Raw genomic sequence first — 124,552 nt, 5'->3', positions numbered from 1 at the left:
GTTGTGAATGAATACATGTGTGAACTTTTATATCATTAAGAAATTTTGTTAAAATTTTATGATTTTATCTTAAAATCAGTAGTTAAGGTTTGTGTGTATTTTAATTTTAATAAAAAAGCTTTATATTGAGAATTAAGCTGGTCTATATATATATATTATGACATGAATTATAAGTTAAAATCCGCCTGGAGATTTTACATTGATTATGGATAAATGCATGTATAGACTTATGTATTATGAAATACTCTTGTTAAAATTATCATGATTTTAATTTAAATTCAGTAATTGCAATCAATATATATCTTTAACTCTGATTCTTGAGAATAAAAAATGATGAAATAACTATTTTCTTATCTTATTTAAATCGAGTCAAGTATGTTTAATATTGAAATTCAAAGTAAAATTATTTTTTAAAAAATATCATTTTAAATACCTATTTAGTATTTTTGTGGAGTTATTTTGAGAAAATTACTTTTTTTAAAAATAGTAATTATAAAAATATCAAGATAATAGAACTGTGTTATTCTCATTAGAATTTAAAATAATTGTTTTTTTGAAAAATGTTTTTTTACCCTTCCCAACTTCAATGTCAAAGGGGCTCTAAGCAATGTCAAAGCAAAAATAGTTTTTGAAAATTTTATTTAATTATTTTAGTATTATTTTGACTAAAATACATCAAATTTGTTTTTAAAAGAGATGATCACTTAATTTTTAATCTAATAAATTAAAATACTCTCATATTTTGTTAGTTACATTAAAAATTTTTTACTATTAACTTAGTTTATTTGTGATTGCTAGTGTTAGGACTTGTTACATATTTTTCATTTTGGTGGTTTTTCAATTACCGGTTGCATTCGATGTTTCTATACTTTTTCTGATCAATTGTCGTTTCGGATGGTAAACTCAGTGAATTACTCCGCTCTAGAGTGTGAATGCCTTTTTAGAATGCTCCATAATCGTTTTTTTTGTCCTTGATACCTTTTGGTCAAGCTAACTTTATTGAGTTTGGTATAGGTGGGATATTTTTTTTTTTTTTTTCCTTATGTTTGTCTTCTTAGTCTTTCAGGAGTGTAATTCTTTTGTTTACGATAATTGTTGTACCTCTTGCATCCGAGCTAAGGTCGAGTTTTGGAAAAAAAGACAGATCCATAGTCCATTAGAACTCATTAAGCAGGCCGATCCATCAACATCCCGTCTAATCAGCGTCTAAAACAGGTTGGGCTGTCTGAGAGCCCAGACCTACCAAAAGGGAGCTTAACTCGTCTAATGTGATGGGAAATAGGAAAGCAAGCCCAACTATACTGCGGCCCTATCATCATGCGCGTTGGAAGGAATTAAATAGTCGCCTAAACATACAAATATGCCTGTACGTATAGCTCTACGTGATAGAAACATGTGGCATTATAATAAGATGGTGAATATGCGTCACGGGAGAATAAGAGAAAAAAAATAAAATAAAGAAATACGACATTCCAAACTAAATTTATACACATACCCAAAAACTCTATTTCTCTTAATTTAAGAATATCAGTTTGGCTTCTAGCTGAAGGAGTATTGCATGTGTTCTAAAAGTCTCTTTGGACTGGATTCTGTCTTTTCAAGCTCTTGAGCTGGGTTTTTTGGACTTTATATTTATGGACCAAATTGGGCTTATATCCAGGTGTCCTGTTGAGCTTTTAATGCAAATATACTTGCATGATAAAAAAAGCAAAGGTTAAATTACCTTTCACAGGTCAAAAAATCCCAAATCAGAATAAATCATCAAATCCGTTAACCCTAATTAATATCATCCTCTTCCCTTTCTATGTTTAAGACTATTATTGTTTTGCTAATACCAACTGCCCATTCAGATTTTAACTCGTAATTTCAAAATATTAATTTCTTATTTATTTTTTTAATTTTGCAGTATAAAAAATTGGGTCAATAGTTCTCCGAATACTAATAATTTATTTAATAATAATTTTAAAAATAATTTTTAATTAAAATACTAATTACATTATAGATTATAATAATTAAATGAGTGAATTATGAAAAAATACGTTTAATCTGAATAATTATCCACCGTTAAATATAATTAAAAGTTACTGCAATAATTAATATTGTAGATCAAGGTTTATGAATATTCTTCTGTTTATAAGAATATTCTTTTATTTATTATTTTTTTTCATCAACTTTACTGTTCTAAGATCTCAAGTTTGGACTGGATGCTTCCTTTGCCGACATTTCATGTTGAAATTACACTTTTTTCACTTGCATGTTTCTTTTCTTCTCCCTTTTGTTTTTAGTCGCCCAATGTACACATAAAGGACAAATTTCAATAATGCCAAAATTAGCTCTCGCTCATTTCTTCACATGGAAAAGGAAACCCAATTCATCTACGAATAAGTAAACTTTGACCAAAAAAAAAAAACTATTTGTGTTTCAAAATTATCTACCCTACTTATACGTTAGCGCATTTTGGAGAAATACGACCATCAATAAGTAATATTAAATATTCAAATTGTATTGTGTGAAACCTCAGTGAAATCAATCATAAAACCTAAGACATACTGTCAGTTTTCGAGCAAAAAAAAGGATTGATATGGACTGCAATAGCACAAAGGCAAAGGCTAAAGCAACTGAACATATCTCGCTTGAAGCCCAGTACCTAACGTTGGGCCTGAAGTAGGAGTACTTTTGAGTTTGGTTGTCAACAAAAACAAACGGGTTTCTTGTGCTCGACTTCAGAGTCCATAAACATCTACTGCCAAGCCTGAAAAGTGAAAACCTCCACCAATAAGCACTGACCTTCTCCTAAGGATTCCCTGTAGATGCCAGTATGATCAACTGAGCTTCTCCCAGATAACACTGGTAGAATTTTCAGGCCAAGTGAGTTGAAGCACAGCACTCGGCACTTAAACTTGGATTTGGACTCACAGACCCATTAAGCCGTTTTGGTTCACACTTATAAGGCTCCACATTCCAACACTCACATTCAAGTGCAAGGATCACCATTAACTCGGCAGCTCAGGATGGTTCGTCTGCTTGGATACTGCATCTTCAGACTCTCAGAAGTCTGGTTCCAAATTTTCGGCTATAAAAAAAGGAACGTCTCAAGCTCACAGTCAGTGAGCATAGCAACTATAATAGCAGCAAGGCTTCCATTTTTTTTTTTTTGAGACATTAATTCAATGATTGAAGCTTTCGGTTTCAAGGCTCCAGACTTTATCTTGCCTGTTCTCTTCAACTTGACATTTAAGCCATCAAACAGGAGCTATCTTTTCTGGTTGAACACAAGTATTGCAGCAGTTTTCTCAGCTTTGGGATTATTGCAGCAATTTCAGCAGACAGACAGAGAAGTCTTGATGCCAAAACTTATCAGCTATTTGCTAATGTTTGATCAAGCCAGGGATTATTCATTGCAACTGAATATAATACTATGCTCTTATTCTGAGCTCACCATATGTTGTGTTAATAAGATTTACATTTTTTCAAAAACTTTTGGATCTATTTTATACTCGATTTTCATGATAAAAGGTTTTCACTGATATCATATTTTAGGCGTTGTGATAAGAGGTTGACACGAAAAAAAAAAGGAAAAAGAGAGTTGAATTTCAATTTTTAACAACTATACTAAGAGTCGCAGGCAAGCATCTAGAGATCTTCATTTCTTGAGTCTAAAGGGGGCTCCACTTGCGCGAAGATGTTTTGAGGATCAGCTGTAAATGCTTCAGTACCATTTGTTTGTTCTGAATGTGGAGATGTTGGCGACGTGCAATGCCCTTCACCTTCTATGGTTCCTGCAATTTCAAATGAAGATCTTACCTTTTCTGAATTGCCAAGCACACATCCAGCAGCTGCTGCAGATTCTGCCAATTGCCTCAGTTTTAGTTCTTTGCAGATATTCTGCTTGAAGCTGGCAACTATAAGCTGAAAAATTGAAACGAACCTAATATAAGCATCACCAAGAAAAAGATGCAGACAAGATCATTTCTTTCTCCGAAAATAGATGTAGGAAAGCTAGAACCTACTTGAATCGGACCGGATGCTATCAGAGACCCAACAATACCGCCACCGAAAACTCGACCATCAGGTTTAGCCAGGGAAACACTTAACATTCCAGTTTTGCCATTTGCACCACTTGTTTCATCAAATGTGAATGATCCACACAGGGAGAGAATCTCAAAGCGGCCCTGCAGTATATTGTATCAATGGCTAGGTGATCAGGATCTGCCTTCAGAGCAGCAAAATATACACAAAAAACAAAGAAGTGTTCATTTGAGGCTTCTGAAATTGAGGCCAAACCTCATATCTCAAAATTCCACCAGAAAGACCAGGCTGACGAATAACGACACTTGAGACAACACCAGTAGCAGAAAGAATGCAAATTGCTCGAGAACCCCTTTCAGCAAATGAAGAAATCTTACTTACAATATCCTGATTATAGTGAAGATAAGGGATCAGCTTAACGAAAGCCGAGTAATGACAGGAAAAATTAAGCATATTTAGGTTCCACATTTTTCGACTTTTGGGAAATATTATTCAATGAAAAATATTTTCCTGGTGAAATCGAGCCCTGAATATCAAGAAAACAATATCTTCGAGTACCTCTCCAGTGTTCACAGGAACTACATGAGGAATGAAGCTTCCACCTGCTGTTTCTGCAGCAAAACTTCCTAAACAAACAGAATATTGCTGCATGAATTAGACGCATTAACCCCAGGAATAATTAATCTTCATAAATTGGAAGAAAAATTCATCTGATAGAGGAGACGAATAAAAAAAAAAAATTCCTGTGCACAATTCATCAAGGAAGCAAAAGGGTATGGCATTTGCTTGAGCCTTTTCATTTCTGCACTTTTTTATTCACTTATTTTGCCTTACATTAACCGTAAACAAATCTCTTTCTTCCTTCTTTTCTTATGAAAGCTAATAAGATCAATTTTTTCACTAACAATATTATCAAACAACAAAAAACATATCTTACCAAGGGAAGCCAAGAGTTGCAGTCTACCGGAACCACGGGGACGCCCTCTGCCCCGCTTCTCAAAAGTCCTTGAAAGGGAAGAAGGAAAGCCAGGAGGTGGCGACGGCAACGGCGATATTATTTCTGAATCCATATCAAACTTCTTAGGCCTTCCTCTCTTCCTCTTCCCTGTCATTTCAACAATAACCGAGCCTCCTCCAGAGCCTGCTACTATTGCACCACCGCCACCGCTATCACCACTACCACCACCAAAGTTTGGCTCTTTTTCTTCGTCGTCCACCACCCCTGTCACCTGAGGATCATGCTTAATGGTAACCGGAGACTGCTGTGAGGTTGTGGAGATCATATCTTTATCTTCCATGCATGCATCAGCAGCTTCCCTCGCCATTTTTATGTCTAAAAACACAAACATAAAACTCAAATACACACACATATACAGTGAGAGATATAAAATAAAAAATATATATATATAAATCTTTACTCCTCTCTGTAATCCATGTCTATACATAGAGGTGAAGAGAGGAAGACAGAGTTTTAAACTGACAGTTGGGAATGGAAAAGGCGCCACTAAGGAAACTTTTTGACTGGTTTTTTTCCATATCCTCTGATTGCCCTGAAAGCTTTCCATATTGACTAGGTGACTACGTTGGTTTTAAAGGAATTATCAAAATTGTATGATTTTGTTTTGTATATGACACAAAAAATTTTTTCAGTTACAATATTTACTTGTTTTTACTAATTATAAAGGATATGATCTAAAATAAATCAAATATATCTTTGAGCAATTTAGGAATCAGTAATTATTATTTGTTACAAATGAATCTGACGTTTTTTTTTTTCTAATAATTTTTAAGGAATTTAGTTTCCAAATATGAATAATGCATCTCTTAAAATATCTTGAATATTAATTAGTGCCCTTTTTTTAAAAACAAAAACAGTTTTGAATTTAAAGCAATATTAATTATGGTCATTTAGTCAAATAGACAGAGCACTGTTGTTTTTTCGGAATTTCTATGATTTGAGCTTTTTCATAACATTGCCCACTCACATTGATAAACAAATGACTTCTAATTTTATTAAATGGGCATTCGCTAAAAAAATTTCAACTTTACGTTTTTAAATTTTTAATTTTAGATAAAAGTTTTTTCATATTTATAATTAAAATTTTTAATTTTAAATAAAAAATCTCAATTTTTAAATTTATTATAATTACAATAAATTTTCAATTTAATTTTGACTAAAAATAAAATTTGACTCATGAAAGTCACAAAAAATTATTTTATTTTATTTTTACATAAAATTTATATGATCAGCTACTTAGCTCTAGCCTAACTCATGTTTAACTACAATCAAATCCCTAATTATCTAAAACTCTCTATAGTCCCGACGTTGGGCTGCTGGAAGACGCCCGTCTACTTGCATGTGGACCATCGCAATATTTGTAGGGTTTCCAATGGTTGCATCGATGCCGCCGGCTATAAGTCCAGCACCAATCTTGCTTGTTAAAGGAATGATTTTGGTGTAGGGACTTATCCATTTTATTTCAAGGTGTCGTAGAGTCCTATCCAGGTGGTGGAGTAGAGTGTCTAACAGAGCATGGTGGCAGAAACATCCAAGAAAAGAGTTGTCACACCTTGATGACAATATGTGGATTTGGTTGTAGTTAAACATGGGTTTAGACTAGAGTTAAAAGTTGATTACCTAGATTTTAGGTAAAAATAAAATAAAATAATACCATGTATCAAATTTTATTTATGGTCAAAATTAATGGAGATTTACTATAATTAGAATAAATTTGAAAATTGAAACTTTTTAATTCAAAATTAAAAATTTAAGCTATAAACGTGAAAAAAAATGTAAAATTTGAATTTTTTAAAGCCAAGAGGCCTTATTGAATACGAGAATAAAATAAAATTTAAAACAAAAAAAAAAAAAAATCTCTTTCCTCCGTCTATGCATCAATCCATTGGATTAACCCGCAAATTTCTTCTATACTCTCTTATTGCGGTAAAGTAAAAAACAAACAAAACGGAGTCATCAACACCTAAGAAGAATCTGTAAATTGGTATCGGATCCTCATTCCATTTCATCTAAATGCCCAAACAGCTCTTTCCAATGAGATGATGCTTCTTCTGGCGTCCGGAAAGTCCAAATGTGGGCCTTGTCTTTCTCACGAGTTTCTAAAATTTCCTGCATTCACAACCATGCAAACACTTTCACAGGCAGAGCACAAACAAAATCCCAAGTAAACTGTGTACTTGAAGAGTGAAAAAAATAAAGGAAAAGGATCTCTGCAAGCATTGAGGTTGAAAATCCATGTCATTGAACAAAAATGTTTTATAAGGTCATGAATCTTTACCAAGAACTAATTTAGAAAACAGTGAGCCATCCATTAGACCAATTCAAAGATGATAACTTAAAATTCTATCTGAAAGCAAGAGATTGAAGATGCAAAAGGAAAGCAATTATTCTCTCTCCTTGCATCTACTATAAATTCATATGAATCTGAGCAATGGTCCTCATTTGCTAGAATTAAAAAAATCCACCATCCATTGGTGACCAGAGAAACCACACAACCAATTGTTTTAGGCATACTGACAACAGATAAAACTTCAGCATGAATGTAAAGGATCATAGTAGAAGAAAATAATAATAATAATACTAGAAGATGCACGACAATAATAAATTAAGTTCATAGTTTAAGGAGCACCAAATGGAAAGGAAAAAAGGAGGAAAAAAAAAACAATTGAGGCAAATAATGGAACATATTATGGACAAACAAATAAATTCATTGACCCATAGTCCAATAAGTTGCCTTATCATGGTATAAGGTAAGGTCATAATTTTAAGTAAACCATCATGCCATACAGAAAATGATCATTAAGGTCCAAGATAATATTTCAGCAAGGGAACTCTAGACTTAAGAGTGACTTCGGTTGTTCCAACCGGAACACCATGACTAAGTGGTGAAAGATACTATCTCCACGTAAAAGTGCATTTAACTATGGTATTGGCATACGACTTTCACATTGAGGCATCTGCATTTATAAGCATTATTTGAGCATATGCTAAAGATGCAGCACATACCATTCCCCTAACTCATGCTATATATGCTGGCACTTCTACACTTCTTTATCCCACCTAAAATGGCTAAATACTATTGATGCAGACAAAAAAATTTAAAGGCGGCAGATTACTGGGAGACAATAACAGGTGGTGCAAATAGCATTTTCATTGTTAACCTCCCATATGTATGTGAGGATTTATAAGTTTTAATAGGTAAGCCTTCTCTAATCCCAAAAAAGAAAAGGTAAGCTACAAGTACAAGCATACGGATAGAATAGAAATACTACACAAATTCATGCAGTTTACCTATCTTCCTTATTCACTAAAATGCACTATTAGTTCCCTTCTATTCCAGAATCTAATGCTAAGTCATCCGACACATGAATCTCTGTTTGGCATAATTCATTTAGCAAGAAATGAACTCAAATAAATTTTTGCAAAATCATATATAATTTTATTTTCTTTAAAAATGAAAATATTGTAAGTTAAAAAAGAATTGAATTCTTCCATTTCAAACAAGAAAATTGATAGAAAATAATTGATTTGAATTTAATTCTTGTGAAATTTTTAATTCCAAACAAGAGGAAAAGAAAAAGCTTGCAGTGACTGGAAGATAGTAAAAAAATTTAAATTAGACAAACAAGTTATTAAGAGGTACCTGCATCTCAGAAGACTTCTTGGTCTTGAGGATTAAACAATCTACCAGAGCACTCCATTTCGCAGAACAATTATCAAGAACTCCCAGCCTGTAATACTGCTGCATCTGATGTACTGGAGCTGCCCACCATAACAACACCCGTACAATTAATTCAAAAGTGGGCTTAGAAGAAGAAAACAAATACAAATCAACAAAAAAGGATAACAAACTGAGATTTGAAGATAAAAAATGAAACTATCTAATTTTCAAGTTGGTGCATTGGGGGTGTGTGTGGAATTTATTATAATACACAAAAATATTCTGAAGGATATTAAAAGAGAAAGGAAGAAGCTGAGTACAATAGCAGAACCAGAGAGCATCGAAGCAGGTAGTGCAGGATAATCGCTTCTGGGAAGATAATGGTTCATTCTCCGAGCCCATAGTGTTATGTTTGAGTCCTTGATCTACCCACTTCACTGTATTCTCCCACTTGCAGCGTAGGGTCCGTAAACTTTCAGGTCAGATTTTTATAGATGACGAATTCTTTTCAGTCGGATTAGGTTTTATTTTCCCAGTTGAATTCGTGGGAATAGAGAGGAGGTAGGAGAAAACGGAGAGAGTGTTTTGGGGAAGAAAATTAGGGATTTGGGATCTGCCAAAGGCTAAGGGGCTGTACGATGTCGTTTACTGGTGAATAAAAAAATAGGAATTTAGGTGTAGCATTTAACAAACTCCGCACCTTAATTTATATTTCTCTAATAATAAATAATTTAGTTTTGAGTTTTTATTTTATTAATAATATAACTCTTTTATTATATTTATTATTAATTAAGTGTTAATTAAAAAGATAATTTAAATTAAAGATATTAAATTATTATAAATATTAAAATTATAAAAACTAAAATGTTATAAAAGTGAAATTTCAATATTCCATCAAGTTTAAGATAAAATTAAAATAAAAACTTCAATATTAATATGGATAATTTTATAAGTAATTATTTAACAATTTAAACTGTTATATCTTTAATTAGGTTAAATTTTTTAAAATTTACATTTTATAACTAATTTAAATACAATAAAATATAAAATGCTATAATAACAAGCTTCTAAAAAATACGAATATGGAAAATAATCTAAAAGTTAAAAAAAATAAATTAATTAATTTTAGATATAAATATTTTTTTAATAGTTTTTATTTTTAAAAAAATTTAAAATTATCTATTTTTATAAGTTAAAATTAATATTAATTATAAATATATAAAATACATCAAATTGAAATTAAATATATATTTATGAGTATTTAATTATTTTTAAAATACACTTCAATCGTTTATATTACGTATGAAGTTAGGATAGGATTGTACTGCGTTTTAGGGATTTTTAACTTATTTTTGAAAAAGTATGAAGTTAAAATAAATTTGAAAAATATAAGATTCAATCTCCATTCTTATTTTTTTTATAAAAAAAATATAATACATATTAATTTCAGTAAAAATATTTAATACAAAAATTATTAAACTCGTGAAATTGAAGAAACTTTTAATTATGAAATGGCTTCTAAATACACATTCACCGATTATAATTATTATTATTTTAATTATTTTTCAGGAAATAAATTTGAGAATAACTTTTAAATTCTTGGCGGGCGATGGCATTTAGTGGAAGAGTTCCCGCCATTTGCCAATTTATTATCCCAATTTCACTTTTTTGTTTTTTGGCCGCCGAGTAATGACAAAGCTCGCTTTGAGTCGACTCTCTCTGAGTCAACTCGCTCCCATTCCTGGGTACACTTTATTTTTCCCTCTCCCTTCCGCAGTTTCTCATTTTACATGGAAATGTTTCCAGGGAGGAAGAGGAAGTAGTTATGGTGTGTATGTATCATTTTTGCCACTAATTTGATTTCCTTGATTATCTTCGACAATTTTTTTTTTTTTTGAACTGGTCTTCGAAAATAATTTTAGTATTTTAATTTAATTAAAATATTATAATTTAGAAATTGAGGTTTATATATTTATTTATAAAAAAATATTTATTTTAACTTTTGACTAATAATTATCAAAATAAGTAACCGTTAGTAAATGGGCTATTTGCTAGAAAATACAATAATTTTTATATTTAATTAAGATTATAGTTAAAAACATGTTACCATTATAACCAATCTCGAATATAATTCATTAAATTACATTATAAATTAAAAATTTTACGTTTAATTATAATTATAGTCACAATTTTTAATATTATATCTAAAATTTTTAATATTTTTTATAATTATAAACAATTCTTAAAATAATTTTAATCAATTTAAAATTAATGTAAATGTCACGTTATATGTTATTTATTTTTTTTAAATATATAATTAAATAATTTTAATCAATTTAAAATTAATATAAATGTCATGTTATATATTATTTATTTTTATAAATATATAATTAAATATATAATTAATTATTTAAATCTAATTTACCACGTATTTAAATTATTAATATAACAAATTATCTAATTCAATTAAATCTTAATCGGATAAATTTAAATAATTATGATTAGATTTGAAAACGAATTCGAATTTGAAATATAGTATTTATAGTCAACTAAATTTTAATCGGATAGATTTAAATAATTATGATTAGATTTGAAACGAATTCGAATTTAAAAAATAATATTTATAGTAAATTTAAATTGAGTTGAAATGTTATACATATATTATTTATTATTTAAATTCGTTTATATAAATAATTAATTTAATATAAAATATTTATATATTTTATTATATATTTTATTTAAAAATAATATTTAAATATTTATTTAGAAATATTAATTTTTAAAATAAAAATTATTAACAAATATATTTTTTATATAAATTATTAATTAAAATATAAAAAATTAAACAAGTTAGTTGGAATATTTCTGATATAAATAATAGTTTGAGTTCATCTAAACTAATTTCACGGTATCTTAAATGTTTATGGATCTATAAATACCTAAAAAATACTTTAACTCTTATTATCTTAGGAAATTTAAAGTTTAAATTAGAGATTAGGTTAATAAAAGTTAAATATTTTTAAAATATATGATTAATTATATGATAATAATTATGAATTGAAATGATAAAGATTAAGTAGTTTTAGATTATATAGTTAATTAAAATTGAATAATTGATTATATATATATATAAAATTAAATATTTAAAAAAATACACTAATTTAAAATTAATTAAAATTATTTTAAAGCTAATTACAATAAAAAAGTTAAAAAGTTTGGATATAATATTGAGAATAGCGTAATAATTGTGATTACATATAAAATTTTAAATTTTTTTATTAAATTTAATAAATTATTTTAGATATTGATTATAATTATAATAAATTTAAAATTTATTCTGTATTATTTAAAATTGATGCAAAATTATAGTATTTTTTTTTGTCCACCAAGCTTTAATAAAACAGCTAGTGCTCCTGAATATATGACTGTATATATAATTTTTGTTTTAGATTCCGGCAATAACGTTTAAGGTAGTATTTAATGTTTTAATATAGTTAAAATATTAATATTTAGAAATTAAATATTAATTTAATGATAAAATTTATCTGAATAAATTTAAAAAATCTCAGTTTTTATTCTTTCAATGAGTAATTTTTATTTAAAAAAAATTATTATTTTTTTTATATTTTTAGTTAGTTACTAGCCTAGTGAATAATAATTACTCAATAATAATTATTTTTTTTTCATTTTATTTTAACAGACATCTATAATCAATTGTACTTTATATAAACATAGCAATATAATATTTCAGTTAGATATTAAAATTTTAATTTTTTATTTGTATATATTATATTAATGAGGACTTATTTGCTCCATTAAAATTTTAATTTTTAAATGTGAATAAATTGAGTATGAATTTATTTTTAACATATTTCTTTATTTTAATTCTCTCATTAAGAAAAAAAATATGAAAAATTAATATTTTTTATTGGTATAAATAGTTAAATAAAAACTTAACGAGTTTAAATTTAATAAATTATAATTTTATTTTATTAAATTTAAATTTAATTAAATTATAATTAATATAATATAATTATAATAAATTTAAATTTATTAAACATATGTTTTATTTCCATCAAGTGTACAATACAGTGTTTGTAAATATTTTAATCATTTAAATATAAATACTGTATCACTCACTGATCAAAATATTATTACTTAAAAGTTTAGATTTTAAATTATAAAAAATTATTTTTAAAAAATTAATAAATTATTATTAAAATAATTATTAACTACTAAAATATGTAATAATTATTAAAAAAAACTAGTTTTGATTAACATGCTCTAAAGTTTATATAAAACAAAAATATTGAAATAAACAATATAAAATAATATATATTAGTATGCAAGCTTCACCTAAAATTAATTAGAAAAATTTTAATACATTTATGAAATTTATTTTAATATGATTATTACTTCTTTTAGCCATTATACATTTAATTTTATTTAATTGAATAAACATAATTTAGTAATTGTATTTATATAAGTAAATCATTAACATTTAAATATATAAAATTATTTGTTTGTTTGAACAAATCGTGCTTAGATATTAATTTGATTTTAAAGAATTAACTTATAAAAATATATCAATGATAAAAAATCTTTTTTTTTTTTTTTTGTGAAATTATTAACTCAGAATCTCAATTAAAGATATAAGAATTCAAGCTAGCCGTTGGAAAAGAAAATTCATAAAAACTCGGACGATCCGGAATCGCCGACTCGTAGGAAAAAGGTCCGCGTCAAAATCCAACTGGCAACGGTTTTTTCAGTCGGTAAGTACAGAGAGAGGCCGTAGTTCACTTGAACTTGTTCTTCCTTATTAGGGCACATCTCTCTCTCTCTCTCTCTCTCTCTAGTTTTCACACGCTTAAAATAAGCAAAATCCTAAATCTGCTCTTCAATGGCGGCCTTTAAACACTAACCAGGTATTTTCGCTTTCTGCGCAGACGTTCATATATTGCATGTATCTAATACAAATAACCAATTTTTTTTTTTTTTTTTTAGTAAAATTTGTAAAAAGCAAAAGGTTTCAATATTGCGATTTATGATGGGAAACGTCTTTTAGTTGTTTAGGATCTACAAAGAATCATAATTTATTATGTATGACATTCTTTCGATCCTTATTTTTTGTTTTATAGATAATCAATTGCAGCCTTGAACGTTTTTTTTTTTTTTTTTTTTTTTTTGCGTGTTTATTATGTTTCACAGGGATTTGAACAAGCACTAGATCTGTCATGGGTCGAAATTAAGCGTAGACACTTAGGGGTGAGTTGGAATTAAAACGTTTGCACGCCTGGAACTCCAGGGATTGCTCTCGATTGAGTTTTGAATTCTGGGTTCTATCAGGTTTACTTCTGGATCACAAAATGGAGACTGCGGAGGTTAAAAAGAGGGGCCGAGGTCGACCAAGGAAGCGGAGGCGAGACGGGGATGAATTTGATAAAAGAGCGGGACTCGCTATTAAGAAGCAGGCTTTGGAAATGAGATGGAAACCACTTGTGGGTCGATATGTATTGAAAGAATTTGATGGTAATGGAATTTTTCTGGGGAAAATAGTGTACTACGACAGTGGGTTATACAGAGTGGATTATGAGGATGGGGATTGTGAGGATTTGGAGAGTGGTGAGCTACGTCAGTTAATCTTAGATGACAATGATTTTGACCATGATTTGAGTAAAAGGAGGCAAAAATTAGATGAATTAGTGTTCAAGAAGAGTTTAAAGAATAAGAAGAATTTGGAGAAGGAGGTAGCTGGTTTGAAAAATGAGATGGGTAGAGTTGAAACATCTGTGTTGACTGATTTAAGTGGTGAAACAGAAGTTGACAATACTGGGACACAAGGTGAGGGTGATGCAGATTCCTCAAGTGACTCATGTGAGTATGCACCGTGTGGAGATTCGGAACCAAATGGGGAGTTCCCGACTGTACCACCCCCACAATTGCCTCCATCATCAGGGAGCATAGGTGTGCCAGAGGAATGTGTTCCACATATTTTCTCAGTGTATGGATTCTTGAGGTCATTTAATGTCCGCCTCTTCTTGAGCCCATTTACATTGGATGATTTTGTTGGGGCAGTTAACTGTAAAGTTCAGAACACATTGCTGGATGCCATTCATGTGGCTTTGATGCGTGCATTGAGACGCCATCTCGAGACACTCTCTTTAGATGGTTCAGCTGTTGCATCAAAATGCTTAAGGTAATCACTATGCTTTTTTGCATGTTAAAATTTAAATGAGTATTTTATGTTGGTAGGGCACATGGATGCATGTACATATGTCTATTTTTTTTATGTTATTCTTTTTAGAAAACAATTTTTCCAGTAATTATTGTGGATTGTGCCCTATTTTGTGGATGCAGGTGTATTGATTGGAGCTTGCTGGATTCACTCACCTGGCCTGTTTATTTGGTCCATTATTTTACAGTAATGGGGCATGCGAAGGGAGTAGATTGGAATGGAGTTTATGATGAGCTTTTGAAGAGGGAGTATTACTCATTGCCAGTGAATAGGAAGCTGATGATTCTGCAAATTCTGTGTGACGATGTCTTGGATTGTGCAGAGCTAAGAACGGAAAGTGATATGCGGGAAGAATCAGAAGTTGGAGTAGATCCTGATACGGTGGCAATTAATCTCCCTGAAAATGGACCAAGAAGGGTCCATCCCAGATATTCCAAGACTTCTGCATGCAAGGACAGTGAGGCTATGGAGATTGTTGCTGAAAGCCATGGAACTAAGTCTTCTTGTAGTTCAATGTACTTTCCTTCCAGAGGTCCTGAAGGGGAGGAAGATACTCCTGGTGTTGGTTTAGATGGCAATAGTGATGAATGCCGTCTCTGTGGCATGGATGGGACCTTGCTTTGTTGTGATGGTTGCCCTTCAGCTTATCACTCCAGATGTATAGGCATTGTCAAAATGTATATACCAGAAGGGCCATGGTATTGTCCAGAGTGCACAATTAACAAGCTAGGACCTACTGTTGTCGTGGGAACCTTGCTTAGAGGAGCAGAAATATTTGGTGTTGATTTATATGAGCAAGTCTTCTTGGGTACTTGCAATCACTTACTGGTGTATGTTTTAGCCTCTTTTGGTCTCTCTCTCTCTCTCTTTCTCTCTCCAAATTCATTGATTATATCCTGAATTATAAAATTTGTACAATATGCATTGTGGCTGGTGTTATTCTTCAGTTTTATTGTTATTGCCTCCTCTTTTAAAATGCTTAAAATTTTCTGGATGGCCATTCAATTTTCCTTTTTCTCCTTTTCAGGCTTCGAGCTTCTATTGGCACTCAACCATGCCAGAGATACTACAATCACAATGATATAGCAAATGTGTTGCAAGTTCTTTCATCTGTGCAGCATAGATCCATATACTTGGGGATATCTAAGGCAATTGCAGAGTATTGGAAAATTCCAGAGAGTGCCTTTTTCCCTTTTGAGACAATGGAAAGAAGTTTAATTATGTCATCTATGAGTGAAGATGAAAAGTCTTCTACTTTATCCTTTCCATTTGCTTTCAAGGAAAGCCATAAAGTTGCAGATGCTGGTGAGGCTGAGAATGTAATTAATTTAAATATAAGTAATGTAGATAGTGTGGTAGCCTCATGTCTTGATGGAGGCATCAATACAACAACACATGCTCATCCTCATTGTATCATAAGCAATAGTGATGCAAAAGATTGCTATCTCATGAATAAAAGGTTACCTGAGCATATTAAAGTGGACTCTACTAGTTCAGTTAACCAGCAGCAGATTGATCAATCAGATGTTGCTCACTACAGTTTTGTTGACAGATCTAGTGTGATAGCTACTTGCACCTCTGCATACAGTGATGGAAGTCATATTGGGCATGAGAATGCTTCTTCTTTATCAGCAGTTGCATCATCCCAAAGTAAGGAAAGCATTCATGCGGGCTTTGGAAGGGTTGAGAAGAATTTGATGGATAATGCTTTGTATGTGGGCACCTTCTTTAAGCCATACTCTTATATAAATCACTACGTGCATGGGGATTTTGCAGCCTCAGCTGCTGCTAATCTAGCTGTTCTTTCACCTGATGAAAGTCGTATTTCAGAGATTCATAAATCAGGTAATGGTAAGAAGGTCTTCTCTGACATTTCTTTGCAAATAAAAGCATTCTCAACAGCAGCTTCCCGTTTTTTCTGGCCAAGTTCTGAAAAGAAGCTTATGGAGGTGCCAAGGGAGAGATGTGGCTGGTGTCATTCTTGCAAGCTCCCTTCTAACAATAAAAGAAAATGTTTGTTAAACTCAGCTGCCTTGGCTGCCACTAAAGGTACCATGAAGATCCTCAGTGGCCTTCGTTCTGTAATGAGTGGAGAAGGCAGTCTTCATAGCATTTCAACCTACATTTTGTACATGGAGGAGGTTTTGTGTGGGCTTACAGTAGGCCCTTTTGTGAGCACAAGTTACAGAAAACAGTGGCGTAAACGAATTGAAGATGCTTCAACTTGCAGTGCAATAAAATGTCCCTTGCTTGAAGTAAGCCCATTTATTTTCATGATTGCTTATTTTGTTTGAGCATGTAGCAATGTTATTCATCTACTGTATTATAGATGTCTTGTGATTAACAACCTGCATTTCCACATACTTTTTTACATACTCATACTTATGGAAACTCTAGGTTAAAGATCTTAAGGTGGAACTACTAGTTTTACATCTAAACTAGGAAGCAGGGAGCATGATAATCTTTCACTGGCTGATCCATTGCTGCCTGGTGTTGTAGATGAATACGTGTCTGATTGGTATTTTTAACTTGTAACTGTGAGATTAATTGCAAAGACAGCTTGCACTCACATATTGTCTCTTTATTCCCCCAAATAAATGCATCAGATTTGCAAAACTTATGCTATGCATTTGTTCCTTCTCTCTTTTATATAAAACATCTTTATCATTCTGTAGACTGTTGCAAGCGCCTACTCATTTCCTTCCTTTAAGAAGTGCTAGACATCTGCATTCTCTCACTCTAGTTATTGAGTTAGAATCAGCTTTTGGGAAAACACTTGTTCACTTTTTAAGTGGCAAACAAATTTACAGTTATTCTTCAATCTTGTTTTTCTGAAACAAATCTTTCAAATTTAAGCATATTTTTAAGGCACATATTCTACTACTGAATTTCATTCTTAGAGGTACTGACTTTCACTAACAAAAACCAACACATAAAGTCTTTGAGTAAATTTCCATTTTTTACTATTGGTGTACCTGAAGAAGCCCTTCAAACTAAATTTTGATAAACCTGAAACAGTTTTCTTCCTCTACATTCTATTGGGAAGTTATAGTGGAGTTTTACTCAACTTTGCTTACTGTTTGAGCTTAATTAAGCTAGTTTTGTCTAGTCCTGACTTTTGCCTAAGGATGATATATTATCAAAGCCCAAGACTGTTCTATTATTACTTGTTATCTAATTCTTTACCAAGCTTTTGCTTTTATGCATGTTCCCTCTACATTTGTTGATGTGATCATGGTATTCATTTGCAGCTTGAAGAAAACATCCACACTATTGCTTTTTCTGGGGACTGGTCTAAGGCAATGGATGATTGGTTGGTTGATTCTCCTGTAATTCAATGTTCTACAAGCACCACTGCAACCACACAAAAACGCGGGCCAGGTGGGAAGCGACATAAGAAACAATCTGGTGTGTTTGACACTAGAGCTGATGGTTGTGATAAAAGTTTTGTCTGGTGGCGAGGAGGGAAGTTACTGAAGCATGCATTCCATAAAGCAAGTTTGCCTCAGTCAGATGTTAGAAGGGCAGCTCGGCAAGGTAATGTTACATCTTAGCAGGGCTTTTTTTTTTTCAAAGCGTATAAACATTACCTTTCCCCTTCGTAAGCATCTTTGGTTTATCTAAATCCTCATTTGGCTGCTATTAGATTCTTCCATAGTTGTTAAATCAAGATCCGAATCAAGAATCATAAGATTGGATAAAAATTCTAAAAATTAATTGGAAATAATGTGTTCTAAAAATAAGTAAAAAAATCTTCTAGTGACATGTTTTGATAAATATATAATTATCATTTATATAATTAGAAATATTCTTTATGATAAAATATTATGTCTTTTTATGTTGTATAGTTTTATGCTATAAATTATGAAGTCTGAAATTGTAGAGAATAGTTACATTATAAACATGCTGAAAATTCTCATTTAAATTTGGTCAAATAATTAAATAGTAAAAAAAAAAAGATAGCAGGCTTTAATATTATTAATATAAATTATTATAATTTGGCAACTATAATTAGTTAAGTAAATTAATTAAAAGGAAAAAAGAAAAAGAAAGAAGTGGGAGAAGGAAAAGAATGGGTGGTGGAAGAAAAATAGTTAAGAAAAGATTTTATGTATATCTTTCATGGCAAAAATAAATGAGACCTTAAAAAAATATAAAATATGATAAATCCTTTATAAATAATTGATTGAATCGGCTTAAAACTCTGTCGATTCATATTGATTCACTATTGATTCTTTCAATTTAACCACAATTTAGTATATTTGTAATTTACCCTGTATATTTGAATCGCTAGGATGTAGTTGGAAAATTGATTTGAATCATAAGATTCTGATAACAGTGAATTCTTCCATTTATTAATTATTAGTTTTTTTTTTTTCAACATGTGTTGTACATTATCTAAACTCATTATATACGTTCATAATTTTATGCAATATGGGCTTATAATTTAATTAAAAAATAATTAGCTCATTAAATCGGAAACCTTTTGAAATTGGGATCTTTAAAAATATTAATTTTATAAAATTTAAAAAATAAAATTAATTTAACTAATATTAATATAATAATAATTATAGATCATCATCATCCATGCATAAATTTAAAGAAATATACTCCCTCCGTCTTATAATTTTTGTCCATCTTTGATTTTTTTTCATTTTTTAGTTGTTCCGAAATTATTATCCACTTTATTTTTTTTACACTATAATAACATATAAATTGACTATTATAATTCTATTTAATATTATCTTATTTTCAAGAAACCTCCCAAAACATAATTTAGTATTTAATTTAATGTCTTTAAGATAGGTATAATTGTAAAGTCAATAAAAAAATGATCTTTTTTAATATGTGTGAAAAAGTAAAATGGACAAAAGTTATGGGACGAAGCGAGTATATTAAATTAGGTAATGTTCACAATATCATCTAATTCTGTTGAATATAAAAAAATAAAATTAAAATTAGAATCTAAATGAATTAAAAGTATAAATAATTGTTTGAGTACAACATTGAAAATAATTTACACAATAATTGAATTTAAATCAAAATAATATTACAATTCATAACAAAATTTAAAGCGGCATAATATTTGTTTAATTGAATTTAAAATGAATAAAATAAAATATTCTAGATTCTGCCATTCTGGATAAGTTAGATTCTTATTCAATACAATTACTATTTTTTACAGGAATTATTTTTAACCTTAATAAATACGTTAGTATTAGTTACATATATAATTTTGAAACTAATAAATTTTTATTATAATATATTAACTTTAATAATTAACTGAATTTAAAATATAAAATAGATCAACTTTCTTTTTTTTTTTTTAAATTTATTTTTTAAATATGCAAATGTTATATTTTTAGTCAACTTGGGAGTTTTCTTTAAAAATATTAACATTTTATTTTAGTTTTTTCTATTAAATTTTATTTTTAAATTATAAGAAAAAGAAACTTAATTAAGTAGAAGATAAACGCAAGTTGAATTAAGACTTTAAATTTATCTAAACTCTATACTAATTTAAATAATAAATGAATAACATAATTGTAAATAATATGAGTAGTGAAAAGTGTTTTTGCCAAACCTATTATTCCTTCTTCCCACTTTTTTATATAGTATAACTTACAAATTTAGAGAAATGAAAATATTATTTTTTTTGGGTCTAACTCGCAGGTGGTTCAAGAAAGATTTCTGGTGTGTACTATGCTGATGATCCTCAGCTTCCTAAAAGAAGCAGACAGTTGGTTTGGAGGGCTGCTGTTGAGAAGAGTAAGAATGCATCATGGCTAGCACTTCAGGTTTGTTATAACATTCATTTTTTAAAACAATAATTATCTATTGCTTGCTTCATATATTACAACAGTGAGAGCCCCCTGGCCCCACCACTCTCTTAGTATATCAGGTTAGATTGAAGTTTTTACTCATACAAGCCTTGAAAATATTGTTGGAATTTGCATCAGGTTAGATACCTAGACCTTCATGTGAGATGGAGTGATCTTGTTCGTCCTGAGCAGAATCTTCAAGATGGAAAAGGTCCAGAGACAGAAGCCTTCTTTTTTAGAAATGCAGTCATTTGTGATAAGAAAACTGAGGAAAACAAGATTAGGTATGGAGTAGCTTTTCAGAATCAAAAACATCTCCCTTCCCGCATCATGAAGAGTACAATTGAAATAGAACAAAGTGCAGATGGAAAGGATAAATACTGGTTCTTTGAGACACATGTTCCCTTATATTTGATCAAAGAGTATGAAGAGAAGGTTGATAAGGTGCTTTTGCCGTCAGCTAAGAAATCTTTGAATGAATTATCCGAGTTACAGAGAAGACAACTGAAAGCTTCCCGCAGGGATATATTTCTATATCTTGCTTACAAGAGAGATAAATTGGAGAGATGCTCTTGTGCATCATGCCAACGTTTTGTTTTACTTAGGTAATTAACGGGTATTGCTGTGCTCTATTTCCTTTATTTGCTGCCTCAATTTGCTGTCAGCTTAATCATCTTTTCTGTGGCGATCTTCAGGAATGCAGTCAAGTGCAGTGGTTGCCAAGGTATGGTGGTCAAGAAGCTCCCATTTTTAACTACCTTTCCTTCAATTCCTTAATGTTTTATTTTAAATCAAGTTCTATTGGAACGTCAGATAAATTTTTGCTAATCTATTTTGGTAGTTATAAATGAAGCACATCTTTATTACGGTATAGGATTAATGATCTGTGATTTTGTTTCTCCAATCCTTCTAACATTATATATTTCTTTTCTTTGTGAAATTTACAATTAAATGTAACTGCTTAAATTGATTCTTGGAAATTCACCATTGCATGTCCCCCTTTTCATTTGAGAAAAAAGTTTTTGATTCCTAAGACAAGCTGTGGTTTTAAGAACAGAATTTCTTGTATTGCCTAAGATAATTTACAAACTGACAAATAGGTGATTGTGTTCACAGAACTTATGGGTACGTTTCACAAATGCACCTTTTCTGTATCTTGGCTAGTTAAGCTGTTGACAATTTGAATTCCTTGAATGGTTCTGCTAATTTTATTTTGTGCAATTGTGCTATGATATGGTTGCACTAATGGGTTTCTTTCATGCCATTCTCTGCCAGGTTATTGTCATAAAGACTGTACTGTAAGTTCAACAAGTTTTATGAATGAGGAAGTTGAATTCTTGATCAACTGCAAGCAATGCTACAATGCCAAAGCTGTTGCTCATGGAACCAGTAACGAGTCTCCAGCTACTCCTTTGCCTTGCCAAGGGAAAGAATCTCACAATGTAACGACAGCCACCAAAGGCACAAGGATTAACCATCATAATCAACCATTAACATCTATCAGAACCCAGGAGAGTAGCTCTGACATGAAACAAACTACTGTTTCTATTCTGGGGACAAAAAGCCGAAATAGATTATGTAGTTGGGGTGTCAGATGGAAGAAAAAGAACATCGACACAGGAATTGATTTTAGGCGTGAGAATATTCTTTTAAGGGGCGGTTCAGAGAGGTTGAATCCTGTTTGTAACCTTTGCAAAAAGCCATATAATTGTGATCTGATATATATCCACTGTGAAACTTGCAACAGTAAGCATTCTCCACATGTTAGGTGCTATTTCTCTTTTAAAAGAAATGTGTACTTCAATTTTTGTTTTACGGACCATTTGTATTCGGCTTCATGCAGATTGGTTTCATGCTGAAGCTATAGAACTTGATGAGTCAAAACTTCCAGATGTGGTGGGCTTCAAATGCTGCAGGTGTCGTAGAATAAAATCACCCAAGTGTCCTTACGATGATAATCTTGAAAGTGAGAAGCTGGCAAGCCAGAAGTCATGTGAGAGGGTGTTGAAGAAAGGATATATAGGAGTTGGTTATGATTCTGAAACTGTTGCTGAAACTAAAGAGTGTGAGCCCACTACTCCTATTTTCCCTATGGAGGAATTATTGGTACAAGATGATGATCCTCTGCTTTTCTCTCTTTCAAAAATTGAGCAAATTACTGAGGATGATTCTAGGGCAAAGCTTGAAAGGAATGCTGGTGGACTGGGGCCACAGAAACTACCAGTCAGAAGGCATACAAAGCCTCAAGTAAATGCTGAAGGTATGTTTGAGAACAATCATTTCACTGAACCGTCTGTGCTTGTTGGTAGGAGCAACCTCATGAACCCTAAAGATGACTTGCCTTCTTGTGCGGAGTGGGATGTTTCCACTAATGGCCTTGAAAGTGAGGTGGTGTTTGACCGAGAAGGTCTGAACTATGATACGGAGTTTGAACTGCAGACATACTCTTTGACAGAGCAGTTGGCATCTGATGACGGTGCCCAGTTGAATGGATTTAATTCTTCAGGGAATGATTCGGGGAACTCTGAAGGTCAGGTTTATACAGTTTCACTGGACGGATTGCATGAACAGCGTGCAATGGATATATCTAGTGATCAGCAGGAACCAATGATGGCTCCCAAATTAACCATTAATACTAAGCAGTGTAAGATGTGTTCACACTCTGAACCAGTCCCTGACCTTTCATGTGAGATTTGCAACTTGGTGATACACAGTCATTGTTCTCCTTGGGTCGAGGACTCAACTCCAGAAGTTACCTGGAGTTGTGGTAATTGCAGAGAATGGCGGTAGCCAATTTTGTTATCTTGTGGGGTTTCGAATTTTTTGGTTGGATGCAATGATGCAACCTTAGTTTGACTCTTCATTATTAACAGCAAGAATATATGGAACCATTTTGATTCTTCATTACTGAGGCTGCTGGGGATGCTTTCGTAAAATGCACATTGGAGTTGATGGGTCCCTCTATTCCTGCTTTTAGAATCAGTACTCGCGCAAGTCCCGGCCATTTTTCACTCGGGTTTATTCAGGTACCAGCTCAAATTGGTTCACCTCACAAATTCACGGATTGTTCCTTAATGGAAGATAAGCAGGTTTTTTTAAGTTGTGCTTATCTGAGTTCCTCGCTTGTATAGATCATATTGCAGCCCAATTCTTTTATAAGGTTAAAAGCATTCTTTTTACCATTATTTTAGTGGACCATTTTCTCTTGCAAATGAGTCTAAAATGTTGCTTCACAGAGCCTATGTGAGAATCAAGTTTAGACAAGATTCACATTTTTATTTTGTTGGACCCGGACTTGGCATTTTCTGTTTTGGTCAAAGATATGAAAACATTCCATGACCACTTTAACGTGATAAAGAGTACAAAACAAAGTTCATTTGTTCATAGAGATTACATTGAAAAGATATATTAGAGATAAACTTTCTGCCTAGAAAATGTGCTGTCTAGTTCCCAGGCCTTCTAATGAAGGAGAGGGTAACCTGCAGAAACAGATCCGTCAAATGTAAGGATTGTCTCTTGAATACTTGAGGGATCCCGGTGACCTTTGCAAGTAAGGATTGCTATAGAAGAATCTCTTTCAATAACCACTCTAGAAAACCTTCATTGTTGTGCCATAAGGAGACCATCTCGACGTGCCAAGCTTTCAAGGAGCAAGGAGTCCGATATGGAATCCTAAAAATGCAGCTCCAGTAAAAAATAATCTCATTGGAGTGTCTAACCACCACAGACGTTGCTTCTCTATTATTTACTTAATCTACCGAAGCATCAAAATTGAGTTTTATAACCCCTGGAGAAGGGGTTGACCAACCTGGATAGTGTCTTGGCGATTTACCAGATTCTGACCCACAAATAATTAACCAATTTAATATTCACACTGTTCATTCGACGGCATGGCAACTTATTCCTTATTGAATTTTGTTTTAGACCAGTAGATGCAATCCCTGAACAAGTGAAAATAGCAGGCTGTATTTTGTTCTAACAGGTCTTGGTTTGCAAACCAGCAATGAGAATGTGAATCTAACATAATTTTCTCATTAAAATCCAAGAATTTCCTGTGCTGTGATTTCCAAACGCACAATCCATTTGATTTAAATGGTTAATCACTCCAGGCAAGATGGATTAGGAAAAGAATCAAGTGAATTTTTTCAAAAAAAAAAAAAAACCATGAATAGATTACATCCTCTTGAATTCCCCTATTTCTCTTTATTGAAAATATAATTATGCATCGACAATCAAATACAAACTATTACAACTCATTCTACTTCATGTAAATATTACAATGCGGTCAAATATCGTGGTACAGAAGCCAATCCAGTAAAACTGGTAAAAGGAAGAGGCAAAAATGGAGAGACAGACAGAGAGAGAGAGAGAGAGAGAGAGAGAAAGAGGAAAAAAAAACCTCACCCCCAAAGTGATTAAAGAAAAGAAAAGGAACCTCACTAAGCACATTGTGCAAAAGAATCTCAAAATCCTGACCAAACCCATCGAAATTCCACAAATTTTGCTGACCAAAATTTTAGCTCACCCTTAATTCCGCCAGCCCTTGCATCATGAATTTCCTGATCCACCTCTTGACTCAGAGGGACAGATGGGTGGGCCAGCTGTATAAATCACGTTTACAAGTGTACAATGAACAAATCTTCACACATCAAAAGCCTCAATATTCTTACAGCAGACCAGCCAACATGGCTCCTGGATCTGCCAAAGCCGACACTGGACTAGTTGGTTGTGCTACTGGAGGTGCTGCTGGTGGTGCTTGTGGTGCTGTAGGAATGCTAACCAATTGTTCCTTGATGAACTCCTTCAGCCTGTAAGTTAACAGGTCAGAAACATATGGCAGGTTCTCAATTATGGGGTCAAAAGGACAGCCAGAAATATCATAAATACATACTCAAATGTCAGTATAGGGTCTCCTGAGGCAACTGTCATTCGCAATTGTGTTCTATCTGCTGGATCAGTTTCTATTCGTATCTGAAATATTATATCGAAAAAAGATGTCAAGCAGAAATCCGAAAATTCAATTGCATCACAATCACAAGAACAATGCATTAGCCTAATGGTAGGTGCACCACCGAACAAAAGGTGAAAAGCCAAGTTCAAGTCCCCCATTATTATTAAACTGAAAACAGAAGGCTGCAACATTACAATGACGTAGAAATAGGATATAAAACAGCATGCTTCCCCCAGAGAATTGGTACTATGCAGAGATACAATGCATTGACTTTAAATAAACTGAAAAAAGAAAGTTCATTGCAACCTAGAGAGAAGGAACAAGTGTCCAATTCCAAGCATTATAGTATATAATGCTCAATGAAAAATCCACCACAAATAATACATCTATGAAATAATAATAGTACAGAACCAAATAATAAAAAGAACAACTCCATTACCAAGCAAAGCATTGCCCTTGTGCTCTCTGAGTAGAAAGTCGTACTTGCAACCAGGTTATTAGGATTTGGATCCTACAACAAAACATGGGACAGTGAACAAACAGGGAGCAACTCTGATAGGGTAGAAGCACAAAAAAAAAGGGAATATCTTACAAGCCCTGGAGATATCATCAACCGGAAACTGTTAAGTAGGTCTGCCATTTCCACCAAAGGCAATGGTTTTACACCTCTAACCTGCATACATATAGAAAAATATGAGCACATGCACACGAGTAGAAACAGAGAATGACACGAGAAACTCAGAATATCATATAAGTTGACAATGCCGAAGATAGTTTAAATATCCTTTCCTACAATAAATGAGATGGAAAGGCAATACTATACTACTCTAAAGGCAGGCATGCTCAGTTAGCATCTTATTGTCTACAAATCAGACTTCAATTGACTATAAATAAAGAAATCAGTTGTAAGAACTTCAATGCATGTTTCTACCTACAAACCTGGCTCAAATGTAGGAAGCTAGTTATACACATTGTCAATTGAAATCTAGAACTAGGCCTGAACAGAATGCAGATCAAACTGAAAAAACAGACAAGCTGATTTAATTTGGAAATTCAATTCTTTTTTTTTTTTTGGAAAATTGGTTCGTTTTTCTTTTGGTCTCTAATTTGGGTTACTAATTAAATTAGATTTAAAACCTGCAGGTTAGCTTGATTCTTTGTCTCTTCCCATTTTTGGTTTTTGCTATTCAGATTTATAATGTGTTGATGTTGAAAACTATAATTGTCATTATCTTGTTGCCTTTGTTTCCAAAGGAAACTGGAAACTGAAATTGGTGTTCCGTATTTCATATGGGTTTATGTTTTCCTGATCTTGTATTTCATCTGAATATGGGTTTCTATATGGCTGTGGAGTTTTCAGTTTAAACAAAAAAACCAAACAGCAATAGTTCGGTTCAATCAGTTCGGTTTTTTGTCTAATCGATGCAATTTAGTTTAGAATTTCAGAAGTTTTTGGTTTTCAGTTTGGTTTGATCATTTTCATCACTGAAGAAAAACTGAACCAAATCGAAAATCATGAATCTCCTATATATATATAGCTACTCTAGGTGCTCCTCACCTCCCCAACAGACCGATACCCATACCCAGTCATCCCATCTCACTCAAAGATTGCTGCTGAAACCATCATCAATTCTGAACCAGTGAACAATCCTTTTGAAACCATTAAACCATTGATTCTTTTTTTCCTTGCCATATCGGATTTGCTGGTCTACGGTCGCCAATCCCTCCCTGCCGTTTCAGATTGGCTGGTTGATCATCTCCTTGACATTGTCATTCTGGGGTTTTCAGGGATTTATGGATTTGAGGTTTCTTGGTCTCTGGTCTATGGTTTTGTTATTTGTAGAGGGTTTTTGTGTTTCTGGGTTATCATTTGGTATTGTGATTCTAGGGAAGGCAGGAACTAATCTAACAGCATCATTCTGTGCAAAACAATATCGTTCATTGGCAGATGCAGAGTTTTGGGCATAGATAAAAACCGAAGTTGTGAAATGATTTGGTTCGGTTAGATTCTGTTCATCTCTCATATCAGTTCATTTTCAGTTAGAGTTTTAGATCAATTTGGTTTGTCAATTTCACTTCAGTTTGGAACTAAACCGAGCAAATGTTCTCCCTCAGGTTTCTCTCCATTGGATTTAATCTGGGTTGAGAAGAAAAGGTTAACTGATGAACCAAACAGATTCGTCACGGTTCAATTCATTTTGGTTTTTTCTCTTTATTCAGTTTGGTTTGGTTTCAAAATATTATGCAATCAAACTAAACCGATTAATGCTCACCCCTAACTAGAATGAGTTTGAACAATAAAATAAGGTGAACATGGAGATGACAAGGTTTTTCCATTCAACGAAAAAATTCATATTCCCAAATGCTAAGCATAATGTACATACTACTTCTTGAAGCTTCAATGGTGGCCCTGAAAGTGACCTCCACTGAGGAAAAAACTCTTCTGCTGACACTGATATAGGCTGAAGAAATTTGTTCAGAACTGCTGGAAGACGAAGCTTCACATTGACCTAAAAAAAGGCCAACAAATGTAAGATATACAAATTTAACACCTGAATTTGTGAAAGTACCAGTAAAGAACAGAAGATAATAATCCAATAACTACCATGTTGGTCCCAAACTTGTAGGAAAAATCAAGAACAGCAACATCTCTACTTGGACGAAGATTCAAGACTTCAAGCGGACATTGTACCTAAACAGACAGAGAAAATCATGAAAAGAACAAATCGATGAAAGAAAACCCATGCCAACAACCAATAATAAAAGGGCAAGCCATTTCACCTGTGCCCGTGGAGGAATAGTTTCAGGTACTAATGAAAGCTCCATTTTTAAATGGGCGGGAGGCAATATTAGAGCTTGAACAAAATCAAGTGGAGAAGTATTTTTGTTTCCCAAGAAAAGAACAAGACGGCCATGTTGTGCCCGCCACTCTGCTTTTATACCAATCTGCAAACCATAAGCAAAAAACTCAGAAAAGATTGCAAAGCCAATAACGTATAGCAAAAGGATGTGGCTTAAACAAAAAGAGAAGATTATTAATCACAAAGGAACTGCAATAACCCATGACAGAACATACGTGGAATAACGTTGAAGTTCATACCTGAATGTATGGATCCTCATATAAGACACCGCTATCTTTCAAGCATAAAGCATAAAATCTTTCATTTATGTTTCCTATAGGCTGCAACCAAGTCAAACATTAGCAGTTATTAGAAGCAAGAATTTATTATATCGCATGAAAATAAGTCTTAAAAGCATAACAGATGAGTTATGCTAGCATGGTGCTTATCTGAGGAGGATTGGAAAAGCATGATATGCCCTTCTCCAGTTTAAAATATAACAATAACTAATTCTTAATTCCAAACTAGTTAAGGTAAGCTAATAAATGTAGGGGAAACTAAGTAGAAATACATCATGTATCGGAAGAATTACCCCAGTGTTTCTATGATTTGCTTTAACTAATTAAACTATCCTTACTTCTATAATTACATTAAAAAATCCCCACTTTATTCCCGTCTATAAATAAGGATTACTAACCATTCTTCTGTTAATCAAGATGTAAAAGATTCATTTACCCATAAAGTAACCAATTCAAGAAAGTATTGTCGTTCAGTGTAGATAAAGAAAAATCTTCTATTTCCACCACCATCTTAAAACCTTCCTCCTCACAATTCCCCCTACTAACAGCACATATTTGTTAACATGTGGATGAAGACCTCTTTCGTACTGCATGTGCCGAAAAATACCTGAACAGAATTTGTCTGTTCCACAACAGGTACAATAGCTGCACGATCCATTGTATTTACCACACCTTCCGCTTCAGAAGCTGCATTGCGCTCAGATGGAACAGCAGTTCCAGGAGGACCTTCAATTGCCAGCGGTCCCAAAAGATCACCGAGAAGATCTGCCGAGGGAGTTTGAGGATCTACCTTAGACAAAGTCCCGTTTGGCTGGGTCAGTGTTTGGTCTACTGAAGTATGGTCCTGTCAAGAGAAAAACAAATACAAAAATTACCAAATATGTCAAAAGTTTATTTAAAAAACTGAAGGACAAACGTATAAGGCAAAACTCGAGCATCCTCATAAGAGATAAGAACTAACTGCATTGTCACTCATGTTGGGGACTTTGACAAGAGCAAGTGGGCCAACTGGAACAGTAGGTGGTGGCCCATTAGCAGAGCGTTGGTCAGTCACAACCAAAGCGTTTGAAGTTTGTTGCTGGGCCCGCAACTTAATAGCACTTTGCTCTGCAGTATCAACTTCAGCATCTTCTGCTTTTTTAATTAATGCAGACTGAATTCAAAAAGAAAAGTCATGTTAGTGCAATGCTGAGCAACTGAATTCTTTAATCAAAACTATTGAAATTTTACAGATTTATAACTGCAGAGAAACATCTTGAGAACTTGTATATTGAGAAGTCACCAAGGATACCTGACGCTCAGGGAACTTGGGCATTTCAGCCAATATGTCCATTAGAGCTGCACCTTTCCTACTTAATGCAAAATACTCCACTGCTCTTTGTTGTATTTCGGCATCAATGCAACTTTCATATCTATAAGAATACACAGTATGTTAAGTTCACAAATCAACCAAGAGGACCAACCTGAAAATAGAAAACAAAAGCAAAGTTTCCTTACTTGTTAAATATTGCCCAGATTTGGTTTTGAAGTTCTGGATCAGGAGGTTGAGTGTGCATCAAGATCTTAGCATAAGTTGAAAGAAGAATCGGAATGGTAGGTGTTCTGCAGACACATTCACTCTCTAAGATACAGCAGCAGAATGAAGCAAAATATTGACTGAAAAAGATCAGGAGCAATCATTAGGTGTCTTACGATACAGTAGGAAGCTTCTCATGTATTATGTTAAAAATTTCCTTTGGACTACATCCAGGCCGCCTGGCCAAAAGGTGGCTGAACTCTCCAAGGATATAAGCGCTGACCTGTTGCATGCATGTATTAAAACAAGCTATACATCTCTATTCATAGCCCTCTCCTTGCGCACTGCCTCCTTCCTTCCTCAACACCTATATATAATTACATACAAGTACTAGCATCAAAGGTAAGCACACTCAAATACACACCTTGACCATTGTCTCATGTATAGCAGGCTTGTCAAGATACTCTCTGGCTTTTGCTGCTGCATAAGGCTGAAAGAAGTTCTTAAGTCTCAGTTGAAAATACTCTAGATAAAGATATGCTCACGATAAAAAGATTTTGATTACCTGTAGGTCTTCATTGTTTGTAACAAACTGCACAACACGAAACCATATGTCATCACTTACAAAATCTCCTGCCTTGTCAATCAACTGTAGGATCACATCCACGTACCTGTGTTTAAGATATATGACATCATATGGACATGATTAATATTGTGCAAGCAGTCATTTCAACAGAACACAGTTGATCGTGTAAATTTTCGAAAGCATCCATATGTAATTCAAGGTAATGCCAGAAACATCAAGGAGAATATGACTTAGTGGCGAAAAAAACCTTTTGAAATCTTCTTGTTTCTGATAATTTATTACATACAATAATTTTGCTTTCATAAATTTGTGGATACCTTATTCTCTTTGAGACCCATATAGAACAGTCTTGGTCTACAATGGTAACACCCCTTTTGGTGTTTTTATTAATATAGGTATCTATTTATTAATTACAAAAAAAGGAAACTGATCATGTTAAATTGGCAGTCTCAAATCTCAACCAGTTAGAAAACTCATAATTTTCATTAACAAACTTACTATTGCTATTTACAACATTTTCTAGTATCTATCACCAGGAAAATGTCCTTACCAAGACAAATCAGGGGCGAACTTCTCTGCAAGAATAGCAGCTTTAAGAGACAATTCTTCTCGCATTGCAAAATCTGCAGTACTTAGATACTGAGGACAAGATGAAATCAGTGACATGCTCATTTTATTCTTTAGAAAGAAAATTTCTCTTCGGGTTGTGAATTTGTGATAAAATTCAAACACATCAAATCAAAATGTCAACTAAATTCATGCAGAACTAATACACAAATTTATTTGTACCTGCAACAGTTCTTCCACTATGTCCTTTGCATTTGAAACATCGCACATGCCATAAAGTAAATCAAGAGCACGCCGACGAATGCTGCAACAAAAATTTCAAGTCAACATACTTAAATTCTGAGAAAATACGTGACATGAACGTCAAAATATAGTAGTTGCCATGCCATTTAAGCCCCTACTCAGTAGTTTTTTTATCATTGAAACAGTGTTGCACAAATGTCAATATGTCTGATACACATTTAGTTTAAGTTGTCTTATAAGACCTATGGAGCTTTAAAAGATGATATGCTTATGATTTATTAGTTAACAGAATCACATAAATATAGAACTAGTGACCCAACAATTACAATGAATATGCATCAGAACAATGTCAAAAAAAGATGGTACTTCCAAATTCAAGAATGAAAAACACTCAAACTCAACCTGATGTCAGGGTCTTTCAGTGAGGTGATGATCTGAGCCTGGTGTCTTTTGATAATTTCTTGCACATCTGTAACCATCAACATCCGAGTCATATTCTCCTGCAGCAAAGCAACAAAGCAATGTAATGCCCAATCACAGCTAAAACAGAAAGTAGATCAACAAATTGAGTTTAGATGTGAGCTTCAATTCAACAAGCTTGTTAATTTGTTTATGCAAGACTCAGAATAAACAGAAATAGGTATAATGCTTCCACATCTTACCAATCCAAGATATCGGATATTTGGTTCACGCACAGCAATAAATTTTCCAAGAAGTGCAACACATTGAGACATCATCTCCTTTTCAGCATCAAGATGCATGACCTGCATAGGAAAATTAAACACCAATCCCAGAGAAAAAGATTAACAAAAGAGGACCTTATTTTCAATGGATTAAGCTTCAGGAATGAAGCAAACGCTTTTGCTATCCATGGTATAGCACAGAAAAGAAGTTTCTGAATTCTGACAGGCAGAAGATATCACTAAAATAGATGCAACAATTATTTAAAGAAGACTACCATTAACAGGAGGTGAAGGTAATGCTCCTCAAACAAACCTTTTCTTTCCGTAAAAATGTGTGAGACAGCGAGAAAGAGGCAATAACACTCAAATATACATTAGAATGTCCATATATGGAACGTACAAGGAGTAACAATTACATTTGTATGTAGACATTTGCATCAAGAACCAATCATGTTTCATTATGCTATTGAAGAAATTTTACATTCATAACAAAGGGGAGAAAACCTATCAAGAAACCAAATTATAAATTTAAAAATGCTTAAAAGACTTGTCGTTAGTTTCAGCAAGTTCCAATATAATGCTCTTTTTATCTGAATATATTCAAAACTTGTCTCAATCAAAATAACATACTATAATTGAATTATGCTTGTTCCATGAAACAGTTTACATGTTATGCTCATTAAGAAATATACTTACAAGAGCAAGGGCTTCAAAGAGAACAGCATGTGCAGCATTGTTCTTATTTACATTTTTTACAACATCAGTTCCCATCAATATCCTCTGCAACACCTGAAGTCATGAACATATGTTTCATAAGAATCAGACATCCTAGGGAAATATCAAAACAAATTCATTCAGAAAAGTTGAACCTCGAACAACGATCTTCTAGTATTAGGATCTTCAATAGTTGGAAAATACTGAAGAGCCCTCATTGTCTTAACCTGTGCGTCCAAAGAACAGAGTTAAAATAATCTTCTGCAGCATAAAGTATGCGACAATGCATTGCTATTGAAAAGAGATGTAAAGATAAGTTGTTTTCCTACCCAAAATAAAAAGGAACAGAACTCGATGATATTAATTAGATTAATTATATTTTATCAACAACAAACAAGAATTGCAAATTATTTTACCAAAAATTATTAAAAAGGGGGGAAAATAAATACCTGAAGCCAAGGAGATGGGATTCCATAATAAGTATATTCTTGTGGAATGTCTTGGTTCCTAGCAAGTCGCTCCAATGCCTTGACACACTTTGGGAGACAGCTCCAATATGCTTCATGGTTATTTGATACTAAAGCAACAAGAAGGCTCATAGAAGATGTTAAAACACCAAGATCACGTTCATCTAACAGTTGAGCCATCCGGTCCGCCCTAAAATATTTGGCATACGAGCTTATTCAAAATAGCTCAGGAAGAAAGGTAAATTTGCAAAGCCACCACACACAGTTCAAACATACCAGCCCTCTATATTGACAACATCAGGGTTTTTTCTATACAAGCGCAGCAGACATAATGCAGCTTTTTTCCTCACAAGCGGTCTGCAGCTACTAGAAATCTGAAACCAAAACAGGAAAAAGGAGGGAAGGGCATTTGAATCAATGATTTGTAACGTAATGTAGGCCAGTTAGGCTCAGAAATTTTTATTCTCTTACAAGCAACTTTTGAACATCTGCTGCTAAAGATTCAGCAAATTCTCTCCCACCAATATTCCCAACCTACAAAGATGAAATCAAAATCTTAGCATGTAAGATAGGAACCCAAATTAACATATCAAAGAAATAATAGGCAAAACAAAAACAAGAAGAAAGTCCAACAGTAATTTTTGAAACATTTATCATGCCCCAGAGCAAAAAGAATATGAAACATTATATACACATCTGATTAAACAATCATACAAATTTGCCACAAAATTTCCAAATAAGAGAAAAAAAATGAAATGGTAACATTTCAGGAATTAAAATAAAACCAAGAGTGCACATAACAATGCTTCTATTTTAAGAATTAATAGCATTTTAATTAGCAACAATACAAAGATAGTGTAGTCAAAATACAACACTAATATCAAAATTCTTTCCTAATCTGCAAGGCATTTGAAGTTTTGAACCCATTTCAGTTGTTGAGTTTAAAAGTTCCCTAACCCTTTACTGGTGAATTTCATTCAAAATAAAAATTCTGAAAGCAATCAAGAATCAGATGAGAAGATTAGACACATTAAACATTTTTAATTATTGAAGAGAAACAATAGAATATGCACATGCCCATGCAAGGAATAGGACAGTGCTCTCCTATTTTAAGTGTGAAATTTTTGAACTGTGATCCCTTACAACACACAAAATGTTAAGCCAGTGGATGCTTCCATCTCCTATGGCCCTTGAATTCACTCTTATCAAACTATTCAAAGAATACTAAAAGGACCCACATGATAATTTCTTTGTACTAAAAGTGTAACACTTCAAGCACAGAATCCATACCAAAAGAACCTGTTAACATCCAGCAATTCCATAATGCAAGTCCCCACAACTTCCTAGTCCAGTTTCAGATGGATCAATTTTGCAGCAGTTCAGAATAAAAGAAAATCTCAACAAACCCCATCCTGCTCCGCCACACCCAGAAAAGAAAAGAAAAGAAAAACAATCTTCATGGATATTGTTTATAATCAAGATTCACTCACAAGTCACCCCAGCAAAAAGAAAATTGAAAAAAAAGCTATCCTAGAATATTCAGCTATCCCATTGGCCTTCGGAGCAGAATGAGTTCCTATAATGCTTGAGCTTACATCAGATGAAACCTACTTAATCCTCTCCACCTAGCCTAATTCTTCCTTCAAATATTCACCAATATGTTATATGACAGACCAAAAGATTTGGGAAGCAAAATCTGAGTTACAAAAGGATAGTAGCTTATCTTCTATAAGAGGGGGACCATATCACAGTGAAAATCAGAACTATTCTCCAGCAAGATTCAAAGTCTTTTGAAAACTATAAATTGAATATACATGAAGGCTAAAATTACATTTCCTGTTGCATACCAAAGTCAAAGCCAGGCACTGAAAAGTTTCATTTCGACCAATAATGTCATTGCGCACAGTATTTATTGCTAATCTGAGGAAATCATGGTTCTCGTTGAGCAAACATGATGTCACTATGTAGCCAACCTGTAGCCACATAAAGATAAAAGCAAATTATGTAGCAGAGTCAATTTAATTTGCAATGCATTATTTAACTATTGACAATCACTTAATATTTATTACTAATAGTTTAATACACCACACCATAAAATAAATATTAGTTGGAATTAAAGCCGGCCAAGGGCAGGTTCGTAAATGAAACCAGTGCAATTCAAACTTGAACTAAAACCAGATTGACAAAATCCAGATTCAAACTTGACTGGAACGTCCTGAATCAGTTCTGGGTCAAAAGCAATACTTTTTGTTAAAAAAAAATAAAAAACAAATTCAATGTTGAATTTGATCAAACCGGAACTGGAATGGGAAGTCTCTTACAGTTCCAGTTCCCTTGAACCACAACCACAAGTCCGGTCCCCTTCAGCCCATACAATTGGCCAGGCTTGGTTGGCATCAGATATTCCATTTCTTAACATCTGCTATAGCATTTCCCTATGACTTAATACAAGCAGAAATAATTTTGGGGATTTTTTGCACATCAAATGGATTATAGCAAAACAAGGTCATAACAATTGTTTGCAGTTGCAACTGTGCAACAATCCAAACTCAATGTATGCAATTGTCGGCCAGCTGAATGAGTACGAATCATTATGGAGCATCATATGCAAAAAGGAGCTTACCTGCTTTTCTGGGTATTTTGGAGCAGATATTAAGGACACAGCTTCCATATGACCAAAATCCACATCATAACCAAGCATATAAATATAAAGCATTTTCCAAACATATTTCTTCTTCTCATAAGGAGACAAACCCTGTTTAAGAAAACAAAACACCTCCATAAATAACTGCTCTAGGAAGTTGCAGTTTAATGAAATTTGCAGATATTTACATAGGGATCCAGAGAAGGGAGAGAGAGAGATTAATGAACAATGTCTAAAATATAATTTGTAACTTATTAGGGGGCTTTAATAGCAAAAATACAAACTAAAGATAATAAACACTAGGGTGCATCTAACATATATCTCCACCTCATACAAGGTTAAGCTTAATAACCATTAAGTTAAACATTTGTATCGAGATGTGTGCTGAATCAATTAAAGTGTGCATAATGTGCGCATGAATCTATATGTGAATATTTAGTCCAAAGGTTGTTAAGCTCATTCTCATATAAATTCGAGCTTATACGCTTATACTTACACAAATAAATCTACATTCCTAGTTATAGAGACAATTAAGGCAAAATTGAGAATTGAGTGCTGATGTAGTGAATCAGCCTATACAGTTTAACAGATGCAAGGAGAACATGGGGAAATTTAAATTAAAAAAATAAATAAATAAAACTAAAAACCAGAAGTACAAAAATATTCAGCAGAAACCCCAAAAAAGAAGGAGAAGAGAATAATTGATTCATGATCATTTGGTTGCAAATACAAAAACATATGGCATTCACTTAGAAAAAAGGGAGAAAAAAACATTATTTGTATTGTGTACATATTATATGCTAAGCCCTTTAAACCTTATGCTAGCCTTTTGAAACTAACATTTTACCAATCTAAATCAGTAATCAAGAGAAAGTACACTAATGGGGTCACCAATAATTGCATTTTGGAACCCAATTCAGAATAGAATTTAATTTCACTTATTCATGTTAAGAAAGATTTCAGTTATATATGTACATAAAGGGTCCATCCTCTATGTAGGATTTGGGAGAATGCGGTAGGTAAGTAACAAGTTAATGTTCACCCCAAAATTTAAATCAATGGTATTTGGTGCTGCCTTATAGTCAAAGTAGGGAATGTGTTAAGGCCTTAAGGCACATCTTTTCACCCATCTTAAGTCTGATAAAAATTCAACCAGTAACCTGCAAGGATGTTTTCAGTGCAAAACTGCCATAGATTATCTATTTATACATATGACATCCTTTTTACATGATACCTTTTTATGAATAATAGATCCATTAAGAAAATAAAGCCCAAAGCCAAGGGCATCAAAGAGGCCAAAAGGGATGGAAATAATTTGCTAAACCTCAAATTCCATAAAGTTCAGAACAAATATGGAAAAACTAAGTTCCATGTGGGATTAATATCACAAGAAGAAACTTCTCAAAGACGAAAGTTCTACAAAAACTTTCCCTCCTTAACCACTAAACTTGCATCCAATGTCATTAAACCGAGGTTCAGCTCATAAAAACTGTACTAGTTTATGATCCCAAGAATGAAATGAACTCCAAATCATGACTAAATCAAAACTTTAAAATTGTTGTGTACTTTCTTGTTAAAATGGTAGAATTGTTAAAATTGGTAAATCAATTGAAGTGGTAAAGGTAGGCAAGGAAGGACTAGAACTGCTTGATGGCATATTGCTGCTAAGAGCGGGGAACTACTTGTTTCCAGCAATTGGTTCAAACTAACTAAAAATGCCTGGTTTCAACATAATATAAATGAATTTATCACATAAACATGATCAGAGATACAGAAGAGCCAGTGTAGAAAGCCCATAAGGCGGCCACTATATGAACTGAAAATGGTGATTTAATTGAAACAAGAGATTCAAATTGAAGAAATTTAAGGCACACATATGCACCTCCCCCTCCCCCCCTCTTTCTCTCTATTCAACTCTCTTCTGTCTCCTCTTTGCAACTCAAGCTATGGCAATGCTTGTGTTTCAAAAATAAAGACTTCCTTTTTTTCCCTCACTTAGAATTGAAGGTATACAGTCAAAAAAATATGCATAGAGTTAAGTTATTGATGAGCACACATGAATGCACAGTTATATTTCAGCATGAACAAGACCAAAATCCTAAAAAACAATCTTCACAGTATGGAAACCATGTCAATCTCATTGTATTTACTGCATGATATCCAATATCTTAGCCCATCAAATTCTGAGTTCCTTAGTTTTCTAAATCTTTTTTCTCTATATTGAAAAATGAATGAAACATTTTAGTCCACCCATTAAATACTGTAGTTCCTTACAATTGTTTCAAAATTTATGAAAGGAATTCCAAAAGCATACAAGAATAACAAGAGTTAAGTGGAGAGAATAAATCTAATAATATCATCACCGTAGCCCAGTACAAAAAAAATAAAGAAGAGCAAGGAGCACTTCCACATCTTCAGCTCCTCCATCTTATTTTCATGTAGTTTGCCAATTTATTTTAATAGAGGTGCCTTTCACAGAGACCCTATCAAACTTTATTATGAAATCACATAAAAATGGCCAGGCAAATACTAAGAATAAACATCAGGATGGGATTGACTAAGGGCTAAGGCACAAGATGTCTTAGACTGGAAAGGAAAAGAAAAACTTCAATTCAAGTGCAGTAGCCACACCAATTTCTTGACAAATCTGAACTCCTAAACCAGGTCTTAAGTTTCCAGATAAAATATCATGATTCAAGACTCACCAGGGCACCATAACATAAAAGAACCTCATAGGTCCATAGCTATTAAAGGTTGTGCCTCAGGCTCAAGGCTCACTAGGCTCCAAACCTAGTACCTTAAGTGTCTAGGTGTGCACCTTATTCCTAGTACAAGGCTCTAGGATGGCGGACCTTTATTTCCACTATCAGGCCATCAGCAAGTACTTCAATTACAAAAAGATACTCCTTGACTTTAAATTTGCCTATCCACTAGAATCTAATATTGATGACTAAAAAGTTTCCGGACTTAGTATCACTAATGAGCAGGGATAACTAGTTGCTGTTAATCTCTCTTTCTCACACATTATTGTCAATATTATGTATCTTTCTTGTCTTTACTGCTTTTACACCCCTTTTATTTTTAATTTATTTTAAATTATCCCTTTTAACACCATGGACAATGCTAACTGAGTAATTTATTATAGTATTATTGCAATATTACTTCTTTATTTTTTTTCAAAAAAGACATTAACACGCTATTTATGTAATATATTTATTGATTATATACCATATATAATTAAAGAAAAGAAAAATTAAAATGTTATTTAGGTCCTTTATTCAGGTTCTATATTTCTTAGTTATCTAAAATTGTTTTTTACTAAAATTTATTCTTTGAATCTCACTTCATACACGCACACGCTTGCACCTAAGCGCCAGGACTCCTTTGTGTCTTAGTGTGGCTTGAGCCTTTAATAACTATACAATGTAAGCAGGGTTATCACACAACCAATGTTTGCGATTTTAATAAGACACAAGCTCAAGGGCTATAGGTGTTGTTCTAATAATAACCCAAATCCATTCCAAAATTCCTTCTGGCCTGGCGAGAAAACTAAGGCCCTTGTAAACCTTCCAAGTTATACAAGACCTACAAATAAAAATCTAGTCGCTTGAATGGACTAATGTGTCCCAATAATGAATCCATTTCAAACTTACAAGAAACTGATACTGAACTGAAACACACTGAATAGTCATGCCTAGTAATCAAGGCTGAGGAAAACTTATATAAAAGATAATAATAAATAAACAGAGAAAGCCAATCTTTTCACCAAGAAAAGAATTGAAATACTTCAGGTTCCAAGGTTAATTTATATGACATTCAGTTGAACAAGCTTAGCTAATGTAAACTGTTTTCATTTACAGGACCCTCAGCTGACTGCATTAAAAGGCAACAATTGTACCCCACCCCACCCACCCCCCACCCCCCCCCCAAAAACAAAAAGACCTCAAGTTTCTTATTTGCATGAGCTTACTTGAGTGAGAAAAACTCCGTTTCACTGACCATGAATTCGAAATTAAAATACATATCCTCAATGATCCAAAACCAAATACGGAGCAATAAAGCCACTTTCATAGTGCTTGAGATCAAAATCACAAGAAAAGATAAGCACATTTGTGAACACCTAATTGACAGGAAAAGGGGGGAAAAAACCCAAACCTTTTCATTTTTGAAGCGAGTACGAACGTTGCCGAGCTCTTTATCCACGCGAAGCCTCTCCTGCTCTTTGTTTGGGCAATTACGAATGTCACTAATAAACACAGAGAGACCTCTCATGCCGGAAAGCGCCATTTTCTCTTAGATCCAGCAAGAGAGCCACGCGTACCTCCACTTCCAGCTCCGAATTCCCAAATCCTCTCAGTTTCGGAAACCAGAACGCAAAGATGATGAGATCTAAGAAGACGATACAGAGAGATCTTCGAGGGAGATCTGAGTATGAGTTGAAGCAGAATCGATAGAAGGAGAAAGAGAGTGCTGTGATCTAGAGAGAGAGATAAATGTGTATGAAATTTTAAGAGAGAGAAAGAGGTGGACTGGGAAGAAATTTGGAAAAGCCGTCGGGCCAGTGCAGGAGACGACTTTTATTTTACTATTTGCCCCTCCATTTTTATTCATTTTTCGCTTTCGTTCGTTTTCTTTTTTTTCTGTAATATTTTCTAGTCCTATAGATAGGGCCGGCCCAGGTCCGTTACGGTTGTCCCACTTTTGGGTTTTTGAAATTGGAATGAAGGAACTGTAACAGAGTTGACCAAAGAAAATTTTAAAAAAAAGGTGTTATTTTAAATTTTTTTAAAAAATTATTTAGCTTACTCAAAAAAATTAATTGAGTTTTAAAGCTCTGTTTTTTCATAAAAATATTTTTTTAATATATTCAGAAAAAAAATTGTTAATAAAAATAATATTTTTTTATTAATACAGAAAATTAAAACGTTTTTAATGAAAATGATTTTTTATTCTTTAAAAATAATATTTTATATATTTTGTAAAAATTGAAAAAAAAAGAGAATAAACTATATAATTCTTTTGGGTGATTAAAATAACTTTTTTCTTAATAATTTTTGAAATAACAAATAAAAAAAAAAACTTTAAACAACATAAACTTTTGATAGAAAAAATACGTAAAATCAATAATTAAAAGATTATATATTCTTACCAAGTATAGCTTACAAATCTTATTGCAAATGGTTAGAGCTCTTCAATATAGATTTGCTGGTCAGCCAAAAAATATATAATATATATAAAATAATTTTTTATATAAATAATAATATGATTTTTTAGTAAAAAAAGAATAATTACAAACGAATATTATTAATACATTAATTACAAAATTTGGAATTATTTAATTTGAAATATAAACATAATGGAAAAAATATATATATTATTAATAAAAAAAAAAATCAAGCTGACGTAGTCTAGTTAGTTTTCCATCGGTTAATTCCAAAGAGGTTTATGAGATTGAGGAATTGAGCTACGTGAAAAGAGAAGGGGAAGCACCAAAGCAAATAGAATAGGCCATAGGATAGAAGTTTTAAGTCTATCTTAACCCTTTGTTTTGGATGAGATAGAATGAAGTAAAGTTTGTAAAATTCGGTGTTTTAGGAGAGAATACAGTAAAATAAAATTTTATAAGATATAATTTTTCATAGTTTTTAAAATTTACTAATTTTCTATTGTTTGAAAAGAAGAGTAAAGTAAGATTTAAAGAGAAAACCTTCAAACTAGTGGGTTGAAATTAAATATTTTTAAAATTTTCTAAAAACCTTATCTTATTTCCCAAACATAATTTTAAGGTTTTTAAATTTTGAAATACTTTCTATTACCTTACAAAATTTCGCTTCTCAAACAAAGGATTAAGATTTTTAAAAATTATTTAAAACCTCTAAAAATTTTATCTTAAAAACCTTTCATCCTCCCAAAACACATTCTGATAATTTTTAAGTCTTTACAAAACCTAAGTGGAATTGGACATTGAATCATTTAAAGCCCATTAAGGGATGAACGTCTACAGTGGCAGACATTGCGGTTGCACAATTGGTGCTTCAATGGTGGGGGGCAATGTGGAATTGTCAGTCGTCCAGCCTCCACTCATAACGAAGGTAAAGCTGACATCTCTACCGGCGGCCACCGCCCGTCTAGGCTAATTCCAGTTTAATTGACAATTTTATCAAACACCTTAATTATCCTCAACTTGGTTCAACTGCTTCAGTAAAAAGTAAAAATAAAAATAAAAAACCCACTTGCCAAACACAAAATGTTCCTCCACTCCATTTCCCAATCCTTTTTTCTCCCAATCCAACCTCGCATGTCAACGAACAAAACACGTATTTGGAGTTTCGGAGATTTTACAAGCAGTTTTAGAGATTTCATACGAGCTGAAAATTTGGTAACAGTAACCTATCACACTGTTCTGACGTGGTTTACCAGAATGTCTAATCAGCCAACAATATGAATAAGCTGAAAAGATTATGCCACCCAATGAAAGAAACTATCTTCAGTACTACAGCACAAGCCTGCAATAGCACAATAATATAACCTGCTTAAAATTGTTACGTTGAATACAAGTTCCCATCCAAACAATTGAATGGAAATGGGTAAATGATCGAAGCCAGATAAAAACACAAAGCTTCTTCTCGACAGAAACCTGATGCTAAATTTAACTAACATGTATAAATATCTCCCTCTCTGTCTCTCAAACATATGCATTGGTGTCCTTTTCATAGTGCGGAGAAAAGTGCATTCGATGATACAAAAAGAGGCATGTCGTATACAAATTACTTGCTGCTATTATTGCACGCCACTCCATTTTGCCCAATCAACGAACTGCATCCCACCATAAATGTTGTTGGCGAATCTTACACCAACAGTGAAAGCCATCGCAACAGGAGGGACTTTCTTTGCCAAAGGTGACGATTCAACCAGGCGTTCCAGTCCATTAATGATTTGGTACCGAGTATTGGACGACACAGCAAGAAAAACACCTGATCAACAAATGCAAAACATCAGGAAGAACGGGACTGAAAGATTAAAAACTCATCATATGAACATGCTGATGGAAGGCCACAACTATCATGTTTCACCTGACTAAACATTTAAAGAAAATTTCCAATTAAAATATACTGCATTGACCATTGCATACTGCTGTTTCAAAGAGCAGTTTTTTTGGACAGAAAAAAAATAGTCTTAATATCTCCGAATACCAATTAAATAAATGCTCAGATAAATAGGAAAAAAAATTCTGAAAAACTGTACACATAACTGAAACAGAATTAGCAACCAAAAGTTGGAACAGTAATTTTGAATAAAGGCATACCCCAAAGAACAGCACTTTGCACAAGTGGGGGTACCGGAATATCCTCTTCTGATTTCTTTATGCTCCTGAATATAAGGAGGAAATGTGATTATCGGCCTTCACCAAAATAGAATAAAACAAGCAGCCTACGCTAAAAACTATATAATTGAAGAAGTAGAAATCCTTGTTGGATAAGAAAAGACAGAAAATAACACTCTTAATCACATTTGGCAAATAATGGGAGTTAGAAGGAGGATAAATATAACATGAGAAAAAGGAGGGAAAAAAAGGTAAACATGAAAAATGCAGAAGATATATCTATAGATATTAATTTCCTCTTGCACATGCTTAGCCAGCTGGAAGGACAAATGTTAATCAGTAACTTTCCTACTGTCTATGACAGGAAAGGAAGTGCATTATTAATCTTGTTGAGAACTGGCACATTCATTATGACAAAAACTAGACAACTTACAATCTAACTTTATTGAATGTGAATGAAGCTGTCAAATAATGATGTTCAAGCTTCTGGCCCATATGCCAGACAAACGTGATCAGTTAAACAGAACAAAAGAAAGAACCAATAAAATGCATATACTGCAAACATACAGATTTGATTTGAAGTTGGAACACAATATCATGTGAATCACATTTTAAAATCACAATCAAGTATGCCAATAAAAACAGAAACCAAATAGCAATCATCTAGATAGAAGTGTACCGCTTGGCAGTCATTATCAGATTAGCAATGCCTTGGCCAATGAGTCCGCACCCAAACCCAACTGAACCATATAATACACCCTGAATCCAGATTTCACAATACATTAGAATGACAAGTGAAATAACAAAAACCTACCATCCTAATCCCTTGTGCACAAAAGGTCAAAGGATTAAGCATGAAACTTCTGCTCAAATCTAGTTTCAAGAAGGAGGGAGGGAACACTACTGATTGAAATAGTGAAGTAATACCTTATAGAAATACAATAACTGGAATTCTGGGCAAAAGACAACTCTATGATTATTAATAAACAAGCAATACCTTATAGAAGTATGTTGCAAGGCGCTGGTTCACAGAGAATTTACATCCTGGCCTTTCAGCTTCAAATACACTGCATTGAAATCTCATATTGTCAATGAAGCAAGAAATGAAAGGTTAAATTCTCAAAAAGTGTGCAGGAGGGGACAACAAATAGAAAAAACTAATGATGAACATTCCACATGCACCCTTGGGTTCTTTACAATAAGGTGTTTCAGTGTCAACAACTCAACATTCAAGGGTTTGCACATGACCCGTATTATCAATAGGCACCTAACTAGAGGAGGAACTCAACACCAACACTCAAGTCAAAAAGAAAAAAAAAGTGAACCTGTGAGTGCTTAATAAAATGCTCTACATCCATGGATTCTACTAGAAGAGAACCTCACCTAACTATGCTACAAATTGATGAACACCAATTGCAAACAGTTTTATTTGAATTATATAGAGAGAAGTTTACATTTAATTAATTGAGAAGCAAGAAAAAATTCTTTGTTAGTAGAAGTAAATTGCAAACTCTATGGGAAAGACCCGATATCAAAATCCATTGAACAATGTTGTTATGTCATTCATGGATAAGTTTTAACAGATGAGGAGCCAGTCTCATTTCAATATAATATTTTTAGAAAAGATTTTGTTATTATTCATGCCTAGAAACTGAACATAGCTGTCTGCCTGTTTCCAATCATTCCATTTCCATATGAGTATGCCCTATAACTTGCTAGCAAAATCTGTTTGGGGCAAGCATGCACATTAAATATTATTATCTGCATATATATCCTGTTTGTTCCACAGAATCCTAACCACTAGCTATGGGACTGAATCACGTAAGATAAATTAACTAGAATAAAAATTGCTGCATCCCACAAAAAAAACAATAATAATAATAACAATAAGAATAATTGGACTTGGAAAGAATCTACCATCAGGCATCAGTAGCATAACCTCAATAACGTAAGTGTGATAAATCCCAGAACTTAAAATTTCTGGCACAAGATGATAACCTGCTGGGAAGAGCCGCACAAGCCTGTTGTAGTTTTCCAAATACACCGCTTGAAACAGATGGCTTTCCAATTCGCGCATAAGGTGCTAACATACCAACCAAAGCAATGTCAACCACAATACCAACCAGAAGGTCAGCAGCATACAACTCAAACTCAGACCAGAAATTCTTTCCCCTTTTTTGAACTTCCGCAAATGTCGCACAGCAAGAATCTATGACAATCTGCACCATGCAATAACAAGAAGAGTTTCAAAAAAAAAAAAAAAAAAAAAGGAAACAATGATTTGCATATTTCTAACTTGGTATTCTTCATACCATCAAAACTTGTTATGAACAAGAATATGACAACGTTCAGTTAAAGTTCAAAAGCACTGATACACATAAAAAAGGAAGTAATGGCACAACAATTCAAATAGATTATGGGAAGTAATGAATATCGGATGAGAAAGCAACCAAATTCTCGTCCAAAAATGTACAATAAACATGAAAAATTACCCTCAACAAACCTCTGTTCCAACTTTGAAAAGAAAGGAAGGATCAGCCAGCATTCGGTTGCGCAACATGGTACAGTACTTCATCAAAAAGCTGAGCGGCCAAACCGACCCCTACAATTCCGAATGCAGTGAAAAAACAAACAGGGAATGAACAATAAGAAAAAAATCTCAAAATCTATTGTTTAGATATTAAAATATAAATCCAATCAAAAGGATTTCACATATATAAACCTGCAACTCCAGGTAGCGAAGGACAAACATTTCACGTATTCCCGTAGTTTTGGCAGCCTCTAGCATATCCGACGGAAGTTTAACTCCACGCGATTCTGCTTCCTTCATCACTTCCTCGAATCTCATTATCCGTCCAAACTCCTCTTCTTCGCTATCACCCTCATCTCCCCCACCACCACCACCACCTCCACTACCTCCAGAATAACCATTACTACCACCACCTCCATCGATCCCCGAGTCCAAAACTTGTTCATCCTGAACGAAATTGCAATCCTCTACCCGTCCCGATGAATTGGTAATAGGACTGGCAGCGGACTGGGAGTTAACGCACTGAAGAAGTGAAACGGAGTGAGTGCGGACGTTGATTGGCGGAGGAAGACGAGAAGATGAGAATAATGAGTTGATTGGAATCGGAGATTTAACGGCGAGAGTAGTTTGCTTGACTGGTGCGTGGGCATCGTTAGAGAAGTTGAAAGGAGGCGAGACGTTGAAGCTTGGTGAAGAAGCTGACATTCTTATTGATGGTTTCTTTTCTAGAGAGAAAGGAAGATTCAAAAAAAGGAAAAGCTTTTCGATAATGGCGGAGGCTAGGTTTAGAATCTGGAGCCAAATGAAACGCAGAGACTAGTGAGCTGCTGATCCCTGAGATTCGGGCCGGCCACGGTCCACTCTTGCTTCCAGAACCGGCAGTTTCAATTCTGGGAGTGGTGACTCAAATCAGACCGAATATTTAATTTTAGTTTTGTTTCTAATTATAATTTTATTGTCGATTTAATTTAATTTCACTTAAATTTAATAGTTACAACTTAATGTTTTCCTTCTTAAGGAAAGATTTGGTTTTGGGATTTTGTTCAATGTTTAATGAAATCATCACTACCTTCAGATAAAAAAAATAATAAATAGAATCTAAAAATGAAACTCAAGTCTGATAAATTATTTTAATTTTTCAATTAATTTCTTTTTTATTTTTATTTAAATGATAGTATAGACTAAGTAATCAAACCAAATAAAAGAAAAATGTAGGTTTAATGCAATCATCACAATTCAGAGGCATAGGGAATATTAAGCTGATCACCATTTGTAATTTGTGTACTTCCAGGCTATTTTGTGTGGTAGTTTCTGGGCCGAACTCGAATACATAATAGCCCAAACTGCTGTTGGTAGTACTAGAACTAAAACACATAAACAGAAAACCAAAGCCATGAATATTGGCCCAACAGAAGTTTTCACAACTCACGCATCTCATTGCAATTTCAATTCAAATTGTTCTGAAAATATATTAAAAATAAAATGCCAATCTTTTTCCCTCCAATACATGTGGGTAAATATTCATCGACTTTAATTACGATAAATTATATTTTAATTTATAAATTTTTATATAATTAATAGATTTATCTTATATTTTTTAAATCCAACATTTAAATCTCTTCATAATCCGTCTATTCAAATTAGATATTTTTTCATTTATTTTTTCTATTAAAAGAGTAAAAATATTTTTAATACTCTTTTTAAATGAATAAATTATATTTAAGTCATTAAATTTTAATATAATTATAAATCGATTCTTATATTTTTAAAATCGTACACCTAAATCCCTCTATAATTAATCTGTTTTCATCTATTATAATTTAAATATTTTGATTCTTTATTTTTTATTTGAAATAACAATTAATCTTCTATTAATTTTTATCTATAATATCTTATTTAACTAATTTTTAATACTACATGTTGTTCAATTTTCATTTATTAAAATATTTCAATACTTATAATTTTAAAATTTTAAAAAAATATTTATAATTTTAGTTAGTTTTAAGTGGTACTAAATAACCTTTATAAATTTTATAAAAAGTATTTTAGAAAGAAATTATACCATCAGAATAAATTTAATCATCCACTGACTTTGAACTACTATTTATAATAGATAGAGTAATCGTAATTTTAGATGGATTAAATATATAGAGATTTAAAGATTTAGTTTTAAAAATATAAATACTGATCTGTCAATTATACTAAAATTTAAGGATCAAAGTGTAGTTTATATAATATAAAATTTTGTTCACATGTATTAGAGGGGATTTAAGTGTTTATGGGGTATTTTAAGTATTTGAAATATTTATTATATTTTTTAGCAGTTGACTAACGAAATTATAAATGAAAATACCTCCAATTTGAACGAATGAATTATATAGGGATTTAAATGTTCGATTTTAAAAATACAGAAATTAATCCGTTAATTATACTAAAATTTAAAAATTAAAATATAATTTATTCTTTTAATTAAAAATCGGATTAAATTAAATTATTTTATTTTATTTTTATAATTGATTGTTCATCAATTATTGATTAAAAAATTACGATCATCTCGTTTAGTTTGGTTTTTCATAAGCTCATTCATACTATTGCATTCTAGACTTCTTTTTTTTTTCCTCTTGAATCTACCTAATTGATTTTGTTTGAAGCTATAATTTTTTATGGTTTATTTTGTTAATTGTTGGTTTGATATTTTGATTTTTTGATGGAATGAGTGACCTAATCTCGACTCTGCCTTTTTTATTGTTATTGTTGAATGTTGATCTGCAAATACAGGAAACTATAAAGTGCACAAAGCTCGAAATCAAACTAAATTAAATAAAACATTTCAACTTTATTCAATTTTTCTTGTTTTTAGATTCGGTTGGATTCTCATAATCGTAAAATTTGATTCCCACAAACTGATTGCCACCTAACATATGGTGTATTTACAAGTATACCTCCTCTTTCACATAAATTTAGGCCTTAGTTCAAAAAGATCTATTTTCTGAGTAATTCATTTTCTAAGAGTATGTTTACTAAGAAGCTATTTTCTAGGAGGTATATTTTTATTTGTGTAGTTGGTATTTAAAATTTCTGTAGAGTAAAACTGTTTTAATGGATTTAATAATATAAATGGCGGAAATATATTCCTATTCTAATACAATATTAATCATTAATTTAATACAACACATTTTATAATGTCCAGCACTCAAATTACATAATAATTGACATATATTTTTTTATGATATAATAATTAATAATTATATTTATAAATTAAGAAAAGGTAAAATAATTAAAAAGAGAACAAAATGGAATAGCATCTTGTTTGAAAAGAGCACAATAGTTGCAATTTGATGACATATTGTTACTTGCAGTGTACAAATAGAAAAACAAATTCTGTATTTAATAGCAATTTCAAATTGATTAAAAGGTTTAATGATAAAATAATGAATTTTTTATTTTTTATTTTTTATTTACTTTTTAATTTTTTTTTCATAAATATTTAAAATAAAAAAATCAAGTCTAAATTTCATAATTTTAAATAATAAAAAAAAACACTAATAAAATTGATGAGGATAAAAACAAAATAAATTATGGAAACTACAATGAAAATAGAGAGGAAAAAAAAAGCAAAGAGTTAAGAGTAAAGTGAAAAAAGGAATAAATTTATACTGGAGATAGAAAAAAGAAATAAATTTGTACTCGAGATGAGTAATTCATCTATTGTGCGAGAGAATAAGTGAATCTATTGTGTGAGAGAATAAGTGAAGCTAAATGACTTCTTAGACATTTGGTAAATATGCCAACAAATAAGAATTTACACTTTCATAGATCTCTATTTCCTTAGCTAACTTTTAACTTTTAATTCCTCAGCTGAGTTCTACAAAAACAAAGACTTAAATTATTTAAAAATGAAAATATTAAAATTTTTTAATATCCAAAAACATGGTTTTTACAAATTTTCAGGTGGGTGGTGGCGCGTACACTTTTTTTTTTGTCAGAGCGGAGCGTACACATTATTCAACAACTATCATCAACTCACCGGTGCATCCGTTCTTGCAATTAGAAAAAAGGAAATAATAATTTAATAAGGGCATCCCAGGGTCAACAAATTAATACAACACATCCCCGGAGAAACAAAACAGAGGAATGCCAATCACACCTCTGAAGAAACAGAATGAACTTTGTATAATGCTCCCATTATGTTGTAGCCCAAGCTCACAATAAGACTTACAGCAACAAAATACACTTTTAAGATACTATTAATCCTTCCAAAGAGTAATATTTAAAATGCAGGATACCTAAGCAACTGCGAGCCACTCACTATTGACACTGGAAAGACCAAAAAAAAGGGGGAAAAAATGTAGCTCATATGAAACAAACCACTAACAGATATTTAAAATTCCCTTAAAAGAATTGGAACTCGTGCTAACAAACAGCCTAACCAAGAAGTTCCATTCTCAAGTGTTTCCTCAGCTGGATGTAGGTTTTGCAATGGTCTTCTTAACTGCCTCGGCATATGTCTTGTGTTGATAAGTGAGGGTTGATTCAAGCAAGTCCCACAGTGATGTCTTGGGGTTCCATCCTGTTACACATGCAACCAGCAAGTGTTCAAACAATAGTGATCATTTGAAATAAGAGTGAAAAAAGAATAACAATTAATGCAGCTCCGAAAATATCCCATACCAAGCTGTCTATTGATTATGGTCATGTCTGGAACTCTCTTGTCACTATCGTCATATCCCTCACCATAAAATTCCTTGGAGGAGACATCAACTGTTGGCGCCTCCAGAGCAGGTTCTCCACTTACCTCTGAATAAACCTGTTCATAGGCATCACATCAATTCCAAGTCTAAGAACACCCTTGAATCCACCAGTTAATAAGAGAGAAGAAATATTTTGTTCTCAAATAATCCCTCACTTTTGTCATCATTTCAGCAAGCTGCTTAACAGTAACTTCATTGTATGGATTTCCCACGTTAAAAATGTGACCATTAGCCCTGTGAGGATTTTCCTGCATATAAAAATAGAGGCATTTAACTACTGTAATGAGAATTGCATGGAAAATGGACACAGAAAGAGGAGACAAATAACACATACAATCATCAACAGAACAGCTTCAATTGCATCCTTGATATAAACGAAAGATCTCTGAGACTGACCACCATCAACAAGCTTGAGCGGCTCACTGCGTAAAAGAGCCTGGCAGACAAAATGAAAATCAGAAAAAAGCATCCAAAGAAACAGATAACAAAGATTAATGATAAATGCTTAAATTCAAACAGCAAAAATTAGACTAACATTGCTAAAGCATGCCAGAACTCTTGGAACACCCTCACTTGGGCCATCAATGCCAGGAATGAAGTCCATTCTAGGACCAATCCAGTTGAAAGGTCTCACAATGGTGAACTCAAGGCCATTTTCGGCACCCTCAGCTGTAATCATTAATAAGTTACCAAAAGATGTAGCAAATATCCTAAAAGAAAGCTACATCAAAGGACAAGAATTACCATATATCAGCCTCTCAATCAATTGCTTTGCACATGCATAGGACCATCTCTGCTTCTCAATGGGTCCGAAAATGCAAGGGGACGTATCTTCTTTAAGAATGTAGTAGGCAGGATCCTACCATGACATAGCACATTCAAACCAATCAAGCTCAGCCAATGACAAGTCAAAAATTTTGAGGGGAAAAGAAAAGAAAAGTAAAAAATGATAACACACACAAGCATGCAAGCCCTTAATAAGTTTTTCATTTGGAACTGTTGCAATAACAAGGAAACCTATGATACCATCATTCATGAACACGTTCAAAGTAGTTAATTTGTCATTTTGAATTGCCTATATACAATATTTATTGATTTCCAGACTACTTGCTGAGAAAATATAAGCAAAATCTGACAGGCATTATTGGACAAGTATGCTTCATAGCATCAAAAAAATTCTACATGAAACTATGAGTAGGATATTACTTCCTACTCCAACGAGGATCCCAAATACCCAAATTATGATAAATTAGTTAAAGCATATATCAACCTCCAAATCAAAGCAGAAGTCCTCCAAGAATTGCAGTTTTTGCACTAGAAATAGCCCTCTAAGCAGGGAGGACAACACAACCTATTACAAATACTACAGCATATCATTTGACATTCTCATGCATACTCTCTCTCTCTCCCCCCACAGATTTCTAGCCACGGCATCAGAGAGAAACTCCCAGCTCTAAGCCAGGAGCCGCGTCTAAGCTCTTCTACAGTTAACAGACACCCACTGGCTCAATTCCACTCAACAAAGAGAAACGTTTGTGATCAGTTATTAACTGGATTTATTATTCTTTGCTGCAAATACTCAACATAATTTTCAGCATTGCAAAACTGCATAATCATTAGAAAACACAAAATTTGTCAGGCAAGTGGTCATAGATTGTCACCATCAAAGTAAATATGCATTTTACTCGAGGCTTTGAGACATGCAAAGTTGGCATCATTTGACTGTACTTTATTTTATTTGTAAGACTGAATGTACAATGGCAGCAAATGCACAATGTTAAAAGATTGGGAGTTCTTATCCAGAATTATCCACAACTTTTTTTTTTGCCAAAGAATTATCCACAACTTTAATAGCTTTCAATTGACAGAATTTTGGATAAAAAAAAAATCAACCAAACACAACCCTTGAATTATATACACATGAAGACATTCTACAATGACGCCACAGGAACAGCAAACTGACTAAAAGAGAGAAGGTAAAGCGAAAGCTCACCTGACGAAGAGGGCTATCTTTAGGAAGAAAGCTCCCAATCGTTTTACCATACACCTCGCATGTCGAGAAGTGAATTAAACGCTTGTTATTCTCCGAACAGTACTTCACCTAAATGTACATACACATCAACTTCAATAAAATTCCCAACCACCAAATATTGTCGATTTCTACTTGATCTAGAAAACTACAATAACAAAATGACCGAAAATGACAAAACAGAACCGAGTAAAGAAAAACGCATGCATTAAATCGAAAAGAGAATTGCAGAGATAAGTACCACTGGGAGAGCATCAATAAAATTGCTGTAAATCGTGTCCAACGGACGCGTATTATAATCGGCCGGAGTACAAATAGCCGCCAGATTTATCGTCTACACCGCACAAATCCACTGCATAAGCACCAAAACAAGCAAAAACGAGAAACAACAAACAAAATACATAAACGCAACAGTTAACTAAAAGCTCCAAAGTGAAACTACCAGATCCGCCATCTTGATGAGGCCTTCAAGGCGCGAATCATGCTTGATATTGAGGCGATGGAACTGGATCCGGTCAGCCCAGGGAAGTGAGGCCGGCTCGAGGAGGTGCTTAATCTTGTCATTGTAGACATCAAGAGCGAGGATCTTGTGTGGCGTCTCTAACAACAACTTCTCGCATAGGTGAGAGCCTATGAAACCTCCGGCCCCGATCATGCATATTGTGATCGGCTTTATCGGCCTCCCATCCAGATCCACCCTATTACCTGTGGCCATCGTCTCAAACAATCACCAAGTAGCGCCAAACAAAAACGGAAATGTTTGTACGCGCCTGTCTATTTAATAGCAGTAGCGGTTGTGCAAGCTGACGTGCGCCGAGGATGCCGAAACAAGGGTAACTGAAGAAAGATTATATGATTGGGAAAAGAGGAGGGAGGAGGACTATGTATAGAAACAGAGAGCTTGAGATATATGAGTGACTCGAGAGGCCTACATTCACTTGGGAAGCGGGATGACACAAATGGTACTTCGCTGTGTAGTAGTGAAATGGGTACTCGCTCTGATAGAGTGACGCGTGTGAGTGACTATGTAGTAAAGCATGGTATGTGCAGTAGTGGATCTCTTCTGTCTGTACAGGGATTCGAGATTGGATCGGTGGGATGGTCGTGCGTGGCTGATCGAAAATTCTATCCGTGTCTCCTGCGCTGTTCCCAGCTATAAAATTGTAATTAATGGATCTAATAGGGATTTGTCCTCTGAGACGGCTTATTAAGGAAGTGTTAGATTTTAAGAGCCCAAAAGTTCAGCTTCATAATTTGTTATGGCAGCTGGGGTGACTTTTTGGATTTTTGCGGATGATACCTCAAATTCAAGTTTTATTATGAAATATTCATATTTACATAGAATTTTTAATAAAATAATTAAATAATATTATATATTTAATGATATTTTGATAATTTTAAAAATAATTAATAAAAATAGGTAAACAATTTTTTATAATCAAAATGATATATTGTATTAATTTAATATATTTCAATGACGATGAATAATTTAATATTATTATTATAATTAAATAGTAATTTTATCATTTTAGTGAAATTATTATGTCAATAAAAAGTGTTATTTTTATTCTATAATTGTTTTAGATACATAATTTTGTATTTAATAAAAAGTGAGAAACTTCAAACAATTATTGTTTATTTTAAAATTGAAATTTAATTAACTCAATTTGAAATTAAAATAAATTTGACTGTTATTAGTTAAAATCACTTTATCTCGATTAAAATTATATGTTTTTTCTATTTTATAATTTTTTTTTATTTTATTTTTTTTATGCTTGTTAAAAAATATAATTTTTTTATTAATTTTTTAATTATATTCATATTAATTATATTAAATTTTATTAAATATTAAAAAATATAATAATAATTAATAAAAAATTCTTTAAAAATAAGATAAAATTAAATATAAGTTACTATAATATAAAAAATAAATAATAATTTTAATATAAATTATATATTATTATAAATCCTATTTAATTTTATCTTATTTACAATAAATTTTTCAAAATATTTTTTAATATTTTTAAAATGAATATTATTAAAAAATATTTTTTAATATGTGTGAAAAAAATAAAATTATAATTATAAAATAAAAAGAATAATTTTATTTCTCTAATCGTGATTATAGTCAAAGACTTCCAATTTTGAATAACAACATTTCAAATTCTAAATTCATTATCGTTTTAATTAATTTTTAAAATTACTTATTTAATTAAATATAAAAATCTAAAACCTCACATTTAATCACCAATTATAGTTAAATGATACCACATATTAATTATAATCAAATATTAAAATATTTTTTATCAATATTAACTGTTAATATTGCACATGTCATGTAAATGATTTTTTTTATATATATTTTTTAAATATTAATAATATTTACATATGCAATTCTTTAGCTTTAATTTTATATATAGCTTCTATTATTCTAAACTTTGATTTAAATTGTAAAACCTTAATTTAAAACTTATATTCATTCAAAATGAGAATTTTAGAGTATGAATTAGGGATTATGACTATGAATTAGGGATTATGACAATAAGAATTATATTTTTTATTATATATGAATTTTTATAATTAAAAATTGTATATAAAAATTTAACTAATATTTAAAAAGAGTAAATAAAAAATATATGATATAGTATATATACTAATTTAAAATTAATTAAAATTATTTTAAGAATTATAATTGTAATAAATTTAAGAAGTTAAATATAAAATTGAAAATATTGACTGTAGCCATAATTAAATACAAAATTTTAGATTTTTATATTCAATTAAATGAATAATAGTTATTGAAAGTTTGGATTTTCTGATCTAAAATTTAAAATTTTAAATATAATAACTCTTAAATGTAAAGTTTGTACTTTATATATATATATATATATAATAATGGAATTTTAAAGTTTTAAATATTACAATACCTTTCTGATAAAATTTATTGATGTAGATATATATTAAAAGTTAAAAGAAAAGGGAGATGAAAAAATAATATTTTATTTATTTTATAATTTTTATTATTTTTATATATATTAAAAAATATAATTTTTTTACTTTTTAATTATATTAATTTTAAAAATATTAAATTTTATTAAATATAAAGAGATATTAAAAAATAAAATTAAGTAGTTATAATAATAAATTTATATATTAATTATAAAAATATATAATAATTTTACAATAATCACAGAAATAAAAATAAAAATTATACGGAATAGAATGTAGAAAAGTAGAGAAAACAGTATCAAGACTGTGAGTACGCGACTTTGCAACGACTTGCGTGAAAATGTTTCCGCGGGGTGGAGTGTGATGGAGGAAAGCGAGGTAATGGTAGCTTTCACACAGCGGAGAGTATGGGGGAACGAAAGCTCTGACGTGTCATGTGAAATGACAAGCGTGTCATGTGAGTGGCTTGCTTCCAATTTTCTAATGAGCTGTCTCTCTTCTATACTCACGTGGCTCACATTTTATTTTCAGACATGCAATATTTATTCATTCCCCACGCTCACTTTTATGTGCGTTTCCTGTACGCCCCAATCCCCAAAGGAACCTTGTATTCTTTTATTCCGCTTGTCAGCGTTCAGGATTCCAGTCAATTTACATCTATAAACTGTAAAAACATAATTAATATAGTTAAAGAAAATAAATTTTAATATAATTTATAATATACTAGGTTAAAATTGTTAAATATATGATTTACTTTTTATTTTTAATAAAATAATGTAATTTTTAAAACTTTATTTATTAATAAAATAACTATTATATCAAAATCTATTATTCAAATCCATTTAAATTAAATTTTTATTTTTTTAAAATAAAAATAAAAAATTAGAAGAATAAAATATGAGATTTTTTAGATTTACTTAAATGCATTTATCACTAAATTAAGTCTATAAATATAAATTAAATTTAAAATTATAATTTAATAATTCTTTAAAAAATAATTTATAAGATAATTAACAAATATAGTTAAAAAAAATTCTAATATGCATACTAATAATTAATTTACATAAAATGTTAAAGTTTTTGTTTATTTATTTATAATTAGTTTTTATTTCAAAAAAATCCTTAATTTATCTAATTATATGCATTTTATTTCATAGTGAAGGGAATTGATTCATAAAATCTAAATTACTCAAGCTAATTAAATTTGTAATAAATATATTATACAACTTAATTGAAATTGTAATGAATAAAAAAATTAAGATAAAATAATTTTATTAAGAATAATCACCTATTATTTCCACAGTATTAAATATGTAAAGGAGAAAAATAGAGAGTGGAGAAAGCCAGAAAGGGTTAATTATGGAAAAAAAAAATCAGTTGTTAAGTGAGTATAAGTAAAAATTACTTCAATTTTTATTTATCTCATGAAAAAAAATATTTTTCAATTTTTTTACTTAAAAATATTAATTAATAGAAAATCGTTCATGTATTAATAAAATAAGTTATTTTTAAAGAAAATTGACTTTATCATTTTTAAATAAAGTTATTTTATGAGTTTTGGGATCTCATTAATAATAGTATATAGTCTATATATAAATTATTAATATCTTTTATTTATTAAATTACAATAAATTAATAAAAAATAAGTCCTTTAAAATACTTTTTTATAAAAATTTATTTTTATAAAAATTATTTTCAGTAAATAAATAGACCCTTACCATATAATTATTTAAATAAATTAAATAGACCCTTGCTTAATTGAATTTATTTTTAAAATTTTTTTACTCTAATTACTCAATTCATCAAATAAAATTTATCATTTATCTCTTTTATTTGTTTCTATATTTTTTCATATTTCTTTTTATATTTTTAAAAAGACTAAAAATTTATAATTAATAATAGAATATTAATAATGTGGATAATCACAGTAAAACTGGTGATCAGTGAATGAGTTATTTAATAAAAGGTCAATTTAGAAATATAATTTTTAGCTTATAAATTAATAATAAAAATGAATAAAAAGTAATAAAATATATATTTTTAATTAATAAATTAAAAATATATTTTATTATAATTCTAAAATTAAAAATTATTTTAATGAATTAAGACAAAATATAAAATACAGTATTAAAATTATTTTTAATTTTAATTAATAAATTAATAGAAAAAATAATAAATATTTTTTAATTAATAAATATTCTTTAATTAATAAAATAAAAATAAAAATATTTTAATATGATTCTAAATTATAAAAATATTTTAAATTATTAAAATATATTACAGGGACACTACAATAATTATTCGTACATAAAATGTAGTCCCATCACCGACAGGACAGCAAATACCAAAAGAAACAAAAACAGGTTAGTCACGCAGTCACGCTCCTTGGAAGCGCGTGCCTAGAATAGTCGCCGTCGATCTGAGGTCAATATCTTAATATGGTGAAGTGATATTAACGGTGCCGACAAATGCCAGCCCTGTATCATGATTCGAACGGAATAAATTAATTTTGGACAGATGGTTGAATTTAATTTAATTTAATATTTTAAAGTTTAATTAACATATTTTAATTTTAATTATAATTTAATTTTTATAGTATTAAAAATAATATATTATTATGACTAATCAATTTAATTTTTATTTTAATTATAATTTAATTTTAAAATAATTAAAATTTTCAAAATTAAAAATCAAATTAAATAAAAATAAATAAAAAATCAAAATTTTTTTTATTTAAACGGACACGCCCTGCCTGTATTTACTTACGATAAATAAGAAGCTGAACTCTCGCATTTCTGTATACTTGCGCCTTTTAGGGTGACACTGAACTGGGCCTAGTTGGGCTTCCTGAATATTTCCACTCCATTCGCCATCCCTAATTGCTAGCAGACAGAATAGAATCATAACAAAATAAATATATGGTTAATTAAAGACATGATGGGCTTCAAAATTTGTCCATAAATGATGACGAATAAGTATGTGAAAGGGGTAAAAATATTTTAGAGAAGATTATGGCCAGCACATGTGATAGAGACAAAATGATTTATTGCCCGACCATGGTGTCTGATCAGTGAACACGATGTGGCCGTGGTCTGGGGATTACAAGCTAGTATGGCCGTTATCCGTTAACTGAAGAGTGTTCTTTAATAAATGAAGAACGTGGCCACACTATGGAGAAGCGCTGCCTAGCCGTTTTTACTATCAAACATAAAAACTCATGAATATTGATTTCATGCAACAGTTATTTTATTGAAAATATTAATAATCAAATAAATAAAATTTTGATATTTATTGAAAACTTTTAACTTTTTTCAATTACCTCCATCAAACAAGGCTCGAATAGAAGGTGAAGAAAGGGAAGGACGACGGCCAGAAAGTGAAACCTTCACTAGAAATTAAGCACTCTTCATACTGTGGTTCCACTACTTGGGTGCTAATGTTATCCTGTTACTGGGGTTTCAAACATTAATGCAAGTTCCACAATGTTTTAATAGTGTAATTGAAGGCACAAAAATGAGAAAAATCAATGTCTTCAACGTTTAAAATGTGCTTCATTTACCCATCTTGATCAATGGATTTGAACTTAGATTGAAGAAAATAAAATAAAACAATAAAAAAAAAATTTCTGCAAGAGACTGCAAATAAGGCAGAGAAGAGAGGAGAATATTATCAAATTCACACATAACATATCACCATCATCATCTTCTTAAATAATGTGCCTGTAATCTATACAAACACATCTCTGCATAGCTTATTAGTACATGTATTTGTCTGTTCTTGCCAAGTTTCGCCTCTCGCTATCAGGTCCACCAGCACCACCATCCCACCACCATCACCACCACCACCACCTTCTCCCTCCTCCCTCTTCTCGTTCACTATGGATTCATCATGTAGCTAGACAATTTGGGTTTCTGTGTTTTTCGTAATGCGTGCTCTGCTCTTCCCATGATTGAGGCACCAACATATCTCTGCTTTATCTTTCCTCTCTTTCTATCGCAATTTCAACAAAACCCCAGAAAAAGTTTTTGCCTTTTTCTACCCCATCACCACATTTCAGTGCCTGGTTTCACTAGCCCCACAGAGAGAGAGAGAGAAAGAGAAGGAGAAGTGTGTAAATGAGTAGAAAGTGGAGGGACAAGCACGTGAAATACAGAGAATATAACCCAATAAAGCATGTATAAGAGAAGCCTTGACTGCATGCACAGAAGGCAAAGACATGTGTCATGGAAAATGACTAAATATTGTTAGGTGTTTACACACACTAATTCTCTTTTCATTTCGTCTCTCAAACAGATTGTAAGTTCCAAAAGCTCCCTTCACTTTCATCACCATCCTTACTGAAGAATATTGACAGAAAAAAAGCTAAATTAATAAATACAAATAAAAATAAAATTTCCTTTCAGCTTCTTTCTCCCTGTTTTACCACCATTCTTTATCCTTCTCTTGTTTTTGTTATCAAGTGTTGGTTGCTGATGCCTCCACAGACACCCCATATCTTCCATCTTCTTCTCCACGTGGTTTTGTAATTTTTTTTTTCTCTAACGGCTATTTAAAGCCCACAACCATCTTTGCATTATAATTCACCGTTGTTGCTCAGCAATCTCAAATTTTCCCTTGCTGGGTTCTTCTTGTTTCGGTTCTTTAAACTGAATCCCAATTTACAAAATTTTCTTGTACTTCACAACCAATACGCTCTCTATCTATTTGTAGCTCGTTTCCTGAACTGGGTTTTTAAAATTTTCATCAATCATGGCTTTAATTCTTCGGTTTCGAAAGCTATGCTTTGTGGAGCCAGTGAGGTTCCAGTCGTTTGAATCACAACAATGCGAGAAGAAAGAAAAAATTGTGGCCTCTGCTATAAAAAATAGCTCAGAAATCAACAAGAAAAGGACTAAAACAAAGCCCAGAGAATTGAGTTGCATAGATTACTGTTGTTGGACGATTGGGTATATGTGCACTATTTGGTGGTTTCTGTTTTTCTTGTATCACTGTTTGTCAGCCACATTGCCTCGGTTTCAGGTTCCTGAATCACCTGGGACAAGACTTAAACGTGAAGGCTTGATTGCTCAGCATCCAGTGGTTTTGGTTCCTGGCTTTATCACTGGAGGCCTGGAGCTCTGGGAGGGCAAGCCTTGTGCAGAAGGTCTTTTTCGAAAGCGACTTTGGGGTGGTACCTTCTCCGAGATGTTCAAAAGGTTTGCTTCAGAATTAAATCCCTCTTTCTTTAATCAATTTCAGAATTATAGATATGATATATTACTGTAGAATTGTCCTGGAATTTAGCTCAATTCTGCCTCAGCAGATTGGGACCATTACATTTTCTTTTAATTTTCAGTAAATTTGTGTTCCATGTTGGATTGAGTGTCAATGTTGAAAGGAATTCCATTTTGTACAATTTCAAATGTTAGAATTTGTGTACTGATGAACTTGAAGGGAGATTTTTTAGATCATCTGTCTTCACTTTATGATACTTTAATTAGATTAAACGAGCTCATATACAAGTTGCATTGGAATGTCCAGGCCACTTTGTTGGTTGGACCATTTGATTTTGCACAATGAGACTGGTCTTGACCCACCTGGTGTTAGAGTCCGTGCGGTCCCAGGACTGGCTGCAGCTGACTATTTTGCTTCAGGATACTTCGTTTGGGCTGTTCTTATTGAGAATTTGGCAAAAATTGGTTATGAAGGGAAGAACCTTTTCATGGCTGCCTATGATTGGAGGCTCTCTTTTCAGAATACAGAGGTATGTAGCTCTTATTCTCTTTTCAGAATAACGTATGATTTCATTTTCTTTAAAAATGAAAATTTTGTAAGTTAAAATAAGAAATGAATTCTTCATTCCAAACGAGAAATTTGATAGAAAAGAAAAGAATTGAATTGAATTACTGCGAAATCTTTTATTCCAAACAAGGGGTTAATGTGTCCATCTGCTGGGAAGTTCACTCTGTTATAGATCTCTGCATCTTAGTTGTTGCAGCAGTGTTGATTATGAGTAACAGATTAAATATGAATTGTAGCTTTCATGCTAGAAAAATTAATTTTAAAGCGAAATCATCTATAAAGCATTTTGATTTTTGTATAATTATGATGAAATTGAATAGTTTTCGCTAATGTATTCTTTATTCAATACAAGCAGATTCGGGACCAGGCTCTTAGTAGATTGAAGAGTAAAATAGAACTTATGTATGTAACAAATGGTTATAAGAAAGTAGTAGTGGTTCCCCATTCCATGGGGGCTATCTATTTCCTACACTTCCTTAAATGGGTTGAACTACCTCCTCTGTTGGGAGGCGGTGGTGGTCCAGGTTGGTGCAACAAGCACATAAAAGCAATCATGAACACTGGTCCAACATTTCTCGGTTCTCCAAAGATGGTTACTAGCATACTCACTACCGAGGGGAAAGATGTTGCGAGCTTCAGGTTGGTGTTTACAATCTTTCTTTTATATTAGTTTGCTTTTAGCTTGTGACGCTGAATCTTGATTTCATAGGTTTTTCAACGTTGATTAAATGAGAAAACTGATTCTTTTGAAATGTTTTTTCATGGACATGACAGAGCTATGCTTGCTGGTATTTTGGATTCTGAGATTCTCGGGATTCAGACTTTAGAGCATGTTCTGAGGGTGAGTCGAACATGGGATTCAACTGTGTCATTGCTGCCTAAAGGAGGAGAAACTATCTGGGGTAACCTGGATTGGTTTCCCGAAGAAGAGCAGGCTTGTGTTTTGTCAAAGAGATCCTCGCAAACCTTGGTAAATGACAGCAGTACTGATGTCAAAGGAGGTTTACAATTGAAAGAGTCCATCAAGGGTGGAAGGATAGTTTCTTTTAGCAAGTCAGCTTCGCAATTACCATCCTCGGAGCTTCCCCCTTTTGACGCGAAGGTACCATTCTATTATATTTCTGCCTCAAACCTTTGAAGGTTGACGAAAATGTAAACCTAGTAATGTAGAATTTAGGGAAAAAAAAACTCAACATAATGATCCTATATATGGACAAGGGAATAAAAATGATTCCTATTTTGGTTCATGGGTTGGAGAATTTGAGTCCATACGTTGCCAACTATGCTAAATTTGAATAAGCCATGCTTAATGCCATTGTAATACTTTATTTTGTTTATATTTTTGATGTCATCTGATTTTGATTTAAATAACATGGATAATGAGAAGAAGCTGTCAACAGGAATTTTTTGGTGCGCATACCGGCAAGAATTCAGGGTCCTCATGTGAAGAGGTTTGGACCGAATACGATTTAATAAACAGGGAAAGTATACGGAAATTTGTAGAAAACAAAGCTTTTACAGCTGCAACTGTTTTTGATTTACTTCGTTTCGTAGCTCCAAAAATGATGCAACGTGCTGAGTCTCAATTCTCTCATGGGATTGCTGACAACCTTGATGATCCTAAGTATGAACATTACAGATACTGGTCTAACCCACTAGAGAGCAGGTGAATATCCTTTGTTATATTTGTAAATAGTACTAAACTTAAATTATTTAGTCACGTGTCTTTCTTTCATTTGGCATATTTTTCTTAGATATATTACATGAAAATTGTAGTAATGTGCACAAGATATTTGCTTATTTGCAGCATCCATGTACACCTGAAACTTACCTTAGAAAAAGTTCAGAAGATTGAAATTACTTAAATTTAAAAAATCAATGGTTTTAGAATTGGATTTCTGTTTCAGGTTACCTGATGCACCAGATATGGAGATATACTGCTTATATGGTGTTGGAGCTCCTACTGAAAGGTCATATGTTTTGAAGGTATCCCCATCTGATAGGTGCAAGAGTATTCCGTTCCGGATCGACACCTCAGTCGACGGTGAAGAGGGTAGTTGCTTGAAAAGTGGAGTGTATTCAGTTGATGGGGATGAAAGTGTTCCTACACTGAGTGCTGGCTTCATGTGTGCCAAAGGTTGGAAAGGAAGCACACGGTTCAACCCATATGACATTCGAACATATGTAAGGGAGTATCAACACAAACCATCAACAAGCCTTCTTGAGGGACGAAGCATAGAAAGTGGATCACATGTTGACATCTTGGGAAATTATGCTTATGTTGAAGATATACTAAGAGTTGCTGCTGGAGCCACTGGTGCAGATATCGGAGGCGATAGGATTCATTCTGACATCTTGAAAATGTCTGAGAAAATAAAGCTTCAGCTGTGATTATATTACAAGGTAAAGATACACTAACCACGATGACCGGAGTTGATCAGCTTCACGGCACAACAAGAGTACTATGTAGAGTTGCCGATTGAGGTTCGTCGATAACTTATTACGATTAAACTACAATGGAAGAGTTGCATGAGTTTATGGGGGTTCCTAGCTTGATAAAAAGAACTAATTTTCATGTGAAGATGTGAGAGTTCATAGTCAAGTTTTAAGTATATAAACTCTAGCTATATTCATGAAGCGTCCTACAGGAGACCATGCTCTAGTAGACTGGTAATGTTGTGAGTGAGATTTGACAAGCTGGGGTGCCAATTTTATCTGAGTTTCTATCATCAAATAAAGGATAATCTTGTTTTACTTGCTAATAATCAAGCGACCAAAGTTTGTAATTTTCTTTTTGGAAAATAAACAACTCAAGAAAAATTATAAAACTCAATGTATGGTTTTTATGTAATAAAGATTTTGGTTTCCATGTAGTTTGTTATCTTAATCACTACCATCTCCATATCTCATCGTTATAGTGTAATGGCAGAGAGCAAACTCACCAGGATAAAAGTTCACATAAAAAGGAAATTGGAAAAAATAATTAAAAAAAAATTCAATTAGGTTGATGAGCTATTAAGCATTTTAATATTTTAAACTTATGGAAAAATTTTTTTCGAGTCAATCAAAATTTCACATGCCGCAATTAACCTTAAATTTTACGTCAGATTTGAACCAGACTTAATTTTTATGATTGATGTCTCAGATTTAAATCAGACTTAATTTTTACTGGGACATCCGATAAAAACTCACGATAATTTTTCGAAAAAGAAATTTGAAGAAGTACAACTTTCAAAAGTATGACGAGAATTGCGGATATTACAAAGTTCAAGATAAAACTTTTATCGTCGATATCCGATTGAAACCTACAATAATTTTTCGGATAGAAACCCACTATAATGTTTTGAAAAGAGAAATTTAAAATGCACAATTTTAAAAAATGTAACGAGGCCCTAGGTGTGATCACAAAATTCAAAATAAAAATTTTAAAGACTTAATTTTACATTTTATTATTTTTTAAATATATTTATAATTTAACCTATTAGAATCTTTTTCCATTATAAATACCATTTTCTTAATTATTTGAACCTCACCTTTTGATTTTTGAAAATTTTCAACAGGATTTTTCTATCCTATGATTTCTCTTATATCATTTTAACTAAATGATATTGATTAAAACTCCTGATAAAATCTAATTAGTTCTTTTATCATCCGGTTCTACTCAACACAAATAGATTAAAAAAAATTATTATTAGTTATAGTGAAAAAATTTATTAATTGGTTTTTTAAATTAAAAAAATACATTAAAACATCTTAACAATTATTTGTTAATTCTAATTATTTAATCGCTATGGTTTAGAAAAATTTATTAATTAGTTCTTCAATTTTGTAAAAATATTTTGAGGATATCGTAAAATTTTGCACAATATTTAATAGTTAAAATTAATAAGAAGACTAATTATTAAATTTTTTAAAATTTTAGATACGATTTAATGTATTGTTCAAAAATTAAAAAACTTACTAATGAGTTTTTTTATATTATAAAAACGAAACAATAATTTTTTTCACAAAAAATTACAAAGTTAATTAGGTTGAGGATTGTTTGGGATTAGACTGATGTTTGAACAAATTGTGCAGATCTTGATCATCCACCAAACATGCTAAAACAAATGCCAATTTAACTCAATACCACTGTTTTTATTAAGCATGGTAATGTACATTTGCACAAGTAAATTAGGAGGAAGGGAACATCAATTAGCTAGTTATTCATTGAGTTGGCACAATAAATATGTTTGAATAATTTTTCTGAACGAGTACAACTTGGTCTTGCATTGGCCCTCTCATTGGTAAAGAAACATATCCTTTGAACAACATAATAAAGGGTGACCCTTATCCAAGTGAGTAAGCAATATGTTGCAGCACAAGATCCTGAAAGTGATTGAAGAGCTGCAATAGAAGTAAATAAGGGCACACAATACAAAGGTTGGCAAGGACTTGAAGCTGTCTCAGCTATAAATCTTTGTCTAAATACATGTGCCCATCTTTTTAAAAAGCCTTTAGGTGTCCTGGAAGCTGTAACAGCTAATACCATATTTCACTAAGACAAGTTACTTGATTTTGGTTGGAACCACTGCCAATTCTTTTTGTGGACTAACATAGGAGTCCAGCTTTTGTTTGATAATTTTCTTCATGAAATGACACTTTTACCCATGTTGTAAGAGATTTGGCCTCACAAATTAGTGGGCAAGTTTGGCCATTCATGGCCATAAATATTGACAATTTTGTACTCAGACAGGTTAACTAAAGACAGCCACATTAACGTAACATAGTTGAGAACTTGAATGAGAAGGCAAAGGTGGTGAAAATTGACCAACATTACAATTAACAGAAGTGTAAACAAAAAATTCTGTATCTCCATGTGGGGTGATGCTAGCCAATTCTGGGACTTATGTGAGGTTTCATATTTGATATATTTTATACCAATTAATAACTTTGGGTAAATAAAGCCAATAAAATATATCCGTTAGCTAAACTTCCACTTGAAACGGTTAACTTTCACTATAAATTCCACCTCCAAGCTCTGCTTAAATCAGTTCGCCGCATACCCACTTGCATACACACCTCCCTCTCTTACAAACTCTACTGCACAAATCAAGCAAAAAAACAAGTTGAAACTATGAAGCTGTCAAATTCTTTGTCTTTTACCTTTCTTCTTACAGCACTGATTTTCTCTGTGGCCAATGCTCAACCTCTGGCTCCTGCAATGTTCATATTTGGAGATTCTGTTGTTGATGCAGGCAACAACAACCACCTCTACACTATTGTAAAGGCAAACTTCCCTCCTTATGGTAGAGATTTTATCAATCATCAACCAACTGGCAGATTCTGCAATGGAAAACTTGCCTCTGATTTCACTGGTACTTAATGGCTTACCCTTTGATCACAAATGTTGTATGATGTGCATAATGGATCTGTATCACTTTCCTATACTGTTTTGTTAATTATGTCGCTTGAATTTTGGTATGTTTTGAGAGATCTAAGAGATTGTATCAATCTTTTTCTCATCATTACGGTGAAACGACGCTAAATTTCTTGTATCTCCTTTTCTATTATTGCGATAGTTTCAACATTTTTACTGATTGGTTTTGTGTGGGTGAGCACAAATAAACAGCTGAGAACATAGGCTTCACTTCATACCCACCAGCTTACCTTAGCAAAGAAGCTCAAGGCACAAACCTCCTGATTGGTGCAAATTTTGCATCTGGTGCTTCTGGTTTCTATGATCCAACAGCTAAGTTATATGTACTTTCACTTACACTCAAATAACACATACCCTCTCTTTGTTTCTTTCTTTTTAAACTGTTTATATGAGTTATTTGAGTTTTGGTGGTGTAGCATGCAATTCCTTTGACTCAGCAACTGCAATACTACAAGGAATACCAGAACAAGATAGTGGGAATTGCTGGAAAAACCAATGCTTCATCAATAATATCTGGTGCAATTTACCTTGTCAGTGCTGGAGCTAGTGACTTTGTTCAGAACTATTACATTAATCCTCTTCTTTACAAGAAATACACACCTGATCAGTTCTCTGACATTCTCATGCAATCCTATGCAAATTTCATTCAGGTTTGTCTCAACATACATTGCTGTGGCTTGAATTTGGGTATATTTTCTTATAGCTGAATCGTGACCCAATACGAAAAATTTCACATTGTTGACCCGAATTGAATAAAAAATGGAAATCTGTATTGGTAACACACGGAGATTTCGGAAAAATGTATGGATATAGACCTTACAGTCGAACATTTTTCTAATATTGCGTTTGTTTCAACACCATTTTTGTAAAATATAGTTTTATCTCCAAGTATTATTTACTGAAGTCACATTGTATACAGGATTTATATAAGTTAGGAGCAAGAAAGATTGGAGTAACATCATTGCCACCCCTTGGATGCTTACCAGCAGCTATCACAATATTTGGCTCTGATAGTAATGAATGTGTAGCCAAGTTAAACAAGGATGCAATTTCCTTTAATAACAAGCTCAATGCCACATCTCAGCGCCTGATAAACAAGCTTTCAGGCCTCAATTTACTCGTTTTCGACATCTATCAACCTCTCTATGATCTTGTTACAAAACCTTCTGATAACGGTAAACAAGTCCTTTGACATCCAAAAACAACTGCAGTTGCTCTTTGTTTGGCATGTTTTATTTATGAATTCAAAAGAATTTTTATAAAATCGTAGAAGATTTTTACTTCTTTTAAAGTAAAAGAATTAAATTTCTCATTCCAAATAAAAGAATTGTTAGAAAGAAATCAATTACAAAATTTTTAATTCCAAACGGAATGTTAATATTCATCTGATTTGATACTTTGTGGCTTGCAGGATTTGTAGAGGCAAGAAAGGCTTGCTGTGGAACAGGGTTGCTAGAAACATCAATATTATGCAATTCAAAGTCTGTGGGAACTTGTGCAAATGCTTCTGAGTATGTGTTCTGGGATGGATTTCATCCTTCAGAAGCAGCAAACAAAATCTTAGCTGATGATTTGCTTACTAGTGGCATCTCTCTCATCTTTTAACAATAATCATTCTGGGAGTTTCTATCTTATATTATATATATGCTCAAAATCCTTCCCCTGGATTGGGATTATTACTGTTGTTTGAGAATCTGGAAATTTCAAATTTTTTTCTTTCAGTTCCACCATGTAATTTTAATTTGTGCATTACCCTATGTAAAACTGAATATTGAATAAAATAACGCATACTTGCACACCTGCTCAAAGTTCATGCCTAGTAGAAGGCTCCATGTCCACTTGAGTGAATTTGCATCAGTCCTGTGCAACTCAAGCATAGTATCTCCCACCATCTGAATTTCCACTTAAATTATATGGAGGGCTTTAAAATTTTTACAAATTAATAAAATTAGACGAGTATAATTTTATTATTTTATGAAAATTTAAAATTTAATCAATAAAATTTTAAATACAGTTGATAATAAATTAAATTATATTTGATTTTTTTATAAATTATTAATAATATAATTATTTTATATTAAATTATTATAAATTTTATAAATTTAGATATTCAAGATATTACCACTTTAATTTAAGTATAATTTTTTATATTAAAGACATTTGATGGATTAATATGAAATAATAGAGGCATATATTTCAACAAGATAAAATTTTAACTTAGGTTTGGACGATTCGGATGATTAGAGCTGAAAAAGGGAGCGAAACTATCAAGGAATAGCAGCCACCAGCCACAAAATTTAAGCCAGGTGTCAACATTTGAGCGGTGAATCCATCTTAAGAATAAAAATATTTGTGAAAATTTTCAAATTTTAATTATATTAAAATATTTTAACAATAAAAATTATTTTTTTAATTATCAATTTTTTCTTAAATTTTTAACCATATATTTTTTGTTGCATTTAAAATTTTAAAATATCAAAATCACATGTTTAGCATGTGGATTAAATATATAATAAATACATTAAACATGTGGTAAATACATCTAAATAAATATTAGAGATTTTAATTTTAATTTTTATAATTTATAATTTTTATTTAAAAAAATAAAAATATCATATTATTATTATTATCATATTCTTGTATTTCTTTCTTTTAAAAATCCCATTCATACATTGTTATATTTTCTAAAGTTGAACTTTACTTAGAATAATTAATATTCTTTCAGAACCAAAGAAAATTACGTGAGGAAACGAATAACGAAACCAAATCCAAGCCACAAATAACTGTCACCTTTTTCTTTTTTAAAAAAAATTATTTTAACAACTTCCATTTCAAAAAGCGCCTATCTTCTCTAAAAGTGCAGACGCATCTCTCTCTCATCCACCTTCCATGACCGGAACTGTTCGTCCTCAGAAATGGCGCTGTCTTCTCATCTTCTCCAATTTCCAATCCACACTTCATCTCCAGGACCTGATTATGTCCTCTTCTATCCCTCTCCATTGCAATCGTCTTCTCCAATTTTCATCCAGAAGACTAAGATTCCGCTAATTCCAATCGCGCTCAAGGTTTCTGCGAGAGTTAGGTGCTTGACGAAGTCCTCTACCGAAGAGGATCGGTGGAGTGAATCCGAGAGTTTTGTATCTGATGGAGGTGACGGTGGAGAAGCAGCCAGAGATGACACCAAAGGCCAACATCACCAGCAGAGAATTGCCACTTCGTATGGTGATTCTCTTTCGCTTGGGATTCGCGAGCCGGTTTATGAGGTTTGTTTCTTTTGTGTTCTTTTTATCTGGTTGCTTTCAGGCACATTTCACTTTTTGGCGTGGTTTTCTTTTTTCTTTTTTTTCTCTGTCTAATTATTTCTAACGGGTGCGAGTTTTGATGCTTACAAATTCGCTTGACATGGTAGTAGCATAAGTTCTAATCAACCGAGGAACAAATTATTGTTTCAAATATATGGATTCTGATCTTTGATTCTGTTGTAGAAATTCTTCTACCTATTAGAACTGCATGATTGGGATGGAAAATGTGACGATAGAAAGCTGTAGGAAAACATAACAGAGTTATCTTTGTATGCATTAGTGAAGAGTCTAGTGAAATGGGTTTGTTATTTGGTTCTAGATATGTAAGATTAATGCTGAGAAATAACATCAAGGGCAGTCTAGAAGGTTTGAATACATTTGCAGACATCTTTAGAATAAAATTACGAGGACAGTTTGGTCGAACTTGTCATTGTTTATCTATTATTCTTAAAATTTTGCAGCTGCATGTTGAAAGTCTTGTGCTTTTCTGCTGTAATTGCTCAACAATGCTTTTCTCCCGTCGACAGGTTGTAGAAGTGAAGTCAAATGGGATAGTATCTACTAGGAAAATAAACAGACGCCAATTATTGAAGTCAAGTGGTGGGTAAACCATTCCAGGAAATTCAGATTTTCTTCTGTCTTAGTACTATTAATATGTTTGTATGATTTCTAGGGTACTTTAATATTTGCTTTGGGACATTAATCACATGCTGTCAATATGTAATGACTTTGTTGGCAACTTTTGATGGATCAGCAGAATTTTTAATTGATTTCTCTTACAATGATGTGTGCTCTTTCCTCTTATGAGTTTTTTGATCACCACAGGTCTTCGCCCAAGAGATATCCGGAGCGTTGATCCATCACTGTTCTTGACAAATTCAATGCCTTCTTTACTGGTACTTAGTATTTACTAAGTTTCTCCGCTGCTCTGGTGGTTTCTTTGTTTTTTTTTTTTTTTTTTTTTAAATGTTTTACCTTCCTTCCTTTTACATATGATTGAGGAAACAAAAAAATACAAGAGGAATGCATCCTAAATTGTTAGAAGGAAAAATGCAAATAATGATCTTCAAACTTACCAAAGGATGACACATGTGCCTTTCTCCTTGAATATTTTAGATTTTCTTTCTGAATATTCTGGGAGGATTTGATATTGATTATCTTCTATTTGTCATGATTAACTGATTGGGATATCCTTCTAGGTTCGTGAGCATGCTATATTGCTAAATCTGGGCACATTACGAGCAATAGCAATGCAAGAGCGCGTCCTTATCTTTGACTATAACTGGTAACCTTTCTCTTCTGGAGTAGGGGAAGTTATCTTCTTCACCTTCTTCTTATATAAATCTGTTATTTGTTTACCTTTTTCCAAATTGAACTGACAATGGAAGTTTATTTTGTGGACTAATTTTTCAGTGAAGGAGGGAAAGCTTTCTTAGATACGTTGTTACTTCGATTGAATCCCAGAAATAACAATGGAGGGCCTTGCATGCCATTTGAGCTTGAGGTCGGTGGGGTATTCTGCCATTTTCTTTTTCTGAACATGAAAATGACTATAAATGCATTTTGTGTTTGGACGTTATAATATGTGAAAAAGCTAACTTTTTTATTTATCATTAGCCAGTTGTTATACATATCTGCTAATAAGCTTGCAAAGAACTTGCACTGTCTACTAATAAGCTTGCAAAGAACTTGCACCGAGTAAGGTTGAATGTGCCATTTTTTAATGGACGAAAATGCTCCTGTATCTGTCTTGAGTATTTCCATTATGTATAGAAGAGAAAAAAAGAATGTGTGACTTGTTTGCCAGGATATCAACTGAAAAAAGTAGGTCAGAGAAGATGTTGCAATCATGTTACGGAACATACATTCAGGGTGTATTGAACAGTTTCTAGAATATAATTTTTTCAGTCGCTAGATTGAGTAACTATAAATTGGCCCTCTCTCCTGTATGAAAAAAATGGCTTGAATGTAAAACAAATATAGGTGGTCAGAGCTGAGAACTTTGTGAAGTATAATGCTGTAAAAATCCCTCTTTGAAATTTATAGTAATTTCTTGGGTAAAATAACTCCAGTTAAATATGTTTTTGGAAAATTGGTAAACAGAAAAGTATTTCATGGTCAATGGGAAAATTATGCTAGTTTCAAGAAAGAAGTGACTTCCTATTTTCAAAATGGGAAGTCATGAACTTGTATAAACTTATAAAAAGGAAATCAGTACCAGCAGAGGCAGAGTCAGAAAATTATTCTTGAGGGAGCCAACACTAATAAAATTGCATATTATTGATTGCTTTGAATTGATTTACTCAGCTTTATAAAAATACTCTTTAAGAATGTATATAATATAATATATTTTTAATAAAATTTCATAAAGGGGGTCAATTTTATTTTTTCAAGTATTACATACATGCGTGTATGTATATATACATATATATATGTTTAAATTCTTTTTATTATTTTTTTGAAATTAATTTCTTATTTATAAGTATTTCAAATTGTAATTGTGATTAAAATATAATATTTATGCATATTTTTTTAAGATTAATGTTATATACAAAATTAAATTTAAAAAAAATTAATATACTCATTGCTTATAAATTTTGAAGGAATCAATCTTTTATATTTTAAAAATACCATTGTAAATTAAGTATAATTAAACATAAAAAATGCCAATGTTATAAAAACTCATTAAATATATAATGGCAAATAAAAAAAATTCAAATATTTCACATTATCTATATTATTAATAACGTAAAGTAATGAAATAAATACATTATATATATATAATATGAAATTTTAGGAGGGCTGAGAGGGCCATGGCCCCCCTTCCCTTCCCCACTGAAAACCAAGCACATACATACTACTCTATTTGACATGCTGGCTGATCCATCACTAGCTGTCATTAATCACTGTAGTCACTTCCATGTGAACCAATTATCATTAGTGACATTGGAGCACTAATTCATTATGGGAACTAATACTCATGTATACTTTAGAATGGGTGAAAGCTTCATTTTATGTTTTACGACCAAGTCATGCAACACTTGGCTTACCCTATCTTCTTTAACATTTGTGGTTTTGAAGTGGGCATTTGTTGTTAAATTTTCAGGTTGTTGAAGCAGCATTGCTTTCAAGAGTACAGCGATTGGAGCAGAGACTTATGAATGTTGAACCTCGTGTGAGTAGGGGGAACATACTCTGTTTTTTTTTTTTTTTTTCCTTTTGTTTCTCTATTTGATATTTGATTATAGAACAATTGTTCATTAACTAGTAGTACTTGTGAAAATGTGCCTATGGTGTAGTGTTTATGTAATATTTTAAAGTAAGCCTCCAGGTGCTAGCTAAGATGAAAAAGGAAGGATTGGGCTAGCCCTAATCTTCATATTTTACCGGACCAAATAGAGAATACTGTAAGAACCTTGATGGTATCAAAAACATACTTCAATAAGTAGTAATTTATGTTTCTAAAGATACAAATGCCTCAGAATTTGAAAAGAAATTTTTTGGATACAAAAAAAAAAAATATTATATTTGACTTTAAGTTATTACACGCTAATAGTCTTGCTTAATTGACTAGGATGATAACTAGAAAATGGGGATAAATTAAAGTCCATCAAGATGCTTGTTTGCCTTGCTGCCTTATTCATAGGCCAAAAGGAAAACAGAAGCTTTCTCCTCTTCTTAAAATTTGATGAACCATATTCTAGATTGATGTTTTTATGCAACTTCATGTTACATGTTCCTGGATGCTAGTTCTACCATTATGATTAGTACTTTGTTGTTTGTTTCAGGTTCAAGCTCTTCTTGAAGTTTTACCCAACAGGTTAACTGCTGAAGTATTAGAGGAACTCCGCATTAGCAAGCAAACATTGGTATAGCTTGCTTGACTTGGAATGGCATAACTGTCGAGAGTAGAATGGTCTTTGATTTTTACATTTCACTTGCATGTGGAAGGTTGAATTAGGTTCAAGGGCAGGAGCTCTTAGACAAATGCTGCTTGATCTTTTGGAGGACACCCAGGAAATACGTCGTATATGTATAATGGGAAGAAACTGCACTCTTGTAAAGGGAAATGATAATGTGGAATGCTCTGTCCCCTTAGAAAAGCAGATCGCTGAGGGTAAGCTATAAAAAGGAGCTGGTGTATTTTAAATTTGCATGGGCAATGTTACAGGTAAGCACAGTTTTATCATGGGCTCTAACTTTTTTTTTCCATCTGCAGAGGAAGAGGAAGAAATTGAGATGCTTTTGGAAAATTATCTTCAAAGGTTATTCCTGCTTCTATTTCTAGTGCTTTTCAAGAACACATAGGCAGTCTGTTTTTATTATGATTTTGCAGAAAATATGATGTAGGTGGTCTATAATCTCTCTGAAATTTTTTTTTGGTAAGAATTTTAAGCTATTAAGATTTGTTGGGATTTTAGCTCTAGATAATGCTGAACGTGAAAGATGAAAAGAAATAACAAAGATTTTGATTAACCAATTAACCGATAGTAATTTTTGTTAACATGATCTTATATTTTAATTGTGAATCAATGTTGTTGTCTCATGTACTACATTTTGATATTTCCATAGTTATGCTGTAAATTTTTTCCCGCATAAAAATTTCGTTGGTGATGACTTGATAATTGCATGTAAGATGCAGCTGGATTACTGTAAGCCTCCGAAAATTTGTTGATTGGAATAGAATTTTTGTGTTGATGCATTAATTTTGTATTAGTGCTTCAGCTAAGTATTGGATTTATGTTTTGGTTGTTTAGGGGGTTGGAGGAAAGGATGTATATAATCTACTCTATGGACAACTCTCTGAAATTTCATCGATGATACTAGCCATATTTTAAAATATTTTCCATTATAAGCAAACCCCTCATTGATTGGGAAAATACTTGGTCATGGTTTTAACAGTAGCCAGAAATTTTATATTTTGTTCAGGGAAGTGTTTTTTATTTTCATTATAGTTCATTAGGAAACAAAAAATAAAAAAGATTCAATCAATGCGACCAATGCCCCACCAGGAAAAAAATGAATGAATAGATGAAAGTGCTATGATAACCTGGTTTCTATTATAATTAACCTTTTTCCTGATCATGTTACATATTCTTCAAATTGACAGCGTCTTACTGTTTTGGCAGATGTGAATCTTGTCATGGTCAGGCTGAACGACTTCTTGATTCTGCAAAAGAAATGGAAGATTCTATTGCTGTTAATTTAAGGTTTGGGCTGAGGATGCTATTATAATTTTCTTCTTTCTTAGTATTAGAAAGAACTTCAGATAAACATGCTAGCTTTCCATGCTCAGTACACCACCGATTTTGTCATAAGCTATCTTGAATCATGCTGATGTGGATTGAACTGCCTTTAGTTATTTTTTATTATTTGTATGCCTTCAGACAGAAAAGTAATTCCTTCAGCAGAACCTAGAGAATTAAGGCACGTGACTTGTTAAGGTCAGAAACCATGATTTTCGGGGCATTAAAAGCATCTCTGTTTTCATATGTGCCCGCATTAGTTAAAATTAGTCAGATCAGACAATTTGTTTATATCAAACCCGGCTTTGAATCATTTTCCAATTTTTTTCACACTTTCCATGAAGTAAAAGTAATTTTAAACTAGCTAACCACATTCCTGACTCTTAATTAGTAAACGTAAATTCAATGGTGTGGTAACTCATATTATTATTTCTAGATGCTGTTGGTGAGAACTGGAATTTGGGGAAACTAGGCTCATTCCTATCATTCAGGTATATGGGGGTAGGGGGAGACAACAACATTGCCTAGATACCCTGGAAATGGTAGTGATGGTTTTCCGTAGCGCACGATGATTTGGAGTTTATTGTCCCTCACGCTTCTGTTCTGTTTTGATTTGACCCTTTTCTTTGTCAGCTCTCGGAGGCTTGAAGTAAGCAGAGTGGAATTGCTTCTCCAAGTTGGGACATTTTGTGTGGGAGTTGGTGCTCTAGTTGCAGGTGTGTTCTTTGCCAGATGTGGATGTGGAGTTAGTATCTTTATTATTACAATCAGTGGCTTTCTTGTTTAGGAAATGAGTATGTTGGTAACTTAGACAGCAGAGTGAACTCATTGGTCACGAAATGCATTCACCAAATTCCTGGCCAGCATCATTATTTAGTTCTAGCAGCCAATGAATTCTGAATGATCACACTATTGTTGAAAATTGCAAACAGCTATAGTCCGAGTTGCTCGGGTTGGCCGTATGGATCTATCTTAGTGCTCCCTCCTATATTCTGAACAAATATTGCTACCTGTTGCGTGCTCCAACCAAATTGTGGCATACAGCTACAAAGAAGTATTGATATCTTCTAATTAAGTGGATCAGAGAAGAAATAAAGCTTCAATTAAGTAGCTTACATATCAGTTTGTTTCCTGGTTGCAGGTATATTTGGCATGAACTTGAGGTCTTATCTTGAACAGCACGTGGTATGCTAATCCAAGTGTCATAATCATGCTCAAGTTTTTTCTTCTCTCTTTATACTGAAAATAATTCTTGGTCCCATAACCTTTTCTGTTGCAGTTTGCCTTCTGGCTGACAACAGCCGGGATAATTGTCGGTGGCGTTGTGGCATTTTTTATGATGTATTCGTATCTCAGGATTAGGAAAATACTATAACTTAGATATACCTCCATGGTAAAGTGTGAAATCCTACCTCCATGGTAAAGTGTGAAATCCTTGAGAATATTCTTTCTAACTCTTTATCAATCTTTATTACAAAGTTTGGTCCACACTCAGAACCTAATGCTCTATTTATTTACAGGTGATATCAAAGGATAAGCATACTTGGCCAATTGCTTTTGATTGATCACTGTACAATACAGCATTTGATGAAACAGTTCTATTCTTGTTGGTAGTTATGTAAACAGTAGTGTCCCCATCTGCAATAGTGGAGCTTCAATTCTTCCCTATGTGCTCGGAAAAAGGGTCGAGGTTCCACGTATTCTTGTAGCATATGGCCGTTGAGGCAGTAGGACAAAAACTTGCCCTTTGTATTAGCAATTGAATGGGCATTAAGAAACTTTTGTTATTGGCTGCAATTTCTCAGCTCAATTCATTTTCTTTCAAATGATCAATGAAACCAAAAGGCAACGACTGGTTGCGAGCTCAGTGCCAATTTTGGGCTGCAGCTATTGAATGTCCATTTTTTCCTTTTACGTCTCAGATGGGTTTTAAATGCAGGACACTGGCCATGGTGGGCCTTACTTGGCAATTATGTCACAGTGGCTATACACTGCCATTGCCATCAGGATATATCAGCTGCAGCCAGTAACTCCTCATTGCCAAGGGAACATTATAATGGACATGATGAAACTGAAGAAGCGCAGGAAACTATGATGCCCTCCAAGGATCACTAGGTAAGAGCCTCGAAAGGAAACATTTTGCTATAAATATTTTGTCACCAGCACCGGTTTCTGAATCAATCACAATGAAGAATACGCACATATATATATATATATATATATATATATATATATATATATATATATATATATATTGTAGCCGACTAGCCATGCATGCCAACCATAAAGAGTTCAGCAATGTTCACAACTCACCAAACAATAAGCACAAATGCAATGAAAATATACAAAATGATAGCAAAACCTAGAAGCTCGATCCAAAATCTGTTCCAAGGACACTGAAGTATGCAATAAAAGTAAAAAGTGGAAATTTTGTGGAGGACTCACAATTCCCCATAGTCCACACCACGATTGATAGGCTTTCACATGATTTCACCTATTTGCAGCAAAAATCTCTAATATTTGTGAGAAGCCAGCCAATATCCCTCTGCAAAGAATGCAAGTCCACTTGTGGCAAATTCAAGTCGAGGAAAAGGGAGGCGTGGAAAATTAAGGATTTAAAACACTAATACCAATTTCGTCATGCCTATTACAAAGCGTCATGTGGCTTGGTGGCTCCATCTATAGCTATATTCCCCACTCCAGCTTCCACAGCTTCCCTCTCATCCCTTTCCCTCTCGTTTTCAGACATTTTCCCATCACTTGCATGCGGTTGAACAGGAGGCATGGCAGGTTCAAGCAGACGAGGGCCTGCAGTAAACCATGGGTGACTGAGGCATTGAGCCGCTGTTGGCCTCTTTTCAGGCACAAAATCAAGTAGGGGAATAAGGAAGTCGGCCATGTCATTTGCATCATGTTCACTGAAATCATACTTCTCACCAAGCACCTTATGCAGAGGCCAAAAACGCAACCGATTGATGTGCTTTAGATCTCCATGTCTATTGAAGAAATCCCGGGAATAACGACCGCCTAATGCAATCTGAGAAATAATTCGCAGAGTCAATGGTTTGAGCAACCTTTAAAACCCAAGTGCTGCATATAAGCAGTTCAAGTTTTCAAACTCTCTTTTTGAAATGGAGGTCTTAAGCATAACAAATTATATCCTTCTTTTTTTTTTTCTTTTATATTCTGTTATTCCACTAAATCAGCAAAACACATTACGAGATCTGACCTTATGCGGCATCATGCCAAGAAGCTCTATCATCAATGCCAAGTGATCCTGTAAGCATTAAATAATCAATTAGTAAGTTAAGCAACAGAGAGGAGACAGGTGTTTGAACGACAACATAGAACATTTAGGGGTGAATTGGGAGCAACCATTATGCTCATTTAGTAAAACCATATCTTAATGTTAATTTGTAAACTTTGGTGTTTAAATGGGAGTGAAGCAACGAAGGGGCAAGAAAGGAAAGGTGGGGTAGCATGATCTGCACATTACCTCATCCCTATCATAATTCTCATCACTGTGAGGATCAAAAAGGACATCACCAGTGGCCAGCTCAAAGCAAATACAAGCAAAGGACCAAAGATCCACTGGAGTCGAGTATTTAGATCCAAGAATAACCTCAGGACACCTATATTGCCTAGTCTGGATATCGCTCGTAAATTGTTTGTATGTCCAACAAGCATTTCCAAAGTCAACCAATTTGCACTTCATATCAACTGCAGCCAATAGCTTTTGCCTTGTGGTAGGACTGCCTCTTCTATGCCCACGTTTTTCTTGACAAGCATCCTTGCTTTCTTCAAGCTTCATTGATTTATCTTTAATCACCAAAGTATTTGAATCATCAAGGGAGTCTTCATTAGAATTTTTACCAGCATTAGAATCTTCAGGGCCAAGTATTTCAGGGTCAACCTTGTTTTCCTCATAAGCTTCTTTCCCTGCAGAAATTTGAGCTGCCTTCTTAGCTTTCTTTCTTATTTTCTTTTTTTGATTCTTTGTAAGGTCCCCATTTAAACTCTGACTAGATTTTGAAGCAGGAGACTCAGAAACAATTTTATTCTTGCTGGTTGGGAGGATGAGAGGAGTGCCTGATTTACAGGGATCTTTAGATGGATCAATCATTGACAAAAGCAAGATATTCTCAGGCTTCAAATCAGTGTGAATAATTGAAAGCTTGCGATGCAAGTAATCCAGGCCCACTAGAATATGAAAACATATTTCTTTGACCATGGGTAAAGGAACCCCTCGATAACCACTATATTTAATAAGGGTCAACAGATTATCTCCCAAGAACTCAAAAACCATGCATACGTGGTGTCCATTAGGCCCTGAATGTTTAAAATAATCCAACAGCTTCACAACACATTTTTCATCATCTGGGTCTCCTGCAGCAATCTGTTTGAGGATCTTTATTTCATCCATTGCTGCTTCAGTGTAGTGTTGAGCACTCTTTTGAACTTTCAAAGCTACATAACGCTACAAACAATGAATTTCTTATGTTGTTAAAGTGATAAACGGTTAAAACTAATGGGAAGTGCCGGAATCCATCAGACAAAAAAAATAAAAGAAATAAAGCACCTTAATGGAGTACAAAATGTAGAAGGACTACATCTAGGAACTTCAATGAACCTTGAAACATTCATCACTTAAAAACTAAAACATCGACTTAAGTTTGATCCAAAACAGCAATGGTATATGATGATCCTTTAATTGTTTAACAAACCATCTCATACATTAACAAACGAGTGTGTATTTCTTCTTTTTCTTACTGACATGTGAACGCCATAAATACAATTTACCATTTATATTTCATTAAACCCTTTCCCCCACACCCTACAAACTAAACAAGAAGTGTCATTTTCACTCCATTATTCATTTCCCAATCTCTGTCACCAACCAACCAGATTGATAATCCAAAAGTATCAAAATAACTTTTAAAAAAGATCACTGATTTCTTTCCACCAAATTCTCGTCCACTAAATACATCTTTCGCCATCATTTGACCATAAAAAAGGGGGGAAAAGACCTAAACATACCGATCCCTGCGTATCCCATGCGAGCCAAACAGTAGAGAAATGACCCCAACCAAGCTTTCTCTGCACCATATAGCGTCCATTCTTGAACTTATCCCCAATTTGCACCGCATGGTAACCTCCTCTCCTGTAATCCTCCGTTCCCTCGTCCTCGGACGAGTAATCGCTCGCCTCACTGCGGGCTCCATTCCTATCCTCTGCCATCGAAGCACCAAAATGATAAAAAGAAAAAATTCACCAAACTAGGTAATCAAACTGTATACGCGTTTCTTGACTAAGAATGAGAAACCCAGAGGTGGGATTTTGGTCTCAACTAAAAACAAGTGAGCACTGCCAATATGAACAAACTGGGTAAAAAATTTTGACGAAGGAATGGACAAATGAACTAAATTTTGATCCAATTAGGGGATTCCTTGGTTGAACCCAAGAAACCCTAAAAGCGTTTTGTTATGGAAAAAAAAGACAGATAAAAGATAAAGAATTTCGAAGAATGGATAACCAAAGTAATGGAACAGGATCTGAATGAAAGTGCAAACTGTAATCGAACTTGTCTGACTTGAATGAATTCGGAAGAGAGGAAGAGAGAGAGAGTGACAAGGAAGGATTTTTGCGGGTGATGGTGGTGGTGGTGATAAACGAGAAGAGTGAATTAGGGTTTAGGGAATTAGTCTTTGCCGGGAAACTGAGAAACGGATATCTTTTTTCTTTTTTAACAACGGATTCTATGTATTAGATTTTAGGGAAAGTCCTACCCATCCGGTTAAGGTATATGCCACGTCATTAAAATTAAAGATTATTTTTATAATTAATATAGAATCTATTAAAATTAATTTTTTATTAATTAAATATAAATATGTTCATTTTGTAAAAGTTCATGCAAATAAGTTTGCAAATATAATATTATATTTAAATATTTACTTTTTTTATTAGACTTAATAATTTATTTATAATCTTTTAAATGATATAAATATCTTTATTTTTTTTGAATCAAGATATAAATATCTTTATTAAATTATCAAATATAACAATAATGAAAATATTTGAAAAATATAATTGAATTTTAAAAATCCATAAATACAAATAACAAGGAGATGCTTATCCATTCCAAAAAGATAGGGATAAATTAAAATATAGTTAACATAATTAAATAAATTTTGTATTGTTTTTTTTTAATATACTTTCCACCCATATTAATTTATTAATAAACTATTTTAAATTAATAAAATCTATTTTTTATTACATGATAGGGAGATATTAATAATATTGTAACAAAATTTATTTAGAATAATACAAAATTTACATGTTATTGTTATTACAATAATAAAATAGATAAACTACAATTTAATATATATAGTTTAGTGAAACCATTAGTCCTTGTATTTCTTTGAACAAATTATTATATGGTTAAGAAACAACAAATTTTCATAAAAAAAATAATGATTGCTTTTTATGTTCTGTGTTGTTGTCTGTGTGCGAGTTGGTAGGTTGGCTGTGGATAGCAATAGATTGACGATGAGATGGGCATATAGACATCTGGGTTGAAATTGGCTGTGATTTGTTATTTTTCGATTGAGTTGAGTTTTCATTGGAATTGAAGTTTTATGTTCTGAGTGCTATAAGCTTGATCTTATGGTTGTAAGTTGTTGTTAGCCAATTTGGACTATTTCAATGCAAAATTGTTTGCATGGTTGTAAGTTGTTGTTAGCCAATTTGGACTATTTATTATGTATAATATAATTTTACTCATTTACCAACTGGACAATGAATGAAGTCTGGCCCAAATCTTAAGTTCAATAGGGTTGTCGTATTGATCTTGTATTATTAATCAAAGAGATAAATATTTCATTAAATGGATCAATGAGAAGCCTGGGCCATAGTCTGAATATAAACAGAATACATAACGCATGCCTGTAAAGTCCCAGATAAAACAATTAAATAAACAAACAAAACCCACATCAACTCTAGAGATCCGAATTCCAATCAATCATTTAAGAAAATTTCGTGGAAAATGTCAGAACTGCTCGTAGAACCCACTTTTAAGCGTTGAGGAGACCAAATCATAAATTAACTAACAAGTAAATTTAAAAAATTTTATAATATTTTTAATATGAAAAGATTAATTAGTAATTTTTAAAAAAATTAAAAAGTTATTTAATAAATTTTTTAAAATTATAAAAATTAAAAAGTAAAAATATTTAATATGAAAATAATGAATAGTATATTTTTTAAAATATTAAAAATATTTAATATATTTTTTAAAATTAATAAATTTTATTAGTAAATAATAAATTTTCTTTTTAAGAAAGAGTGAGAGGCTGTGCTTGTGCCAGCTAAGAAATCATAGACGAAACGTGTAGAATCAACTTCAAAGGACGCCCGCTAGATACCGACCTTAGTATGAGGTCATTAAGTGGCGGTTTACAAATCATTTTCATCTTTTTTTGTCTTCTGGGTGAGTTTGGTCACTTACTCTCTCTATTCATTTTCTTCTATGTTTTTCACAGAAATCATAGCATAATTCATTTTATAAAATAAATTTAAAAAAATTCTTCTAAAATTTTGTAAGTATTCACTTTCTTTTAGAATAAAAAATTTTTAATTAAAAAAATAAAATTTCTATTTTAAATAAGAAAATTGTTAAAAAAATTAATAAAATTAAATTTTCACAAAATTTTAATTCTAAATGAAAAGTTAAAGGATGCAGCCATTGTTGACCTTTTTCTACCAATATCATCCCATTGTTATAATTTTATGATTAGCGTAATTAGTAAAAGGGTGCATTTTAAAAAACAACCCCTTTCTGCTTTTTTTTAGCTCTGTCACTGTTTTGATTGAATATAATGAGAAGAAACATGAAGCTTATGCAGCTTTATTTATTTATTTTTTTCAACAAGTTGGTAGACATTTTTTATGGTTAATTGATTATGGGTATTCTATGTCAAATTTTGAAAATGATGTCTTAATTATATTTCCATCACAGATTTCAAAATCTATCTGCAAGGAAAGGTTCAATTTGAGGTATTGGCAGTCTCCAAAGCAAATTTGAGTTTTGCTTTAGATGAAATTATTATTATTTTTTTAATTGCATGTTATAAGTTTAGCGTATACATATTTAAGATTTTAAATTAGAAAAAGATTATCCTATGATTAAGTTCAAAATTTAAGGCGGTTAAGGTTCACTTCTCACTATATATATTGGTCCTAATTTCACCACGGATTTCAAAAGGCATCGCAAGGGTCCCATCTAGCACACATGGTCCGAATTCAACTACCATTTTGTTTTTTTCAACAAATTGGTTGACACTTTTACTTAAAATTGGACACATTTATGATTAATTGATTATGGTTACGCTATCTCCAATTTTGAAAATAATGTCTTACTAAATTTTCATCACAATTTTTTCAAAATCTATCTAAAAGGAAAGATTAAATCTGCAGGGAAAGTTACAACTAAGGATGGCAGTCTCTAGATGGCGCCTCCCATGTCACTTTCTTGATGCTTATCTTCATTATAAACCACTTATTGTGTTTTGTTTTAGATGATAATTATATATTTTTTTAATTTAATATTTAAGAGTTTAATTAACTTATTAAAATTATAGATATTAAGTTCGAAATTTATAAACTTTAATTCAAATTTTGTTTCTTATTGTTTACCAAGTTAAATTCATCACAATTTCTTTCTGTACTGTTTTTTGAAGCCTCAATAAATAGACTTTTTTTTTCAATCTGAAAAAAGTAATTACTGCTTTATTTAATGATTTTTATTATAATTAATAAGAATAAACTTTTCATATAAATTTTGTTATAATTAATTATTAAAATATATATATTTTTTAAACTGCAAATAGTATTGTATTAAAATTCATTACGGTTACAGTATTGCTAAACATCTTGTGGATAATTTTTTATATATTTATGTGATTTTTATCTCCATAAAAAGATTAATTTTTTGTAATAACCTGCCATACAAAGCCTTCAGATCATAAGAGAATAATCACTGCATGTGAGCTCCAGATCTAAAGAATGATAAGGCCTATGAGTTATCCGATTTTAAGTACTGAGGTAGATAATTTAATCTACTATCATCTCAAGTGAAAAAGATAATATTAGTGAAAAAGACAATTATGAATTTAGCTTAATTTTTAATTAAATGCATTCTCTGTTTAAATTTTCAAAGGATAATAAAACATGACTACTAACTTAATATGAATTAATGATGTGGCCTACTACTTCGAAGTAGACACTCAACTACTGAGAAGACACTCAACTACTAAATTGCTATGAAATCATTGAAACTCCTAATAATCTGGCCAATACAATTCCACGCATATACATGCATGTAATAATTTGCCAATTAGAGACCTAACTTTAGATCCTATTATTTAATCTTTTGACATCTAATGAATTCTTCTGTTACATGGACCTCAAATCATGTGCACTTGTCTAAAACTAAACAAGACAAAGAAACATAGAACTATTCCCCCTCTTCGAAGATAGGCAACTTATACACGTTTCTGTTAGGTTTTAGAGACAAATCACCAACCATTTATGGTATGGCGTAGGCAATGCTTCACTATATAAGGAGATGAGCTATGTCATAGCTAGCGAGATGTGCTCAAACTTAACCTTTTCTTTTTTGCTTAGCTAGATATAATCTTGCCAAAAAAAAAAAACCCATAAACCATGAAGGTGAAAATAGAGAGTACAAGAATTATTAAACCTATCTATGAGGGTATGTTTCCTCCATCAACCTCACAATTTATCCCTTTGAGTGTATTTGATAGAGTCACTTATAATACTCATATAGCAGTCATTTATGCCTATCGTCCACCGACACCCACGAATGCAATCATTGAGCTTGGCCTCCAGAAGGCCTTATCTGAATACAGAGAATGGGCTGGAAGATTAGGGGAAGATGAGAAAGGAGATCCTGTCATTTTTCTTAATGACAAAGGGGTGAAACTGGTTGAGGCTTCAGTGGATTGCATGCTTGATCAACTCTTACCCTTGAAGCCATCTCCTGTTTTGCTTAGCCTTCACCCTAGCTTGAAGGATGTGGAGGAGCATGTGCAAGTTCAGCTCACAAGGTTCACTTGTGGTTCATTAGTGATTGGCTTCACAGCTCATCACTCGGTTGCTGATGGGCATTCCACTAGTAATTTCTTGGTTTCATGGGGGAAAGCATGTAGGGGTCTTGACATGAGTCCATTTCCTCTTCATGATCGAACCATTTTCAAACCTCGAAAACCTCCTATTTTTGAGTTTGAACACATAGGAGCTGAGTTCAAAAACAAGAATGCTTGTCCTAATCATTATGCTGATAACTTTTCTGATGATAGTATTATAGTTCACAAAGTCCATTTCACAATGGATTTTCTCTCCAACCTCAAGGCTAGAGCTTCTTCGTTATCAAATAATGGACTGCAGAACAAGCCTTATAGCACTTTTGAGAGCTTGGTTGCTCATCTATGGAGAGCCATTACAAAGGCTCGAGGACTCGGTGGATACAAAACAACACATGTGAGAATCTCAGTGAATGGACGCATGCGAATGAGTCCAAAAGTACCCAACGAGTACTTTGGAAACTTGGTGCTTTGGGCATTTCCAACTGCTAAGGTTAAAGACCTACTACGAGAGCCATTACCTTATGCCGCCAAGATCATTCATGAAGCCATTGCAAAGGTGAACGACAACTACTTCAAATCATTCATCGACTTTGCTACCCACAAGGCGGAGAAGGAAGAAGATCTCGTGCCCACGGCGGAGATGAACAAATCAGTCTTATACCCAAATTTGGAGGTTGATAGCTGGCTAAGATTCCCATTTTATGACTTGGATTTTGGAGGAGGAAGTCCTTATTTATTCATGCCATCTTATTTTCCAACAGAAGGAATGATTTTTCTTCTGCCTTCGTTCATCGGAGATGGAAGCATAGACGCTTTTATACCTCTTTTCCAGGAAAATTTGGCTACCTTGAAAGAAATTGTCTATTCACTAGACTAAACTAGTTATTGTTATAATTATTCTCTTTCTTTTCTTGTGAAAATTTTAACATCTTATTATTTTTTTTCAAGAAAAAAAGGATGAAGTTTGGTTTACAACATGGTTGTATCATGGAAGGAATATTAGAGATAATGTGTTATTTATGAGGTTAATTTTTTTTTTCAAAGTACTATTTTTTATTTTTTCTTTATAATTTTTTATAAGAAAAATGGAAAGAAGAATGAAATTAGGTATGGATGAGAGAAATTTGCTAACTTCTAAATCTGTTATACAAAGTGATAAAGACTTATTGAAGTTTGGATAGTTAAAAAACAAAAAACAAATTGAACAATGAAACTGAAAACACAAGACTAATAGTTTGATGTGGACTTATACCCTCCATTTGGTAAGTCTAACTTTATGAAACATATAGAGTATTACACATTTAATATTTTAAAATATATTATTTAAAAACAAAAACCCATTAACCATTGAAAATCATTATAATAATTAAATTTTTTAATAAATTTTATTTTTTAAATTAAAATTAAATAATAAAAAATATTTTTTATAAAAAATATTTTTTAAATATAAATTATTTTTTTTACAAATAAACGTAAACTAAATTTTAAATAACAATTTATTATGTTATTATGGGATGGAGGATATTTCCCTATAATATAACGGGCCTCAATAGATTCAAAGGATAGTTGGGTTAAGGATTCAAGTATGTGGTTGGCAATGGGATTGAATGATTAATAAAACAACTTTGGGTACTTGAAAAAGGCTCCATGGACCATGGTCTTCTTGATTAATTCCAACACACACAAAAAAAAAAAAAAAAATCCATGATCCATAATAAAAATGAAATTATGCAGTATTCTTCTTCTTTTTTTTACATGACATAAAAAATTAAAAATTATTTTCTATATTAAATTTATATAGATTTAAAAAGATAAATGTATGAGGTTTTATGATTTTGATGTAAATTCCCCTACAACTTTATTCTTCTTTTTCTTATTAATTTAAAAAAAAAAAACTTTTAGGGAAATGAAATCCTAGACAAAAGTTGATATTCCTCCTCCTTCTTTCTTACAATGCTTTTTTCTCCTCTCCCTCTCTTTCCGTCCTTTGATTAATTGCTTCTTCTAATATACTTTTGCTAAAGTGGAGTTGATGAAAACAACCCACTACTGAGATCCTATGAAGTATTTTTTTGGTATTATTTTAATAATATAAAAATATATACTTTATACATTAAATAAATCTAAATATAATAATTTTTGCAGATGTCCAACTAAATTTAAGATCTTATTAAAATTCTTTCAATTACACATCTAAACCAATAAAATTAATTAACATTTTTAATTTTTAAAAAAATTATAATAATTTATTTAAAATATTCTTTAAATAGTCATATTTTTTATATATTAATATTAAATAACTTAAAAATTAATAATAATCTATATATAAAATAAAAATTAATATTATATTAAAAATTTTAAAATAACAATACACCTTTTGCTGAAAATCACAATACACCTTTTGCTTATTCAATTTCAGTTACTTTTCTTGGAAATATTTCTGAGAATATTATAAATTTTCAATTTACTAAAACAAAAAAGTGAACCAGCCATTAAAAAAAAATTATTATTTTAAATAATTATAATTAAATTAAATGCGTAGAACATGTCATAATGATCCAAACCATTTTAGCTTATTAAATAAGTTATTGTTTTAAAAAATTTACTTTTTAAAAAGTTAAAACCTTCTAAAAAAAATTAATAAACAAATAGAATTTTAACACTTCTCAAAAATTTAAAATTTTTTAATTAAATTAACTTAATCAAATAAGGTCTGTCAACCCTCAACGCATCATATCAATATATTCACTATTGCTACCTTCTATAGCACCATGCTCGTAACACTATATTTGGATTGTGAGAAAATAAGAGAAGAAGGATAATTAGAGAATTAATTTTATTTCCACATTTTCATGTTTGGTTAGGAAGAAATTGAGAAAGAAATAAAATTTGAGAGAAAAATAAAATTTATTTTTCATCCACTATTTTCTCTCTAAAAGAAGTAAAAGAACTTTTTTTTTAAATGAATACATAGGTTATTTTTGGAACTTGAAGCTTAAAATTATAATTTTATCATTCAAAAAACTATTTTTTTAAAATATTTTCCTCTTTAATCCAAACACAAGTACAATATATTATTTATTATCTCAATTATTTATGTTATTTTAAATTTTCTTCCATTATTTTTTATTTATCTGAATACAATGTAAATGATGAGAGTCATTCCACCAATAAATATTTTAATAATAACATAAAATTAATAGAAGAGTATATTTACATTATTCATCATACTTGAATTAAAATTGAATCAAAATTGAAATTATAAAATTTAAATATAATTTAATTTCAATTATTTTAATTTTGATAATTTTAATTTCGAATTAAATCAATTAAACCTCAAAATCAAAGAATCAATTTCAACTGTGCTTATCAATACGGATCATCCATTTATTTTTCTTTTTTTTTTTTTTTTCATTTATTCCACGTTTCCTCGTCATTTAGTTTTTTATGCACTTTTTGCTGCCAAATGTAGGACCCATACAGCACATGGGTCCCAACTCCCAACTGTCAAAGATGTGTACAACACACATGAAACAGAACCAGCGCCCCATGTCTCGCTTGGAAACGTCGTGTGAGCTTCCGATTAGTGCGTATTCCTTTAGGCTAGGATCAAGGATGCCTACAAAGTAAGCTGATTGGTTTCGGTTTGTCGTTTTGGTTGAACCACCTTGGGTCCCGTCTTCCGAGGTGCACGTTTGGTTGGCTTGGCCTGGACCCGGGGAAGTGTACAAGAGCTCGCTCGCCAGTGGTGGGTGGGAATGGTCAGCTCATGCAATATGACTCATTTTTGTCTCCCAGATCCCAGTAGAGGGAATGAATCTTTCTTCAGTAACGTCAATTTTGTCCTTCGATTAAGCTGCGAAAATTTTGTTAACTCACGACCGAGCAATGTCAGGACGGCCATCTTCCACCCAAAGGTAGTAGAGGACAACTTTTACAAGACATAGAGATAATAAGACTATTATCTTAAAAATTAAAAACCATCTAGAGAAAAATGTCTTTATAAATTAGAGAGAAATAATTTTTATCTTATGAAAAATCATTTACAAATACAAAAGATAATATCTCATTTATATCATGAGTCTGTTTTAATATAATTGACTTGATGCATTTCAAAAAAAAAAAAAAAAAAACTCAATATCTATATAAAAAGCAAGAATTATCCAATAGATAGATGACATAATTTTGATTAACTAATATCATATAGAGTAAATGGTGAAGATGATTAGATTAATTTAATTAGGTAGGACTTATTATCTTTCAATAAAGTATTTTTTTTTAAATAACTGATTATATTAATAAAATTTTATCAAATAAATAGGAATATCATTCCAAACAGAAACGATTATCTCTTATACATTCTTTAATTAAAGTATGACTAACTAGAGTAGCATTACGACGAACTCATCTAACAGAAATAAAGATTTAGAATCACTCAAAATCAAATCCCTACATAAGATAATTTGACAAAAATGCTGCTCAAATACCTGTCTAAACCCCTACATAAGATAATTTGGCAAAAATAACTCTCCTCCTTTCTTATTTCTCAAGTATAAATCATTAAAATCTCCCGAATAAAATCACAGAAAAGAGATTTTACGAGATAAAACTCGAATAAGATTCTAAAACTGATGTCGTCATTGTAATTTCGAAAACCCATAATAACTAGTAAATATTACATTTCGAAACAAACGAATCAATAAAATTTAAAGAAAATGCAACCATAGAAATAGACCCATAACTCTTCCACATTAACAAAAGGCCTACTCCCAATCTTTGTCTATTGACCGAGAAGTAACCATCAAAATGTAAAAAAATACGAAAAAATTCCATACGAAAACTAAGAGTTTTTGTTTCCATGAAAAATAAAATGTTCGGCTTACAACTAGAAACCAAATCCTTCAATGTAATAACTGTCCAATAATTGTCGCCATAAATCTGCCAAGGAGGTCTGTATATTCTGAAAATTAATTGGATTGTATGTGATAAATATCTTCACTATACAGAAATCATAAATGATGATCAGAATATTTATGGAGCTCTTAATAGAATAATAACACCTTCTTTTTCATCGATATTCAATTAACGCAGATCATTTTTTATAGAAAAGCGAAAAAAATAAGTTAAATTTAAAGAAGAGGAAAATGTAAGATCATCGAGTTACAAAGAATCACAAAAGACTAGAGAGAAACTTACGTCGAAAGTTAATTGACAATAGACAAAGTATTTAAATATTTAAAATATTTATATGTTTTTAACATTAAAATAATTTGTGTGAGTATAATTAAATGAAATCACAAAAATAATTTTTTTTAAATTAAGATTATTAGTAGTACTCTTCGCGTCTCTACAAAAAATATATTATTTTTTTATATTTGTCTCAAATTATATGTTTTTTTTAAGATGATTATTTGATTATTAGCTATTTAACATACTCCTATCTAATATACATTTAAAAAGTAAAATTTATAAATCTTAATAATAATTTAGTAATTGAAGTGGGAAGTATATCCGAAAATATAAAATAAAATTTATTATTTTATTTTTATTTTTTAAACAAAATAAGAAGATTAATCGTAAATATGAATCTCTTAAAAATTGTGAAACTTGCATATGGTAGAGCTTCCCCATTGCATTTTCTGAACCGACCATAACCTGCCCCTTCATTTTTTCGTTGGCCTTTGGACTGAAAATTAAATTAGTCCAAGAAGGACACACCTGAAACTAGTTTAATTAAATGAGGATAAAATCGTCATCCAACACGTTGAGTAGTCTCGCGCACGCGCCCTTTCTGCTCCCTACCACTACAAGAAATCACGTCACTTTACACGTCTTCTCTCAAGCAAGCACACATTCTTTGCTATGCTTACCTCCTTCTCTCTGAATTGTTAGTTTCTTTGGTTTTACTTTGCTCTCTCTGCACAAGTTTTACCGTTTTACACAATGTCTCGCCGTGGTGGTGGTCGCCGGCAGGATTTTCGCCGACACCAGCAATCATCCTCTCAATTTCCGTCGTTCCAGCGTGGTGGTGGCGGTAGAGGTGGAAGAGATGGCGGTGGACGAGCTAGCCGCGGTTTCAATCCGGCAGCAACTGTCACTCAATCTGCTCCTACAATATCTCGTTCTTCCTCGTCGGCCTTCCCTCCTCCTACCACGTCTGTTGCTCAGCGTACGACTGCTCCTCAATCTGTGGCTTCTTCGTCAAGAGCATCGTCGTCTCAGGCGACAGTAATGAGTTCGGCGGCAGTGGAGGAGCTGAGACGAGAGGTGGAGCAGAAGCTTACAACTGGAGATAAGGTGACCAAGGCTGAGACGCTGCCGGCGTCGTCAAAGGCCGTTCGTTTCACTCCTAGGCCTGGCTTTGGTACTGCCGGCGAGAAGTGTGTGGTTAAGGCCAACCATTTTTTGGTCGAAATAGCTGATAGAGATCTCTGTCATTATGACGTAAAGTTTCACAATACTTGTATAAATATTTCCATAACAATAGATATACTCTACCATAGTTTATTTACAAGATCTAGAATTAGGTTCTTTTATTTAAATTCTCTTACAGTGGATGGATATTTCAATTGAAAAGTTTTTATCGATATATTTTCCACATTTTCACGTTTATCATTTTCCTTGAATGAATATCTCATTCTACTATTGGCTATTGGCTAATAAACATTTCCTATTTATTCTTAAATTATTAATGATACTTGTTTTTTTTCGTAATTTTCTTTCATTTTGAAGTTCTTACCAATAATTTTTCAATCATCCTTTGTTTTCTATTCTCTTCTCTGTATTATTGTTTTTTAAATAAATTGTGAAATGAAAGAACGGAAATGACGTTTGGTGTTCTTTAGTATTTCACTATTTCTGTTTGCTTACTTACACAAGTACATGACAAAGGTTTACAAGTGCTATCGTGTTTCTGTTATAGGTAACTGTGACTCCCGAAGTAACCTCAAAGAAATTAAACAGGGTTATAATATCTCAGCTTGTTAGAATGTATCGTGAGTCACATTTGGGCAACCGACTGCCAGCTTATGATGGCAGGAAAAGCCTCTATACGGCAGGACCATTGCCTTTTGAATCTAAGGAATTTGTCGTTAAGCTGGTTGAGGAGAATAATGGTGCCGTGTCTTCTGCTTCGACAAGGTAATTATGTTATGAACTTTATTATCTCTTTATTTTTGCGTGTTTTCTTTTTGTCGACAACATTCAGTTATCAAATATCTTATTGTTGTTGGAGATTGTTCAGTTTTTGTTATTCATTCCTATGCAGGAGGGAACGGCAATTTAAAGTGGCTATCAAATTTGCTTCTAAGGCAAACATTCATCACCTGCGACAATTTTTAAGTGGTAGACAATTGGATGCCCCACAAGAAACCATACAAGTTCTTGATATTGTTCTTAGGGAATCACCATCTGAAAAGTATTCCATCTTTGCTGTCTTATGGAGTGTTTTGAATTGTTTACTTTTTTCCACTTACCTCTCTGTTCATTTTAGTTTTTATGGGCAATTTTACTTGTAGATTGTACGTTGATATTTTGTCAATCACTTGGATAAATTTGAGCAGGTATACAACTGTCGGGAGGTCATTCTTCTCAACTAATTTGGGGCCAAGGGGTGAGCTTGGTGATGGTATAGAATATTGGAGAGGATACTATCAAAGCCTTCGCCCAGCCCAGATGGGACTGTCTTTTAATATTGGTCAGCTTGTTTTGTTTTAGTTGTAGTTATCATTTGACTGTTTTTAATATTTATTATTATTTACTTATTTATCCTCAATATCTACTTTACATGTTGCAGATGTGTCAGCCAGATCCTTCTTTGAGCCAATTATGGTGACTGACTTTCTAGCTAAATACTTTAGGTTGAGAGACATGTCAAGTCCTCTGTTGGAACAAGATCGTATTAAGGTCTGGTTCTTTGATTTGCATTCTGAATTTGAGTGAGTAAATGATGGGTATTTAAATTCAGTAGTCATCTTCATCGGTGTCCTATGTGAAGGGAATGAGTAAATGACTGGCATTTAATTTCAGTTGTCTTACTGCTGTACTATGTGAAAAGGATGAAGAGGATAAAGGGTGTCTAACTTTCTCATCGTTCCCCCTTCCCTAATAATTTGGTTACAATTTTAAGTTTTCGCTGAAATTTTCATTTACAGGTGAAAAGGGCCTTAAGAGGAGTAAAAGTAGAGCTAAGTCATTGGGATTATGCTAAAAGCTGCAAGATCATTGATTTATCCAATCAGCCCCTGAATCAAATATTGTGAGTTTTTAAATATTTATTTACTAATATATAGAGTTGCTTTAAAGCATTGCTTCCCTTCAATATCCTTTTTACATAAAAGCATATTCAGTTTTTTCCTTTTTGTTTTCTGTAATTTTCTTTCCTCTTTTGGTTTTATGATGTAGGTTTTGCTTGATTCATTCCTAAACAATTTTTATGATTCTGTTTGTGCAATAATACCTCTTCAGTAAATTATTGGAGAATAGAAGTGTAGCTCACTTATGATGATGCTGGGTTGTTATATATCTTTTATACTAATTTTATTTTCTGAATTTGGAGCCGTGTTTCCAAGCACTGTGTTTTAAAACCAGATTAAATCAAGACATAGCAAAACATGCTCGGTCAATTTGGTGAATAGTCACAATGCTTATATAAAAGCAGTTATACTTCTTTAGCAGTTCTGTCATAATGTATTTAATATCCTGCAATTTTCTTCTCTCTTCCAGCTTCACTTTTGGAGATAAGAGTGTGTCAGTGGTTCAGTATTTCCGTGATCGATACAATATTGGTCTTAAATATACAACATTGCCTGCTATTCAAGCTGGGAGTGATTCAAAGCCAATTTTCTTGCCTATGGAGGTTGCATTCTTCTATAATCATAATTTTTTTGTTGTTTTATTTTGGCCATACAAGAGGGCGATTTACTAACCATTCTTACATATGCGGTTCATGTTGGTTTTACAGGTTTGTAGAATTGTTGAAGGACAGAGATACTCAATGAAATTGAATGATAGGCAAGTAACTGAATTGTTAAAAGCAACATGTCAACGCCCTTGTGCTCGGGAAGATAGCATTAAGCAGGTATTATCTTGTTCTTAAACTCTTATTTCTTTGTTGATATTTTACTATTAATGTATGCGTCTTTTACCTATTAATTGGTTTCATAATATTTGCTCTTCTAGATTGTTATGCGGAATGATTACAGCAGTGATAAGCTTGTGAGGAATGAATTTGGAATTCAAGTTAAGGAAGAGCTTACTTTCATTGATGCTCGAGTTTTACCTCCTCCGATGGTAATTATGCAAGAGTCTCTTATTTTCTATATTTTATACGTTATTTTGATTCTCAAACTTGTCATTTTCATTTTCTTTTGAACTTGGTGCAGCTTAAATATCATGACACTGGCGGTGAACCAAGGATTGAACCCCTCTTAGGACAATGGAATATGAAGAACAAGGTGGAATTCAGAATCTAAATGCTTGAAATATGAGAAACTTTAATATTCTTAAAGATGATGGTTGCATGACATTTTTAATCTCTGATTTTGCAGAAAATGGTGAATGGTGGAAGAGTGGAATTCTGGACCTGTGTTAACTTCTCTTTGAAGGTCAACCAAAATTTGCCTGTTGAATTTTGTAGGCAATTAATTGAGATGTGTGTTAGCAAAGGAATGGTAAGTTCTACCGGATCCTGCATCAATAACATTTTTTATGCTTTTCTGTAATAGCAGTTTCATTCGTAATCTAGTAGATTGACCTGTCTACTTTTTTGGAGATAATGTTAGGGATTCAACCCCAACCCCGTTCTTCCAATACACTCGGCTCATCCCAACCAAATAGAAAGGGCTCTTGCTGATGTCCACGAGCAGTGTACTGCAAAACTTTCTAATGAGAAGAATCAGCTTCAGTTGTTGATAATCATTCTACCTGATGTCATGGGTTCATATGGTAGGTAACATATCCAGATCTAAAATTTATAATTTGAAGTTTATCCTGCATCTCATTTTTGCTTATTTCATTGTAGGGAAAATTAAAAGGATATGCGAAACAGAATTGGGTATTGTATCTCAGTGCTGTCAACCAAGTCAGGCTGCAAAGCTACGTAGACCGTATTTTGAAAATGTTTCCCTCAAAATCAATGTTAAGGTTTGGTGTTCTCTATTATCAACTATTTTTTATGCTTTTGATTTGCTTCTACATATTTTAAATTGATTATTGAAGCTTTGCTAGGTTGGTGGTCGAAATACTGTGTTAAATGATGCTATTCAAAGGAGTATTCCTCTAGTGACTGATATTCCTACCATTATTTTTGGTGCTGATGTAACTCATCCGCCTCCTGGGGAGGATACTAATCCGTCAATAGCAGCAGTATGTGAAGTTATTTCTTTTTCCTGTCCTTACATGTTCCTCAGTATTTTAAAGTATTGGTTGACTGATGCAGGTAGTGGCTTCAATGGACTGGCCAGAGGTAACAAAGTATAGAGGAAATGTCTCTGCACAGGCTCATCGTGAAGAAATTATCCAGGATCTCTATAAATCATATCACGATCCGGTTAGAGGATTAATTCATTCCGGAATGATCAGGTAAAGCTTCATATTGTCAAGTTGCTTTAGAGCTATATATAAAATCCTCTTTTCTTCCTCACCTATTTGCATATATGCAGGGAATTATGTATAGCATTTAGGAGAGCAACTGGGCATAAACCCAACAGGATGATATTCTACAGGTGATGCTTTTATTTCATAATGTGGAAGCTGTCATGTTTTCCTGCGATTGCTGATAATTATTTGATTTCTTGTAACAGAGATGGTGTTAGTGAGGGCCAATTTAGCCAGGTTTTGCTACATGAGATGGATGCCATACGAAAGGTTATGGGCTGTTTTATTCTATACTTGAGCATCCTCAGTTGTTTACGGAAAGCTCTTTAGCTTGCCTGATGTCACTGTTTGACTGATTGGTGTACTTTCTAGTAAATTTTCATAAAGATCACTAGATCAGTTAATTAATTTGTCACTGATTATTATAATGTGTTTGGTGCTAATGCATTTTCAGGTTGTAATTATTATCTTTCTTTCCAGGCTTGTTGCTCACTTGAGGAGGGATACCTTCCACGTGTTACCTTCATTGTGGTGCAGAAAAGGCATCATACACGGCTTTTTCCTGTTCAGGGTGGTGAGACAGATCACAGTGGCAATATTCGACCAGGTTAGGTTTTTTAATTGGCGTTTCCGATGAATTTGGCTGTGTCTTTCTGGAGGGAACTAACCATTTATCTTTGTTTTGCAGGCACAGTTATTGATACCAAGATTTGCCACCAGAATGAATTTGATTTCTACCTCAACAGCCATGCTGGAATTCAGGTATTGTTAATTTAACCTATTAATAATAAGATGCATAAATGAACCTGCTCCCCTTGGTATTGTATTGGGTTTGCTGCTCGGAGAACTAGAGTTACATGGCTCCTTTGAACTATGCAGGGAACAAGCAGGCCTGCACACTATCATGTGTTGTATGATGAGAATTGTTTCACAGCTGATAAGTTGCAAGTTCTGACTAATAACATGTGTTACACGTACGATCAAACATCTTTCTCCACCATCATTTTCCCTAGAGCTATGTAGAAACTTCTTTTTTGCCATGTTACATGATTAAATCCTTTTTGCTGATTTATTGCATCTGTTAAAACCTTTTCAGGTATGCAAGGTGTACTCGCTCTGTTTCCGTAGGTCTGACTATTGTCCTTTAATTACCCATCTTTGATCTTGTTACTTTTTGGTTTTCCGGGATCTCTGTACGAGTATTAATGGTTAAAATTTTGAAAATTATGCAGTTCCTCCTGCCTATTATGCCCACTTAGCTGCTTTTCGGGCTCGATATTACATTGAGGGGGAAACATTGGATGGTGGACCTTCAGGTGGTAGGAGTACAACTGGGAGGAGCAGGGAAGTTCAGCCGCTGCCTGTGATCAAAGACAATGTTAAAGATGTTATGTTTTATTGCTGAGGACGCTAGTCCAGCCACTGCCTGTGATCAAAGATAATGTTAGGGAAATGAAACAATGTAGTTGCTTGGACTCGATACTCAATTTCCTTGCAAATATTATCTTGCTTAATGCTCAGTACTTGCCCAATCATCGAATTGAAGTCAAGTATAATGATTCCATCCATTCTAAATGCTTATGCCTTAGTAATTAACATCCGCAATTTTAATCTTAGGTGATGCCTGTTGGATCTTATGCAAATTGATGGACAGTGCGAGTCCGGGGAAGAAAGAAAAGGAAAAGGCTTTGTGTTTAATGGTTGATGCTTTTGTTCATTCTCTTTGCAGTATGAGATTTGTTTCAATATCAAAGGTCCTAGAAAATTTCTGAAATTTCATTATGGAGGAAGTGTCAAGAATTTTCCATGGTTATAGTGAGAGGAGGATAAACTAAAGTGATCATGATAGTGGTCTCGTTATACTGGACTCTGTCTTGGGGTACTTAAATATTATTTTTCAAAGAGGGATGAAAATTTTTTTTTGTCAAAATGTGGTGTGTCAGAAATTAAATGATATACACTGGGCGGCTACCAGCGGCTATATATATCTATATATTAATATGATAAAATTTATTTTAATAATTTTTTTTGGATTTAAACAATATAATGTCGGTAGTAATTTTTTATAAAGTATTATTAAAAATAGGGTGGGATATGGATTTTTGGATAGACGGATATTAAATCTGAATAAGGTTATATTTTTTAAAAAATAATAATTGATATTACACTTGAATGATCAGATTTGAGACTCATTTATTTAAAATGTCTAAACTATTTAAATAATTTTTTTTAGTGTATTAGACATTCACAAATGATAATATTTCACAAAATTCAGAGACTGAGAGAATCCAGCATTCACTTTATTTTAATAAAACTTTATAAAAATTATTATTCGCATCATATTATACAAAACCTATAAATATTATTAAATAAATTTTTATCATAACAATAATTTCATGTATTTGTACCTAGCGGCTGGTACAAACAGCGACAAGGTTATTGAGAAAAAATACAAATTAAATCTGCAGCTTCTGCCAGCCTTTTCTTTTTAATATCTTTTTTTTCAAGGATTGCCGCGGGTGGCAAGCAGTGATAACTTATTCACCCAGGTGAACAAAATTTTTTTTCTTCCACCCTCTTTGGAAAGTATTTTTTTTAAGTCTCCTCATCTTTGACAAAAATCCGGTCATATAGCTGTTGACTCGTTAGAAATTGGATAAACACTAATAAATTGATTCATTGAATCGACATGTTATCTTGTTTCAGGAAATGATTATTTATCATATCTGTATGGGACTGGAAAGATCGATGAGAATTTGTTTTTGGTAATTTTAGATGAAAATATTTAAAAAAATTTTTTTTTTGATATTTATAATTAAAATTTAAAAAAGTTTTTTTATAAATATTTTTAATCTATTCTTTTAATTAAGGAAGTTAGGACTTGAACTTGGTTTAAAAACTTCACTTTATCCTACTTCATCTCATGCAATTTTTTTCCAAGAGGATAAATGCTGTTTAATTGGATAGGGGTTTAGATGAATATGATTAAATTAGCCCATTTTAAAAAATTACCCATTAAAATATTTTGTTCGTTTTTGTTGTCTGGTATAATCCTTAACAAAAAAATAACACAGCCATGCACAGGTTAGCCCAATTTGATAATCTGATCGTTGATATTTACTTTGTCTATGCGTAGATAATTCAGGAAATATAATCTGGCATTCCTCTCTCATATGGATAATAATAAAAATAAATATAAAAACTTACTATTGTAAAAAAAAAAAAAGTTATACTCTTTAATTTTAAATATATTGTAATTAAAAAAATTTAAAACTAAAATGTTTAAAATATTAAAATAATTTGTGTTGAGCATAATTAAATGAAAAATAAAAATAAATTTTTAACATAGACATTGATTTGTAGCATTCCTCACAATCTATAAAAATAGCTAATTTTTATTTTTCATTTATTTTAAATTATATATAATTTTTTAAGATAATAATTTATTTATTAGCTGTATAATACATCTCTATTTAAAAAGGAAAATTTATAAATTTCAATGATAATTTAGTATTGACCAATATGAGTTGAGAGTATATGAGAAAATATAAATAATTTTTATTATTTTAATTATATTAATTGTATTTTTTTAAATTAGTTGAGAGTTTCCTCGCACATGGGACAGGCCCTCCTCATTTTATCAACGCACCATTTTATGCCTCTTCATTTCTCATCCAGACCAACAATCATCATCTCCATTTTCGTCCTTACAACTTAGAAAATTTTAAAAAATTACACTTTACTGAATTTAAATTGGTTAAACTTTATTTTATAATTTGTCTATAATTACAATTAATTAAAAATATTGAATTTTATTATACAAAATAATAAAGTTGGACTATAAATGTGATAAAATTCAAAATATTTGAGGCCTTTTAAAATTATTAGTGATTTGTCTTTTTCATAATTTTCTTTCATCTTGAAGTTCCTGCCAATAATTTTTCAATTATTCTTTATTTTCTATTTTCTTCTCTGTTTATGCAAATTTATTTTATTTTAACTTTTTATTAAGCTGGAAGAGAATAAAAAGTTATGAATGGTTAAAATTCATAGAAAACCTCTAATTTTTTTTATTTTAACGAACTTTTTATTAAACTTCATAAATATCAAAATAACATATTAACTCTTTTAAACAATGAAAGGTTATGAATGTTTAAAATTCATAGAAAACCTCTAAAATTTTTTTATTTTAACAAACTTTATTTTATTCTGTTTCATTCCAAATGAAAAAAAAAAAAAATGCTATTTTAGTTAGATAAGAGCATGCGATTTGAATTAAAATCTTATATATTTAACAATCATATTGAATAATTTTATTTTATTTTTTACGAATTACAAGTTTTAGAATGATCAGAACTTACATTCCCTGAGGTCCTTACATTAAAAAATATATATATATATAAAAAAATAATAATAATCAATGAAAACATAATAACTGAATCACTGAAGAAGTAACAAAACTGAGAAATTTCTATAAATTAATTTTACCATTACATCACTGATCCTGTATGTAATTTACAAAGCTCCCACTACACCAGACTCCCAATAGATGAAAGTCTCAGTATACATGGCTGATGAAAAAAAAAAAAAAAGAAATTCTTAAGAAAGACCCACAAGCTATTGCACACCAGAAAGAACTGCACGTCTCTGCCAGTTGCTATAAATAAAAACCAGCAAGAGCATTACAAAGAAAGGATTGTTGTTCAAGGTATGCTATAAAAACAGGTGACCTCCAATTCCAAGTATAAACACCTGCAGAAGGGTTATTAGTATAAGCTTCTGAGGCACGTTCTTTGGTGAACTGTTGTTGCTGATCTGGCCCGCATCGACAAACTCACTTTTGCCAGTATTTGTAGTTGTAGAGACATTTACAGACATTGAACCTAAGAGGACAAGGTTCATGGGTAAAGGATCAGTTTGGTGCAGGATTAAAAATAAACAACTATTGCTATTTGTCATTTGGGAAAAGATCAAAAGAAAAATTAGAAGAGATTCTGTTCTGCTTATATTGCTTTAGAAGCTGATGTTTTAGTTTAAATAATAAAACACTTCTAATTCCACATTGTCTCAACTGCAAATATAGAAAGGCTGATGAAACTTACAATCATAATTAGTCCATCCAAGCCGTTGATTAGCAATATCATAAACAAAGATTTTGTCTTTCAGAACAAGATCTGCAAAAGCAATTGGCATTACTATTAGCACAAGGATGGGATTGCTGCTATGTTCAAATAGGATGGAAATTTGGATTTTGTATAAGGCCTATATCTCTAGTGAATATTTTATAAACCTGAAAATCCTCTTAGTAATAAATCCGAAAGATAGATTTGCTGTTGGTGTCATTACCTCCTAAGATAGTGATTTCTTGACCTGGAGTTTTTTGAAAGCCAATGCACCAGACTGCAGCTCCACCCTACAATACCGAATTCGACTATCCCAGTTAGAGATGCAACATGCCAGACCAAACTACTGAACCAATAAAACAGAAATATAACTTAAAATTTAAGATCATTCTGAAGTAAATATCAGTTTTTGTTTGAAAGAAAAGAGACACAATTATTAGTAGGTAAAAATAGAAAAGAGAAATTGCTTTCCTCATCGCTCCAAAGCATTTTATTTCAACAAATCACGAAATTAAACTGGATCGCGTGCAAACAATGCAGCAAACATGGAGCAGTACAATATATTTAAAAATGAAGGAACAATAAGTTTTAACAACTCACAACAGAATTTTGCTGTAGAAGGTAGTCCTGAGGATTTAAGATCATGGATGCAGCGCCACCAAAGTTGAAACTAACTTTAGGAAATACGTCATTAATACTGCAGAAATATGTAATTCCAGGTTAGGATTGTCTCGTAGAACAGCACACTCATTGGAAAATAAACTGAGAAAACAGATGTGGAAAGAGAACCTTGTGGTGACTAAGTAACACTGATTTCCCTTGGAAAGATATGTGCGCGCATTTTGCGAAGCAATAGAAGTAATCTGCACCAAAAAGGCAGCTAAATACTTCAAAAACAATTTAAAGTAACATGTAACTGTAAATTCCTGAGACATGTATAGAAGAGAGCTTGATAAGAAGATCCTCAAAAAGATTATTTCATAGTTTAATTAAAACTAGCAAATCGTCGCTTTGAAACTTACAGCATTGACAAAAGGATCATAAGCTGCTTCAGCAAGGTATGCCAAGGTTGTTCCAGAATCAACTATAGTTCCCTGATTGCTTGACGTCACAAAAACTGACGGATCAATGGCTAAAGTTTGACCATTGACAGAAATGCTCTGTAGATTTAAATTGTAATGGGGCCTGAAATTTCCGATTTACAGGTGGATAGTTAGTCACATATAATGCCTGCAAATAAAAAAAAATTCACATTCCACTGCTTGGATCATCAATTAGCAAAAAAGTTCAGGTTATATTTGCAATTAAAAGCTACTGGAATCATTCACAAAGTAATTATCTGATTTGTAAGGATAATGTTGTTATGGCAGCAAGCCAATGAGCTTACTACCAAACAAATTTTCGAGGATAGCATCTGTGGTATGCCTATAAAATGCTGAAGCAGAAAATCTTAAAACAAGAATATTTTTCATCTCCATGAGTCTATTTTCATATGCATTGAAATATCTCAGCATCCATACACCTAATTGAAGAGTTTGAGTTGTAATTTTGTATCAAGAATGGAAAAAAAAACCTTTAAACCTGAAAACTGAGGTCCATGGTACCTCACCATAGTAAAAGAATTTACCAATTTCAATGAGAAAAAGATTGTTTACATCCTCAAATGGGAAAATTATACTTAATAATTCAGTAATAGATAACTATAAACAAACAAAGTATAAATACTTATTTTACTAGAATCTTTTTCTTTTGCAACCAGTCTTCAAGATAATAGCACAATGCTTTAAATGACAACATCGGTGCGTAATACAACAGAAAAACAATGCAAGAAACAAGTAAGATGGACTTTTATAAAGATGCTGCAGATCAACCACCATGAAGAAAGAAAAAAAACACCTATGTTTATGAACTATATGGTAACCATCTCTAATGATATTGTTTTTTTGGACAAGCTGTAAAAGGCCTTTAGCAAAGAGATGGTATAAATATTGCATATGTAACAAAACCATCATTTTGAAAAACAGTAAATTGGTTGAAATTTTTTATATAAAAAGCTCATAATGGATCTTGCAAAGTAAAATCTAAATAGATAGAACATACTGTGATGGGACAAGTGGAGTATAAACAATATTTGGCTCCACAATTTCTCCAAGAACAAGAATACCACCACCTGCATCATCTCCTTTCAAGCAATGAGAGAACACCTTTGGTGTTATCCCCTGTGAAGCCAGCTGGGAGATGGCTGACATCTCCTGTTGCCCAAAACCAAATATCCCATCAATTGCTCTTTCAGACTTTGTCAAGTCCCCAGTCTGTAATGTGCTACACCTGTTCAAAATTGGCTGTCTAAATTCAAGTGTTCCAAACTTCAAACAGGTAAAGACACAGTACAACTACTGTCCCATGTTTGACCATTTCATGATAGCTTACCCGAAAACAACTGAAGCGGAAGAATTATTGGTCACAGATCCACCAAGAACTGTATCAAAGTGCAATAAATCAGCTACATAATAGCCTGATGTACCACTGCCATCCCCATACTGGAAAGTGTACCCGCATTGATTGCTTTGAGAAGCACAGAGAGAATCCGATGATTGAATTCCAACGGTGCATCGTTGGTCTGAACAAGAGACCAATGAAGCTGTTGATGAGCTTCCAGGATCAAAGAAATTGAGTGGAATCTGTAGGAGAAGCCAGGAATCATATTGAAAAAAGTTGTAACACTAAATTGCTAATGTTGTTTTGCAAACTTGATGAGATTAAAATCAAACTAGTAAAAAACATATGGGTTAAGTCAAAGTGAAACTTACTTGGAGTCCACTTGTAACAGGGCAACCATTGCAGGAGCTGCAACTGACCCACAGAACATCACTCCCAGTATCTATTTGTACATAGAAATCTTTTGGAGGAGAACCCAGTTGCACTTTTGTGTAATAAAGCCTACAAGACAATCAAAATACGTATACTGAATCAAACAACATAAGTTACAGCATAAATCAACTGGTTCTAAGACATGCAGTTTAATTTGTTTGCTGTCCTATGTAACAACCATTAAGAACCCAATTGCATATGGAAGTTTCTATGTGCATTTACGTGTATGTGTCCCATAGAAGGGCCATCAAGAGCCCAGCAGCATAGTTCAATTAAAACCAACAGAAAGATAACAAGGAGAATTAAATTCCAGAGCTCCAAATTCCAAAATTGGAAACCCAGAACAAAATCTAACACAGTAACTGTTGGGACTTCTTAAACAATATAAATTACGAACATAAAAACCATTACACAAACAAAGAAACCACAGGAAGACGTTAATCTTTGTTACATTTCCAAATACAGAAACCCAATTGAATATCCATACCAACCCCAAGAATACCAACAATAGAAACCAAACAAAAAAACCAATAATTCAAATCACGTAATTACGCAAATATAACAACAAAATTACCCAACAAGGAAGGGATTGAAGGTTCCCTGAACAGGGAAATCGACGACTCCACCAGCAGACTGCAGTATTCTACGATGTCTAAAGCCATCTCGCATTCTGAGCTGATTCAACTCAAGCCTATGACTGGGAGGAATCCCTCTCTCAAGAGTAAGAGTAGCCGGAAAAGAAGAAAAAACCAGTGAAACAGGCAAAAGTAAGGCAGCGATGACAATTCCGGCAGGAAAAGCCACTGCCATTTCCGGTCAGCTTTGACTGGTGATTCCTTTCGATCTCAATGGAACAAGAATTGAAACTATAGAGATGATAAAAACAAGAAATGGGATTGTAAAGGGTAGTGTTGCGTTGTGAAATTTGAAGAGAAGAAATCAAAGAGATTGAGAGATTTTAAGGAAAGCTGAGAAGAGAAACAAACAACAGATTGTCTGAAACAACAAAGTAACACACTTAGGTGGATTACGTGAACGTTGTTAAAACTCTTATTATATTTATATTCAATTATTTAATTATTTTTTTTAATTTAATTATTCATTATTTACTCAATGGAACTTTCTCTCTGTGTTTCCCATTCGGTAAACTAACTGTTACAACTAACTGCCTCCTGAGCGTATTTCCCACGCTTTTTTTTTTTAATTATATTTTCAGTTATTTTGACTAAAACATTAAAAATATTAATATTTTAATTAATAAAATTATAGTAAGATAAATAAATAAAATTATATTTTCAAAAATTTTAAAAAAAAACTATGATCCAGAACAGATTGATATAGAAAATTTTAAATATTTAATTTTAAAATGTAAAAATTAATTTATTAATTATACTAAATTTTAAAAACAATAATATAATTTACCATTAGTAAAAAGATTTCTTGTTATTCAAACACCATTCTCTTTGTTTTGTTTTGTTTTTTTTTTTTTATATTTCTTTTATTTTAAGTATTAGACCATTCTCTTCCTTTTTATGTATATATAAAATAATTTATATTTCAAATCATGTTAGAGGTATGAATGGCCCCCACTAAAATTCTCTCTCTTTAACATTTGTGTGGGGCCCTTTCATTTGTCTCACGAAGTGGGACCCATCAACCACATCCATTTTGAAATACAGACAAATCCTGAATATCTTGCAAAAAAATTATATGAAATAATAATATATGATTTATTTTTAACACACTGAATAATTCCTCATTTTATTATATGATATTAAGGATAGACTGAAGAAGGAACTAAAATTAAAAAATTATTATTTATATATTTATTTTAATGAAATTAATTTATATACTCCTATTATTTAAAAAAAATTAGTTAATTATTTTTTTTTCTGTTCTATTTAATTTGTATCAATCAAGCTCATGAGATTTTTCTTTTTTTAATGTTTTTAATTGAAATAAAATAAAATAAAATAAAATAAAATTTTACCTAATTTTAAATTCAAATGGCAATCAATGCCACTACAATTTCAGGCCATGATTTGACCGAGTCTACGTGGTACTTTGGCACATCTTTTAAAACTTTTTTATGGTAAAAGAAAAAAAAAGAAAAATACTGTCCTTTTTTTTTTAACTTTATTATTATACAATTATATTAACGATCCTTAAGGACAAAGTTTTCGCTTGTCCCAATTCAAAAAAAAAAAAAAAAAGTTTTCGCTTGCCTCTCACTAAATGACTTTCTTACCCTGGGCATTTTTATAAAAATATTTACCTCTGATTTTTTTAAAAAAAACCTTTAATACTATATATATGTCAAATAACATTCTTTAAAGTAATTTTAATTGTATGTGATTAATTATTTGTTTATTCTTACACGATAAATTTCTAATTATAAGAATAATTTAATATGCTTTATTTAAGTTTATAAGTATTAATATGAGAGGAATCAAATAAAATATATTATTTTAAATATTTTGAGCTTATTATTTTATATTTTTAAAATCAAGCCAAAGCAGTTGTAAGGAGCATTTTGCATGGAGGATATGGTTGGCATTTTGGCAATGGACAGGGGTAAATTTGTCATTGGAGAGATCAATTTACGAGGGCTCGATCTGACGGGTGAAGGCAAACGGTAAAAAGCAGAGGCGGGCAATGACGCAAGTACTTGTCCATGTTACGGAAAGGCGTGGAAAAGTCAAGTACATTATTATTTCTATAAATTAATTTCATAAATTTTTATATTTCTAGTCCATTTATAATTAATAGATTAATTTTTATATTATATTATTATTATTAAATAGAACAAGCATAAACGAATTTCTTATCATAAAAAAAATTGATAAAAATTAAATGGTGAAAAAATTAAAAATAAATGATTTTCTACATAAGAAGTAAATAATAAAATTAAAATATTATTTCTTATCATCCAAGTTGTTTCATTTTATTTTTTTCTTTTGTAGAAAATATTTTTTAAAAAAAATATTTTTTAATGAAATAATTTAATTTTATTATTTAATTTTAATTTTAAAAATAAAATTTATATATAAAAATTTTAATAAAAATGTCTAAATGCAAAAAATGAAAAGAAAAAGTCATTTTTCTTTTGATTAAAATAGTATTTTTTATTAATTAAATTTTTTAATATAAAAAATATTTTTTAAAAAAAATAAATAGAATTTAAAAGAGCATTTTGTTTGAATTAAATTAAAAAAATTATTTTAAATTTTATTTATTAATTATAATTAGTAATGGATAATGTATGGATGGATAAGCTAATTAAAAATAATAATAATGAGTTGTAATTAGGGTGAATTTGGACCATGATTTTTCTGGCCGACATTAACCATTAAGCGTCACTGCATAAGTCATTCACTTAACTTCTTAATAATAACGCCCAAAATTATTCAACAATATTTCACCAATTTATTATAAGAATTGGGGTAGTCAATATTTCAATATGGGTTTTTTAAATTGATAAATATTTTTGTAAAGGTAGAAGTTATTTTTTTATTTTTTCAAAAATATTTTTTATAAAAATTATTTTTCATAAATAAATTGAGGTTTATACAAAATTTTTAATTTCATCGACCAATTGAAACAATGAATTTCCCATCACAATGAATTATACAAAATTTTTAATATACATAGATAATAACGATATAGCATGTATGACAAATTTATTTTACTTAAATAAATAGTAAATTTATTTTGTTGAGAAAAAATAATTTTCAGAAAGAAACAAGATCAAAGTTTCATCCATGTATTTCACCTATTAATTTTTGTTGTTTTCGTTGGTTTTCATGGGATAATGAATTGGAAACTCCGTTCTTTTCTCTTTGATCAATTTTTCTATAAATTATATGTTAGAGTTTTGAGAATCCGCAATATATATCAATTGAAATAATTGTTTTTAACGAACAGTAAAATAATACACACATTGATTTCACATCACATTTAATTTAAAAATTAATATATTCATATTATACCACATAATAATCATTTAAAATAAAATTTAAATTATTATATAATAAAATTACATGATAAAAATATAATAGATTAATACACTTTAGTCATAAAAAAAATTAAAATATTATATACTCGATATTTAAAATGTCAAAACTCAATATTTTCTAAACCAATTGAGTTTTTTTACGAAATAACATAATTTAAGCAGATTTCATTATATTTATAATTATCAAATTTTTTATACACAGATCAGTATTAATCAAATTTTAAAGAAATTTAATAATTAAATTTCATATTCTTATATATTTATTTTTATAAATTCATTTTAAATTTAAAATATTTATTATACTCATTATTTTAATAATTTATTGACTTGAACGGCTATAGACGCCAACTATTTCATTTTTTCTTCTTTATAAATTGATAATTACAATTAAATTCATCTTAAACCGCACTCCATATGATTTTTTAAAAAAATATTTCAATGATTTCATTAATTTTTGATGCGGAAATTCTAATACTTACATATTCTTAACATTGTATTATTCCGTTATATTTATATAATAGGGAAACAGCACTAAATTATAATTTTTTTTGCAAACAAGTCCTTATTCATTAATTTCCAAATAAACGAAAAAGCCAAAGAGCTTGAAAATGATATTTCTCACACTAATTATTATAAACCCATAAGCACCAATCAAATTGAGACATTTGACACCCAATCCAACCACATTTGCTGAATTTCTTCAACATTTCTTAAGTTTCAATCAATTAAACTACATGATCAAACCATATCATAAGTTGAGCAAGTCCCCAGTGTTTTTTTCTCCTCAAATATTTCACTTGCCATCCAAATTAAATTAACAATGAGTTGATTGAATCAACATATAATAATAATAAATTAATATTTATTTGAGAAAAGGGGATATTCTGAAAAAGATTGCTTAATTTGGTATGTTGAGTAGAAAGAGTAAAGTGGCTCTGGCTTGTGATCATAATATACCATCCTCTCTCATCACCCTAATCCTCTACTTTTCTTGCAAGAGATGTGACCATCGAATCTTGGCTCCAAAAATTAATCATCAAAATAGCTTAGAAAGTAAACTTTGGCTAATAATAATCTTTTTTTTTTTTTATATATATAGAAATTAATTAGTTTACCAGTTTGAAAAATCTAGTAGGGCTTCCATTATTGAAAAAGATTGTCAAACTATTTAAATTATTGAAATAAAATTATAAATATAGCACATTTTCAATATGTAAATCTTTATAAGCATATGATTGGACTTCAATTTAGCCTTGATTGCTATGATATTTATCCAACCAAAAAATATAAAAAACAATCTTTTTTTTTAAACAAAATGATGTGCTATTGTGCCAAGGTATTTTCATAATATCAGCCAACTTACCCTTTTTAACTAATTTTCCATCTATGAGAAAACCATTCTGATCCCTTATCAGAAAAATTGTTAATTTTTTAGTAATAGTCCGATTAAAATAGACCTAAACAAGTTTTAAATCTATTTTAGACTTAATTCAAAATAGTCATAGTTTTGAATTAATTATTCTAAATCATTTGAATTTTCTTTTTAGACTTTTTAAAGTTTCCACCTAACCTGACTTGGTCAATTTACCTATAAACTTAGCTTGATCCGTTAATATATGCTACCACACTCCAAAGGAGAGGACAGAATATTTTCAAAGAAACTTTCATGGTTTTGCTTTCTTTATTCTAACCTCTCGTCGGCTCTTTGCCTTTGACCAAAAAAAGAAAGAACTCTATAATACACTTACTTTTAAATCTATTTATTAAGATTTAAATTATCCCCTAAAAGATAATCAATTAAAATATCTATAAGACTGAAATATTTTTTAATTTTAATATTTGATTCTTGTTGAATATTAAAAAAATGAATTAGATAAAATTTCAATGAATGAAATTTAAATATTAATTTTAAATTCAACTATACGAACATATTCTTATATACAAATATCGACAAAACAATTAAAAAAAAAAAAAAAACTAATTTCATATAAATCCCCTTTGGAAAAAAAATCATCAACTTATTTTCCCTGAGTGTCCTAAATACCAAAAATGCAAATGATGTTTTCCACCAAACAGAAAGAGCTTAAACATCAAGATTGCTATCATCTTAATACAACCTCAATCTTAATACAAGATTGTTATCATCTTAATGCTATCTTTGGAACAGGAGATCAATGATTCAATACTCCTATTTCACATAACCAAAACAGGACCGCATTATTGCTTCAAGCAAGAAGAGAAAATGAAAATGAAAACACCAAAGGTAAGGTATCTCATTGCTAGAATTTGGTATACCATAGATTCTTAGAATATGGAATCAAAAATCAATTGAGAAGTCAAGGTAAAGAAAATATGCACCAAACTACTTCATTTCTCCTCCAAAAGTAATGATGTGCAAGAAAGAAGGGAGGACAACTCCTCTTTTGTGGCCAATCCAAAGCCTTGCCATCTTATTCTACCGAATTTGTCGAGTAGGAAAATGTACCTGCAAGCCAACAACAATAGCAGACATATTGTAAAAACAACTGCTTCTAGCCAGAAAAGGCATAAATTGTGAACTGAAAAGCTTTCATACCCAGTAAGAAGGTTTAGTATTTTAAGTTCCTTTCTGAAGTAATAATGGTCACCAAAAGAATAAACAATCTGCTTTTGCAGTTCATTGTTTGCATCAGCACTGGATTTTCTCATTATTCTAAGTAGGAACCTCTTGATTGGATTCCGACATAATAACCATGAGTCTATAAATGATACCTGAAAAAAATGACATATAAACCGATTACAAAAACCTAAAGAAACAAAATGGGATGCATGCAGCATGCATTTTGACATGATTGTCAGCACTCCTATCAGTGCAGCTCATATTCAGGAATGCAGCATAATCTACATGTGTGTGCGCATGTGCGTATATATATTTGGCTTCTAGTTATTTTCAGATATATTTTCCAGAAAACACAATAAATGTAGCCTTATATTAAGGACCAAATCTGAATCTACAGATGTTTGGCTACAACTGCCCTGATCCATACTCAATACCAACATCAATCCCTTTTATTGTATGACATGTAGGTTGGTGGTTGTTTTCTTTGCTAATTAAAGCATGCTCCTATCAATTTGGTTAGTTAAGAAAAAAATTTCTGGAGGTGATATATCTCTCTTCCTCCCAAAGAAGAAAAAAAATGAGACAATGTTGTCATCACAAGGTTTTACGAGCCAATGACAAATTGTTATGGTAAGATGAAAAATTCAGTTTATTACCTCATACAGATGAATATTCTTTGCATCATGAAATGCATCAATGAAAGGCATGGTCCAGGAGTCGATCATGGCCTGTTGAGAAAAAATAACGGTGTAATCATCATTAAGATACTAACCAGATAATTCATGTCATGGTAACATCTATTCTATTTTAATTCTGAAATCCCTAGGCACTAGCTTCATAAGAACAACCAAAGGAAGGCACCAAAATGAGTTGAAACCTAACAAGTAACAACCTGTTTTGAATATAAGCCAATTGTGAAAAGAGATATACTAATCTTCAATTATGAATTGGCTTGCAGTTTTGTGATATTTGTTCTCCCCAATTCTGGGCCAGTTTGAGCCCTTGTAAACTGTAATGGTTCACAGGTTCTGGTCCCAGTTTTGACCAGGCCATCTGGTGTTGAGCCAGATCATCCCTTGACCACCCCTACATTATACAATCTTGAACACAAATTGGGTCCATTTGGATCACTGTATTTGATTTGGAATTGCTAATGTAATTCTAATTTATCGAAATGGGAACTGGGTCAGAATTACAATTCCAAAGTTTGGATTATATAGGAACTCTAAATTGGAATTATGATTTGTAATCTATAGTTCAAGTCTAATTTAACTATTATGATGTCCAAAGTGCCATGTAACAAATAGATTAAAGACGTACAGACAGTAAAAAAAAAAAGTGCCTTATCCAATATGGTAAAGACACCTTTTCATGCTATGCAGGAGTAAACTTAAACATAAGTTATCACCATGTTCAGATGTGTGCAAAACAGCAAGGAAATATTTTTCATTGCTGATTTTATTTTATTTTTCCCTTCTCCATTTCTTCTCTTTCCTTTTTCATATTCTTCTTAGCTTTTTTTCACTCACTTGTAGTACTTAAGCATTGTCTAATTTGCAATGGCAAGACATCTTAAATCCAAAATAGACATTCAGCACTTTTCATAATAAATCACACACTAACACATGCAAGGAAACACCAGGAAAGGTGTATAAATATGATCCCATCGAAAGGATGTTCAAATTCCACAATCCATACCTGAGAGCTTGCTCGAAATGAAAGACATAGTAAAGATGCTTTAGGACTAGTTGATGACTCAGCATCAGCCTTATTTCCATTAGACCCAAAAGGCAACTTCAAAGTTTTACCATCAGAAAAGTTTACTTCTAAGTTTGGAAACTTCACGGCTGCCATAGCAGGAATTATAATTTTATTCGCCATTCCAATCTGCATAAGCATCAGTCACAAAATAAAAGGTCCCTTCTAAAGAATGGACTTAATCTAACATAATGTTCAGTAAGTTACCAAGTAAATTATGCCACAGACGCATGAGCAGGGCTACTTTAATAAATTTTCAGGTATAATTTCAAGTATACAAATTATTTATACCAGAGATCAGCTTCATTTCACACCCTTGATTCACATTCTAAACCATATACCAACAATACTAAACATCCAGGATCATTAAAAAGCTACTCATGCTCATGCAAAATCTCGTTAAACCAAGATATAGCATAGCAGGTAGAAGTATAAGGCCCAACAATAATTTCCCTAGAATGCCGAAAATTATCTAACAAACTGTAATATCCTATTATCTTCAATCTCCTAAAATCTTATAGTCACATAATCATGATTATCAACAGCCGACCATACAAGCAAAACAATAAATGAATGTGAATTTAGCATTGTAAAAAAAATTCAAGAAATGAAACTAGTTATAGTCTGTTATAACAATATAACCAAATCAAAATAAATAAAAAAGAAAAGAGACTATCTATAGATACCTTACCTTGCCACCATGTTGCTTGAGCTCTTCCATATCAGCAAAGTAACCCCTATTCATCTCATCTTTACTGCCCTACATCACATCAGATTATAATTAATTAATTAAATCTCAATTTACATGCTTATTTGAAATCTAAAAATAAATGAAAAGTTGCAAGTTTTTACACATGCATAAAAAGAGATGGAGATACATAACACTTACAGCCTTGCACGCTCTTTCTCAATAGCTGCTTTGTTTCCAAGCTGCAAATTGACCAAAGAAAAAAAATTCTTAGCTCAAACAAAGAAGGATAGCACTGGAATGATAAGCAGTAATAAACAAAGAAAGTGACAAGCTTCAGAGTTCAATTCTTTTTCAAAGAATGGGAAATGGGTAAAGAGCTTACCTGGTAAATGTCAAGGAAGCGAGTGGAGGTCATTTGGAAGGAATGCAGAGAAGGAAGAGGATCAAAGAACTTCTCTTGTTGCTGCTGCTTCTGAGGTAAGAGAAGAGAAACTCTGTATGAGCTATTAGTGTGCTTTATCAATCGATTTAGTCTCAACATGTTTCTGATCGGGATTTGGATGCTATCCCAGTGAGGAACCCTAAATTCAAGAGTTGAATCTTTGTCTCTTGAACGAGCGGAGGACTATATGGCGGTGGCCATCGACGAACAAGTAGTGGAGTGGTGGGGGGTGGCGTAGCTGTAGCTAAGCCGTATATCATATGTAAGGCCTAGCCCAAGGCCCATATTTAACATTTTGTCTTTGGATAACATAAATTTTTATTATAACCAAAGCCCAAAGGCTAATTTTTTTTTTTTAAAAAAAAAAATCATTTCCCTTAAAATGGTTTATTTTTTTAATTAAAAAATAATTTTCATTAACTAAAATTTTTAAATATTTTAAATACTTAAAAAATATAAAAAATATTTTTCTCAAAAATGTTGGTCGTGCCTAAATCATAAAAAATATGATAGTCAATGAATCATAAACTTCCATTTGATTGAATGATAAAAATTGATTGGTGGTCATGCACTAAACTTTTTTTAGTATGTCACCCTTAATGGACTACAACATGATAACAGTGATCCTTCCTTAATGGGGTGGGGAGACATGCACCCACAAATTTTTTTTTCTTTTTTTTTACATTCAAGTCATTGTCCCTAATTTTATCTTTTATTTTATTCCATCCATTGACTTGCTATTCATAAATTAGGTAATAATCAATAGCTACGATGAATATTAAATGACAGTTATTAAATTAGCATTAAATTCTGTTTGTACAAGGTGGGTCTGTTAAAAATATTTTAGGAAGTATTTAAATCATCTATAGAAATTAAATTTTTAATTTCATTTAAAAAAACATCGAATCATTAATTTTAAAATTCATTGGTCGAATTAGTATATTATAGTCCTTTCTTCTCAACAATAATTAGTGATGAGAAAGGGTAATTAATGGTGAGCTTAATTTAATTAGCGGCTAATACAAGCCTACAACTAAGGAGGGAACATATGGGCATGTTGATTGCAAAATGGCAAACATTACCTTTTCTAGTTCCCTCTTTCTTTTGATTTCTGTCGTGGTGTCCACCCTTAGGTTTCTTATTCAAAATCATCTCAATTTGTTTCTTTCCTAATTATATTATTAAGTATATATAGGATAATTTTGTGACTTAATAATTAGTTGCATTCTAATAAAAAAAAATAGCGGCGTTGAGATTTTCGATCTTTTATCTTAAAAATTAAGACATTTTCTTTTTCAATAAGGCAAAGAGAGAAATATAACTCAGCGATATAGTATCATTTTAACGTAATAAAAATTATTAGACTCTCATCTTAACATAATAAAAATTATTAGTTGGAAGTTCGTCATTTTTTTGTTACGATGAGGTTTTCTCAACAATTATTTATAAAAATATATCAAATTAATAATCATCTTAATAATACCTTTCAGCCTTTTCGGCTTAATTTTCATTTAGAAATTTCTTACACTTTGAAAAGCTCAAATATATATACACATATGTTGTTGATGCTAGTTGCATAGCATAGATAGTAGAAATGTCCCCACTTGACATGTGTAGGTTGAGGTCCTTAACATCCACCATTTATTATTATTATTAATGTTATTATTATTATTATTATTATTATTATTATTATTATTATTTGTTTTGATCCTCGTGGAAGTTAATATCAAACACTATATTCTGGATTATTGAGCTGAAGATCTTCGTAGTACTTGGAAATCCAGCCTTGGATGATCTCCACCTCAGTTTTTCTTTGCATCACTAGCCATTGTGGATCACTTGGCTGCTCCTGATGTATATCCAAGCAATGAGATCCTGCAAATGCAATACAAATTTTAGATCCTGGAGATCTTTCTTATATATTATTGGATTATGGAAGTAATCCCACATCCTTGATGAATTATAACATATAGATAAATAAGGCAAAAAACATATTAAAATTACTCATGTGGTAGGTTTATTTTATTTAATATTAAATTTTCAATTAAAAAATAAATCGATTCAAATTGATTTTAAATTTAAGATCTCGCGATATTAAAATCGACTCTGTTATCGATAAGTCAGAAACTTTAGAAAACCATCATTCTACACCTGTGAAGCTATATGCAAAGAAGTGTGAAGAGTACCATTAATTGTGGAGATTGCAACAATAGTATCTGATATGTTCTCTAACACCCTGCAATGACAGATGGAACATGATTTATATATATTTTTTGCATGATAGAGATTGATCTACAAATATTTGAAAAGAAAACACAAAGTTATTTTTGGTTTACCCTCCACTACTATAAGGATCTCTCAAACCATTTGAGAAGATGATATTGCTGGCAAACCTATGGAGAATCAATTTTAAATCCTGCCAAAGTTTTTAGAAATTAATATTGTACCTAATAAATAAATAAAAAGTAGTTGGAATAATATTAAATATATATATACATGGCCTCCATAATAAGTTGTAATCCATTGAGGCTGAGGGAGGACACCAAACAAGTTCTTGCAATCCTTTATGTAGTTGTTTAGATTAAAAGGTGATGCTTGAAACATAGTATCTTTGTCATGGCCTATGCGTAACACTAATTCACTACATGTCTGCATAAATAAAAACAACAATTAAATGTGTAATAATCAGATATTAAGAGGGTTAATTCAGTTGGCAACTGAACTTAGTTTACCTGCCATGCCCATGCGAGGGAAGTCTCATCAGTTAGATCATTGAATATGTTTAAGTCGTAGCATGATTTTTCACCCAAGTAAGCTGCAACACCAGCAAAGATTCTTCCAAGAATATCAGTTCCATTTGGTGCTCCGTCAACTCCATCACAGACCAAGCTCACCCGATATGTTGGTGGATAATCAAACTGAGCTGCTTCTGTATATATTGCGTCTAAATAATCTTTCAGCTCAGAACTTTTCTTCAGAGGACTGAAACAAAAGAAGAAGAAGAAGAAGAGACGTGTTAATGTAGAATTTTTATGTGCATGTATTAGAGTTTTGTTATCACTTGCAAGTCTTGAATTTCTTGCTGAGAAGTGCAAGGCCATTAGGCTCGGATGCTATTCTTTCGATTTCTGCCCATGATTCACTTATAGTTTTGTAGCAACTTTCGCTAGTTTCCTGCAAAAATAATTAAGTGCTGTCAAGAACACAATTTAAATTTGTTCATTTCATTTGATTAGTCACCCTTATGATGAGAAAAGAGACCTTCCTTATATATTAAGAAAATAAATTTTACTATAATTATACTTACCTTGAAGTCCTTGGTTACTATTGAATAGAAACCAACAAGTGGTACACTGTCATCAAAGTAGAGAATTGGAGCTGATGAAGCTAGAGCACCAAGAGCAATGTGAGGATACTTCAGCCTGAACCATGAAGCTAACACTGCGACCAGCATCATTAAATTAATAATATTAAACGAACTAATTGCTATATAATTTACTAATTAATAAATAATGAATTAGTTAATTAAAATTGTAAAATGACTTACATCCACCGTAGGATCCTCCAATCACAATCACTGGAGAAGTCTTTGCAGAATAATTTTTCTGGACGTGCATAATCACAGCAGCATAATCAGCTAAAGCTTGAGCTGAACTGAAGTAACCAAGAGAACTTGCATTTTTCAGGGCTTCCTTGCTTGACCCAAATGGTACTGATTTCCCATAATAACGATGCTGCCAAAATCAGACAATAATTAAACTTGATTACAAATAATTACGTTGGTAATAAGATCATAGGTTTTTATGAGGTTGGTACTGCTGGTCTATGGCCTTGTCGTTGGGAAAGTTATATAATACATCAGATATTAGGTAAAGAGCACAATACCATGAGTATCATCATCTAAATTTTTACCTCAATATAAAGGAGGAGAGCCTTGAAACGAGAAGCATTATCAGTAAGGAAGCCAATACCATGAATATCATCATCTAAATTCTCTTCTGCGCCAAAGAACACAAGGATTGGTGCACTAGTATTCGGACCACTCCAATACTTGAAATTGATCACATATCTTTGGTTAAAAGTGGTATAGCTTTCAGGCTTATAATTGAAATGATCAAGTGTTTGTGGATAGTAAAATGTAGTAAAATCTTTTGAAGCTGCAGCAGATTCAGACACTGATCTGCTTTGGATATTTCTTCTAAGTCTTGCAGAGACATGATGATGAGAAGTGGAACTTAGGAGGAACCCTAAAACCAATAATTGAAATGAAAATCTAACGATAGTCTCCATGACCCTGCAGGTTGTTTTGAGTTTGATAATCGAGGTCTCCCTTTAGGACCTATTTATACAGCAAGATTTGGCATCTCATTCCTTTTTGGTTCCATTATTTAGAAAAAATTATTAATCGGTTCTATAGTAAAAAAATTCGTTAATTAATGTTTCGATTTTAAGAAATATATTAAACAGTTTATAATATTTGGAGAGTATAATTTAAAATCTTTTAGATTTATTTAGATATATTTATTATTAGATTAAATTTGTGAGTGTTATATTATAAATTTTCATAGTGTTTATATAATGAGACGAAGCATGTTGCCTTAGTGGCATGGAAAATTGGTAGAAAATAGTAATTGTTTGTATAATATTAAGGAAGAATCAATAATTTAATATTAATTTTATCTTTTTTACGGTTGTGGGAGTATGGAGGTGGCAGATTCAGAGTTTTTTTTTTTTTTTTTTCCATTAACAATATGATGAGTGTTTTTACCATTAACTGAAAGTTATGTATTAAAAAAAATAAAGTTCTTTGAGTGTATTATATTAAACTAATAACTTACTATTTATATAAATGAGCCTAAAGTATTCAATACGATAGGTAATAATTATTCATCGACTAAATATAAAAAATTCATATTACATATGATAATTTATTTTGTTTATTTATCATGGTATTCTCTACATATATATGTTTATGATACATAAAAAAAATTAATTTTTTTATTCTCCTGATGATGTAAAAATTTAATATATATATACTTTAATTAAATATTTTGTTTTGATAATTTTATATAAAAATAAAAAAAAATAGTAAATATGAGTCAAAATCAAAGGAAAAACATATTTATTATGTACAGTGGTGGAACAGATTTGATCGAAAACTTACCCAAGTTTTTAGACATGCCTCTGAACAGTAACAGAAGCATATTTGATGTGAAAAATAAAAATTTTTTCTATTTAAAGCATTTAAATTAGTTTAGATTTTATGAAATTTATCTAAAAAAATTAAGAAATCTCTACTTTCTAAAAAATAAATTAAAATGATTATTTTACTAAAAATATTCGGATCAAACTCTTAAAATGAAAATTTTAAAAAAATTTCTTTAGAATTTTGCTATTTAAACATTTTTTTATAGTAGTCTACCTACTCTCTTTTTGGTAGGATTTCTTTTTTCTTTTTGTGTTTTCTTATCACCGTGTGTGATTAATTTCTTTAGTTCTAATTGAAGTTTCAATTTTTTTTATAGATTATGAGATTTAAATTTTATTGTTCATCTTTATTTTTCTAATATTCATGCAACTTTATTTCTTAACATTATTATTATTACTGTTTTGTTAATTGATTAATAGAGTTTATTGTTCATATTTTAAGAGTAATATATTATTAATTTAAATGCTTAGCCAGTAATTATCTGAATTATTGATTAAGCGTTTCATAAATTAAATTCAATAAATATTTTTTGAATTGTTTGTTAATTATAATTAATTAATAAATATTTTTTAATTAATTTATACAAAATGAGATATTAGTCATGAGGAATGTCTCCAATAGTTAGAATTCATTTATTAAAATGAATAAAGATAATTTTATTTGAATGATCAAATATCATAACTGAAACAAATCCTAATTTTCAATTGAAATTTATTTGTATAGATTTTCTTTTGATTATTACTTATTTATTTGTCTTGCTTTTATTTTAATTTAATACTAAAATACTCTTTTTATTTATATTATTTATTTTCATAATTATCTATTGAAAATGTTTTAATGTCAACTCCTTTTAAATTCGATTGTATTCCCTTTATAATCAATTTATATTTATTTGGATTTAAATAGATTATTTTGATTGCTTCAACCCCGTCAACTCCATTTATCATGCTTCACTTTGTGGAAAAAAATTTAAATAATTTTTTAAAATATCATCCATGAATTATTTTTTAAAAAATTAAAATTTTATAAATTAAAAAAAAATAAATTTGGATTCTCTTTTTAAAATAGTGAGTTTTACCACTGGACCTTATATTTATTGATACATGATAATCTTTAATTAAATTGATAAAGAATAATTATTACTTAGACATTTTTAAAATGATGATATATTTTCTTGGCTTTGTAATTTATATTCATCTTATTTGGCATGCATTTCTTACAAGAAAGAAAGTTGAATTTTATTAATGTAATTTAATTTATTTTTATTTATAAAATAATTTAGAATAAATTTTAAAATACTATAATTCATTTGGATTTTTATAAATTCAAATTAATTTAATTAGTTCCTTTATCATTCTTATTATTTGAAAACTAAACATAAATCTTTATTCTTATAAATAATCATTTTTATTACATTGAAAATATTTTTGAAAATTATTATTAATATTTTTCACAATATTTAAAATCTAAATTTTACATGATTTTTTATCATTATAAAATATAAATTAAAATGGACTCTCTTTTTTAAAGAATTAACAAAAAAAAAAACAATTGATAAAGGAAAGAAAACATGAGCAATTAAGTGATCTTAATATGAATAGTATTAAATAAAATAATTTCTTATAAAATCTTAATAATTTTAATAAAATTTACTTTTATTTAAAATTAATTTACATAAAAATTAAATTATTAATTTCGTCAATTATAAAAATTAATTTTGTTAGACTCAATAATCAATTTTCTTTGAAATTTGTATAAATTGTTATGATTTAATTTATATATACACACGCATACTCTAATTAGAATAATGAGTAGACTTAGAATTTAGAGGGTGGTTTAATTAAATATTTTGTAAAATATGATAACAGAAAGATCCTAAAATATTGGGCTTTTAATTCCATATGTTTGACATAAAATATTTTATTGAATATAAGTCATTTTAAGAAAAATGATTTTTTCTATAAAAAAAATAGTCATTTTCACATATTGGGATTTTATTAAAGTTTTTATATATAAATTTATTTTAAAAAATTATTTTTAAATTAAAATTAAATATAAAAAATAAATTATTTTATTAAAAATAAATTAATTAAGCATAAAAATATTTTAATAAATTTATAAATTGACTGATAAATATTATTATTTAACTAAAATTATTTATTTTTTAAACTTACTATTTTTTATTTGAAAATCATTAAAAGTGCTAAGTGATTTAGCTATATAAACTATTTGAGATTTGATTTTGATAAACACTCGTCTAAGTAACAAATCAATCTTAAATTTATTGATATTTCATTCAAATTCCACCACACCTCAATTTATTCACACTCCCACCTAAAAATCACTATAAATATTATAAATTTTAAATATCATATAAAAAGTGTGAGAGTTATATAAAAATTTATTGAGTTTAAGGTTTAAAAAATGAAGATAATTTTTTTTTTTGAAATGAGGACTGAGAATTGAAGGAGTCAAATCTAATATCTCTCAGATTTACTCATATACATTTATCATTAGACTAAATCTGTGAGTGTAAAAATAAACACAATAACTTATTATTTTTATCCAAGTGAATAATTTCACTCTTTTTTTCTCATAAATATAAATTTTATAGTCAAATAATGTTAGTTTTTATGGTTTTTTTATGCATAATTTACCTTTTTTTATAAAAACTCATTTTAGTTTCCAATTTAATTTTTATATTATTTATCTTTATAAATAATTTAATTTTTACTATATAAAAATAAATACATATCACTCTTTTTTGAACTTTATAACATAAAAGTGAGTGAAATTTGAATTGTGTGAATTAAGTCATTGAATACGTTGAAAAGTTGAAAAAAATAAAATTAAAATTAAGAGTGTTGATGCATGTATAAATAATTAAATATTAGTAGTGGATAGTAGTGACTAAACTTGCATCTAGAGAAATTCATGACGCACTGTTCATGACGTAAGCCCATTAGCTAATCTTGGTAAAGAAATGTTAATTTCGTATGCATAATTCAATTTTGAAGTTCTAGTTGGTTATTACCTTCACAAAATAATATTTCAGGCCTTGCTTGGTGGGCTTACTCGGTTAAAGCTCGACTCGACTGAGCTATTAATATAATAAATTTGCTCGGTTAAAGATCGATTAGACTGCAAACACATATTTTAATTGGAGAAGAGTTTATATATATATATATATATATATATATATATATATATATATATATATATATATATATATATATTATTTAAAAATAAAAAAATTTCATAAATTAATATTTAAGGGGGTGTAGCAATGCACTAGTTTGTTGAATGGGTTTTGAGGTGGAACCAACCTTATAATAATTAACATAAATAAATGGTTAAAAGAAACAAAGAAAAACTTCTTTTTAATGCATAAATTTCTCTTTTAATGGCTTACACATCAATGCTTGATCATACTCTTAATTTCTTCCATCCCATAATTAGGGTTAATTAATCTCCAACATAATTTCTTTGATGTTAATTTATTCATGAAAATGAAACAATTTCCCACTCATTTTGGTTAATGGAGAACTAATCATATTACCTCTCTCCATTTTAAAACTAAAATAATTAACTATGATTTATTTAATTCCATCTCCATTAATTTTTGCATGATAATAAGAAAAGAAAATAATAAATAAATTCTTTTAATATTTGTCTTAAAATGAGAATTTTTAAGGAGAAAGTTAAATAATAAAAAGAAAAGAAAAAGAGAGAAAGAAGAACGGTGCGTCGTTTGCCTTTGGAATACAGTTTCTCGCATCCTCTTCCTTTTTTCCCAGTCTCCATCCAAAAACCGTCTGCATCCTGTTCTTCTTTGGATCCTGTGTCTTTGTGCACAGTGCTCCCTAAACAAACTAGCCAAGACCCACAAAAAATTGAAGCTGAATCAAAATCTGGGGGATTTTACTTTCCTAAATCAGGTGGAGTTGAACGTCTTCAAGCTTGAAATTACCATCTTCAATCGATTCTCTTCTTTTTATTGGGTTTCGTCTTAAGCTGCTGAAAGGTGGTTCTTTTTATAAGAAGATTCGATTTTGCAAGCATCTATAACTGAACTGTTCCTCTCTGTTAGGTAATTTCTGAGGACAGAGACTAAATTCTTGAACTGCTGTTGTCATTTGTTCTGTGAATACAAAAAGAACTGATGTAGCTAGAAAAATTGATCATTTGACTCTTGTCTTTATATTCTTTGATGTGGGTTCTCATATCAAAATGCATATTATCTCCTGAGCATGATTATAGTTGGATTTGTTAAGATTAACATCATGTACTGAATGTGAATTGACTGATAGGTTACTGAATCAAAATGATTTTATTGTTATAGCTATCTAAGTTATAATGAAACTTAAGCTTTATATCTTAATTTGACATATATAATCTATAAATTATCTTGGAGTTGGAGAAAAGTCATTTGCTTTTCTGCAAGTAGCTGCTTCATATTTTCAGACATATGTATCAATTTGATCGTCCTAAAATTTGCGGATTGTGCAATCTGGGATGTGGTTTGCCACAGTTGCAATTTGATTTAAGGGGATATATGGTAGATGAGTAGATGGTGTTTCCTTGCATTGTTTTACAGTTGAATTTATTTGTGTAATCTGAGTTGTGGAAACTAGATGGTTTATATTCATGATTGAAAATTCCTTAACATTATTATCCATTAGTGAAATGACCTGCGATCTTTGGACCATTGAACTTGTTCTTTGTCCACATGAGCCTGTACTTGCATGTCAACGTGTTGGTTATTTGGTTTGCTTTGATTTGAGTATGTTTCTCACAAAATATATCTATCCCTTCTGCTAAGTTGGGGTATTTTAGATTGGAACTCTAGCTATTGAGAGTTGTTTTAGGTAATCTAGAGATGTGTCTTCACTAAGCCACCTGAGTTGCACTGACTTAAAGCCTAGTTGGGTGTGTTGAATCATTCTGGTTTGAACATTTTCACAGTGCATGGAATTTTTGTTGAGGAGGAGGAGAATGAGAAATTAAATGAACCAAGGAAGACTATTTTCTTCCAACATCTGCATTCTTGAAGATGTTAAAGGAATAATGCTAGACTAGTTTACCACAAGTAAAAGAATAGCAACTGGACTAGCTTGTTGGAAATGCTCTGATCAATGAGATGATGATTGAAGCAATAGTGTTAAATTGATTTGGGAGCCACAGAGAAGATGGAGTAAGAAGGCAGGGAGGCTTAAGTCTTTTGCCTATGAGTCTTGGTAGTTTGGTATCTGAAAATATATTCATCCTTTTGCCCATTAGAATTGCAATTTCATTGCTTGTGAATAAACATGAGAATTGAAAGGAATCCATTCCTTCGGCACTAGTATCATAATCTTATATATATATAATGCTTTAGTGTTTCCGGTCAGCATATTCAGGCTTGAAGTCCTTTGCATCAAATCAATATTTGATACAAATGGTACCAATAAGTTTTCAGATCCAAGTCATACCATTGGAA

At 31.5% G+C, this 124,552-nt stretch overlaps 16 protein-coding genes across 29 annotated transcripts in view; 7 read left to right on the top strand and 9 right to left on the bottom strand.

Annotated features, from left to right (window-relative positions):
* Positions 1-3,371: 3,371 nt before the first annotated feature.
* LOC110627148 (AT-hook motif nuclear-localized protein 9) lies at positions 3,372-5,461 on the bottom strand. The gene is made up of 5 exons (XM_021773398.2): positions 4,967-5,461; positions 4,588-4,655; positions 4,285-4,416; positions 4,011-4,172; positions 3,372-3,909 (listed from the first exon to the last, which is right to left on the bottom strand). The coding sequence occupies exons 1-5, from the start codon at positions 5,397-5,399 to the stop codon at positions 3,634-3,636; spliced, it is 1,071 nt and encodes a 356-aa protein (XP_021629090.1). The 5' UTR covers positions 5,400-5,461; the 3' UTR covers positions 3,372-3,633.
* A 1,350-nt stretch (positions 5,462-6,811) lies between these two features.
* Positions 6,812-9,351, bottom strand: LOC110626029. Of its 2 annotated transcripts, none has more exons than XM_043961572.1 (3): positions 9,040-9,351; positions 8,691-8,809; positions 6,812-7,156 (listed from the first exon to the last, which is right to left on the bottom strand). In XM_043961572.1, exons 1-3 carry the CDS (start codon positions 9,095-9,097, stop codon positions 7,043-7,045), a joined length of 291 nt encoding a protein of 96 aa, XP_043817507.1. In that variant the 5' UTR covers positions 9,098-9,351; the 3' UTR covers positions 6,812-7,042. The 2 variants fall into 2 exon arrangements, with proteins under 2 accessions (XP_043817507.1, XP_021627450.1); XM_021771758.2 differs by having other exon boundaries at positions 9,029-9,348.
* Positions 9,352-13,477: 4,126 nt separating this feature from the next.
* Positions 13,478-24,025, top strand: LOC110626301 (DDT domain-containing protein PTM). Of its 2 annotated transcripts, XM_043961525.1 has the most exons (11): positions 13,478-13,633; positions 13,917-13,973; positions 14,055-14,904; positions 15,066-15,773; positions 15,971-17,198; positions 18,195-18,480; positions 20,617-20,741; positions 20,904-21,370; positions 21,461-21,489; positions 22,041-22,511; positions 22,609-24,025. In XM_043961525.1, the coding sequence occupies exons 3-11, from the start codon at positions 14,075-14,077 to the stop codon at positions 23,553-23,555; spliced, it is 5,091 nt and encodes a 1,696-aa protein (XP_043817460.1). In that variant the 5' UTR covers positions 13,478-13,633; positions 13,917-13,973; positions 14,055-14,074; the 3' UTR covers positions 23,556-24,025. The 2 variants fall into 2 exon arrangements, with proteins under 2 accessions (XP_043817460.1, XP_043817459.1); XM_043961524.1 differs by having other exon boundaries at positions 13,917-14,904.
* A 918-nt stretch (positions 24,026-24,943) lies between these two features.
* LOC110626303 (AP-2 complex subunit alpha-1) lies at positions 24,944-40,870 on the bottom strand. Its single transcript, XM_021772124.2, has 27 exons — positions 40,431-40,870; positions 36,255-36,386; positions 35,479-35,604; positions 34,103-34,165; positions 33,908-34,005; positions 33,614-33,821; positions 33,320-33,391; positions 33,147-33,239; positions 32,430-32,531; positions 32,170-32,267; positions 31,747-31,828; positions 31,508-31,596; positions 30,937-31,042; positions 30,796-30,861; positions 30,548-30,654; positions 30,353-30,457; positions 30,147-30,267; positions 29,817-30,008; positions 29,463-29,699; positions 28,817-28,897; positions 28,498-28,662; positions 28,322-28,408; positions 28,101-28,226; positions 26,309-26,389; positions 26,156-26,227; positions 25,657-25,736; positions 24,944-25,573 (listed from the first exon to the last, which is right to left on the bottom strand). Exons 1-27 carry the CDS (start codon positions 40,560-40,562, stop codon positions 25,432-25,434), a joined length of 3,063 nt encoding a protein of 1,020 aa, XP_021627816.1. The 5' UTR covers positions 40,563-40,870; the 3' UTR covers positions 24,944-25,431.
* A 1,877-nt stretch (positions 40,871-42,747) lies between these two features.
* On the bottom strand, positions 42,748-47,049 carry LOC110627191 (protein RETICULATA-RELATED 1, chloroplastic). Its single transcript, XM_021773461.2, has 7 exons — positions 46,322-47,049; positions 46,103-46,201; positions 45,598-45,818; positions 44,597-44,666; positions 44,279-44,358; positions 43,582-43,646; positions 42,748-43,249 (listed from the first exon to the last, which is right to left on the bottom strand). The coding sequence occupies exons 1-7, from the start codon at positions 46,832-46,834 to the stop codon at positions 43,056-43,058; spliced, it is 1,242 nt and encodes a 413-aa protein (XP_021629153.1). The 5' UTR covers positions 46,835-47,049; the 3' UTR covers positions 42,748-43,055.
* A 3,127-nt stretch (positions 47,050-50,176) lies between these two features.
* Positions 50,177-53,809, bottom strand: LOC110626553 (UDP-D-apiose/UDP-D-xylose synthase 2). The gene is made up of 9 exons (XM_021772527.2): positions 53,352-53,809; positions 53,151-53,243; positions 52,874-52,981; positions 51,625-51,739; positions 51,416-51,549; positions 51,215-51,316; positions 51,036-51,128; positions 50,801-50,936; positions 50,177-50,699 (listed from the first exon to the last, which is right to left on the bottom strand). The coding sequence occupies exons 1-9, from the start codon at positions 53,622-53,624 to the stop codon at positions 50,587-50,589; spliced, it is 1,167 nt and encodes a 388-aa protein (XP_021628219.1). The 5' UTR covers positions 53,625-53,809; the 3' UTR covers positions 50,177-50,586.
* Positions 53,810-59,653: 5,844 nt separating this feature from the next.
* Positions 59,654-64,398, top strand: LOC110626552 (putative phospholipid:diacylglycerol acyltransferase 2). 2 transcript variants are annotated; one of them, XM_043961806.1, is made up of 7 exons: positions 59,654-60,154; positions 60,878-61,053; positions 61,379-61,601; positions 61,995-62,278; positions 62,414-62,741; positions 63,040-63,305; positions 63,547-64,398. In XM_043961806.1, the coding sequence occupies exons 2-7, from the start codon at positions 61,043-61,045 to the stop codon at positions 64,028-64,030; spliced, it is 1,596 nt and encodes a 531-aa protein (XP_043817741.1). In that variant the 5' UTR covers positions 59,654-60,154; positions 60,878-61,042; the 3' UTR covers positions 64,031-64,398. The 2 variants fall into 2 exon arrangements, with proteins under 2 accessions (XP_043817741.1, XP_021628218.1); XM_021772526.2 differs by having other exon boundaries at positions 59,654-61,053.
* A 2,262-nt stretch (positions 64,399-66,660) lies between these two features.
* Positions 66,661-68,877, top strand: LOC110626554 (GDSL esterase/lipase At5g22810). Its single transcript, XM_021772528.2, has 5 exons — positions 66,661-66,996; positions 67,251-67,381; positions 67,475-67,708; positions 67,978-68,233; positions 68,470-68,877. Exons 1-5 carry the CDS (start codon positions 66,756-66,758, stop codon positions 68,661-68,663), a joined length of 1,056 nt encoding a protein of 351 aa, XP_021628220.1. The 5' UTR covers positions 66,661-66,755; the 3' UTR covers positions 68,664-68,877.
* A 1,004-nt stretch (positions 68,878-69,881) lies between these two features.
* Positions 69,882-77,526, top strand: LOC110626345 (magnesium transporter MRS2-11, chloroplastic). 4 transcript variants are annotated; one of them, XM_021772182.2, is made up of 14 exons: positions 69,882-70,321; positions 70,888-70,960; positions 71,186-71,256; positions 71,560-71,645; positions 71,774-71,864; positions 73,467-73,535; positions 74,149-74,229; positions 74,312-74,477; positions 74,580-74,625; positions 75,490-75,570; positions 76,240-76,322; positions 76,748-76,791; positions 76,886-76,999; positions 77,127-77,526. In XM_021772182.2, the coding sequence occupies exons 1-13, from the start codon at positions 69,974-69,976 to the stop codon at positions 76,979-76,981; spliced, it is 1,335 nt and encodes a 444-aa protein (XP_021627874.1). In that variant the 5' UTR covers positions 69,882-69,973; the 3' UTR covers positions 76,982-76,999; positions 77,127-77,526. The 4 variants fall into 4 exon arrangements, 3 of the variants coding, with proteins under 3 accessions (XP_021627874.1, XP_021627875.1, XP_021627872.1); XM_021772180.2 differs by having other exon boundaries at positions 69,883-70,321; positions 76,886-77,025; XR_006352523.1 differs by lacking the exons at positions 76,886-76,999; positions 77,127-77,526 and having other exon boundaries at positions 76,240-76,660.
* A 379-nt stretch (positions 77,527-77,905) lies between these two features.
* LOC110626344 (SRSF protein kinase 1) lies at positions 77,906-81,357 on the bottom strand. Of its 2 annotated transcripts, none has more exons than XM_021772178.2 (4): positions 80,644-81,357; positions 79,103-80,083; positions 78,836-78,883; positions 77,906-78,643 (listed from the first exon to the last, which is right to left on the bottom strand). In XM_021772178.2, exons 1-4 carry the CDS (start codon positions 80,842-80,844, stop codon positions 78,254-78,256), a joined length of 1,620 nt encoding a protein of 539 aa, XP_021627870.1. In that variant the 5' UTR covers positions 80,845-81,357; the 3' UTR covers positions 77,906-78,253. The 2 variants fall into 2 exon arrangements, with proteins under 2 accessions (XP_021627870.1, XP_021627871.1); XM_021772179.2 differs by having other exon boundaries at positions 79,103-80,073; positions 80,644-80,798.
* A 3,832-nt stretch (positions 81,358-85,189) lies between these two features.
* Positions 85,190-86,744, top strand: LOC110626036 (agmatine hydroxycinnamoyltransferase 1). The gene has a single exon (XM_021771766.2). It carries the CDS (start codon positions 85,327-85,329, stop codon positions 86,644-86,646), a length of 1,320 nt encoding a protein of 439 aa, XP_021627458.1. The 5' UTR covers positions 85,190-85,326; the 3' UTR covers positions 86,647-86,744.
* Positions 86,745-91,597: 4,853 nt separating this feature from the next.
* Positions 91,598-97,885, top strand: LOC110625503 (protein argonaute 5). The gene is made up of 22 exons (XM_021771119.2): positions 91,598-92,213; positions 92,692-92,909; positions 93,037-93,186; positions 93,332-93,465; positions 93,565-93,674; positions 93,923-94,026; positions 94,494-94,626; positions 94,732-94,848; positions 94,950-95,060; positions 95,153-95,224; positions 95,318-95,440; positions 95,552-95,714; positions 95,791-95,912; positions 95,997-96,134; positions 96,208-96,350; positions 96,431-96,493; positions 96,572-96,635; positions 96,846-96,972; positions 97,054-97,127; positions 97,245-97,339; positions 97,462-97,493; positions 97,598-97,885. Exons 1-22 carry the CDS (start codon positions 91,713-91,715, stop codon positions 97,768-97,770), a joined length of 2,967 nt encoding a protein of 988 aa, XP_021626811.1. The 5' UTR covers positions 91,598-91,712; the 3' UTR covers positions 97,771-97,885.
* Positions 97,886-100,817: 2,932 nt separating this feature from the next.
* LOC110625917 (aspartic proteinase 36) lies at positions 100,818-105,399 on the bottom strand. Of its 2 annotated transcripts, XM_021771615.2 has the most exons (10): positions 104,934-105,399; positions 104,299-104,428; positions 103,919-104,169; positions 103,589-103,816; positions 102,511-102,673; positions 102,278-102,351; positions 102,089-102,185; positions 101,712-101,778; positions 101,468-101,539; positions 100,818-101,248 (listed from the first exon to the last, which is right to left on the bottom strand). In XM_021771615.2, the coding sequence occupies exons 1-10, from the start codon at positions 105,167-105,169 to the stop codon at positions 101,079-101,081; spliced, it is 1,488 nt and encodes a 495-aa protein (XP_021627307.1). In that variant the 5' UTR covers positions 105,170-105,399; the 3' UTR covers positions 100,818-101,078. The 2 variants fall into 2 exon arrangements, with proteins under 2 accessions (XP_021627307.1, XP_043817452.1); XM_043961517.1 differs by lacking the exon at positions 103,589-103,816.
* A 5,036-nt stretch (positions 105,400-110,435) lies between these two features.
* Positions 110,436-114,104, bottom strand: LOC110625938. 2 transcript variants are annotated; one of them, XM_021771650.2, is made up of 7 exons: positions 113,805-114,104; positions 113,621-113,661; positions 113,423-113,486; positions 112,672-112,860; positions 111,630-111,701; positions 110,950-111,125; positions 110,436-110,859 (listed from the first exon to the last, which is right to left on the bottom strand). In XM_021771650.2, exons 1-7 carry the CDS (start codon positions 113,961-113,963, stop codon positions 110,742-110,744), a joined length of 819 nt encoding a protein of 272 aa, XP_021627342.1. In that variant the 5' UTR covers positions 113,964-114,104; the 3' UTR covers positions 110,436-110,741. The 2 variants fall into 2 exon arrangements, with proteins under 2 accessions (XP_021627342.1, XP_043817465.1); XM_043961530.1 differs by having other exon boundaries at positions 113,423-113,491; positions 113,805-113,905.
* A 1,218-nt stretch (positions 114,105-115,322) lies between these two features.
* Positions 115,323-118,186, bottom strand: LOC110626363 (lysosomal Pro-X carboxypeptidase). Its single transcript, XM_021772204.2, has 9 exons — positions 117,777-118,186; positions 117,412-117,598; positions 117,172-117,305; positions 116,926-117,038; positions 116,597-116,846; positions 116,361-116,513; positions 116,201-116,280; positions 116,051-116,100; positions 115,323-115,739 (listed from the first exon to the last, which is right to left on the bottom strand). Exons 1-9 carry the CDS (start codon positions 118,152-118,154, stop codon positions 115,591-115,593), a joined length of 1,494 nt encoding a protein of 497 aa, XP_021627896.1. The 5' UTR covers positions 118,155-118,186; the 3' UTR covers positions 115,323-115,590.
* Positions 118,187-122,795: 4,609 nt separating this feature from the next.
* Positions 122,796-124,552, top strand: part of LOC110627197 (glycosyltransferase family protein 64 C3) — a 3,440-nt gene continuing 1,683 nt past the window's right edge. For 2 of the 5 annotated variants that reach the window (XM_021773472.2, XM_021773473.2), the window contains exons 1-2: positions 122,796-123,011; positions 124,532-124,552. The exon at positions 124,532-124,552 is cut by the window's right edge. The gene's annotated coding sequence lies outside the window, so the exon portion shown is untranslated. Of the gene's footprint in view, positions 123,164-124,531 lie in introns of all 5 variants that reach the window. The other 3 variants (XM_021773469.2, XM_021773470.2, XM_021773471.2) reach the window with 2 other exon arrangements.

This window comes from Manihot esculenta, chromosome 11 (genome assembly GCF_001659605.2).
Source record: "Manihot esculenta cultivar AM560-2 chromosome 11, M.esculenta_v8, whole genome shotgun sequence".
NCBI lineage: Eukaryota > Viridiplantae > Streptophyta > Magnoliopsida > Malpighiales > Euphorbiaceae > Manihot > Manihot esculenta.
The sequence above is the reverse complement of the archived record's forward strand: the minus strand, read 5'-3'. Positions and strand labels throughout refer to the sequence as shown.

Bases quoted from the DNA above. Each gene is read 5' to 3' on its own strand.
- LOC110626553 (XM_021772527.2), bottom strand. From the start codon at position 53,624: ATGGCCACAGGTAATAGGGTGGATCTGGATGGGAGGCCGATAAAGCCG. The intron at 50,937-51,035 runs GTGAGGGATTAT...GCCTATGAACAG, and splicing joins TTGCTGAAATGATGACAAAA to GTTTATTCAGAGGTAAGTGG. The intron at 50,700-50,800 runs GTATGGGATATT...CATGTGTAACAG, and splicing joins CATAATCAATAGACAGCTTG to GATGGAACCCCAAGACATCA.
- LOC110626029 (XM_021771758.2), bottom strand. From the start codon at position 9,110: ATGGGCTCGGAGAATGAACCATTATCTTCCCAGAAGCGATTATCCTGC. The intron at 8,810-9,028 runs GTACTCAGCTTC...TATGGTGGGCAG, and splicing joins TGCTCTCTGGTTCTGCTATT to CTCCAGTACATCAGATGCAG. The intron at 7,157-8,690 runs GTACCTCTTAAT...TTGTGAATGCAG, and splicing joins AGAAGTCTTCTGAGATGCAG to GAAATTTTAGAAACTCGTGA.
- LOC110627148 (XM_021773398.2), bottom strand. From the start codon at position 5,399: ATGTGTGTGTATTTGAGTTTTATGTTTGTGTTTTTAGACATAAAAATG. The intron at 4,656-4,966 runs GTAAGATATGTT...CTGTTTGTTTAG, and splicing joins GCAACTCTTGGCTTCCCTTG to GAAGTTTTGCTGCAGAAACA. The intron at 4,417-4,587 runs GTACTCGAAGAT...CACTATAATCAG, and splicing joins TTCCTGTGAACACTGGAGAG to GATATTGTAAGTAAGATTTC.
- LOC110626345 (XM_021772182.2), top strand. From the start codon at position 69,974: ATGGCGCTGTCTTCTCATCTTCTCCAATTTCCAATCCACACTTCATCT. The intron at 71,865-73,466 runs GTCGGTGGGGTA...TTAAATTTTCAG, and splicing joins GCATGCCATTTGAGCTTGAG to GTTGTTGAAGCAGCATTGCT. The intron at 75,571-76,239 runs GTTTGGGCTGAG...TTTCTTTGTCAG, and splicing joins TCTATTGCTGTTAATTTAAG to CTCTCGGAGGCTTGAAGTAA.
- LOC110625938 (XM_021771650.2), bottom strand. From the start codon at position 113,963: ATGTTGAGACTAAATCGATTGATAAAGCACACTAATAGCTCATACAGA. The intron at 111,126-111,629 runs GTAATAAACTGA...CATTTTTTTCAG, and splicing joins AGAATATTCATCTGTATGAG to GTATCATTTATAGACTCATG. The intron at 110,860-110,949 runs GTATGAAAGCTT...GTTGGCTTGCAG, and splicing joins ATACTAAACCTTCTTACTGG to GTACATTTTCCTACTCGACA.
- LOC110626344 (XM_021772178.2), bottom strand. From the start codon at position 80,844: ATGGCAGAGGATAGGAATGGAGCCCGCAGTGAGGCGAGCGATTACTCG. The intron at 80,084-80,643 runs GTATGTTTAGGT...CATTGTTTGTAG, and splicing joins CATGGGATACGCAGGGATCG to CGTTATGTAGCTTTGAAAGT. The intron at 78,644-78,835 runs GTCAGATCTCGT...ATTATTTCTCAG, and splicing joins TTGGCATGATGCCGCATAAG to ATTGCATTAGGCGGTCGTTA.
- LOC110626363 (XM_021772204.2), bottom strand. From the start codon at position 118,154: ATGGAGACTATCGTTAGATTTTCATTTCAATTATTGGTTTTAGGGTTC. The intron at 116,514-116,596 runs GTAAACTAAGTT...TTATTTATGCAG, and splicing joins CCCTCGCATGGGCATGGCAG to ACATGTAGTGAATTAGTGTT. The intron at 116,101-116,200 runs GTAAACCAAAAA...CTGTCATTGCAG, and splicing joins GATCCTTATAGTAGTGGAGG to GGTGTTAGAGAACATATCAG.
- LOC110626554 (XM_021772528.2), top strand. From the start codon at position 66,756: ATGAAGCTGTCAAATTCTTTGTCTTTTACCTTTCTTCTTACAGCACTG. The intron at 66,997-67,250 runs GTACTTAATGGC...ACAAATAAACAG, and splicing joins ACTTGCCTCTGATTTCACTG to CTGAGAACATAGGCTTCACT. The intron at 68,234-68,469 runs GTAAACAAGTCC...TGTGGCTTGCAG, and splicing joins TACAAAACCTTCTGATAACG to GATTTGTAGAGGCAAGAAAG.
- LOC110626552 (XM_021772526.2), top strand. From the start codon at position 60,608: ATGGCTTTAATTCTTCGGTTTCGAAAGCTATGCTTTGTGGAGCCAGTG. The intron at 62,279-62,413 runs GTTGGTGTTTAC...TGGACATGACAG, and splicing joins AAAGATGTTGCGAGCTTCAG to AGCTATGCTTGCTGGTATTT. The intron at 63,306-63,546 runs GTGAATATCCTT...TTTCTGTTTCAG, and splicing joins TCTAACCCACTAGAGAGCAG to GTTACCTGATGCACCAGATA.
- LOC110626036 (XM_021771766.2), top strand. From the start codon at position 85,327: ATGAAGGTGAAAATAGAGAGTACAAGAATTATTAAACCTATCTATGAG.
- LOC110626303 (XM_021772124.2), bottom strand. From the start codon at position 40,562: ATGGCGCTTTCCGGCATGAGAGGTCTCTCTGTGTTTATTAGTGACATT. The intron at 36,387-40,430 runs GTTTGGGTTTTT...TTTCTTAAACAG, and splicing joins CTCGCTTCAAAAATGAAAAG to GGTTTGTCTCCTTATGAGAA. The intron at 25,574-25,656 runs GTATGTATTTAT...GTTAACTTACAG, and splicing joins GACCCTATACTGACATTTGA to GCTGAAGGAGTTCATCAAGG.
- LOC110625503 (XM_021771119.2), top strand. From the start codon at position 91,713: ATGTCTCGCCGTGGTGGTGGTCGCCGGCAGGATTTTCGCCGACACCAG. The intron at 95,913-95,996 runs GTTTGGTGTTCT...AAGCTTTGCTAG, and splicing joins CCCTCAAAATCAATGTTAAG to GTTGGTGGTCGAAATACTGT. The intron at 96,351-96,430 runs GTAAAGCTTCAT...GCATATATGCAG, and splicing joins ATTCATTCCGGAATGATCAG to GGAATTATGTATAGCATTTA.
- LOC110625917 (XM_021771615.2), bottom strand. From the start codon at position 105,169: ATGGCAGTGGCTTTTCCTGCCGGAATTGTCATCGCTGCCTTACTTTTG. The intron at 103,817-103,918 runs GTAAGCTATCAT...AATTTTGAACAG, and splicing joins TCCGCTTCAGTTGTTTTCGG to GTGTAGCACATTACAGACTG. The intron at 101,249-101,467 runs GTAAGTTTCATC...TTGTCCTCTTAG, and splicing joins TGGATGGACTAATTATGATT to GTTCAATGTCTGTAAATGTC.
- LOC110627191 (XM_021773461.2), bottom strand. From the start codon at position 46,834: ATGTCAGCTTCTTCACCAAGCTTCAACGTCTCGCCTCCTTTCAACTTC. The intron at 45,819-46,102 runs GTTTGTTGAGGG...TGCATGGTGCAG, and splicing joins TTTTCAAAGTTGGAACAGAG to ATTGTCATAGATTCTTGCTG. The intron at 44,667-45,597 runs GTTATCATCTTG...ATTTCAATGCAG, and splicing joins TGTGCGGCTCTTCCCAGCAG to TGTATTTGAAGCTGAAAGGC.
- LOC110626301 (XM_043961525.1), top strand. From the start codon at position 14,075: ATGGAGACTGCGGAGGTTAAAAAGAGGGGCCGAGGTCGACCAAGGAAG. The intron at 18,481-20,616 runs GTAATGTTACAT...TCTAACTCGCAG, and splicing joins TAGAAGGGCAGCTCGGCAAG to GTGGTTCAAGAAAGATTTCT. The intron at 21,371-21,460 runs GTAATTAACGGG...GGCGATCTTCAG, and splicing joins CAACGTTTTGTTTTACTTAG to GAATGCAGTCAAGTGCAGTG.